The following is a 144,179-nucleotide window of genomic DNA, read 5'->3' as shown; positions in this document are numbered from 1 at the left end:
AGGGCAAAGAAGACTCGAGTCTCCATCCTCCCCTGACACCGGCAGGGCAGACAGGGCAATAACCTGAGCCCGAAACGGTGTGTTGAGGGATTTCGGCACATAACCGTGCCTAGGTTTGAGTATGACTCTTGAGTCATTGGGCCCAAACTCCAAGCACGACTGGCTCACCGAGAGCGCGTGCAAATCACCCACACGCTTCACAGAAGCGAGAGCCAACAAGAATACTGTCTTGAACGACAGATGCTGAAGGTTAATCGATTGGATAGGCTTGAAAGGGGGACCTTTCAAGGCCTCCAAAACCGCCGCGAGGTCCCACATAGGGACTGACGGAGGTCTGGGAGGATTCAGCCTCCTAGCTCCTCTGAGGAACCGGATGACTAAATCATTCCTTCCTATTGACTGACCGGACGCCGTTTCAGAAAACGCCGCGATGGCAGCCACATAAACTTTGAGCGTGGATGGGGCTCTGCCCTTATCCAACAGCTCCTGAAGGAAGGAGAGGACCTCCGTCACCTCACAACTAAGGGGTGAATAACCTCGAGCTGTGCACCAGCTGGAGAACACCGACCACTTCGAGGCATACAGACGTCGTGTCGACGGAGCTCTAGCCTGAGTGATGGTATTTAGCACTCCCACTGCGAGATCAGCGGGTAACCATTGAGTACCAGCCGTTCGCTGTCCAAGGTGCTAGAGCCGCAACACAGCTCTGATCGACCTTGAAATGCAGCCGGCCAGACGCCCACGCTCTGCGCGGCACCCGAGCCTTCAGCCAGAACTGCAGGGGGCGCATGCGGAGCAGGCCCAGCCGCAGAACCGGAGATGCTGAGGCCATGAAACCCAGCATCTTTTGACAGTGTTTGAGTGACACAGTCGCGCCACAGCGGAAAGAACTCGCTGCACGCTGAATGCCCATCGCGCGCTGTGGTGACAGCCGCGCCGTCATGGAACACGAGTTCAGAACTATACCCAGAAACAGGATCGTCTGACTGGGGTTCAGCGAACTCTTCACCCAATTGACACTGAGGCCGAGCTTCTCGAGGTGATCGAGTAAAACGGCTCTGTGGTCCATGAGCTCCGCTCATGATCGGGCCAGAACCAGCCAGTCGTCCAAATAACTCAGCACTCGTGTGCCTCTGAGTCTAAGAGGAGCGAGCGCTGCATCCATGCACCTCGTAAACGTACGAGGAGCTACGGACAAGCCGAATGGCAGGACTGCAAACTGGTATGCCTGGCCCTCGAAGGCGAATCTCAAATATCGCCTGTGGTTTGACGCTATCTGTATTTGAAAATACGCGTCCTTCAGATCTATTGACATGAACCAGCCCCCTCTGCGAATCTGCGCGAGGAGCTTCCTGGTCGTGAGCATTTTGAAACTGCGTTTCATCAATGCCTGTTCAGCTGTCTTAGATCCAGTATGGGCCCCCGTCTCTCTTGGGCACCAGAAAGTATCTGCTGTACAGCCCCCCCTCGCTTTGAGACACAGGCTCTACAGCCCCTTTGCTCAACAGTTTTGATATTTCGGCCCGAAGTATGTGTGCTACTTCTGTTTTGACCGTAGTTTCGACGCGCGCTGAAAAGCACGGTGGGCGTCGAGAAAACTGTAGCGAGTAGCCTCTCTTTATAATGCCTAGCACCCAATCTGAAACCCCTGGAAGCACTGACCATGCGTCTGCATGAATGGCTAAGGGCTGGATGCGAAACGCGCTCTGTTGACTGGGCAACGGCGGCGCTCGAGTGTGCTGCGCATCTGAGGCGGGGAGCGCGCTGATCACAGCGGGCAGATCGCTCTTCCTCGACCCCGTTCCGGCGCTTAACCGACTGGAGGGAGGCTGAGCGGGTCCCGTGGGACTCGATATATCTGCGAGTAACCGTGGGCTGCATGTGTGCACTTTTACCACTTTCAACTCGCTGTCTGCCTGTGCAGAATGTACGTGCACGGGCCTCGTTTTTACAGAAGCCCCGCGCCGTATGTGACATAGTGTATGTGGGCACTGGGAAGTGGGCACGTTTACTATGCGGCGCGCTCGACCGATCTGTGTCGATCTTATGTGCGCTAGCCCTGTGTGCAGGGCTGTGCTTACATGTGGAGATGGGCACTGGGTAGTGGGCATCGTCACTGCATTTATAGCACCATCGGCCGTGGCCGGACGAGCATGCACGGGTTTCGTTTTTACAGAAACCACATGACGCGTGTGACATAGTAATTGTGGGCACTGAGGGGTGGGCACGTTTACTATGCAGTGTGCGCGACCGACTTGAGTCGACATTATGGGCGCAGGCCCTGTGTGCAGGGCTGTGCTTACATGTGGAGATGGGCACTGAGGAGTGGGCATCGTCACTACATTTATAGCACCATCGGCCGTGGCCGGACGAACGTGCACGGGTTTCGTTTTTACAGAAACCACATGACGCGTGTGACATAGTGATTGTGGGCACTGAGGAGTGGGCACGTCTACTATGTAGTGCGCGTGATCGACTTGAGTCGCTTTTATAGGCGCGAGCCCTGTGTGAAGGGCTGTGCTTATATGCGGAGATGGGCACTGAGCAGTGGGCATCGTCACTACATTTATAGCACCATCGGCCGTGGCCGGGACACCAGAAATGACACCTTTTTCGGGAAATATCTGGGTAGCCGTGATAACGGTTTTCGTGTGCAGGCAAGCGGGCAACCGTACAGGCTTGCGCATTGCAAACAACGCTGAAACAGTCACAATCTCTGGAAACTGAAACAGCGGCGCGCTTAGGTGAGAGCCCGGCCGCAGCGGAACTCGTACACCGGCGCTTCGATTGAAGCAGCCATCGTGTGTAGTGCCGACGCAGCGTCATGCAGCATGCGTAGATGGCTTTCCCAGGATGGCTTCGGGGCTCCCGGCCTCACCGTAATCCCCTGCCGCGGTCCCCGCGGCGCGGGGCGACGGCCAGTAGAGCGAGAACGGGGGTCTCGAGCTGCGTTACTGAAGCTGTTGTGATAACGGCTTTTGTGTGCAGGCAAGCGGGCAACTGTGCAGGCTTGCGCATTGCAGAAAACGCTGAGACAGTCACAATTCCTGGAACTGAAACAGCGGCGCGCTTGGGTGAGAGCTCGGCCACAGCGGAACTCGTACACCTGCGCTTCGATGAAGCAGCCATCGTTAGTAGTACCGACGCAGCGTCATACAGGAGGCTTAAGGCATCTTAAAAAAGACGCGAGCTCTATTACGAGTGTGTGTCGCAGGGCGAACACACACACACACATAAAGAACAGCTTGTATATAACAGGATTGAAAGGATATAGGCGCCGGATAGCGCAGCAGGAACGGCAATGGAAGGCGGCGATGCCAGCAGCTTCAGAATGGCTCGTCCTGCTGATGTGCTTTCTCAGACGGCGCTTGCTTCCTCCGTGATCCAGCGATGCGTGAGCTTCGCTGAAGAGATGAAAAATCAGGTGAGTCAGCCTTTTCGAGCTCCTTTTATAGGTTGGGCCACACCCGTTTCGGCGGGAAGTGGCAAGAAGGGCGCGAAGCGCCCTTATTAGTCTGATGTTGCATCAGCCCGCGCTCGATAGGCTGTGCAGTTGCCGCAGAACAAGCCAATGAGCGAACGAGCCGTCTCGCCTATGGCTGTGTACTGCTGCAAATGCGCTTTACAAAAATACAAAATTAAGGATAATTTTTTGCTTCAGTATTTCGTGAAAAGAGACTTTTCCCGTAGCGTCTTAGCTAAGACGCAGTACGAGAGAGCTCTCGTAAGAGAACCATGGTTACATAAGTAACCTGTGACATTTTCATTGGTTTCTGTATATTTCAATGTGCTAAAAAGAACTGGCTCATGATAATTATTTGTTCATTCCTTCTGGTATTCAGACCACAGCCATCAATGAAGAGAGGTGCTTTCTGACCCCAGTACACGCTCAGAAAAAAAGGTTCAACAGCTGTCACTGGGGCGGTACCTTTTCAAAAGGTAGATAATTGTAACGAAACGATCCATTTTGGTAACTAAGAGGAACATATTAGTACTTAGGGTGTACATATTAGAACCTAATAGGTACAAAAGTGTATCTTTTGAAAAGGTACCGCCCCAGTGACAGCTTTTGTATGCATTTGAGTGGATAAAAAAATACGTATTGCACCTTTCATTCGGGAACTTTAAGGTGAAAATAGATAATTGTTTGCTTTCCCTCTTTTTTATAGTTTTTTTGTTTGTTTGTTTGTTTTTACTGCCTCAAATATTGAGTGTGTGAGAGTAACAGAAAGAGATAAATTAGGTTTTTAAGTTGACTTATGAAGAGGCAGCAGTCACTGCAGCAGCTATGACTGAGCTGACCTACCTGTCAGCAGATCCATACAGCATGTCAGGGATGACAGAGAGAACGGCTACACTCAGAAATCTTGTGTTTTCCTATTACATGCAGCAGCCTGTTGACACCTATTAAATGAACATGAAGGTATGGGAATCCCACTGCCTGCAGCCGATGCATCCAAAGCATCCATTTATGGACAGACACACTGAACCTAACCCACTCTGACAGGGCCAAGGAGCCGCATGGCAATAATGCACTGCTGCTGTCTCTAAATAAATCAATTTATAAGGACAAACTGAATGTGTGTTTCACGGGGAGCTCATTAATTCTCTCTGACATACAATCTCAGATAAAAACACTGGATCTCCCAATATTTTCTTTCTAAGTGAGATCAGGCATTTGGGATTGATGTCACGCTGCATCATGTAAGAATGCCAGTGGTGCTTTTAGAGGGAAAAAAAATTATCTGGATTCTTAAAAGCTGACATAGCTCCTTCCATTAGCCTACTCTGGTTTAGCTAGTTAAACTTAAAATGTCCATTAAAGCTTGGTTACCACAGGTTTTGAGCACTAATATTTGGGGTTTGGTTCATTAACAGGCATGGTTTCACTGGTTAAACTAGTCAGCACCTGTAAGGTAAGGACATAAACCTAGAAGATCAATAAGATAAGTATATACATTTAGAAAATAGATACTTTAGGGTGAATTTTCATTTCATGCCTACTTTAAGAGATGTTTTTTTGCACTCTATAAGTGACCTATTGGTAAGCCCCTCCCCTCAAACGCAGATGAGCCAATGGCAGTTGAGTATCAGTTGCACGGGTAGTGGAACTCGGACATCTTTAGGTTTCAGCGCCTTAGAGAAACATTGGAAGATCCAAAGCTTTTATCGGTTTGATGGTGTTTATGCTATAAAAATGGAAAACCGGTGTGCTTGGGGTACTTGTAACCCTGATTCCAGGTATCCTGAGAGGATAGGCAGCAGCATTTATTTATTAAATTTCCTAAACCAAAAAAACAAAATAGAGCAAAATGTCCCTAAGCATTCAACCCCAATCCTAATGAAGATGAAAACAATAATTTTCTGGTTGCCATACTCTCATTAAGTTACAATTTTAATCTGCTCAAGCAGAACGTTAATGTCATCGTGTGCTTCAGCAAGGTATCTCTGGCTAAAACTAACATTAAAGTTAGTGAGTCCATGTTAACGTCTTATCCTGAGGTACATGAGCAGTGCTGATCCGAGATATTGTCCTATGATGTTGTTAGAACTTATTTATTGCATAAAAATTTGTTTTTTCTTTACTATAGGTTAGGGGTGGAAACTTTTATTGTTTGTTTATAATTCACGTAAAAATATGTATTAATGCACTGTTTTCAACAGTAGAAAGCATTGCTATATGAAAAGAACTTTGTCTAGTGCTTTTATAAATGTTTCAGCATGACTCAACCCTAAACCAACTTTCCACTTTATTAACTTCCTAAAGTGCCACAGGTGGACATCCAAGCCTGCCCACATCCATTTGTGACATCAGAAGCCACGCCCATGTCCATTACATCACCTTGTGACTCCCCATCCCCATTATGGGGATACCTGGAAGTATGTCAAGGAATTTATGCAGTTTCGGAAATCTACATAAAATAAATATTTTGTTTTAATAATACGCGTTTTCTTATTTTTGTAAAAGATGTCAAGGCTAACAGGCCAAAATAAATCTAGGTCACCCCTTCAGTTTGATAAAGAATGTCTAATATACAAAGCTTTTTTTTTTTTTTCATCAAAAACCATTGGTTGATTAAAGTTAGGCTAATTGTAAAAAAAAAAAAAAGAAAAAAAGCTTTGTATATTAGACATTCTTTATTTAAATAAATTTTAAAAAAAAACCTTTACACGTTACCTTATTAATTTATGTAATAAGGTATATTCATATTTATTATGATCGAATTTGACCTACTTGAAAGAATCAACTTTAAGTGGACAAATAGATTCTGGTATCATAATAGTCGTATTTTCATTAATTTATCATTTTAATTTAATCTTCTAAAGATATGTTCCACTTATCATAAAATGTGGACATTTGAATGATAGGATAAACTGTTCTCAATATGCTGTAGGCTACAAATGCATGGGTTAAATAAAGAGATTGCTTGCTTCGATAGATTATATAAGTTATGTTTAACATGGCATTGACCTTGTTCATCAACACAACTTGAAATTAAATGTGTCCAGGTTCTCCAGTTACTTAGAGATGAGTAAAAATTCATCCCTTGCTTCATCCTTCATCCTTCGTCCTTCCTACCAGTTCCTCAAAAGCAGAAGTCATCAAAGTTGTGTAAACTTCTATAGTGAATGGGAGACAACCTCTAATATACTTTTTATACATTCACATTTTCTTGAATAGCTAAAGAAAAACTCCATGATAGTGTTTTCATGACTTTCAAAAAGAGTAAAAAAAGAGAGAGAGAGAGCCTGATAACGGCAGTCAGAAAAGTGAACGATTTCAAATTATATTTTTAATTATATTCAAATGTTATTTTTGAACATGAAAAATGTATTGATGTTTTCTAATAGATTCTAATAGGAATTTCTAATTGAAAATATACATTTTTCTAATACCAGTATTCAGCAGGAAGATTTGTAATGGTCTATGATGAGAGTAAAAAAAATTACAGATGTCCCTAGTCTCCTCTAGTTCCCCAAATATAAATTACTAAATGCATTAATCCATTAGTGAAAAAATTGAAAGAATTATTCAACAGTTCCAATTTATAATGAAATGTGAAACTGAAGTAAGTTGGCCGGGATGGACCTTGGATATTACAAATCCAGCATCAGGAGGACAGTTATCATATGAAAATTTAACAAGCCATTACAAATTATTTTAAAAGCGTTAAAGAAATTCAATGCCGAAGCCCTAGGGCTTTTTTCTTCTAAGGCCTTAAATCACATCCTGAATGTTCCCGGCAGTCGTTCAACTTTTGTCTTTAAGTGTTCCTGTAATGAGCTATCAATGATTTTGTGATATTGTAGAAAAGCTGTTAAAACTTCTCCTCTGGCAGAGTCTGGATGACGCTTGCCAAATATAACATTATTGTTTGTAACTGCCCCTTAAACTGGTTCAGGACAAATTCAATGTGCGCAATTCTAACAGATGAGAAAATGACTAACACCCAAAATCGCATATGCGTCATCTTGAATATTAATTTACACCCCACAAAAGTGCAAGAGCAAGTATTATTTATGGCTAATAGGGCCGATCTTCCTTTGCCAGTTCAGTTAGTCCCTGTATTAATTGTCATATGCTGCATCTTTTTTTCTGAAGGCAATATGGCAAATAATTTCTCTTTAATATCCCTCTAGGTTCTAAGAATATCACTTTGGCCTATCTTTGAAGATGAAGATCATCTCCACTGAGATCCCTAATTCATTTGTTACGTGTAAAGTATCTTTCAGTGTGCGTCAGCGGAAATCGTAAATGATGTGCTAACGTAATGTACATTACCACAGGGACTTCTGAAAATATAAGGATAGGGACATAGAAAAACTAATCAGCTTTGCTCATTAACAGTTTTTTAATTATTTGACATGACATTCACTGATTTTCTGGAAGGCAGTGTTGAAAACCCTCTGATTGCGAGTGGGAGGCACAGCTGGGACCCAATTCATGACTAATATCTAACATAGTTGTTAACATGCCTTACTCATTGTTAGCTCACATTAAAGTAATATTTAATTTAGGTATTAGTACATGTTGATTCATGTGGGCTAGTGTTGTAAAATGTTACCCACATAAATTTTTAACTAAAATGCAATAGGCTTGTTTTATTTTGAATTTACCTATTTCAAATGTAATATGCATGATCATTATGTGTTTTTACTTAAAAAATATATATATAAATAAATATATATATATATATGCTTGGTCATTAACAGAACCAAAGGTTTCGGAATAACTATGAGATGCATGTCATTGATGAGTTTTGCATGTTGTTTAATAACTTTTAAATGCGTCATTGTGCAAAAACAAATGTGGGGAAATCTCGGGATGAAAGACTAGTGACTGGCAGATCAATGCGTTACTTCATTTCTCTCTGGTGCAGTAGGAAATGAAACTTAATGAAATGTGGAGGATGTTAACTGTGACCAAATGATTGACAGGGCAGTTTAAAATGGTGATGAGATGCACGTGACTAAGCAACAGAATGGATTCCTCAACCAAAGGGGTGTTTGTAAACCATGATAGACATTTTTCAATATATTTTCATTTTTCACTATATTTTAATGCACTGAGGAGGGGGGTTTCCTCTAAAGTCTAAAAATACTTTGGAGGAGGGGGGTTTCTGCATAGGCCTTAATGATTTTAGTCTTGGAGACATTGGTGCTGGTTGGTAAGCCTTTATAGTTTTAATTTCAGTATATTCATGATTTTTGTTTCAGTTTGTGTCATACTTATGGCACTACATGACTATGAATAAGTGGGACAGTGTCTGCTGTCTCTCAGCAGGATAACTGATTTAGTTGTGTGTGTGTGTGTGTGTGTGTGTGTGTGTGTGTGTGTGTGTGTGTGTGTGTGTGTGTGTGTGTGTGTGTGTGTGTGTTAATAATATGGTACATTTGGAAACAAACTGAATCCTCTGAGACTGATTTATGAAGGTGATGTTTTGTCACCTTTTCTCTCAGGATATTATGCGGTTTTTTACATATGCTCTGATTTCTGACTCTCTTTTATTTATGTCAGCTTGGTCTTCAATTTGAAATATTGTATAAAAACTGAAAGAAAAGTTATTTCTGGAAATGCATTGTTTCCTGGTTTTGCTTTTCATAATGCACTCGCAAATCATTTATTCTGTGGCATAGAGAATCATTTTTGTGCTGCTCTATAACAACCAGCACATTAGATTAGATTCTTGATTGGTATAAATTCACATCAAGTCAAAGTGGTTACATTTGAATGATTTAGATGTTTGGTAAAGGCACTAATGCTTTTCTGATAAGATCTACATGTGGATAGCTTAACTCAGAGATCCCATAGTTTCTTGGAGGCGATGGTCATTTGATTTATTTTGTATTGTAATTTTTTTTTTCCTCTTTTTTTAAGATCTATTGTCCATAATAGCCATACAATAGCTTTTACATTATTAGCTGTGACTCTCAAAGTCTGTCGACGGGCCCAGAATTACTAGCCTCTCCACTGTGTGTGGGAATATTTTAGGGAAGGGATAATGTACATGTACCCAGTTGTTATCTCAGAATAAACCCCGACAGGGTGATCAGGACCCCGTCAAAAAAAAAAAAAAAAAAATAGTTTTGACAATATATGTTGAAATTAATGCTGAAGTCTTCCATTGTAACAAGCGGTGGTTAAGTTTTTTCTGTCACAAGATGGCGCCAGACAGTCAACGATAGAGGAGTGACTTGTTAAGCATATAAGTAGTACCGGTCTAGATAACTTGAAGTACCGGATGAACGGTGTAATTCAATTTGGCGGTTGTTATCTGGGAATAACAATACCGCTGGATGGAGCAATTGACCAATCAGAGTCAAGTATTCCACAGAGCCGTGTAATACAGTTTTTTTTTTTTTTTTTTGTGCTTTGGTACATTTCTTGAATCATCCTTGAGGTTTGCAAAACATTAAGTGCATTTCTCAAAACAACTAGCAAAACACCATGGATTACCTAAGCCAGTCTCTTGCTAAAAATCCTTAGTTCATCTCTGAAAAATAAATATCTGTCAATGAACATGTCAGTGCTGTAGAATGACAAGTCCTTGTGTCATAGTTTATGGATAAGTCAGTCAAATTGCTTAGTCATGTTGTCAATATAACAGTGTACTCTAGAGGGATGTCCTGATGTAAACTATCGCAACATTTTAGATGACAGTTACTGTATTGAACAGTACGCCATATGCTTATATATCCATTTCAAAAGTACACATTTACACATTACTGTATGTGGTATATTGACTGAAAGAGACTGGATAGAATTCCCAGTTACACCTTTACTAGTGGTCTGGCCAAAAAAAACCTTTCCAATGTCATTGTGATATAGAAAAGGAAAAATAAATATGGGCACAAAGATAAGTCAATTTTCAGATTTTGTGACTCTTGTGTTGTCCTCTGTCTATACAGTATAAGCTTTCCAACTGAAGATTCATGAGATGAACCTCTGAGCTATTTCAGAGAAATGGTTTATCATTGGTTTATCATCTACATTCTCTTCATTAGTAAAGATACACTTGCACAATTCATGCCAAATTGACAAAAAGTCTAAAAATAATGTGTAAAAATAAAAATACAAAGTGTGCTTGGCTGTTTATGACAACTAGATTAACCATTTTGCATTTAATGACTTATACAATGAACTAAAGACTAGATGTTTTGAGGGGTAAGACTGTTGCACAGAAAACTATATAATACATTTTGAGCGACATGACATTAGCAACTGATAATGTAGGAAACTTCAGGTAAATGTGTGTAATCAATTGCATGAATGTACAAAAGCAATCACAACTTGTTCAAAAGAATGAGAAACTGGTTTTATGATGTGTATAAATGATTAGATGATGTGGAGGTTGTACAAGTAGTTTTGAGAATTTCATTTCTGATTTGAGAAATGCACCAAAGTGACTGAGAAAAACTGTAAAACATGATATTATTCAAATTCAAAGTGTTACTTGTTTTTATTTACTCTACTTACACTTGTCTCCCTTTAAATTAAATATCATGACAAAATATGACTTTTTAATGTTAATTTATTTTATTTGTATGTTTAGCTTTTGTGTAGTTCAGGTTCTCACAGCCACAAGATGTTGATTCTCATGGATGCATGATATCATTTTAAAATAATAATAAACCTCACAACATTTAAGCTCTATTTCCAGTAGTCATGGGAAAACAATATGAAAATGACTGAAAACAAATGTCATAAATTCCCTTGCTGACCTTTAATTCTGTATTCAAAATTCAACATTTTCAGCATATTTTTCAGAGATGTTAAAGTTGCTTTGGAAGATGATATTACTGGATAGTTTATCGAGACTTAACACCCCAAGTTTAACATTCAAGGTTTTTTTTGTTGTTGTTGTTATTTTATTTTATTTATTTTTTTTGTGTTTTTTTTTTAAAGCATTTTTTATATATATTATTTGTTCTACTGAAAGAAATATTAGGTTAAATATATTTTTTAACTCCTGCAAGCACTTAGGTACAGTATCATTTTAACATCCTGCCTGACATTTTGTGCCACAAACAATAGCTTGGAGCATCATTAGTTCCTTACTCCCTAATGACAGTCTCCCAATAAATACTGGATTCCAGAACAGCATCTTTACCTGCATCCACTTACTGGTTTTCTTTTGTCTTTGTATCGTAGCAACTACAAAGCATGACATGATATTAATTTATTTGGTTTTCATTTGTTCTGTAAACATTTTTCCAGTAACTCAAAGAACAAAATATTTTTTTTCTGTATTTCTAAAATACAGAATATGCTGATTTACAGATCCAAAAGTCAGTGTATCTTGTGCAGCAAGAGAAATACTTCTGGGTGAAACCTGTTAGACTACATCTAACTGACTCCAAAACAATGCAGTGTGCAAAAACTCTCTCAAAAACCTTAGGATAAAAGTCTACAGGCAACTCATCAGATCAACAGCTGCTGCTCAATGATATTACCAGAGAAGTGAAAACAACAAGAACCTTTGATTACTCTTGGGAAATCTGAATGAATGAAAAAAAAGAAAAAAAGTAGGAGGTTTTGAATTGAGTGACAAATTAATCATAATACTGCTAAACCCTAAGTGTCTCAGGAGGGAAATTAACAGAACATTCTGACACCTGAATGGGCCAACAAAACACAAAAATCTAATCTATCACAAACAACGACAGCCATTTTTAGCTGAGGAGCCCACAAGAGCTGTTCAGTTATCACAAGACTGGAGGAGGAATGAGGGGAAGGAGGGGACGGGTTCGATGAAACTGCTCATTAAAGAGAACAGGCATTAATCACCAGTCAGCGGTAACCCACGAGTCCGGAAATAGTTGAAGCTCAGCGAGTCACTGAGGTGTCCAGGCACTGATTAGGAAGATTCCGGATGACGGGACGGATGGGGGTTGTTGAGAGACTGCTTCATTAATTGCTAATTATTTACATGCCAAAGTTCTTATCAGCTAATTTCAAGAGCCGGCACGATCTGGATTATGCCGTCCAGAATGACGACACACAGTTCAAGAAGGATTGGACACTTTTTCACGTCAAAGTCCTGGTTTCATGGATGTGGACGTTTTGTCCTTCAGAGCGAAAAAAATTATAATAATTCTAGCTGGGTTGGTGTGTCACATCAATGTGTTTATGGGTGCTTGTGAGGTAGGAGTAGACGATATGACAAAAATCTTTACAGTATGAGAAACTTTTAAGAGAAACTGTTAAGTGATTGCATGATGTGTTCGTATGGATGCCAGGCTGTTCCTGCAGCTCAAACATAGAGCATGGTAATGCATTTGATTACTAGGAAATGCATGAATAATTGAAATGTGTACTTTGAATCCAACATACGTTGCTAAATGTGTAAAGCTTCCTCCAAGTATAAATAATATTTCTACTTGTCTTGGCAAAAATTGCCATGGAACAAGACTACCAAAGAAAGCTAATCAAAAGGGCCCCCAGTCTATTATTATAATATTATTAGATTTTCCCAAGTATAACAGGAAATAAATACATTATATATATTGATCCCATGTTTAAGTTTCACACACACACACACAGTGGATATAGAAATAATCCCCCCATAAAATAATCACACTTTGTTGCTTTGCTGGCTGAAATGAAGACGGACACCGTTTTTGTTTTATCCAGCTGCATTTAATCAGTGCAACTAATAGCATCCAAGTGAAAGATATAACACCGACAAGACCAGAATCATAAAAACAGTATCACTGAGCTGAAAAAGAATCAAACCCACCTAAAATGACTTGTAAACTCAATCAGATGTAGCTAATCACATTCTCAATGGCACACAAAGCCATTTAACTTTCAACTGTGACCCGCTGTGGTCAGTTTGATTAGCGCAGCATAAAAAATAGCTTTCCTGGAGAATTTGAGTACTTGGTAGTGCAACTGAAGCAAACAATCAATTATGGGTAGCAAGGCAATGTCAAAAGATCTCGGGATAAAGTTATGGACAGGCACAAGTCAGGATATGGATGCAAAAAAAGAGGCTTTATCAATGCCTAGAAGCACAGTTAAGTCAGCATTAAGAACTGGAAGGTATTTGGTACAACATGGACTCGCCCTTGATCAGGATGTTGCTCCAAATTCAATGAAATAGCCCATTTGAAAGAGGAAACTGCTCAGAGAGGCTACCAAGAGGCCTACAGCAACTCTGAAGCAGTTGCAGGAACTTATGACAGAGAGTGGTCATTGTGCATTTGTGACAACAATATCACAAATTCTATACAAATTTGGCTTGTATGGGAGGTTTACAAGAATAAGCCACACAAAGTCCATATGCAGTCACAACTGAGCTTTGCAAAACACACCTTTAAGATTCTGAGGCAGAGACTCAAATAGAATTATTTGGCCTCGACACCAAACGATATGTCTAACGGAAATCCAATACAGCTCACCATTCAAATAAGAACATTCCTACAGTAAGGCATGGGGTGGTGATATGTTATGGGGTGTTTCTCTGCAGCAAGGACTGGAGCATTTGTCAGGATAGAAGGAAAAATGGATGGGGCAAATTCCTGCAAATCTGCTTCCCTTTGCCAGAACGTTGTCAATGGGAAGAAGGTTTACCTTCCAACATGACAATGACTCAAAGCACAAACTGACCATGCAGTGTTTAAAGGAGAGAAAGGTGTGTGTGTGTGTGTGAGTGTGTGTGTGTGTGTGTGTGTGTGTGTGTGTGTGTGTGTGTGTATAACAACATATTAATCATAAATAAATTAAATAATAAACAAACAATCACTGAGTTTGAAAAACAGGTGTAGCTAAATACCTTCTCAATGCAACAGGCTTCATATATATATAGAAAGAAAGATAGATAGATAGATAGATAGATAGATAGATAGATAGAGAGAGAGAGAGAGAGAGAGAGAGAGATAAATGAGAGGGCTGTCATGAAATGAAATGTCATGGCATCCAAAGACCTTTCATGCAAACCTGAAGATGTCTGCTCATAGGAAATCTATAATAAGAGATATGTATGTCCTAAATGAGAGCTATTCAGTTAGTTTCATTTGAGGTCCAGATTGTTGAATTGAAAATTTGAAGGGGAAGGGGCCCATCCCGATGTCTTTTTTTTATTTTTGTAAGGGGGCTATACAATTAGAAATTAAATTTAAATGCATATTTAGCAGTAAAATTAACTTATACTACCAACACTAAAATCTATAAAAACATAAGTATTGTCTGTCAGTCGATAAAAAACATTTTTCTGTAATGAACCACATTGAACCTCCAAGTTAATGTAGAAACAACCTAAAGGTGGCATATTCTAAATATGTTTAATAGCTTCGCCATGCACCATTACATTATAATTGAAAGACATTATTTTTAACATTTAGTAGGCTGTGAAACATATAAATGATATTTTAAGTAAACTTAAAACAATCTTCATATAAACTATAAACTGTATTTTATAGGTTTGGTATAATTGGGTTTTTTTATTTTATTTTTTTTTTTCCGAATAAAGATCTACTAGTGTATAGTGAGAATTTGTCCTTAAATTAAGTGTAATGTGTCCCCTAGGGGGCGCTATTGGGAAAATGCCTCTGGCATGACTAGTGTCTGAAGAATAAGTTTACACATGACAATGAACATGACACTGGCAGGCAGCAACCTATTACGTCACAACTGGTGCGGCTGATAGTATAAAAGAGCACCTGTAAAATATATCAACCACTTCTTGTCTGAATGAGGTGTGCAGGGATTCCTAAAGCATGGCAATGGGATGGAGCATCTCTTTCCCCTTCTCATGGAACTATGGTTACACGCGTAGCTTTAGATGTTCCCTTTCGAATGGGAACTTGTACTGTGTCCCCTAGAGGGCACTATAGGGAACCGTATACCCACACCACCATACTGAAGGATAAGTGCTTTATTGGCTGAGTTAAGTCAAAGTCCCAAAGGAGAACTCATCCCTGCACTAGCAATGCGATCACAGGCTGGAGCTTCTCAAGAACAGAGGCCTCAACAGGAGAGAACAGTTCATATTCAGGTCAGCATACAAAAAGCAAACACTTAGAGCTAACTGACCAAACAACACACCATACTAAGGTCAGTAGCCAAGAAGACTAACAACTTAGCAAACTACCCTACCACCTAGCCAAGCTCTAGAAGTGGAGGACTCAATGAAGATAACTCTGTGTTGTAAGAGGAGGCCACTATGCAAGGAGGCTCACACAGATGCTACTACTCGCAATGCTATATTAACGGAGCTTCTGGGAGCAATGGCTTCAGTAAGATAACTCTCTCCAGTGATATGAGGCCTAACAACGCTCGCGGTGTCCAAGAAGGCTCACAGAGAACCTAGACAACTTGGCAAAACTACTCTGGTTAAGAGCAACCGGGGTCTAAGAGAGATAGAATGGGCACAAAGCACCTGGCACGTGACCTTACCATAAGCATGAATTTCAGGAAAGGCACAAAGCAGTCAGCGCATGGTTTTACCATAAACATGGCCTTTTAGAGAAGGCACAAAGCAGTTAGCATGTGCTCTTACCATAAACATGGATTTTAGATAAGAGATGAAGCAACAGCTCATGCTCTTACCATAAGCATGGATTTAAGGGAAGGCATTTACAAAAGAGTCTCAAAGAGATCTTACAACACGCAATAGCCATCCTAGCAGAGCTCTTAGGAGCGAAAGCCTAAATAAAGATGACCCTCTAAAGTTGGAGAAGGTCTAACAACACCTGCAGTAGACAAGGACGCTCACAGAGAGCCTAACAACTTAGGCCACTACCTAACTCCAGCACTTTTCCATTCACAATTCCTCAGAATTGGACACATAAAGAGCAACATTGTTATTTGAGTCAAAAAGAGGAGCCAAAAAAGAAAATATATTGTTTGGCTCGTTCATGCTTTGTGTACAAACCCTGCGCTTCAACCTGTAACACCATAATGGCGGTCACGGGACCCGACCATGGGGGGTACAACTCTCATCCCTCAAGAAAGAGTCAAGCCCAGGTGGAACCAATTATTGCAACTACATCACAAAAAACATGAATTTCACAAAGACAGACATGTAGAGAACAACAAAATGTAGAGAACAGACATGAACAAAATGCTATGAGTGCATTAAACTCCTTCGAGAGCCGAATTCGCTACTACTATCCCTCAGGAGAGAGAAGAAAGGAAGTTCATACCTAGCACATCCAGTTTGCTCATAGAGAAGACAACATTCCACCCCAAATGTGTCCCACATCCCTCGAAAATAGGGATAGTCAAACAAAGCTTTCATAGAGAAATGCTTTCAATGCATTAATTCTGCTTCCTTAGGGGCTAAACGCATGTACAAGCAAACAGTCTCCTTTAGACAAGAAGTGGATGATATATTTCACAGATGCCCTTTTACACTCTTGGCCACACTAGTTGTGATGTCATAGGCAGCCATCTGTAAATGTCAAGCTCATTGTGTTTAGATTCATGCTTCACATAGACATATAAAATACATTTTAAATGTCTATAATGATTCTTACACCAGTCAAGCCAGAGGCATTCCCCCCATAGCACACTCTAGGGGTCACAGCGCGAGTTCACATTTGAAAGGGAACAATTATTATTAGTAGTAGTAGTAGTATTAGTATTAGTATTATTAAGTTTTATTTTTGCAGTAGGCACTATATGTTATTAACATTATTGATATTATTTTAATATTTTCTAAAACACTCAATTTCACACTATATTCCAAATATATTTATATTTATACTATGTCTTTCTTCGTTGTAATGTGCAACATAAAATAAGTTATTTTGAGTGTTTTATATCATTTTATTTAAGACGTTTAACTCGACAGAACTAAAGAAGGATAGACAGAAAACTATGGTAGAGGACAGATGGGAATTGGACCTAGAGTTAGGACTCAAACTGGAGTTGACCAAAGCACAAAAAACTTTTAACCTCCAAAAAGGACATACAGTTCATGTAATGTAAAATGTAGTGTAAAACTAACTTGTGTCAAACCTCATAGGTTCTCACATAACCGTGTTGACTTCTAAATGTAAACCATTTTTTTTTGTTGTTGTTGTTTTTTAATCCAGTGAAATTCAATGATTAACCATACTCTACAACTTTATTTTAGCAATTCAATCTGACTGTTTGGAATTATGTAGGGTCGGTGGGGAAACTCCTAAAATCCCTGGAGGGAAAAATGAAATCCTAAGCAGTTAATCCTGTCAGGCACATTTAGGATAAGCATATTAGGATACATTTTGGCATAGTGAGACACTGCACTCTGTGTTTCATAATTCCATGACTAAAGTCCATCTTACATGTATCATTTTGTGTGGCTTTGTTCAAATGGTGCCTACTGTTTGCTACTTTCTGATGAAGTTAAATATTAAATCTATTTCAACAGTGTATGGAGGAATCAAAGTTAGACTGACATTCCATTTCTACGATGGAAGATGACAGCCTTAATGTGGACTGAAGAAATATTTCATGGGGTTTATAAATTATGAAGCCACTCGAAACACAGCACAAGAAGACTTGATCTGTGGTGTGAAGGGACTCACATAGCAGTCAGATAGAAGCTGAGCAGAATATTAATTTCTCTATATCTGATATTCAGTATCTTATTATATCATTTTATTACATAATTAATAACATTTTGGCAAAAAAAAAAAAAAAACTGTACAAACACTCCATAATTTTTCCTCAATCATTGTCTACCTATAACAATAAGATTTGTATTTTTTTTTTAAGGTAATGAGAGTAAAACATTTTATTTGCACTCTGATTTGCGTTTCGTGTAGCTCAGTTGGTAGATTATTGCGCTATACATTGATAGGTAATCATGCTATCGTGGGTCCGATCCCAGGGAACGGATGTGCACGAAAATGTATATGCTCAATAAATCATAATTTAGCATGATTTCTGTGAGGGTTAGGTTTAGGGGTGGGGTTAGGTATGGTCATTCGAACGAATAAGCCACCTAGTAAAATATGTAGGAAATACTGTGAGATCGGTGTAAAAAGCCCACACATTGCATTTAAATAAACGTGCGTTTTGATTGGTAATGACGTTATACGTCATTTCATGACGACAGACGCAACGCGATACTGTCATTATTTTTTACGCCCGCTAGAGGACGCTTAACTTTAAAACGTAAATATAGGTCGTAATAAGGTGCTTGCACAAACGACCTATATGGTCGTTTTTTGTTGGAGGACAGGCTCGAGGCAGCGGTGTCCACGCTCCATCCTCCCGAAGTGGGGGTGCCAGCTCACAATGCTCCTGAGGCGACGATGCCCATTGATGTTCCCTCTGAGGTGGCAGGGCTTGCTTCTGGCCTTCCCGAAGTGGTGGAGTCCGCCGATTATCCCTCCAAGGCGGCAGGGGCTCGCTTCTGGCTTTCCCGAAGTAGTGGAGCCCGCCGATTATCCCTCCAAGGCGGCAGGGGCTCGCTTCTGGCCTTCCCGAACTGACTTCCAACTGAAGTTCCCTTGAAGGTGAGGGAGCTCGCTTTAGGCCTTCCCTGATGTTCCATTCGAGGTGGCAGAGCTCATTCCAGGCCTTCCGAAGCAGAGGTGTCCACTCAGAGCTACCCTGAGGGGGTGGTGCAGAGCTCCAGAAGTGGCGGTGTCTGCTTAGGGACCAGAGATTGCGTGTTTACTCCCAAATCTTTAGAAGCGGCGGTATCCGCTCACAGCTACCCCAAGGTGGCAGTGTCTGCTCACAAATCCCCAGAGGTAGCGGTGTCTGCTCACAAAACTCCAAAAGTGGCAGTGTCCACTCACAGTTCCCCCAAGGCGGCGGTGTCTGCTCATGGTTCGCTTACCATTGAGGGAAGGCACTTCCACACACACTGCTGTGGTGGCGGCTGGTTCTACCCTGGTTTCCCATCCCGCCTGCTCTGCCTCAGTCCCCAGGTCCTCCTCCAGCACACTGACCTGGCACCCCCATCCCTCCCTTCACTCAAAGACTATATATTCTCCACTAACTTACCACTTTGCCTCGCTAAATTAATTGTAATTGTAGTTATTTGTTGTGTGTAGGTTGATGCAAGCACTTTGATTGCCGTATTTGTATCCCTAACTTGATCCTGTTTTGTTTATCCATTTTTATATATTTTTTGTTTTTGTCTGTCTTTCTGTTCAATAAATCTTATTTAACCTGCTATTGGACCCAGACCCTGTTTTTCCACGGTGTTCCCTTACCAAACCGTGACACATTTAAATTCCAGTTCTGCTTATGAATTTGAATTGAAATGCAAAATTGTGATTCAACATACAATGTAAGGACGTTTTAGTGGCTTCAGTATTGATAATATTTAATCTCACAACAGATCATCAAATACTTTCAACAAAAATCTGTAGATCTAGATTATGCATTTTCCAAAAAGGAGAACATAATAGAGCAAGGTATAGAGTACAACGAAGAAGAAATAATCAATGACTGTGTAACCCTCCGACTGATCAGAAATCCATCAGAAGGAGGGAGATGAATGGATGGTGCAACAAACACAGGCATTTTGCATTATAGCATGATGTGTGATTCTATAAACTGTGGTTCTGCCATTGCAGAGACTGCCAAATTACTGTAGCTCACCCTTCTTCTAAAAAGGTCAGAAGATTTGAGAACATCAAGTATTTGCAGTAAACTGTTTTAGAACTTATGGCACCTTATTTTACAGTCCTGTTCCACATGTACGTACCATGTTATTATTATAGCATTTACAATAACTAGGTAATAACTAGGTATTAACCTTGAATATACCTCTAAACCTAACCTAAACCCATATACACAGTAAAAAACGTTGGGTTGTTTTTTTAACCCAACCGTTGAGTTACACATATTGGGTCAATGTGTTGGGTTATCTTAATTTGTTGGGTCATTTTTTTTTGTTGTTGGGTTATTTTTAGTTATAACCCAACTGTTGGGTTAAATATGTTTCCCGCTTCACTCTGGTTCAAATTTTAACTGTCCAGTCAGCGACCGGACATCAGCGGCAGCCTGCATGATTATGAAGGGTAAGTAAATGTTAATATAATCGTATGATGTATGTAACTGTTATAACATTAAGGAATGTGTCTGATACGTTAATTATTCTTTTTTTATACGTTAAAAAAGTTTTAATTCCCTTTAGTCCGTTTGTTTCCCCCAGAGAGGAATCCTATTCTGTTCGCCAGCATTAATACATTAAAAGATTAGCTGCAAAACATTTTAGACAAGTATTACTTAAAGTTGATAAAAATGTCTAGTGAAATGTGAAAGTTTGACGAAATCATTAGAATTAAGCTAGAAAAGCCGCGCAGACCATTTATCGGATCGGACCAGTGAAAGAAGCTGCTCGAGCGAGCTCTGAGCTCACGCATCAACAGACTCCGCGAGAATCATTTGAATGAATCTGCAATTTTCTGTTATAAAAGTTCAAAGCCCAGACGAAAGAAAAGCGCGCAGTCGTGAGGCAATCCGCTCTTTCAGTAGAAATTTATACCAGTGCCCCAAATTTACATAATATTAACGTTACTCCTACAACCAACCTTTAAGAGGGGAGCGTAAAACAAGCCACATTCGTCTTAGCGCACCAGCACTAACTAATTGTACAGTAATACTGTTTTTATGGTTTATTTATATTGAATATTGTTATGCATCTATCAGAATACCCTATAATTACAGCAATTTCTCTTATGAAGCTAGTTTGATTGACATGTTTTTTAAATGTGTTGTACTAAATGTGTTTATACTTATGTTTTAGACAATGGACTTTTTCGTGAAGGAAAAAGTGCAACAATAGAATTTCTGCCTGTTAATTGAAACATTTCAAGGTAAGTAACCTATTTAAAATAATAATACATACGTTTTCAATTTTACTTAGACCTATGTCTTCCAAAAATTATGAAAAAAGACAAATGAGGTGAAATAAGTGTATTGTTGCATTCCGTCCAACAAAGCTTCCTTTCATTTACAGTGTACTTTTGTTCCTCCCTACAAGTCCAAATCAGTCAAAGGGTAAAGGGTGGTAAAATTTACTCACACTAGCCGCAAATATTGCCACAAATTTTCTGGAGGGAGTGAAAACTGGTTTAGTCTGTCTCTTAGTTCAAATTATAGTAGATCCCCACAAAGACTGTACAAATTTAAACTGTAAGCTCAGTTTTTTTTTTTTTTTTTTTACTTGTGCTTTCTCTGTACTTTTGTCATTAAAAGGCCTTCATGCAGAAATTGTCTTTAAAACCCTTCCTGCTGTCTGCACCATACCACACAAATGGAAAAATGGTGTGCACATCATACACGGAAATGAAGTGGTCCTTCATTGACATTCAACCTGTAAGTAAAAGCAACACTTAAAATTACAGTCCCCTGTCTAATCAAGTCACCTTTATTTATTTTGTATAAGACACACGTTGTACAATACAAATCGTTCCAACATGATATTGTGAAAAAAAAAATGATGACAGAATTTTAATTTATGGGTGAATTATCACTTTAACCAATTTAAATTCGCTATAGCTTTTAACTCATTTAAATTCACTCATTTGTAAAGTGAGTGTATCAATGACATATCATCACAATGAATGTTAACTGAATATTTTTTTTTATTCTTTTAAGGTTGGCACTAATTAGTGCTGTACTTGAATCATGAGACAAGCCAGAATCCACTTGTCCTGGTGCTTGGTGACAAGGAAAACTCCTCCCAAGATTTTATTATTTTAAACGGGGAGGCGATGGAACAGAAGACGATACTACAAGTGTCACAGATAAGGAGAGAGGACCCAAAAGCAGAAGGCAATTTGACAACGTTTAATGGTGAGACACAGTTTAGAAGAAAACACAGGTGGCCGTTTAGGCGGGATAATCCAACAGAAAGTCTCTCGGTATTAAATCCAACAGAAGATAGTCTCAGTCCAAAGGGAACAGAAAGTCTCTCAGCAGTAATGCAACAGAAATACACGGTCACCCCTGGAGGTAGAGAGAGAGAGGCTGGGTTCGTTCTGAGCTCGGGAACGCCAAACCGTGGACCACTCACGTAGCTGGAGGATGGACAGAGCAGAGGCGAGGTAATAATGCAGTTAGTCAGGTACACGTATCAGGCAGGACACGACAAGACAGAGGTTAGAAAGCTGGTAACAGGTACGTAGCATTCGGCATTAATCTGACAAAGAACAGAGGAAAGGAAAGCCTAGAAATAGAGAGTCTAATCAGAGAAGGTATGAAACAGGTGTGGAGAGAGTGTAGAGATGAGATGATGGGAAGCAGCTGAGGATGAATGGGATAATGAGTGAGGATGTGTGTGCGCGTGGAAGGAAGTAATAATGAGTGTGACCAGAAGAGGGAGGAAAAGAGTAAGAGAATAATACCAGGATCATGACAACAAGCAGTCGATCTGTGTTTCAAACTTTTCTTTGTATATGACATCTACTACCCAAAGCCCTCTGCTCATATTTGAGAGTTTTTGTAGCACACAGTCTTTAATAGTTTCTTCTGCACAACACGGATCGGAGGGGTGACAGAACGAGGAGGGAGCCGGACAATGGGTTTAATACATGATACGTGGAAGACAGGGTGAATGCGTCGGAGATTGGTAGACAACTTGAGTTTGACTGAGACAGGGCTAAGGATCTTAAGGACACGGAACGGCCCAATCAATTTGGGGGCCAGTTTACGCGACGAGGATTGAAGAGGAAGATTAAGGGTGGATAGCCAAACCCTCTGTCCAACTGAATAATGGGGGCTCTTTACACGACGTCTATTAGCGGCCCGCCGAGTACAGGTACTAGTCTTGCAAAGGGCGGATCTGATCGTTCTCCAAGTACGTTTAGCATGTTGAATAAAGGCTTTGACGAACGGCATCTTAGAATCAGCGTCTTGTGAGGAAAAGAGTGGAGGTTGATAACCAAGACAACACTAAAAAGGAGATAAGCCTGTAGCAGAGGATGGGGCTGAATTGTGAGCGTACTCTGCCCAGGGAAGCTGTTCTGACCAGGAGGCAGGATTACGGAAAGCAAGACTACGGAGGATACGCCCGACTATCTGGTTGGCTTGCTCGGCCTGGCCATTAGTCTGCGGGTGAAAACTGGAGGAGAGACTAGCCGACGCTCCAATAAGACGACAAAACACCTTCCAGAATAAGGAAGAGAATTGGGGACCCCTATCGGACATGACGTCGGTGGGGAGACCATGGATCTTAAAAATCTGGTCGACAACAATTTGGGCTGTCTCCCTAGCGGACGGAAGCTTAGGTAAAGGAATAAAGCGGGCGGCCTTAGATAAACGGTCCACGACTGTAAGTATCACGGTGTTTCCCTCAGAGGGAGGGAGACCCGTGATAAAATCCAAGGCGATGTGCGACCACGGGCGAGACGGTACCGGAAGAGGGTGCAGCAACCCCGCTGGGGGCGAATTACCTGACTTAGTCTGGGCGCAGACAGAACACGAAGCCCATTGAAGGACAGCGAGATGAGCTGAAGGGGGAACGAACAAAAGGCCCTTTGGACAAAGACGAGGAGTAACGGAGTGGGTCAGGGAACGTTTGACTAACCGTTCTATTCCCCAGACAGCTGCACCCACCACCATACTCTGAGGAAGGACCTCCTCTGTGGGAACAACCTCATGAGAAGTGAACAGTCGAGAAAGCGCATCTGGCTTGAGGTTCTTAGAACCGGGACGGTAGGAGATGGAAAAATCTGAACGTGTAAAGAAAAGAGCCCAACGAGCCTGACGAGCTTTGAGTCTTTTAGCGGAATGAATGTATTCTAAATTTCTATGATCTGTCCAGACAATGAACGGAACCGGAGTGCCCTCAAACCAGTGACGCCACTCTCCTAGGGCTAGGCGGATCACCAATAACTCCGATTACCGACATCATAATTGCGTTCGGCGGGAGTAAGGCGATGTGAAAAATAAGTGCAGGGGTGAATCTTCTCATCAGAAGATGAGCGTTGGGAGAGGACGGCTCCTGTGTTCTGTGGTGAGACACAGTTTAGAAGAAGAACACAGGTGGCCGTTTAGGCGGGATAATCCAACAGAAAGTCTCTCGGTATTAAATCCAACAGAAGATAGTCTCAGTCCAAAGGGAACAGAAAGTCTCTCAGCAGTAATGCAACAGAAATACACGGTCACCCCTGGAGGTAGAGAGAGAGAGGCTGGGTTCGTTCTGAGCTCGGGAACGCCAAACCGTGGACCACTCACGTAGCTGGAGGATGGACAGAGCAGAGGCGAGGTAATAATGCAGTTAGTCAGGTACACGTATCAGGCAGGACACGACAAGACAGGGGTTAGAAAGCTGGTAACAGGTACGTAGCATTCGGCATTAATCTGACAAAGAACAGAGGAAAGGAAAGCCTAGAAATAGAGAGTCTAATCAGAGAAGGTAGGAAACAGGTGTGGAGAGAGTGTAGAGATGAGATGATGGGAAGTAGCTGAGGATGAATGGGATAATGAGTGAGTATGTGTGTGCGTGGAAGGAAGTAATAATGAGTGTGACCCGAAGAGGGAGGAAAAGAGTAAGAGAATAATACCAGGATCATGACAACAAGCAGTCGATCTGTGTTTCAAACTTTTCTTTGTATATGACATCTACTACCCAAAGCCCTCTGCTCATATTTGAGAGTTTTTGTAGCACACAGTCTTTAATAGTTTCTTCTGCACACTGTCTCCTCCTTAAAAACGTTGTATTTTGTAATCAGTAAAAAACTTTTTTATTTTATTGATCATCAGTAGGTCCAGCAGCTGGTATATTTTTATTATTATTACTTGATTTTATGATTATTTTTTGTTTTTATTATTATATGTTAGGTTCATTTTATTTGAAAGTCGTAATATTTGCCATGTGTGGTAACCCATATTCGGAATTGGTGTTCTGCATTTTACCCATCCAAGTGCACAAACACAACAGTGAGAAGTGAACACACACCCGGAGCAGTGGGCAGGCATATCCAGCGCCCAGGGAGCAACTGGGGGTTCAGTGCCTTGCTCAAGTGCACTTCAGCCATGAGTATTGAGGGTGGAAGAGAGCCCTTTTCATTCACTCCCTCCACCTACAACTCCTGCCAGCACTGAGACTCAAACCGGCGACCTTCGGTTACAGGTCCAACTCTCTAAACATTAGGCCACAGCTGTGAACTGTATTTGCACGTTTGTGTGTTTTGATATGAATATGAATTGACACATTTGTACATCTTGAAAATGTCTGTTGTATTTTTACACATTCTTGTACATTTAAATAAAATATTTAAAATATATTTGTAAATGTGTTATTTTCATATTAAAATAAAATCTGTAATTTAAAACAAAGTAGTTTCAAAATATGGTTGTATTAAGTATTTTTTAATAAAAATACTGATGTTAATTAATATAAATAATTAACTCAACTGTTGGGTAACTTTTAACCCAACAGGATTTTAACCCAATGGGTTGGGTTGAAATAACCCATAGATGGGAAGGTGCTATACCAACCCATAGTTGGGTTACAGATACAAATACAAATAATATACCTTAAAATAATATACTGAATATAAACTGAATATAATGTTTTCAAGATAATTAATTGCATGTTAATTACAGTTAAATAAATAAATAAGTCAAAATACAGTCCTAATCATAAAATCTGTTACTGAGTTGAAATCATTTGAACATTATGCATTTTATACAACAATAGGATCATCTCAGTATACAGTATATAGAAGTACAATCTGTCAAAAACAGAAACCCAGACATCCCCCTCTTCTCCTGGGGACCTTCTCCTATTCTGCTGAAAAGAATTGTTAACACCTTTTTGCGTCTGGGGCTTTTAATGGAAGACCAATACAAGTTGTTTCTCTCAAGAAGGGCTTCTCTTCCTGGTCCTGGGACTTTCATAAGCTTTTTCCATTCAGCGTAAGAAGGCTGCCCCCCAAGCCAAGAGCAGGACCTGATCCTCACCAGTGCTCATAAATGTTTGACTGATATACACTATGTTTCTGGTCCATGGCTTATTGTTTCAGCTTCATGGAAAAATAAAATAAAATAAAGATTTCTAATGACAATACAGTGGAGCCCATGTGAGGGTTATCCCAAAATGTAAGTATGTGAGGTTTATCATGGTTCTTTAAAGTACCTGGTAAATACCATAGTGTAAAAATATCATAATCATACAGTGTTCATAAATGAGAGTCCTTCATAAATGAAAATATTGGTTTTTAGTCATGAGTTGATACAACCACTGTACCATATAATTTTTGGTACTTTTTCAGCAGAAGATTTTTTGTTGTTGTTGTTGTTCAACTTCAGTGCATATAACACAATAATTGACTACACAAAAAAATAACCAACAGAGTCATGATAATGATCATGATAATTCCTAATAATTTGCACAAATTGGTGAAATTGTACAGTAATGCTTTTTGGTTAGGTTATGTATGACTTACATGTTTATATGACCTTGCATGAGTTCATAAATTTTTGTGATTTCAAAAGGGATAGTTAAGAGGGATAGTTCACCCAAAAATCATAATTACGTTATTAATAACTCACCCTCATGTCGTTCCAAACCCATGAGACCTCTGTTTATCTTCGGAACACAGTTTAAGATATTTTAGATTTAGTCCGAGAGCTCTCAGTCCCTCCATTGAAGCTGTGTGTACGGTCTACTGTCCACGTCCAGAAAGGTAAGAAAAACATCATCAAAGTAGTCCATGTGACATCAGAGGGTCAGTTAGAATTTGTTGAAGCATCGAAAATACATTTTGGTCCAAAAATAGCAAAAACTATTTTATTTATTTATTTTACAAAGCTGATGTACTTGCTCACAAAAGTGATAACACTGTGGACCTTTTTTATAATAAATTAAATATGTGATGAAAGTTGAAATATATGATTATATATAAAGATAAACAGTCATGTTTATCTATATGACCCGATAGTAGTCACATTACATGCTAAAATTGATTTACCACAGTACAACATCTTAATAGTGTGTTGTTTAAGCATGTTTTGTAGAATTATGTAAAACATTTGAAAAAGTAATTTAATTGTACATGTATTTATGAAGGTGTACTACCACTTATATAATGTAATATAATATAATATAATATAATATAATATAATATAATATAATATAATATAATATAATATAATATAATATAATATAATATAATATAATATAATATAATATAATATAATATAATATAATATTGTTACGTCCCAGGACGTAATGTTTGTGTATTATGTTTGGGGAATGTAAATGAGATTGTTGATATGTTTGTATTGTTGTTTTGTTTCTCCTCTTTTTCCTTCTCATTCCTCCATGCTTTCAGCTAACAGGTACTAAGGACTACCACCTGATCCCAATGACCTTGTTGGGTCTTCTACCTGTTGAGAAGACTGGAAGGATGAAATATAAACCTTTAATGCTCATTGAGAATGGAAAGAGACAGAACAAAGCACAAGAACAGGGTTCCTTTCTCCTGCCCTGTAGATTAAATTGACATATGAAGGTCATGTCATATAACACTCGTGGTCTGCGTTTGGGACAAACTGCGGTGGATAAAGCTCTGCGGCTCGTTGTTGACAAACTGTTTGAGAACACAGAAATTTTATGTGTACAGGAAACTTTCCTCCCGAAACAAGATCTGGACAAACTTAACTCTGTAAATAGTGTCTTTCACGGGGTGGGAGAGTCCACAACAGACTTGAGTTTGGGGTTTGTGCATGGCAGAATATCTGGTGGAGTGGCCATAATGTGACATATGAAATATGATCCTGTAATCACAGTGATTAGACTGAATGTCGACTGGTGTTTAGGAATTAAAGTAGCCATCGACAATGTTTTTATTATTTTAAATGTTTATACACCCTATGAATGTCCTGGTAATGAGGATGAATTTATTCAAAGGCTTGCTTTTATAGACTCCTTTACTGAAGAGTGAATGCACGTATATCTGTGTAATGTGAGATTTTATTGCAGATGTTTCCGATGTGAAACTTTGTTTGGCCAGTACTTGGTTAGGTTTTGTCAGGATAATAGTTTCATTCTGTCAAGTTTGTATCTGTAGCCAACTGACAGCTACACATGTCAGTGAGGCCTGGAATACAACTTAATGGCTGGATCACTGCATATGCCCTGTTGATGCTCATGAAAGTCAAGTGAATGTTGAAATCTTGTATGGAACAGCTTCAACAGATCACATGCCTATTTCTGTGATGCTAAATATAGAAAAATTACCTGAGATAACCAAAAAGGGTAATTACACCTACGATGGGAGATTTGAAGTGGGCTAAGCTCTCAGATTGTGATATGCAGCATTATTATAACTTGACTGATAAGTCTCTGGAGAATATTCAAATTCCATATGATGTATTTTTGTTTGATAACATTAATTGTGACAACTCAAACCATAATGATGATTTGTGTAACATGCATTGTTTAGTACCATCACAGTTTCATTATACAAGCAAATCAGTGTGTAACAAAAGAACTAAACTATATAGTATTAGACCAGGATTGAATGAGCATGTGAGTAAACTCCCATCAGCAAGCAAGAGAAGTCTTTAAAAACTGGGTTGCTCCTAGGAAACCAAGGAAAGGAAACCTGTCACACGGTTTAAATATGCTGTTCGCTTCATAAAAAGGAGCGAACATACTCTCAAAGCTAATTCTTTGGCTCGAAAATTATTACAAAATGATATGCAAGAAGAAGTTAAAGTTATGAATGCTAGTAAAATTCCTCTGCCCTCTAGCGTTGAAGGGGTTACAGGATCTGAAAATAATTGCAGATCTTTGGAGAACACATTACAGTGACCTATTCAATTTCGTTGAAAGTGATGATTTCATTATTGGGAGTGTGTCTTTTAATAATGAGTTTGTCAAGGCTGAGGAAGTAACTTCTGCTATAGGAACATGAGTTCTAAATAAATCTTGTGGACTAGATCAGATCACAGCAGAGCATTTGAAATTTGCTAGTCACAGTCTTGTTGTTTTATTGGCCTTATGTTTTACTGGAATGCTGATTCATGGCAAATTGTCCAGTTCTATGCTTTCTGTCTTGCTGGTGCCTGTAATTAAGGACAAAACAGGGAAAATATCTAGCACAGAAAACTATATATATTATTTAGTGGTGTCAGAATTAGTGCACAGGTAAATATGACATTTATTATAATGGGTTTATGTGAAGAATGTTTTAAGTTCACTTAAATTAGAAGTTATTTTTTGAAGTCTAATAAATGTTCAGATTGATGGCTCTCAATTATACTGTAATGTTGAATGGCTATAGTCAATCGTTACATATTGGGGGGGGGGGGGGTTCTCTGCACAGAGAATTCAGTAATGGTCTTCAGTTATTTAAAAAAGAAAAAATTGATTTGTTTTTACATTATTTTTAAGATTGAAAGTGAAATTATTGCAATATAAAAGTATATTTAAAAACTTCAATGTTAGGTGTCAAAAATATAGTCAAAACATTGCTCTCTCTTTTTTCTTTTTCTTTTTTCTTCTGTGGTCTATCCAATGACGTGAGTTAGTAGATCAACATTTTTCCTGCCATTGTCACTATTGATGCAGTTTATCTTGATGACATTAGCATGCCAGAAATTAGACACTTCTTCAACATCTAGATTAAACCATTTATTTATAAAGCCACATTGTTGTAGCCTATGCACTATGCTTTGTTTATCATTCTCAAAGTAATAAAATAGCCTATGAAGTCTCTTATAATCACATGACCAGAACTGATTGGGGCATGAGTACACAATACAGACAGCACAGACGAAGACATTCAATTATTTTTAGAGACGGTCTAAATTTGATTCCATTGGCTTTTTATTCCACACACTACACAAAATAGCATTAACCCTCAGAAGTAATTTTGCTGGAACTAACGAGCAGAGAGAGGGAGAGTGCTCCTTACTTCAACTAAAACAGCTTTGATGAACGACCGCTGTCCCACGGCTCATGTTGTCATTAGCCCGACACCAGATAGAAGTTAAGTCTTAAGAAAATGGAAAATTGATTTACCTCTGTTTTGCTTGGGAGCAAATGGTCAGTTCCCGGAAATTCAGACCTACTGCATAAACTTGCAAGAGCCACTGCCATGTTTTTTTTTTTTTTTTTTTTATCTTTAATGACACTTTCAGCAGTTGTTGAACAAGTCAACATTCATTTAAATGCAACATGAACATCCAATGACCATTGAAGAACTGGAAAATAAGTTGTTAATAAGCTACAGCTGAATAAATAATTTAGTACAATTTTGTATTGTAAGTATAATGGGCTTGGCTTGAAAAAAGAACACTAAAAGCAGAGTGTATGCATGTTGAAACAGGGCTGATTGAATCCAGAAGACAGAGAGAGATACTCTAAGTAGGTCTTTCACCTGCAGAAACTGTATGTGCACAAGCACATTTAGAGGTGTGCCATATGCTGTCCATGATAATACCGCTATACATTTTATAATGATAAAAAGTGTCATATCACGATATCAATGATATACCGACGCAATAACAGCACCACAAACCCAGTAGGGGTGTTCGACTTGAAGCAGCACTGCGCAGACTGATTGGTGTATGACAACAAAGTATCGCAAGAGGGGTTCTAGAGAATATTTGAGCGCACACTCTTTAATTCAAAAATAGGTGAGGAGAATATAATCTTTAGTAAAGCGACTGCATAGGGCCAGCGTAGAAAGACGGCCTGCGCATCGTCACGAAAGCTTACAATTGCCAATTTAAACATTCAAAGCAGTTTAAAGCATTCAAACAGAAGACGCGGGAAACCTCAATGGATAGTTTCGGTGCGCCGTGCAAACACCAAACCGAGCTCTTCCTGAATGAACTAAAACACCTCGCCAGTTTAAACATAGTACAAGCATACAAAGACATGAAAAGCTTAATTCAGCCCCTGGGCACTGTTCGGTGCGTACAGTGTGCTTGCAGAGAGCCGCGTCTACAGCCTTTTGTCTCTTCTTGCACTTGAAACGGCACATACAGAAAAAATTGTCACCTTGAAAAAATGGTCGGTTATGTCTTAAGTAAAAATAACAGTTGCAAAAGAATTGGAATGTGTATATTACATGTATTATCTCTTAAAGTGACCGCGCCTAATTTACTAGCTGCTGTCAAGTGTCTTTAATCCCCAAAAAAATGAAATGGGAGAAAAACACTTATTGTTTTTTACTCAATTACTTTGTTGTTTTAACAAGAAATAATCTATATTTAATTTATACAGTAAAGTATTTACATTTGATTATTCAGTTTCTGTTCCTGGACACCTAATTTAACTTTGTTAAAATTGTATATTTGTTTATTTGTGCTATTTACACAATTTCAAATAGGGCCCATCGGTAAAACCTGCACCGGAGCCCCGCAAGCCCCAATTACCGCCCTGTACACCGACAGATCGGTCTGCTTCAAGTCGAACACACAGCTGCTGCTGCCACCTTATGACAATAGATTTGCACTTCGAGTTAGGAAGTCTGTCATCGATGACAGTAGCTCATTGGAAAAGGATTAAAAATGCCCTTCGTTTTGTTTGCACTAATAAATGCTGCTGCCTGCCAGCTGCAATCACCAATAAAACGCTGTTCCATGTTTTATATATATATATATATATATATATATATATATATATATATATATATATATATATATATATATATATATATATATATATATATATATATATGTATATTTAGTTTATTTACTATTATTTAATTTTTAAAATTGTAATATTATAAATATTATTAATTCATTTTTTATAGTTGCATTTAATGGGTCACGCTATATGCAGTGTGAGGACCAAACCAAATATCCAGGTTCTCTTATGAGAACCAGGCTGAAAAAATTATGTGCACCGCTGACTATATAACATTTTATTTGTATCTATTATATATATATAATATATCTATTATTTGTATCTATTATATTGATCTTCAGACCACAAAGATATCTTGAAATCAAAAAAAAAGTTTTTAAATGTGAAATACTAAGTTTAAAAAATAGCTTTCGTATCCATATTTTAAATGTACTATATTACCATCTAAAGTATTGATATGATATGATATGATATGATGTATGATAAGAACATATTTTGTCACAGTTTTGAACAAGGTGTTTAGAAAACTACATGCACAGCCACCGCTAGAGAAAATGTTGCAGAGTTGGACAAAATGTTCAATTCAATTGCCTAAAAATCGTATATAGTAGTTGCTGAAATATAGACTGTGTGTCCACTTTCTCATATGACTACAAGCCTCAGTTTCCTCCAGACTTTAGAATATTATTGAAGCTCAAACAATAGACCATTATGCGTAGTACTAGAGAATGCATTGACTTGCACTGTATACTTTAAATGCAATGTACAGTAAGTTGGTTTGAATGGATGGATTTGTCAAATGTATAAATGCCAAGCCCCTGGGAAGGGTTCAGGCAACAGGTGTGAGATTAACAAACAATACAACACTTCCATCTAGTGTTTGGTTTCAAGACCTCATTTTCTGTTGATGAATGTTGCTACTTTTTTTAATTTGTGTATGCAGGCAAATGCTGTCTCTTTAATGATCCAAGGTCAGAAAAGATAATAGGTTTGGTTTGGTCTATGTCAAGGTATATTTTAACTAATAAAAAGGTTTAGATAGCCAAGGACAGACATGGGGGAATCAAGCAATGTTCAATGTCTTGTATAATTAAAATTATAATAATTACATAATTACATAAAATTATAATAATTCCGTATAATTACGGAAATTAATATTTAAATAGGATTTAGTGTAGTTAGCTTTTCTTAAACTTAAAGTTTAAATGTTTATATATATATATATATATATATATATATATATATATATTCAACAAAGAAAATGTTAACATATTCTAACATTGCAGTTATATTTACTGTAGCGGTAACTTCAAAATCAATCTTGAAAGACGATAATTCTTGATTATAAAAAATATATATATTTTGTCCTTAATTCCAACGTAAAATTCTGCAAATATGACTTTTCTTTCTTTAGAAAAAATCTTAATTGTTGGTTGTCTTACTGTCAAATATTGCAAATATATTTCCAAAAAATGAGACATTCTGCAAATACAAGAAATAGAAATGAAGTAGTGATTGTGATATCAACCTCAAGTACAGTTTTATTTATTTCTTTTTTTACATAATATATTCTTATATAAATATACTTTTAAGAATTTTTATTATTTTATTTTTTTATTTTTTTTACATTTCAACATTAACAGAACAATATAAGCTAACATAAGTACACAGACTGATACATTCATATTATTAATTTCATTCTACAAGAACAAACTAGAAATGAATCAAAATAAAATAATAAAATAAAAATAAAACACATTCATAAACCAAAAACAATGCGGGTTAAACAAAATCACAATGATTAAACAAATCAACGAAAATCAACAAAAATTAAACAAATGGCTGACGTGATTTAAAGAGGGGGGTGGGGCATAGATACGTCTATGATTCTCAAGGAATAATAGAAAATGGCACTCCTCAAGGAGGTGTCATAAGTCCGGTGCTTTTTATAATAATGATAAATGATATGTTTGCTTAGTAAGGGGGATAGTAGTATTGGAAGTAGGGGTGGGAAAAAACAATCGATATTGCAATATATTGTTGTGCTCTCTGTCACAATAAATAATCGATACACTAGCACCCAATATCGATATTTTATTACAACACAAAATGATTAATTTACCCGTTGTCAGTGTCACTGTTACTACCCAATATCTACCATTCTGTTTGCGGGGGGCGCTGTTCGAGTAAATAGGGGTAAAGTGGCGCAAACAGCGGCCGGTGAAGAACACAAGTTAACTAACAACAACAGAGAATTGCAGAAAAAAAGAGAAGCGAGAAGAATGGCGGAAAACAATAAAAAACTAATCAAAGACCCACCCGCTAGTTTCCACTCTAAAGTGTGGAGACACTTCGGGTTTTACGAGACAGTCGACGGAAAGGCACTGGATAAAGACTATGCAATCTGCAAGAACTGCTTTGCAAAGATAAAATATAACAGCAACACTACGAATCTGCAAATGCACCCCGTTCGCTATCACGGTGAACTACTCTCAGGTGATAATGAGGGCAAACCAAGTCAGCCGACAATCCCTACTGCGTTCAAAGCAAAGCTCGCCTTTGGGTCGCCGAGGGCACAGAGTATCACTAAGTCCATCGCCGAATTTATTTGCAAGGACCATCGCCCTTACAGCGTGGTCGAGAATGATGGATTTTGCAGAATGTTGACAACACTGGAACCGAGATACGAGATACCGAGTCGTCGGCACTTTACAGACAAAGTCATCCCTGCATTGTATGCAGATACCAGAGCCAAAGTGGAGAGTGCGCTCCGGTCTGCTAAACGAGTTGCACTAACCTGTGCTGGTTGGACGTCAAGGGCCACCGAGTCCTTCACATGTTAATGTTCATGTTGTTTTGTAAAGTTAATGCACTTTTATCTGTCTAGATGTACAGTGTTTACATTTAAGACCAGGAGGCAGTGAGTAATTATGCAAATGCATATTTCTTTGCACAATGTTGGAAATGTTGGCATTAATAAATGCATAAAATTTCCTTATTTCCTTATTCCTTCCTTTTCTTTTCAGTCACATATATCATGATATATCGTTGATGAAATTTCTTCCAATATATTGAATATCGTAGATATCGCGAATCGTGATATTATCACATCGTGGACCACATATCGCCACAGAATTGAATCGTGAGGTACCTGTATCGTCCCACCCCTAATTGGAAGATCACTGTTTGAAGATAATGGAGCTTTGTGGTTCAGAGGAAGAAACAATAAGTTCATTTTGAGGAAAAAACGCTTTGGATGGGGTAGTTAAATGGTCATACAAATGGGGATTTAAGTTTTCTGTGGAGAAGTCACAAACTATTATATTTTTTAACAAGAAAGTAGACAATGAATGGAAGTTAAGAATATAAAACAAACAAATGGCACGAGTGACATTAGTTAGATTCCTAGGTATGTGGCTGGATATTAGACTTACATGGAAAGAACATTTTGATAAGATAGTGAGTAAAAGAGTTTTAAATGTGATGAAAGAGGACAAGAGTGGGGAGCAGATAGAGGGGTGCTTCAAACAGTTGTTATAGTAATGAAAAGATCTGTGTTAGATTATGGAAGTATAGCATATGGCCCGCTGCAAAATCTTATTGGACAAATCTTAAGAGTCAGGATGAGGTACATCCACCAAAGAAAATACTGGGAACATGTTGGGAACAAGGAATGAATAATTTTGGATGAGCTATAGAAGAAGATATTCAGGAGATGGGGATAAACAATTATAGATGTGTCCCAAGAGTAATGTATCCACATTACTAAGAGATAAGAGAGAGAGAAGAAAATAATGAGAGCAAAGGAGGCTTATGTATGGAAATAATACACGGATATACACAGATGCCTCCAAAAAAGGAGGGAGAGTAAGAGTGGCAGTTAGTGTGCCAAAGATGAATTATCATGGAAATCCTTCAAAATCTCTTTGAGTTAAGTAGAATAGAAGTACAGTTTATGTGGGTTCCAGCCCATGTGATAATTAAAGGAAATGAAGAAGCAGATAAATTAGCTAAGCAGTAGATGATGAAATGCAAGAGAAATACAATCAGTGATAAAAGAGAAAGTGATTGAAAAGTGGCAACAGTATTGAGATAATGCGAGTAATGGGAAATATTTATATGCAATATAAAAGAAAGTGGGAAAAGGTAGAAAAAGTAGGAGAAATTAGGAGGGAGAAAAGTATACAAAAAAAAAAAACTAAACGTGTGAGAAATGTGGACAGAGTGAAACTGTAGAATATGTGATTATTAATTGTAAGGGTTATGATGAAGAAAGTATTAAGATGGGAAGTATGGAAGAATGGAGGAAATGAGTTAATATTAAAGAATATATTAGACTCAGATATAGGAAATAGTACGGAAAATGTGTTGTTTCAGTTTCTGAATAACACAGGTTTAATGAAGAGTATGTAGGATAAGTAGGCTATATATTATAGAAAGGTAGACGATGCAGGTAAGATACTGATTTAGTGTGAGTATAAAGGGAAAGTATATCTGAAGGTTAAATAAGGGTACAGCGGGATATTAGAAATGAAAGGGAATGGGGTGGAAACTGGAGGAGCTGAACACCCAGCACCAGTGTTTTTTTTTTTTTTATGTGGGGGCGGGGGGGTGATAAGGGATATGAAAATGTTCCTGATCCAAACTACCCTATAATGGTAGTAATGTACTGTCAAGTTTTTTTACTAATATAAGAAAAAAGAAGGAAGAAGGAGAAAGATATGTCTATGGGGGTGGGGGATTTAGAAATATAGCCTACAGTGCGTTCCATAAAGGTTATTCACTTCGGAGAGAAAAAAAATCAAAAAACCAAAACTGGCCACTTCAAAGGGTTCTTCGGAATGACGGATTTTAAAGGGTACAACTGATGGACACATCGGTCTCCCATGATCCTTTGCATAGATTCTTTGCATGATGACGGCGCCTCCGTGTGGTATTATATACATTATATACATATATAATTTTTTTTTTTGATGTCTAAAAAACATTTACTGATCTATAAGCAGTGATGCGCGGGTCAATGTATTAATAACCCGCACCCGACCGATGTTTTCAACTAACCCGCCCGCAACTCGGACCGCAATAAAAAAATTAAAAAAAAATATTGTACCCGACCCGCATTTTTAAAAAGCAGTAAATGCTCATCGTAGCGTCATTGGGCCATAGGAACGTAGGCAAAACTAACTAGGCAAAAAAAACAACAACAACAAAACTTAATATATTATAATTTTGTCAAAAATTATAAAAAATCATCAGTAAGCTCATAATTTTGGCTATGTCTATTTGTATGTTTCTGCAAGGTCAGCAGACAGTGAGGTTCGGGTTTGTTCCGATCAGAGCTCGTGAGCGGAGAGCGCATTAGGCTACTGAATATCCCGATCCGCTCGCTCATTCGGTGGGGTCTCGTTCAACCCAGAATGGCCTGCTGGTTCAAAAATATGCAAGGAGTCATTTTATTGTTTAGTAATAAACTGGTGTTTTCTGTGTCGCTGCAAAGATGAAGTTGACGATGCAGACTCGTCATGAACGCCAGAGAGAAATGCACATTTCATATGGATTACATCATCAGAGATTAGCCCATTTATTTTGGTTTGAATATTTTCATTTAAAAGAAGACATTTCAAGCTTTCCGTAATGTATAGCCTATATTTCTCAAATCTGAGGCACACGCTGAGTTTAGTTCACATGCAATGCAAGTGATTGTGCTTACATATATTTGCTTCTTATTTATTAAATACGGGCAACTGATTGATAAAACATTGATCAAAATTAAGATACAATTTATACAAAACGAAAATCTTTTAAAAATAGTTTTCTATAAAACAAAACTTAATTAAGTCTTCTTTGCGTGTGTCATCTTCATGCCAGTTATTCAGCCAATAAAGTGTAGGCCTATGTAGGCCTATTTTAAAAAAAATTGTCTAGTACTATATAAATGACAAAGGTCTAATTGGCATTTTTATTTCAAAGGACCCGACCGACCGCGACCCGAATATCATTAAAAATATTTTTGGATGACTTGTAACCGCGGGCAACCGCGGGCGACCGCATGGCACCCGCTCATTTTAGATCAACCCGCGCATCACTGTCTATAAGCATCTATAAGCATTTCACAGATTTTCTATCAGTATACCATAGTTATACAAATGAACCATTTATTTCAATTCAAATGGATGAAAATGGAAAATCACTGGGCTACTTACAGAAGATTCCTTAATGAATCAAGTAAACAATTAAGTTACAGCGGTAAACATTTATAACACAACTGCAGTACAGTATAAATGTATGAAATTAAATATAAGTGTACTATAAGCTATATAGTAATAGTATACTATATTATTATTATTATAAATAGCCTAAAAATAAAACTGAGTATTAGTATAAAGTATTAATATAAAAGCTATTAATAAAATAGCAAATTGTATGTACACACACACACAAATTGTAAAATAATACAGTCAATAAAATAAATAAATAAAACCGTGAGTAGTGAATAGTACAATCATATAATAGGCCTAGTATAAGTATTATAATGTTGTATAAGATTACATAATATAATACACAGAAGAGTACAGTCTCTTGGAAATGCAGAAAACAGTCCATGACAGGCTTTCTTCAGCCTTCCTTGAGGTTTGTGTTGTTCTGGTTCTACTGGCTAAAATGGGCAAAACATAAATGAGCCATGATTATATGACAAGCAATCTAATCATCTTCTCTTCGGAGATGAGTCTGTAATTCCGACGGCTGATCTGTCCTGTCAGTCCACTGGCTCACTGCACTGGACGGCGATTATCTCATAAACTATCAAATGAGATCAGACTTCATAGGAATCATGTCACCTTTATATTATTTCTTACAAAGTCTCAAAGTCTTTTATTTTGGTGGCTAACTAATGTCAACATAATTTTGTAATGACAGAATAAAACCAAAAACAACTTTTCAGACTTAAAATGCAAAAGTTATTTTCCCGATAAATAATTTGGATTTTACTACGATTTGATTTGTAAAACCTCAGGGAATCAGAGATCTTTTGTTCAGATATGATAGTTAGTGGAAGTTGCCAGGACCAATATGGCGGCGCCGTTATATGTCTATGGGCTTTTGTTTTGACGGCGATGTGGCCCGGAAGTACTTCTTTCACACTGCCAACATTACACTCGGCTATTTTGTGATCAGCGTCGGTCGATACCGCGGAATAGGTGGCAAACTAGATGGGTTTACCGCGACAAAACAACGTCGCCTGTTTAGAAACCACGGTGTCATTAAGCGCAGCCTGAGATCAGAGAAGTACACCATGACAGACAATCACGAATCTGTTGATTTATGTGTTTACGCGCAGACCAATTGTTATGATTTTAGCGAAGCGTGACGTGACCCTGTGTGATCAAAGTTGAGCAACAGCGTTCAGATAATCGATCGGGTCAGTGTACCAAGAGCTCAAACCGACTCTGCAGCAGATCAGTAGTGGATGTTCGTGTTTAATCGTGTGATTTGTAAGGATAGATGCATAAAATTACAACTAACTAGCTAACAGGCTAATACACCGATCCAAGTTAGAAGTATCTGCTGGCACCAGACATCGGCCGATTGTAACGTTACAGGATTTGTTGTTAAACTCTAAAGTGGTCCTCGAACTGAGACAGCGGTGTATCTTGAGCTGAAATGGATGACTTAAGCTCCATCAGTCTGCTGTCTCTGGCTATGCTAGTTGGCTGCTATGTGGCTGGAACTATTCCTCTGGCTGTCAACTTCTCTGAGGTGAGCCTTAACTTGAGTTGAACATGTCTCCAGTGCTTTATTTAGGACAGGTGTGTTTAGTGCTCGGTCCTTGAGAGCTCTCCAGGGAAATAACTGTGTCTGACTCTGAGAAGATAAGTTTAGTCGTCCATCATGTGCAACACTGAGGTCCTCAGGAGCAGGACTGAGATGTACATGAACTTTGAGCTCCAAAGTTTGAGAACTCTTGATTTAAACTACTAAATAGTCTTAAGTTTAAATGTTGTGATATCAACTGTACTAGTTTGTACTGTAGACAAACCATGTTTAACTTGCCACCTACGTTGTATGTATTTAAACAGATTTTACATGGAACTGCTTTCAGATTGATTTTCTGGACAAGCCAGCTGTATGTTTTATAAACCACCAAAACGTGTTTTGATGACGAAAGAAGAAAAGTAGAAGATCTAAATTTAAAATTGTGAACATGCCTGTCTGAATACCATAAATACAGTTTTTCCAGTTTGCATGCCTGCAACTCTGAAAGTATTCTATGTATTTGAATTTCCTTCAAGTTTATCATACTTAAAATTTCCTTTTAAAATCTTAATTTTCAAAGCCCCATATACTTCATTCCCATAGATATGGGGATTTCACAGCAGCCCCATGTTTAAATTGTTACATTTTACAGATTTTCAGTGATCAAAAACCAAATGCGGTTCACTTTGCATGCAGCTGATTCTTACTGTAGAGGAATGTTTGAAGAATAATTTTTAAACTAGAAATGCATCTTGTTTTCTTCTATCAAAATAATTGCTTAAAACAGCTACTTGAGTACCAAAAATCTACTGCAATTGCTTAAGTTGAGGCACATTAACCTACTCTCAAAGGTGTATTTGTAAGAATCAATATTTGAATCAGTTTAATGGATATTTGGAAGATGGGATTTTGTTAATTTTAACCACTTCTGAAGCACCCAAGAGTTAAAATACAGAATTATTGTAACTAAATGTTAACACATTGACATCCCAATATCTTTGAGACTGAACTGTATAGGCCTTTAAAAATGAAGACTCCAAAAATGTAAAAAATAAAATAAAAAAAATAATAATAAATAATAATCATAAAAACAAGAATCTTATATGACATTAAAGGGATACTCCACCCCAAAATGAAAACTTTGTCTGAAAACTTGAAATTACATTTTTGTTAAATGAAGCAACAGGAACACATTTTGTGCAAATTATAATTAGCCTATTATTTAAGGCTGCACGATTAATTGCATGTGATTGTCATGAGTGTCTCTTTAGTAAACTGGTTCTGTTATAGGGCTGTGCAAAAAATCGAATGCGATTTTCATGCACATCTCATCAGTAAAGACGCTTCTGTAATTAGTAGTATATCTCCAGCACGTGCGTTCGGATCAGGGTTGCCAGGTTTTCACAACAAATCCTGCCCAGTTGCTACTCAAAACTAGTTCAAAACTAGCCCAATCGCATTTCCAGGAGGTTCCCCGATAAAAATTGGTTCCCGGGGTTAAAATATACGTTTTTTTAGCAGGGTTGCCTTGGTAAAATTCGCATTTTAGGGGCTAAATATCACGTTATTTTTATTGGGGTCGCTTCGAGCCGTGGACATGAAAAACAACCACAGACTTGGCAACACTGGTTGGCATTTACTACACCGAACCATAATTCACTGACAATCTACACAAAATCGATGTTAAAATCGCAGGCGATTCATTGTCGATTTTGAAAACGATTTTGTGTTAGTTGTCGGTAGACTACGGATCTGTGTAGTAACTGCCACTCCACCTGAACCAGTGTTGCCAAGAAATGCGATTGTTTTTCATGTCCGCGGTTTGAAGCAACCCCAATACCAATAACGTGATATTTAGCCCCTAAAACGCGAATTTTACCAAGGCAACCCTTCCAAAAAATGTATATTTTAACCCCGGGAAGCAATTTTTATCGGGGAACCTCCTGGAAACGCGACTGGGCTAGTTTTGGACTAGTTTTAAGAAGCAACTGGGCAGGATTTTTTGTGAAGACCTGGCAACCTTGATCCGAACGCACGTGCTGGAGATATACTTCTAATCACAGGAGCATCTTTACTGATGAGATGCGCATAAAAATCGCATTCGATTTTTTTCACAGCCCTATTCTGTTATTAGCAGTAAATTTCCATCACCTGCTTTCAAATGGACCGGCACTTCATATACGGAGTCGTAGTTCGCTGACAAGCTATGCAAAATCGAAATCATAACCGAATGCAATTTATCTGCGATTATGATGCGGTATTGCGTAGCTTGTCAGCGTAGCTTGTCAGCGTAGCTTGACCATTGTTGAATAAAGTTGTTGTTTTTGTTTTCTTCGCTTACAAAAAGTATTCTCATCATTTCATAACGTTACAGTTGAAACACTGATGGCAGATGGACTATTCTGACGATGTCTTTCATACTTTACTGGACTTGACGGTGTAACTCACTTGGCAATCTATGGGACAGTCTCAAGCCAACCGTTTTTCATCCAAAATATCTTAAATTGTGTTCTGAAGACGAACTAAGTTTTCAGCAGCAGGTGTATGGAGAAGGGTATAACTGCAGCCTGGAGATCACCAAATAGGGGCGGGAACTCCAAAACGGGATGGGAGCTCCAAAATAGGGCGTGGCTTCCTCCCATTGAGAGACAGGCACATGACACGCAGCATGCAAAATTTTCCCCCCAATCCACTTCAGTTCAAAGTCCGCTCCACAGCTGGTTCTGAAGCTTTTATTGGTTGTGTCAGTTAAAGTGTTTCCTACACTATGCAAAAAACCTAAACCTACTGCAAACCTTACCTTAACTACTGAAATTGACTGAATGGCGGGATTGGCGCTGAATAGTGTGGTAAAGAAAGTTGCAGTTCAGGAGATAAACAGTTAATAAGCTTATGCAATATGAGACTCAGCGGACAATGGCACCTTTTAAGTTACACCCAGCATCACTACCCCCTCCTAGCCTGCAAATTTCGTGCCCCGGGACGGCCCCGTTGCTTGGAATAAAACGATTGAGTAAAATCTTTCCCCTCCACTGGGACGTCATGAAGCAGAGGTTCAAACTTGGGTCCAAACCGGTCCAAACACCACTGGCCACAAGCTTTGGGCTCTGCTCACATGGAGAACATTTATTTATTTAGCATATTTTATTTTAATGAACTAGAAACAATGTTTAATTTATTTTTAGTTTTTTTGTAGTTTAGTTAAGTTTAATTTTGAAATAGGGTTGTGCCGATAGACGATAGTATCGTGTATCGATGATAGTCAGAGATATCGGCTTAAGCAGATTTCTCTGTCGATAGTCAAGACGATATTAGGCTCATTTTCCTATTAACACTGCGAGCGCAGGAGAATAAGAGCCTGTAGTCGCTGAAGACTCTGATAACTTGTTAAATCCATAAAATGAAAGAGATAGAAAACGAGGAGTTGGTGTCCATTTAATGTACATTTAATGGCTGGTACACGACAACGCACTCTTCTCATTCATGAGATTAACTCTTTCTTGGCATTACAAATAAAGTAAAGACAAAATAATAACAAGGCGGCAGAGCGAATTTATCATCCATAGTGAAATATGTGAAAACAACTATGGATGACAAGTTGGCTCTGCCGCCTTGTTATTATTTTCATGCACTCCACACTATAATGTGATGCATGCAAAATACATAGTTTTGGCCGTTACAAAGTCTCCATCCACAAAAAGACGTACGTCGTCTGCAGAGATAAGGTATTTCATTGCACTTTAACAAGTAATCTGAACGGCCTGTATTATATATGTGCAATATTTTACACAAGCCCTCACTAACGGAGTTTAATGCCACAGTTATGTTAGAAAGCATCTCATTCTTGTTTCTGTGGTGGTGCGTCTGTCTAGTCATGAGGCGCACGGTCCGGAGCGCTGTATGACTGATGCATCAGTTCAGTTAAACTTTACTCCAAATATATGAACTTACCTGTTTTGAATACTTTATATTTAACGTGTTCGTTTATGCTCAATATTAGTGTTAAACTGTTGGACTTCAAATGAAATCTACTATTGATTTTCACCATTGACTGATTTTGCAGAATATTTAGAATGATAACTTCCATATGCAGATGCGGCAAATTTGTCACAGGACGTGCGATATATGACAGTTGCGTCCAACTATTTATATGAACTAGCTGTTTTAAATACAGTATTTTTATATTTAACGTTAGTTTATGAATATGTTTTAAAGTGTATATATTTTTTCCATTATTGGTGATTCCATAGGCTCTCTCGCGCACACTTGCGTGGTTTAATACACCAAATAGTTATGATATGACAAGAACAAAGAGTCTATCTCTTGATCCACCCATATGCACGATAATATCGTGTATTGTCGACCTAACAGGCTGACGATATGCCGATTTGAAAAATTTTGAAAAAAACAATGCAAAACTGTGACATTCACCCACTGACGCTCTATAATCAGCAGTGCTTAATCCAGAAGCGTGTATACTTACTTGCCGGCAACCCGCCAAAATAAAAGCCTGCTAATTTTAAGTTTGAATATGATGAAAATGCTTTTATTTATTTATTTTTAGACACTTTTATCAAAAACTACTTAAAATTGGGGAATACATAAAGCGATTCTTCTTAAAGAGGCGAACAAAGAAAGTAGTAGTAAATATTAACATTTTATTTTTAAGTTTACTATAAAATAAATGTATTTGTATTTAATACTAGGCTTTTAAATTTTAAATGTAAATTTTTTATATATTTTTTTAATAATATTATCACACACTATTATTTAGTTTATTTACTATAATAATTTTTTTAACTAAATAAATAAAGTGCAATAATATTATAACTATTATTAATTCATTTTTTATATTTATATTTAATAGGTCATTCTATATGCAGTGTGAGGCCAAACCAAATCTCCAGGTTCTAATATGAGAACCAGTCTGAAAAGATTATGTGCACCCCTGCTTATATTTATGATTCTCGTAAACCGTTAATCAATATGCATTACTATCGTCTATCGGCAAAACTAGAGTTGCCCCGATCACGATCGGCCGATCATTAATGCACATCTCGTCAGTAAAGCCGGTTCTCTAATCAGCGGTAAATTCCCTCAGGTGCGTGATTTCACATAGAGCAGCTGTTACTACACAGAGCCGTTGTTAACTGAGGCCCTGTCCACACGGACACGGGTATTTTTATAACCGTGACTTTTTTTTACGCGGTTCGGCCTTTCGTCCACACGAAAACGCAGTTTCAGGGCACCGAAACCGAACATTTTTTAAAACTACGGCCAGGGTGAGCATTTTCAGAAACGCCGGTTGCAGTGTTGTCGTGTGGACAGTATAACCGGGGTTTTTGCCTTGCGACGTCAGAGTGTGCGCCGTTATCCGCTGTGTTTGACGTCAGATTGTGCGCTGCTTACTGCTTCTGATTGGCCAAGGTGACTTTACAATTTGGGTTATATCGCCGCCTGCTGGTGTGGCATGCTCTTGACAGTGCTTGATAGCACGTTTTTTGCGTTTTCATGTGGACGGGATTTTCTTTTTAAACGCAGGAGGAAAAACTCTGGTTATAAAAATACCCGTGTCCGTGTGGACTAGGCCTGAGAAGATGCGCAAATCCACTTCATTTTCAGCGTTTATTTGCGCATCTTCTAACAACGGCTCTGTGTAGTAACAGCTGCTCTATGTAAAAATCACGCACCTGAGGGAATTTACTGCTGGTTAGAACCAGCTTTACTGACGAAATGCGCATTAACGATCGGCCGATCGTGATCGGAACAGCCCAAGGCACAACCCTACAGCATGATTCTCTTAATGAATATATTTTTAAGCTATTTTTAATGATATCCAGCTTATGCACATTAAGTTGACATGATATCAACGCCACCTAAATACATAATTTTGTAACCTAAATACAAGTTTTTGTGATAACTGTTCTATCTTCAGGAGAAGCTCAAGTTGGTGACGGTGTTGGGAGCCGGGCTGTTGTGTGGCACTGCGCTGGCTGTCATTATTCCAGAGGGAGTTCATGCACTCTATGAGGAAATGCTGGAAGGTGAGATTCGGGTTTACACTTCAGTTGATGCATGTGATTCCTTCTCTCTTTAATGCAAAAGATAATGATTCCTTGAATTTTCAGTTCTGGGTGAACTATCCCTTTAATCTTAATAAAACTACGAAACGCAAAGAGAAAAATCAATCGCTGCTCTTGATGGAAGAACTTATATACAGTTGCTTAAGAATCAGTGTATAATTTTTACAGTGAAGTGTGTAGTGTTTTATTTGTATATTTGTTCATTAAATTTCTTGGATGTTACTGCTAAATACACCTACTGTTTGTTTTATTTATATGTTATGTGTATTTGTAATGCTTATCTTTGTTCTTATATTTTAATAACAAAGAAAAAAATAATGACAAAGATATTTAACTTCGCCCATTTGGGCTAAATATCTGCAATATCTACTTTGTTAATCTTTGATTTTAAAATAGGGAATTAGTTTTGAAAATAGTAAAACCGGCTTGACAAGGAATCATAATAAAATCAGGAGTCTGGATATGATATTTTTGCTTTATTGCCCAGCTCTAAATTGGGCAAAGTTCTGAAGTTATGTAGATTTAAATTTAAAAACACTTGGTTTTTTTGTTGTTTGTTGTTGTTTGCTTAAACCCCTTTTTCATCTTTGAACTAGTAACATTGTGAATTATTAAAAATTTTTATTACTCATTTTGTTCTATATATGTAATATATTTTAAAATATAATTTATTCCTGTCACGGCAAAGCTTTCAGCAGCCATTACTCCAGTCTTCAGTGTTACAGAATTATTCAGAAATCATGCTGATTTGCTCCTCAAGAAACATTGCTTATTATGTAAAATATATATATATATATATATATATATATATATATATATATATATATATCTATATGTGTGTGTGTGTGTGTGTGTGTGTGTGTGTGCGTGCGCGTGCGTGCGTGTGTGTGTGTGTGTGTAGCCTAATATTTTTGTGGATTTATTTAAAACTTAAAACTTTTGTAAAATTCCATGTCTTTACAGTCAAATTTGAACACTTTATTGCATCCTTAATTTCTTAGAAATCTTAACAAGCCCACATTTTCTATCAATATTGTACATTTACATAAAATACAATTAGAGTACAGAAGGAGACACTTTACTATAAACTATACACTTTATTAAATAAGTTTATTTGTTTGTTCATTGACATGATTTGTCCGAACAGATACATTTAGTGGAATTAATCAAACTGTCTAATACTTAATATGAGACGGAGCAGGTTTGGATATAAGGCTTTGCACAAGTACAGTCTGCCATTAATACAGCTTTTTAGCATTTTACTAAACCATTAATTGCTTTAAATCAGTAGTGCCAAAACCCGTAGTTACTCCCAGTTACCAATGATATAAATGATTTCCAGAGCTGTACTCATTCATGTTTTGGTTTAGGTGCGCACCACCATGGCCATGGGCAGGTGGAGACAGAAGTTTCTGAACAGAAGGTTGTAGAAGCAGTCGTGGGACAGAGCGGGGAACACAGCCACGGTCACGAGCAGCTCCACGCTTATATCGGCGTCTCTCTGGTGCTGGGCTTCGTCTTCATGCTCTTGGTGGATCAGATCGGCAGTTCTCACATGCACAGCAGTGATGGTCGGTGTGACGCTGACATTTTTGATTTCTTCTTGTTGACAGATTAGAATGGTATAAAGTGTCTGAATCTGTTCTCTCCACATTTTTAGATCCAGAAGCAGCAAGGACCGCTAGCTCTAAAGTCACCACCACACTTGGATTGGTCGTTCATGCTGCAGGTAAAAATAATAGTGTGAATGAAACATTTTTAGTTGCATTATCCATTATCTACGTAATATGTTATGTTAGTAACTTTAGATCGTAGTTGTCATATTTATGATGTTCAATCTGACCAATAATCCTATTCTCTCTGTGGCTCCAGCTGATGGTGTTGCTCTTGGAGCGGCTGCGTCCACGTCTCAGACCAGCGTCCAGCTCATTGTATTTGTGGCCATTATGTTACATAAGGTACAGTTTTACATATATTTTCTGTGAATATAGTACATAATTATACATAATTGTTTGTGCTGTTTCTTTTTTGAATCAATTTATTTAGAAATATCCGCTGAATGGCTAAATTAAAATGTAGCCACCTTTCCAAATAAAGGTGCTTGTTTCTCAGTTTATTTTAAATAAGTAATAAAATATCAGTTCACTTATTTTGTGCAATTTGACAAATAAAAATGCCACAGGTAGCCAGACTTATCTGAACAACTTTTTAATTGATGCAAAATTTAACATAAAATAAAATTAAAAAATGTAGAATATTTTTTCCCCCAAAATCTGTTTTTTTTCTCAGTATTTTGAATGAAAGTTCATAAAGATAAACATATATATGATTGACAGTACTTGCACTCACATAGTTCTTGTCTATTCTGTCCATCTTTGGCACTATCTTCCAATGGCCTGCTTTTTAAAACTAATTGAATTAATTCGTTTCTGACTGAATTTTTATTATTTTGTAAATCAGTACTGCTACACCTTTAATTTCGCCTGACTTATGTTTCTGTGAACTGTTTAGCCTTTTAATTTTAAGCTCTTTTTTTTTATACACGTTAAATCTGATTAAGTCTGGTTTGCTGTGGTTTCGTCTTGTGTTTCAGGCTCCTGCTGCGTTTGGACTTGTCTCTTTCCTCATGCATGCAGGTTTAGAAAGAAACCGTATCCGGAAACATCTCTTGGTCTTTGCCTTGGCTGCCCCTGTTTCGGCCATGCTCACCTACGTAGGACTCAGTCAGGTATGTTCAAATAAAAGAAAACTGACAATAATATTCTAATAGTCTTGTTACTGTCAATATTATTTAGGCAATATGTGCATATAATTTGAAAGTGAACTGGGTTAAAATTACTTGAAACAAAACTTCAAAGGTAATTTAATTACAAATTTATATGCTTATATGCATAATAATGATAATAATATATTTTTTAAAAGAGTGCCTAAGTGCCTGCCCACTTTGTCAGCGATGTTGGTAACGTCTACAGTCCCATGAAACATTGTGAATTTTTCGCGATTTCTTTGATAAATTTTGCGATTTCGATTTTAATCATGATTCTGACACATACAGACATGCTTTACAGTCATTAATGCATTCAGTATGAATTTGAATCATATTTCCAAAAGAGAACCAATTAGAGCTTTATCAAAAAATTGTAACGTCTCTAGAACAGACATAAGTCAAAATAATCACTAAGTAACGGTGTGACAAAATGTTTAGACATATGGCAAATAAATAAATAAATCCTGTGTCCAGGGATTTTTTTTTTTTTTTTACCATGCATTGGTCATAGATATCATTGTAGCGGAGCCTCAGGTGTTGAAATATATTTGTTATACATTATACAGGTTCACACGTGCTCTGTCTGCAGTGTGTCTACAGTATGTGTATGCGGTGCAGAAGCAGCAGCAAGAGCGCATTATTGTAACGCGAAAGCACATTAAAATAATGCGCGAGAGCAAATCTCTCCGATTGCACGCATATTTCCTTTGCTCTGTCACAAAACCAGACACGTATGCTCAGATACACGCTGCTCTTGTCCGGAGAGAGTGTGCATACTTAAAACGGGTCTCCTCTTGCTCAAACTGCGTCCCATGCACTCACATTTGAACTTTTTGTTCACATCTTTCGCATCTATTACCGCATGCAGTGTGACCGCTCTGATCCGTTAACATGGGCTCGGAAAAAATACGCATCACAGACAGAGTGTGTGAATCTGGATTTACCTAGGCATATGCCCAGTCTGTTCTGTTGTCACGCTCCATTTAGGCGCGCTGCATTCTGATTGGATCAGATAACATACTGTGGGAGGTCGGGGCCTGCGGAAAATCATGCTATAAGGCGATTTAGAAATCGTGCATGCTCAAATAGTGATTTTTTTTTTTCTTCTGAACAGCATCGTGGGTAGTGTGGTTTTCCATAAATTTGTCTACAAGAAGTATTGTCAAATTAAGTTGAAATAATGCAAACATATGGCTTCAACAAAAGCGTATACAATCATTTAACAACCTTTGAAGGTTTTTGAAGGATTTATTATTAAAAACCAGCTTCATCCATCTCTTCTTCGTCCATTTTTTACCAGACTTATGTTTTCTATAATATTTGTATTACTAATTTATTCCATCTTCATTAATATTTTGTTAATGACTTGTTTTGATTGACAATTTAACTTATTTTGAATATGATGACAACCTTGCCACAATTTTTTTTAATATGTGCTTAATTGACATTTATCCTGTAATGTTGATTTTTATTAAATTTTTCTTAATGTTACATCTACTAATAGCATGAGGTTTAGTGTCATTATTATTATAACTTCACAGCAATAACTTCAGATGCTTCACCAGGGTTACATAACAAGCATGGAGACCCACAATGTTTTCCAGATTTGTCCAGCAGGCTTCCCATGGCCATGGGAACGGCTGAGGGGGCAGAGTTAAGATTACTCACCTCTGGCTCCCTGCTGTGAAACACCCCCTAATTGTGTCTCTTTATACAGCCTGGAAATTACTGAAATGCAGAAAAGCTGTGTGATTTTACCACTGGGATGCCAATGAGCATCCCTTTAACAATAATGAATATTTAATGTACACCAAAATAAAAAAAACAGACAGTGTCCTAGCTTCACCCGTCATTGAACACTTTTCCTCTTCTTCCTTCCAGAGCAGTAAAGAGGCGCTATCTGATGTCAACGCCACTGGTGTGGCCATGCTGTTTTCCGCCGGCACCTTCCTGTACGTTGCCACGGTGCACGTCCTCCCAGAAGTGGGCGGCATGGGCGGCCACAGCCACTCACCTGGAGGCAGCGCAGGGAACGGACTGAGCAAAGTGGAGGTTGGAGCTCTGGTTCTTGGCTGTCTGATACCTCTGGTGCTGTCCATTGGCCACCAGCACTAGTGTTCTTCACTTGAAGAGCACTGAAGATGATCTGAAAAGTGTAAATGGGACTTTAAACAGCATTGGCCGAACACACCCTCACAGATGTGGTTTGGATCACACCTCTGTCTGTTTATTCAAGTTGTCGGTTGGAGTGAACACAGGAACATTGCAGTCGGAATCAAGATTTGAGAAGCACCTCTGGACTTCTGGAATGGGCTGCGCTGTCCCTTCATAAAGCCCTGTGGACTGACGACTTACGATGACCATACACAAATAAACGTGATCATGTGTCCAACTCTTAATTTTATGTTTTCTTCAGTGGTTTTGGTTTGAAAGTTTCGGTTGCTGGTGGGTAGTCTTGAATGCATTATATTTGGTTTTCTATTAGTTTTTATATGAAATATGTCCATGAATCTTTTAAAGAGGTATCAACACAGTTTTGCCTATTCACAATAATAATAAAAAAAAGTTTAAAACCATTAAATTCATAGTCCTTGAGTTATCATTAACCCTTTTTCTACTTGATTAGTTATTTTAAACTTTATGATCAAATGACACCTTACCTAAGCTAGTTAGTTAGTCAGCTAGGTTTTATTTATTTATTATATACACACTCCGCATTCCATTAATAAAAATGCTTCTGAGTTAATATGTGCGGGGCTTTGTTTTTCCCCCTATCACAAACTTGGCTACTGATAAAATTATTCCCTGCTTATAAACTATAGTCATTTATTAAAAAATGTCATCATATATTTGGTTATTGGAAAAATATGCAATCTCTTTTGCCAGTATAATTTTATTATTATTATTATTATTATTATTCTTAAATCACATTTGAAGGTGAAAACCAAAATACCCTGTTTGACACCCAGAGTAGTTTTAGTCTCATTTAAGCTTACGTAATGAGTGGGAAAGAAAGATAGTTTTTAAATGAATGGAATTGATACTTCAGTTTTAATATGGGTCTTATTCTTTGTCTTGACTGAAGAGAAAGTGAGGTCCGTTCGATTATTTGGTAGATTCCTGCTTTTGACACCTAAAGGTTTTAGATTTGAAGGTGTGATCTACGATCAGGAATGCTGTTGTGTTCATCACCAAGTTTTATAACTCTGTGGTTCCCAACCCTGGTCCTGGAGGCACCCCAACACTGCATGTTTTGCCTGTCTCCTTAAACACACCTGATTCAGATTATCAGCTCATTTGTAGACACTCCCAAGACCTGAAACTGGTGCGTCAGAGAAAGAAGACATGCAAAATGTGCAGTGTTGGGGTGCCTCCAGGACCAGGGTTGGGAACCACTGACTTAACTGTTTCCTCCAAAGCCTAAGAAAATGTTGAGACTTTTGGGGCCAACATGGACACCAGCAACAACCTATGGTCCTGGTTTACAAAATGCTGTCTTGCTCTAAAAAATGACAGTCGTACTTTATATCAGTGGTTAACAGCCACATTACTCGAGGCGCCCTAACACTGCACATTTTGCCTTTCTCCTGTTGTCTGACACGCCTATCTCAGGTTTTGAAGTCTCTACTAATGAGCTAATGAGTTAAATCAGGTGTGTTTGATTAAGGAGATGTGCAAATTCTGCAGAGTTGGGGGCCTCCAGGAATGTGGTTGGGAACCACTGGTCTGTACTATGAAAGCTTTATTAGTGCTTTTAGCTCTCTAGCGCCCTCATATTGCCGTAGTGCGCAAGCGCAGCATCAACCTCAATTTGTGGAAGAAACAGAATGAGCCTTCATGCTGATTTGCAAATAATTATTTTTTACGACTCCTTTAAAAGGGAAAACTGCATTAGCCTGCATTAGTTGAATACTGCGACATGACCTCCTCCTGGAGACTTGGGACAGATCTAAAATGGAACTGAATGGTGGTTAGGTGAAATGTGTTGCCATATTGACTTATTTTGACTGATTCTACTCACACAACCCAAATCTGTGAGGGGAGGGGGAGGGGGTTTTGGAATAGAGATTTTACAAATTGCTGGGATAAGATGAATTCAAAGTTTTGGGCTTTTATGTAATCATTCCACAAGAGCAGTATGCCTTGTCTTTCAACTTAAAATGGTCTTAAAATTATCTGTTCATGATTTGAATAAACTTGTTTTTCATTTTTTTAATGGATGCAAATCTTACTATGTACCTTATTTTGCCTTTCTAATAACATTTGGAATTGCATTGAGACATATTTTCACATTGTGAATTAATGAAGCAAATAAATGAGAAATGAGTAAAACTTTAAAGAAAAATAGTAATTATTGTCCAATCGTGAAGACACACACAAGTACATTTTTAGATATTGGCAGCAATCTGGGATGTTTATATATATATATATATATATATATGTATATATATAATAAACTTTATAAGTTTGTTGTAATGTCATTTTGTAGTCCAAACAGAATATGAGTGCATCAGAGTTTTGATTATTATGTCTTTTATTTAATAATAGACGTATATTAAACTTTCATTAAATAATAATAATATATTAAAAATATCCAAATACAGATAAATAATCATGAATTCATGAATGAATCATTTAAATATTTATGTAAAAATTATATATATATATATATATATATATATATACAGCTCATCAATTCCACCACAAACAACTATTTTTGCCAAAATTCATTTTTATCTAAAGCTAGCATTCTTACCTAATGGTATAATGTTGTTCATAAAAATTATGTTTGCAGAAGGAAGAAATAGTATCCTGCATATTTTCATTATAAGCTGTAACTCTGTTAAAATGCCTCTGTTAAAATATATAATAATATTATAAGCAATTTACAAATGCGTTAATGTGATGTGTATCAAGATATTTTATGATGTAATATAACAAAGTACAATCTTCAATTTTCTGCTCATAAACTCTATAATATAATAATTTAATTAATACAACAAAGTACTTTAGTAAAAGTGATTTTTGTTTTGCAAGATGAAAATATTTTTTCTGTGGTATCAATCTACAAAGATCTACTGTAAAATGCAAATAACCTTTAGTCCATGTGTAAAGTCACAGACAAAGTGTTATTAAATATAAATCCACTGGATCTGGAGCTGTGTTAGGATAAATAATCCCTGATCCATCAGCAAACTACAAACTCATAAATGTGTATGATACCATGCATTCAATGATAAGACAAATCACTGTAAATATGGCAGATTTATGAGCATATAGAGCCATAATTTATTTGCTAAAGTTGTTTGGACAGGAATACATCTGTTATCCTAACATTTATGCACACAACACCACCAAATGGCTCTTTAGCAGATTAATCTGCCTGTAAAATTGGACAGATTGCTCTTTTATGTAAGAACAACATTTGAAATCTCTTTTCCCCACCTGTCTAAAATATTTTTTGGTAACTATAGGCACTTGTGTCCCTGTGTAATAAATAAATAAAAGAAAATAAACATAATAAATGAATGGATAAATGAAAAGTATTCAATTCAGTTTGTACAATACAATTACAATCATTAAAGAATTAATATTTGGATGCATTTTGGATTTGGACAGAATTACAGTTTGACTGGAAACAGTATCATTCTTCACACATCACATCTTTATTGATCCGTATGACCACACTCGTACAAATTCATGCAATTTTTGCCAAATTGTACGTATTTTACGAGTTGCACAATTCGTATGAATTTGTACGAATGACCTACACCTAACCCCACCACTAACCGTCACTGGGGTTTAGACAAATCGTATAAAATTGTACGAGTGAGGTCGTACAAATTCGTACGAATAAGCCACCTCGTAAAATACGTACGAATTGGTCGTGAGATAGTGTTCGATAGACAGATCTTACATCAAAAGTGATGTAATCCTTATATTAATAGTTTTTCTCTTAAAAATATCACATTGACGTCCCTCAGATAAAAAATACTAAATCTCTATCTATTCCTCCCTCCTTCTCTGATTCTGTTTCCACACTGTCCGATATCAGCTGACGTCACTATTGGCAGATGCATCATTCCACATCGCTGAATGACTGCTGAGTGCATCAGAAGCTCTGTCTGTTTGAATGCGGCTCTATAGGATTATAGGAGAGTCTGCATGCTACTGTTTCAACTCTATTGACATTTTTCTTTTACCACACCTCCTCCTCTCCTACTTCCTGTGAAATAGTCAGCTATGTTCTCCTCGTCCAGACCCTCCTTACTCTCGCCCCGGATCTCCATGGATCAAGCTGACTCGGACGCTTTGGACATCAGCACCAAAGTGCAACTGCATGGGGTTCTGTGGAAGAGACCTTTTGGGAGGCCCTCAGCCAAGTGGTCCCGCAGGTAATGTTAGGGACCTATGTGTAACAAGATTAAAGGCATTTATAAGACTTTGTATATATTAAAAAGTATAAATATATTAGTTTTTCAATATTAGTACTTTCTATGAACACACAATTTGTTGTTCTGGTCAGCATTGGAGGGTTATGAAATATATAATGTTATAGAATAGATAGTATAGTGAGGCAAAAGGAAAAGCTACATATTTATTAGTATTTTTGCTGTGTAGCGATTGTTATGCACTGAGTCTAAGCACATTCTATTTTTGTGTGGTGCCTTGTTGTGTAATGCACTTTAAAAGCTTTAGATGATATTGAGTAACCTATCATTATAAACTGAACTGAGATGAGCTTTAAATGTGCCTTTACAGCTGAGTAAGTCCGATCTATAGAGATGTTATGTGCTCCCAGGTGTTTTATTTTTTATTTTTTGTACTGTACCTATTGTAATGGACAGAATGTCTTCATTATGTGCAGTGTTAGCTGTGAGGTTATTATTGAATTTCTTGTTGCTGTTTGTGCTTTCGTAACAGATTCTTCATCATCAAGGATAGTTTTATTTTGTACTATGCTGAGAACGAGAAAAAAAGCTTTGAGACTAATAGATACTTCAACATTCATCCAAAGGTACACAGACATCTGTGATAACTTTATTAATTGCATATATTTTTTTCTGAAATTTCTCGCGATTAATCCCACCTAACAGTAAAGTTTTTAAATATACTTTTATATTGCAATAATTTCAGGTTCAATTAATGTAGAAACAACATAAAGATGGTGTATTTTATTTATTTGGTTAATGACATGAAGTTTAATTTGTTTAATGATAGTCTTTTTTTTTTATGACTGAAGGCGAGTATGCTGTCACTGATAGTACAGGACCCCAAAGAACAAACAAAATTAACTTGGGGGGTCCCCTGGTTTGAAAAAAAAAAAAAAATAATAATAATAATAATAATATATATATATATATATATATATATATATATATATATATATATATATATATATATATATATATATATATATATATATATATATATATATAATACTTGAAACATTAAACTAATACAAAAAATTAATTAAATGAAAAGTGTTGATTGCTGTATTAAATTTAGACCTGCTCAATGTCACTGATATAACTTTTTTTTTTTTACGGACTTTTACAGAGTTGCACATTATAACCAGTCGCACACGATTCTGTTGAGTTTATGAACACAATGGCCAATCAGAGGCATCCACATTAGTCATCGCATTTTTGAGCACGCATGCTAAATTAATCTTGCAAATGTTCTCATCATAAGCAACAAAGTGCGATGTATGAATTGTGTAAATAAGAGATTAATTGGCCAGCTTCATTGATTATTAATTGACCAAATTAACTGATATTGAATAAACTTTTGTCTTAGAATCAATGAACAGCCACTAGGTTGTTAGGTTTTCTGAGCGATAACGAGTATAAGAAAGAAAAAGAATCATAAACAACCACAAAAACTTAAGAGAGATCAAAAGAAACGTGCTAAGTTCACCACTACATTTATTCTCATGGAGAAATATATATTTTATTTATTTATTTATTTATTTATTTTTGGGTGTTCTGGTTAGGAACAGAAGACCCCCCCCCCAAACCCCCCAAATGCTTTAGCACAATTTGAACACTGGTTCCACCTCTGTGTTAAATATTCTTAAATTAAATTAAATTAAATTAAATTAAATTAAATTAAATTAAATTAAATTAAATTAAAAAAATAAAATAAAATAAAATAAAATAATCGCCTGCGTTAATGCACTAATTTTTTACTTTACTATTAATTATATAATCATATATATAATGCAACCAAGATGTGCAGCTGTTGTTGCACTGAATATCAGCACAGCTGTTTGAAGATTGCTCTCTTTCATAATATAACCAAGGAATTAGATAGTAAGTAATGTAAGCAAAACATGACCAACTTATTATTAAATATACTTTTTAAATGGGCATGACATGTATTTTTTCCTTTCCTCAAGGGGGTGATTCCATTAGGTGGATGCATCGTTGAGCCAAGAGAAGATCAAGGCATGCCATTTGCCATGGTTATCAACCATGAGGACTTCACAGTAAAAACATTCTATTCTATTCTATTCTATTCTATTCTAGTTCTTCTTCTTTTTTCGGAAACCAGTTCACCACAATTAATTGACCTATCAGTAAGCCCTGCCCCCCTTAGTTACTGTTGCTCAATGTCTCACAATGAAAGCTGTCAATGTGCAAGCCTTGTCCCACAATGTGTTTGCACACTTTTGGATACAGAAGGTCCACCATTCAAGTGGGAATTAAATATTCCATGGAAGGATATATAAAATATTATAAAATAAATATGGTGGGTAACTCGAAGCGAGGGTACATGCAACTGATACTCGACTGCCATTGGCTCATCTGCATCTGAGGGGGGGGGGGGGGGGGGGGGGGCTTACCGGTAGGTCAGTTGGGCTTCCCAAAACTATAGGCCTATCAGAAAAGAATGGGATGTACCAATACTTTTCAAAGCTACTTTATGTGAAAAAAGAGCTGTTTAGGACAAACAGATTCACTAGAATCTTGTCACTGGAGTCTATCTCTAAAACAATAAATAAAATAAAATAATAAATTGTTCTGCTCATCTAAAATAAAATAAATTATTTTTGCTTATCTAAAAAAATTAATAAAAAATTAATAAAAAATTAATAAAAAATTAAATTAAATTAAATTAAATTAAATTTTAATTTAAGAACCTTTTTGCTTATCATTTGCAGGGAAACATTGTCCTGGCTGCTGAATCGGTGTCAGAGCAGAGCCAGTGGGTGGAAATGCTACAAGAGTCAGGAAAAGTGTGAGTGAACTTCTAACAACATCTCTGTAAAAAACACAGGTATTACAAGGAGAGGGTGACTTATGAGGACATAACCCATGTCCCCATTTTTCAAAACACTTATAAATCATACAGAGTGAGGTTTTTGAGAAAGTAAAAATGCACAAAGTTTCCTGTGAGGGTAAGGGTTAGGTGTAGGGTTGGTGTAGGGCCATAGAATATACAGTTTTTGTACAGTATAAAAACCATTACGCCTATGGGATGTCCCTACTTTTCACAAAAACAAAAGTGTGTGTGTGTGTGTGTGTATGTGTGTGTGTGTGTGTGTGTTCATGAAAGCACCTGGAGGAATGCTCAGCTGGGAGAGGCTATGATTGAGAGTCTTGAAGCTCAAGGCCTACAGCTGGCTAAGGAAAAACAGGAATACGTGGGTATGGTCACATCTTCTCTTAGCCTTCACATTTATTTTCTTCTCCCATAAAGTTCTAATTTATTAAATGTGTTGTTTTTTTGTTGTTTTTTGTCAGATAAGCTCATGGAGGAGACAGAAGAATTGTGCTTGCAAAGAGAACAGAAGGAGGTTAGCTCTCAATTTATATTCATATTTATATATTTATACATTTACATCAACAAATGTCCACATGTGCAGTATTTATGTATATTGCTGTAGGTTTGTACACAGATATGTTTAGATATTCAATCAGTGCATGTAAATTGAGTGATGGGATAAATATGTGTATGTGTGTTCATGTGAGTGTGTCTGTGTTTTGCAGGAGCTGGAGAGACTGAATCAATTGCTGGAGGAAGAAAAGCAGAAGTTTGAGGAAGTGGTTCAAGAGCTGAGAGCAGAACAAGATCAAATTAAACTGTAAGGCACTCATCCAGTATCTATCTATCTATCTATCTATCTATCTATCTATCTATCTATCTATCTATCTATCTATCTATCTATCTATCTATCTATCTATCTATCTATCTATCTATCTATCTATCTATCTATCTATCTATCTATCTATCTGTCTGTCTGTCTGTCTGTCTGTCTGTCTGTCTGTCTGTCTGTCTGTGTTTCTGTGTATGTCTGTCTCTGTCTGTCTGTATGTCTGTCTGTCTGTCTGTCTGTCTGTCTCTGTCTCTGTCTGTCTGTCTGTCTGTCTGTCTCTGTCTCTCTGTCTGTGTGTGTGTGTGTGTGTGTGTGTGTGTGTGTCTGTCTGTCTGTCTGTCTGTCTGTGTGTCTGTCTGTGTGTCTGTCTGTCTGTCTGTCTGTGTGTCTGTCTGTGTCTGTCTGTGTCTGTCTGTCTCTGTCTGTCTGTCTGTCTGTCTGTCTGTCTGTCTGTCTGTCTGTGTGTGTGTCTGTCTGTGTGTGTGTCTGTCTGTCTGTGTCTGTCTGTCTGTGTGTTTGTGTCTGTCTGTGTCTGTCTGTCTGTGTGTCTGTCTGTCTGTCTGTCTGTCTGTGTGTCTATGTGTCTGTCTGTCTGTCTGTGTCTGTCTGTGTGTCTGTCTGTGTCTGTCTGTGTCTGTCTCTGTCTGTCTGTATGTGTCTGTCTGTCTGTCTGTCTGTGTCTGTCTGTTTGTCTGTGTGTCTGTCTGTGTATCCGTCTGTTTCTGTCTGTCTGTCTCTGCCTCTGTCTTTCTGTCTGTCTGTCTGTCTGTCTGTCTGTGTGTGTGTCTGTCTGTGTGTGTGTCTGTCTGTCTGTGTCTGTCTGTCTGTGTGTGTGTTTGTGTCTGCCTGTGTCTGTCTGTGTCTGTCTGTCTGTGTGTCTGTCTGTCTGTCTGTCTGTCGGTCTGTGAATTAATCCAATTTTCATGACAAACTTCTCCGGCCATAATAAATGGGGTTTGAGATCAATCCAGCTTTTGTATGAATAAAATATGACATGAATAATTAGTCTGTTAAATTTAGCCCGAACAGAGGAACTTCCCTTGAAACATTTTATATTGCTTTGTTTTGGTAGAGATCTGGACGGTACTGCTCAGTGTCTCACAGGAGTGGAAAGTGAGAAGGAGGAGCTTCATAATCTTACCACACTTCTGCAGAAGTCTTTAGAGGTATCAGGAAATAAACATTTTAAAATAGAATATTCAAAAAATAATAATAATAAATAAAATTTTACCATGCAACAGGACTGATCTGAGGTGAAATTATTTAATATGAGAAAAATGTGACTAAAGAGAGTTATATGAAAGACATTTTACAATGAAGTTCTGGCTTGTTATTATCCATGAAGTGTGTCCAATTAAAAACAAAAAAAGGTCAATAGCAAAAGTCTGATTCTGTTTTTTCAGGAGTTATCCCAAGAGAAAAAGCGTACCCTCGAGCTGCTGCGAGAAAGAGGACAGGATGCGGCTGAAACAGGAAGTGATCGGCGGGCATCTTTAGACTCTCAGAATCCAGAGTCGCAGCTTCAGGGCAACCTGCGTAAAATCGAGGAGCGGATAAGGAGCCTGCTTAAAGAGAAAGAGCAGGCTGAAGAAAGGTGAGAAAATCTGGATGATGCAAATGTTTCATTACAAAATATTTTCATTTTTAGAGATTTCAGAGTATACAGCAATGTCCTGTTCCAGGGGGAGAAAAAAAGATTAATTTGGAATGTCTATAGCTATGTTTGTTCAGGAAGTGCATTAGAATAAATGGACTGTTGAAAACATTACAATGGAAATGTACATTGATCCCTAAATAAGCCAGTCTATTGATTAGATGTGAATAAAGCACAAAAGACAGAGAGTGGATTGACTAGCGGGTATGAATGACCTCAAAAGCAGGATATAAATAAATATGACTCTTCCGTATGGTCCATTACGCATGATACAACAATTTTATAAACAACAAATTGATCAGATATCATTGATTTTTTTTTCTTAGTTTCCAAAAATGTGAACTAAATCTTTCTGCTAACTGTTGTTTACTCTTTAAAAAAATGTGAGATTACTTGAATATATGATTAAATATAAAGGCTACTACTTCTATTTAGACTCCCAAAACTTTTATTCAACTTTTATTAAAATTAATAAGACATAAGACAAAAATGACATTATAAATTGAATATATACATTTATATTCAAAATGCAAAATCACCTTTATTTCAGAAATGCAGAAAATTAGCAAAAAAAACAACAAAACAAATTAGTTCCATGTAAGAATACGATAATAAAGTCTAAATATTTAAAAAATAAAGTCGAAATTACGAGAATAAAGGTGAAATATTACTTGAAATAAAGAGGAAAACACATTTAGAATTTGTATTTCGTCATAAAACTGACAGCATTATAAAGCTGAGCTGTGTTATATTAAAAGCAACAAAGCACAAAATATTTGTGATTACTGGGTGGTTGGCGTGCTACAAATAATGAATGGAAGACGGTAAATATTATGTCCAATCATTTATTGTATTATACCATGAATAAAACAGCTTGTGAATAGGCCTAGTCACTTACATGTTATAGCCTACAGGCTACCAAAATAAAACAATATAACTTTGCCTATGTTAACGAGTTTGAGCCCACTTCAACTTTTAGAACATTTTATTAACTGAATAGGCAACATGTGCCACAGACGTTTTTGTGGAGTAGGTGGTGGAATTTTCACAAATTTGGAATTTTCACAAAGAAAACAGTTTAATTCAAAGGGGTGCTATTATGCTTTTTCACTTTCTTTAACTTTAGTTAGCCTGAAATGTTGCTGTTAGAGCACAAAAAAAGATCTGCAGATTTACCAAACTCAAAGTCCAGTTTAAAAGGAGATATATATATTTTTTTTTACATAAATTACTTTTCAAAAACTACAACGGACGACTCGTTTGGACTACAACGCATATTTTCCGGGATTTGTGATATCACAAAGATTGACGAGTGGGATGAGACCTGGTTGAGCTGCACTAGAGAAGACAACGAGTGTTATCACTATGTCGGAGACGCGCTAGTGTTCCTAAGACAGACGAGATTAGAGTGGTTATAATCATCCCGGTGTAAATCGCGCTCTAATTGATTTGATTTTGATGCAATATTTAATCTGAAGCTCGCAGCAGGCTGCTTTGGTAAGAGGCAGGACATTTCCCGACCATGCGCTGTCAATTACAACACATTTTTTTTTTTACAAACATTTAGACTTTATTCTCATATTTCGACTTCTTTCTCTAAATATTTTGACGTTATTCTCATTTCTATTTTATTCTTGAAATATTACAACTTTATAATCTCATAATCTTATTTTTTTTTTACATGGCACCTAAACGCCATCATACTGTACACTATGTAGAAAAAACAAACAAACAAAAAAATACTTTTGACTAATCTGTTTTACATACTAAAAATAGTAGGTAATATTCAATAAATAATATGTATTATGGAGCAATCTGTACTCATAAATAAATAAATAATAAATTACAAATGAATTATATTTCATGTAAATATTAGGAAAAGAATGCCAATTAATATTATAACTGATTTTGTACTTTAACACAGGAAACAGTGAGCCTCTGCAAATATAGCATCTCTGGCATCTTTTTTAACTAACCACACTCCAGAGCTCTCTTTCCTACAGCCTTGTTTTGATGACCGTAAGCCAGACCTTCTCTCTGTCGCTCCTTGCAGGCTGAAAGAAAATGAAAAGCGAGCCAAAGTTCTGCAGGAGGAGAGAGAGTTTTATTCTTCTCAAGCTCAAGCTCTCCAGCAGTCACTCACACAGCTCACAGCAGACAAACAGCACACCGAAGAAGAGCTGAAGGTGCAAACTAAAGTGCAAAAATAAAAAAAAAAACCTGGATGTAACTCTGAATGTGGTACATTGCAAACATTTTATTATTCTTTTAAGGGTGGTATGATATTTTGCTTTGGAACTAACATACAGTGTTATTAGGTTACATGCAATATACTGTATGTATCGCATTACCTCTCCTGCATCTGTGGATCATCTGCACATCTATTATCACTTCTTATTGATAGAAAAATCAATTGAAATTCTAAAAGGCCCATGTCTGTCTCCTCCTCCATAACTCTCCCTTCTAAATGTATCTCCCGTACACTCTGTCTTCATAATATACATTATATGTTGTTTGTGTGTATGCGTGTGTGTGTGTGTGTAACAGGCGGAGATGGAGTCTCGTGTGGAACTGGAGCGTAGGCTGAAATTGGCTGAGGAGGCCCTGCAAGATCTAGAGCAGGGTCTAAATGCAATAGAACGCACCCATGAGAGGGATGAAAGAATGAAAGGAGATGTCAGCCATCTCCGCAGTGAGTACATTCCATTAGCCATGTTCTAATACTTTTTGGATCTTCAAAGTTTAAGTTACCTGAACAGAAACCTCTCAGGTTAATATATATATATATATACACTGCAGGCACTGCAATGCAATCTCAATGAGTTCCGGGAGGGCTTATTATTTTATTATTAGAAGTTATTAACCTTTGTTAAAAAAATACAACTCTTAGTAATGTTAGCTCATTAAATTACACAATTGCAACTTTCAATTTTAACAATGCGTTATTAAAGTGTAACTAAACCCCTGCTCAGAGCCTGACTCCACCCACTGACAATATTTGAAAAATGCTGAAAAGTGGGCAGATCACAGCGGAGATAGAGGGGACGAACCTAGGGCGGGGCTGAGCGAGTGCGGCGTGATCCTGAGACCCGCAGTGACGGATTGATTGAGCTCTGCTGTCAAGAGTCGCTAAAATGGAGTGTGACTGTAATGACGCAAGTAGCTTTGCAACAGAGCGATCATTTGAAGTAGAGGACTTTTCTCCCCCACTTTTTTTTAGTGGAGGGTGTCGAGGTGTCTGTTCATAACGATTCGAGCCGCTGGCTCAAACTGCGGTCTTAACTCCTGCACCGAGTCGCTCTTCAGCGCGAGCTGTGTGGAGAAGCCCATTTCCACTTCCATTGCGTTGGAGAAGCAATCCCGTGTAAAACGCAGTTTGCACACTCGAGCTCTAGGCGGGAACTTGCAGTCTTCCAGGCCAAGTGCATGCAACCACTGGCGCTTAATTTTAAAGTCTGCTGGTAAACTATGCAGTCCAGCAGTGCTGTCGCAACCAGCAACACACCTACGTACCATCCTGACCACTGTAGGCCTACTAAATACAGATAAATCTACGCTAACTTGAAGATCTAAATAACTATAATTGCTATGCTGAATAGATGCTATATTAGTCTATCCTGGTCCTTACCAATACTCGCAGTTCCAGCTCCTGACTCACTACAGTGATTTGATGGGTTTTATACTGTCAAGGGCAAGGGCGTAAAAAAAAGTTTGGCCTATTGAATGGCTATTTAAATACATTTTAGAAAGTAGCGCAGCTGCTTTATTTATAGGGTTTCCAGAGTAAAGGCTGCTTTTTTCTGCAGTGTAGTGCCATCTGCTTTCAGAGAGTGAATGTGCCTTATTAATTACCATGATATATATTGCATTACCAAACACTGGCACATGTCTAAACGCAACACTTTTGTTTTTCCCCCATTTTTCATGAGCTGAACTCAAAGATCTAAGACTTTTTCTATGTACACAAAAGGCTTATTTCTCTCAAATATTGTTCACAAATCCGTCTAAATCTGTGTTAGTGAGCAGTTCTTCTTTGCCGAGATAATCTATCCACCTCACAGGTGTGGCATATCAAGATGCTGATTAGACAGCATTTTGCACAGGTGTACCTTAGGCTGGCCACAATAAAAGGCCACTCTAAAATGTGCAGTTTTATCATACAGCACAATGCCACAGATGTCGCAAGTTTTGAGGGAGCGTGCAATTGCCATGCTGACTGCAGGAATGTCCGCTTGAGCTGCTGTTGCCCGTGAATTGAATATTAATTTCTCTACCATAAGCCATCTTCAAAGGCGTTTCAGAGAATTTATCAGTACATCCAACTGGCCTCACAACCGCAGACCATATGTAACCACACCAGCCCAGGACCACCACATCCAGCATCTTCATCTCCAAGATCGTCTGAGACTAGCCACCCGGACAGCTGCTGCAACAGTCGGTTTTCATAACCAAAGAATTTCTGCACAAACTGTCAGAAACTGTCTCAGGGAAGATTATCTGCATGCTTGTTGTCCTCATCGGGGTCTTGACCTGACTGAAGATCGTTGTCGTAACTGACTTGAGTGGGCAAATGCTCACATTTGATGGCATCTGGCACTTTGGAGAGGTGTTATCTTCACGGATGAATCCCAGTTTTCACTGTACAGGGCAGATGGCAGACAGCATGTATAGCATTGTGTGGGTGAGCAGTTTGCTGATGTCAACGTGGGTGTCAACCATGGTGACGGTGGGATTATGGTATGGGCAGGAGTATGTTATGGACAACGAACACAGGTGCATTTTATTGATGGCATTTTGACCCATTGAGCATGTTTGGGATGCTCTGGAGTGGCCTTTTATTGTGGCCATCGTAAGGCACACGTGTGCAATAATCATGCTGTCTAATCATATGCCACACCTGTGAGGAGGATGGATTATCTCGTCATAGGAGAAGTGCTCACTAACACAGATTTAGACAGATTTGTGAACAATATTTGAGAGAAACAGGCCTTTTGTGTACATAGAAAAAGTCTTAGATCTTTGAGTTCAGCTCATGAAAAATGGGGGCAATAACAAAAGTGTTGCCTTTATAATTTATATATATATTTCCTCCAATACAAACACAGGGCTTATTGTAACCATAAAGCAAAAAGAGGGAGCTGTTGTATGTGTGGTTTTACAGCTTGTCCATTGTCTTATGAGTCAGTAGAAATGCTTAAACCTCCTTATTTGTAAGGACATTGCCACCACATACTGTCTTTATGACGTGCATCCTGGGAGGCTTCTAAATGGCACTGAATGAGTTCCCAGGCATGCTGGGATGTTGGCAGCCTTTCCTTCAATATCCGTTCCAGCTGAACCATTAAGGAAAAAAATAAATGAATAAATTAAAATATTAATTTTGTAAAGTCAAGTGAATCCAAACCCAGTTTGCCAACAGCAACCAAATCAATACTGCAATTTCTTTTCACTGAGGAAAAACTTAACTCAACAAACATTCCCAAATGTTTGATAAATGTAATGAAACAACATAGGAAATACATGGGGCTAATTAACACAATTTTAGTTTTTATATACTTTCTCTACATATGTATAAATAAAACATGTGACGCAAGTTCACCAGAACATGTTGATAACACAGTTGACAATCAATTAATCTACTCTATGTGCAGACAAAAATAAAGACAAAATATTGGAGAGGAGAAGTTATGACTTTCATAATATTTCCCTCCAAAAAAGGAAAATACTGCACATGTAGGACATGTGATTTTGGAACAAACCATATGGGGTTTTTATAGGGAGTGACACGGTTGAAACTGATCTCTCGTACATACACAAAATGGATGATTTAATGTAGATGCATGAGCATTTTTTTTTCCTGATATAAAAGTGATCATTGTTTGAAATGAAAAGTTATGAAAAATTTCCATGGACATGACATGTACCCCTAATTATAGAATGACTCACATTGGCATTCTATAATTAGGCATAAGGCAGCAATAATAAGGCATTGTTTAGGCATGGTTGCCAGCATTCTTAAGACTATCTTATATTAGGCTCAGCAGAAAAAAGAAACTCATACAGGTTTGGAACAACATGAGGGTGATTAAATGACAGGATTTTCATTTTCGGATGATTTATCCCTTTAACGTTGTGCATTGTACCTCTAGTGTTCTTTGAGGAATGTATTTGTGCTGCGGAGATTGAAGCCAAGTTACCATCCATCATGAAGAATGCTGTGTATCTGCATAAAGCTGCTGCTCGACGCATTAAAAGTTGCCGTATCCAGAGACGGGCCTCTAGGCAGCACTGGTGTAAGTGTTTTACACTTTGGTGTACGTATGCACACATGATGTTATTGCTATATCTGCTTTTTTGGTTTGACTGAAGGAGGTTTTGTAAAATGTAACATTTAATGGTAGTTGTGGCCTAGTGGTTAGAGAGTTTGACTCCTAACCCCTAGGGTTGTGGGTTTGAATCTCTGGCTGGCAATACCACGACTGATGGTATTGCCCTTGAGCAAGGCACTGAAACCCCAACTGCTCCCCAGGTGCCACAGCATAAATGGCTGCCCACTGCTCCAGGTGTGTGTTCATGGTTTGTGTGTGCACTTTGGATGGGTTAAATGCAGAGCATGAATTCTGAGTGTGGGTCACCATACTTGGCTGAATGTCGCGTCACTTTCACTTAATACATATATACAAATTAAAATTAACCTGCTAACATCCACTCCACTAATACTGGCACCCTTGGAAAATTTTTATCAAATAATAAATTCATATTTAAATAAAAAAATAGCACATCAGGGTTCACCCTGGCATGAAATTGTCCAGCCATGACTTCCTGTTCCACGGGATTATAAATATGAGAAACATAATGGCCAAAATGTTCTTAATCATCCATCACAAGGAGTAAAACCAAAGAGTATAGTTCTAAAATGTATAACAAAGTTGTAGAGCTTCACAAAAAAGAAAGTGGCTGTAAGAAAATAGCTTGAAAAGTATTGAAAATTCCCATTTCCACCATCAGGGCAATAATTAATAAGTTACAATCAACACAAATATTACAGATCTGTCTGGAAGAGGATGTGTGTCTATATCATCCTAATGCACTGTGAGGAGGAAAGTTTGAGACCCTTAAAGGATCAAAGCTGGAGAATCGGGAGATTAGTTGAATCTTAAGAGTCAATAAACTCTTAACAGCCCCTATATCACCACATGTTGTCCGGGAGGTTTCCAAAAACAAACTCCAGCATATTCAGTTGTCAGACATGTCTGGAACTTCAAACATGACTGGCTTTTATGGTCAGATGGAACTAAAAAAGGGGCATTTTGGCAGCAAACCCACCAGATGGGTTTGGTGCAAACAGGGATAAAAAGTTTCCAATGCCCACGGTTAAATATACTGCCAGATCTTTAATGTTGTGGGCCTATTTTTCTGCCAGAGGTCTTGGACATATGTTCAGATAAATGGCATCAAATATCAACAGACAAACAATCTAAACCTGACTGCCTCTGTAAGAAATTTTTCAATTGGCCACAGTTGGATCTTCAATCAGGACAATGATCCAAAACAAGCATGAAAATCAACAAAAAAAAATGTATCACTGAGCACAAAATTAATGGTTCTTTCATGGCCGTCCCAGTCTTCTGACCTGAAAATGAGTGAGGTGAACTGAAGAGAAGTGCCAACATAGAGAGAATTTGTCAGAAGGAATGGTCTTTGATCTCTTGTCAGATGTTCTCCAAACTAATCAGTTATTATAGGACAAAACTCATAGCTGTTATCTTGAAAAAAGGACGATGCAATAATTGTGGCCAAAGTGAACCAGAGAAAACATTTATGTCATAATGACCCCCTCGCCCCCACTCCACACACACACACACACACACACTTTCCATTGTTTTACTATCAATGATGAGTTGTGAATTTTTTAAATGAAAGAACAAAAGGATAAACAATGCAGATTTATTTTCACGTCCACCTTTGCTCATATTTACCAAGGGTGCCAATATTAGTGGAGGGCACTGTATGTTTAAAATTAAGTAGCCTAATAGTTGGCATAAGCTATTGTTATTTCACTGATTTTACAAATATGTGTAAGACACTAATGCCACATCTTGTGGAATTGCCCTAATGGCTTTAAAGTTTTAGTTAAATTTACTCTAAATATATTCACTTCACCTTCTCTTGTCCTGTGTACAGTGAAGCACTCTCAATCATTTGCCTCCTCTCGTGGTGCCTCCTCCAGCAGTCTTGAAGAGCTGAGAGAAACAGCCCGGCGTCTGACTTCAGACAGCTGTTTGAGACAGCGGGCCTACAAGATCATCAGCCGCCAGAAGACCGTTCAGTCTGATGACTAACAATATTCTGAAAGATTGACTGTCAGAACATCCTGGGAGAGAGGGGAAGTTGTTTTGTCATCCTGCTCTATGCTGTGCAACTAATGGTGAAAAGTTAGACATTCATAATTCAGTAAGGGGAGCAGAGTGCTGTCATATTTTAGGACTACATATGTCCTTCATATTTTGTCATGTGTCCTGTAGAACAATATAAATGCGAAATGTCAATGTTTGCTTTTGGTGTCATTCAAATTAAAATGTATTTAAAACCTAAGAAGAAACAGTACATTGACCTGTAAAATCTCAACAAAGTAACTGTCAAAAAACTGAAATATATATGTGTGTGTGTGAGGGAAAGAACTGCAATCCCATGAAGCATTGCAAATGACATAATATTAAAAATGGACTTAAAGATTAATATGATTGATTAAAGATATAAACAATATATTTTATGTTTATTGCAAAATATGCATTTATATAGAAATATTTATGTAATTTGAGAGTGTAGGAAGACTGACTCATCTTTCAAAGGCCTATATATAAGTTAGGCTTAAAGATCAATTTCGGCATTAAGAAAATTAATTACATTTTTGTTTTACTATGTTTACATTTTACATTTTCGACTTAGACTCTACGACATAGTTGAGTCTAACCTGTCTATCACAGGACAGGGAGCACAGGATTTCAGCTAGAAATCAATTTTGACAAAATATGCATTTACTGCATAAGTTTATTAACCCTTCCAAATTAATAATAATAAAAAAAACAAATAAACAAAAAAAAAAAACAACTATTATGTAATGTGAATTCATAAAACATTATGTCCAGAAGCATAACACAACTAAATAATTCAGATTTAATTTTTATTTATTTATTTAAATACAGTATGTCATTTTCAAAACTGAATTGTTGGTTTTCAAGTAAAGCATCACCCTGCATTTCATTTTTTATAAACTAGATATGAAACATCTGTAGCATACAGAAAACATTTTCATTGCAATTAAAAAAAAAAAGTATAACAATTTGATGAGATATACTTTTACACTTAAAACAAAAGAAAGAATAAAATGTTTTAACAAAACAATCTGTTTTTATTAATCTGTAATTAGCCCAAAAAAGCTTTATGAAAAAAGCATTCAGATTCCTTTTTTTTTTCATGAAACTGAGATTATTAGCTTGGTTCCTTTTTAACACGATTCTGCTTCTATTTAAAAAGCCCTCAAGTTTAACCCATGATGCAATATGAAATTGTTCAAATTAAATTGTTTCTTTGGGCTTTTTATGATATTAAAAGTGGTGTTGATATGCCATCTGGATATGCTGCAATTAAAATGGCTTTAGTGTTTATTAAACCTTCCAATTACGTCATGCCTAGCTGAGTCACTGCCAGAAAGGGAATAAGGATCTGTGATCAAAGTGAAATTTGCAGTCTCTTGCAGTCTCTTATTTTTACTGAATCAGGTCACAGATGCCAACATCATCATCTTCTCCACTCCCAAACCTGCATCAGGAGAGACAAACCAGATAACAGACAGTTATTGCGAAGAAACTTAGCTTTTCACTCTGTTATATAAAACAACTAATAATTAAGCTGCACTATCAGACTTGCTTGCATAACAAATTTGAATATATAAATGTGTTGTGCAGTTATCATGCAATAATCATCTAAAAAGCCTGTATGCAGAGGCACTGAAAAATGTGTTAGCCCTAAAAACAGTTGTTGACTGCTATAAAGTACAAAAAAAAGCCTGTGACAGATGGCTGCTGTGACAAGCATCAGTGTGGGTTAAGCTCTCATAGGAACTGAAATGCCTATAGAGGTGCTTTTCTCACAGATATCGATGTGAGTTCTTCTCCAACCCTTTCCTCTAGATATGTACCATGATGACATAGCATTTCTAGTACAATGGGAGTTTAATGACTAGCACCCTGTTTCATATATGTTATATTTCTATGCCTACTCATGGTTAAACCATAAATACCAAAGTTTTATGTAATATGAACATTCGTATTGGCTTCAATGCTCTCATTTTCATCACACAGGCGTTATTTTTAATATGGATAATGGACATTCAGTAACCAATAATGTTCAGGCAATGTTCAAAATAGCAAGATGTACTACTGGTCTTACTATTTCTGCAGTATATAGCTAGTATGTGTTCTGTCCATAGTATGCTAATTTTCTGTATGTCCTGCAACCAAAATGTGCATTATACAAAAAAAGCATACCGGAACACTGTATCCCACAATCCAATGCACTCCACTTTCTGCATTTGAGTCATTGTTTTATTGGACTCAAAGCTAAATTAAAAATGCAATTTAATCATATTTATTTCCTTAATCGTAGTGACATGCTGCGATGAGGTAATGTCATGTTACAATAATGAAGCCTGGTTAGTTGAATTCAGTGGTCATATATTTCTGAATAATGAGCACTGATGTTTAGTTTATACTGCACAGTAAGAAGTAAGCTAGTATTCCATTCTGAACATGCCGTATGAGAAGTAGAATACCAAAAATGAAGCTTGTGAGAAAAGAAAATAAGCACACCTGAAGCAATGCAGGGGATGTCAGTATGGATTTAAGCACTGATTGGTCTGTTGCTGACCAAAGACTCCTGTGCTTCTTCAGCAGTTAGGCTGTGCTGACATCATTCTTTGTCATGTCCCGACTCTAGGATGTAATGCTCAGTCAGCATTCAGAGTTTGGTATACACACAGTCAAGTCATGGCTCACTCTCCTATGGCCAAGATTCCTAAAAGAAGAGTCTCCCTCAAAAGATTTGCTCTGGGAGAAACATCCCATCCCATCCCCTTTTCTTTTTCTAAGGAATAAAGCTACCCTTAGAAAGAAGCCATCACTGCTACCATAGTGCCAAACTTCCTTGTAAACAATGAACTCGTTATATGCAGTTCTCAAAGCAACATGGCTGCCAAGTTACAAAAAACAATCATGCCCCGACATATAATCATACACACATAAGCACAAAGTTCTTAGATTCAAATTTTAAATATATAAATACAGAAAAATATTTATTTAAATTACATGATGAAAATGATCCAGCATCAGGAATAAATGAATCTTTAAATACAACACTTAAGGGCACGACCATCAATATTGTTGCTGTAGTTTGGCAATGAGGCTAGCATGTAGGCTCAAGCACAACTTATTTCTAGACAGATGTGCATGGAAAGAGTAAATAAGTTGCACAGTTGAAGTGCTCACTTCTCAACTAAATTTGCTTTCAACTGAGCCTCCAGGGCCATCTTGTCGAAGGTGCGCATGTTTGTCTCTTCACGAACACGATCGCGCACGTGGAAAGATGCACGTGCCACGGATCGAGCACTTTCCAAAACTGCACGTTTTTCTCTAAAAATCTGTTCACTTTTTTCCAGTTTGCGCTCAATGGACTGCAACAGTTCTAGGCGACGCTTTTTCTCCTCCTCCTCTACGCGTTGACGATTAAGCCTTTGGAGTCGATTTTTTTCCTGCCTGCTTTGAACCACACGTTGGGCCTTTTCCCGCGCCCTCTCTTCAGCTATTTGAGTGGCTTGTTGTGCACGTCTTTCAGCCTCCCTAGCCCTTGCCTCCATCTGTTCCTTCTGCTGTTGCTCACGTAGTTCAGCGGCCCGTCTTGCTTTCTGGATCTGCTTCTCTTCTCGCTTAGCTTTCTCCTTTAACTCTTGCCCACGTTTTTCTTGTATTTGCTCATAGTTTTCCAAAGACCTACTTAGCTTCTCTTCAGCTATTCTCCGTGCTTCTTCACGCTCGTCCGCTTCTCTGCGTGCAATCTCTTGGATAAGAGCTGCATGGCGCCTCTTCTCGGCACGGTTGAGTCCACGACGCTCCTCTTGAATTTGGTGCTCTCGCTCCTGTCGCTTCAGCTCAGCGATGGTCAGTTTCTCCTTGAGGAGCAGTTTCTCTTGCTCAAGAATAGCAACACGCTCCTCCTCGATAGATTTAAGGTTCTGTTCTTGTAATGCCTTCTTGTGTTTCTCCTCACGAGCAGTCTGTTGCAGTTTCTGCAACCGGCTGCGTTCTTGTTGCTCAGCCAGTTCCTTCCAACGCTCCTCACTTTCCAATGCTTGGCGAAGTTTCGCCTCTGCCACATCACGCTCCTGCTGGTTAAGCCAGCGCTGCCGGGTAGAAACCTGTGACTGCCAGGCACGCTGGCACTGCTGCACAGCCCTCTGTTTCTCCCTTTCTTCACGTCCCCTTCGGAGCTCCTCTAGTCTGCGCTCACTGTCCCATTGCAGGTGTGCTACGTAGCGTGTCTGGCTCATTATGTCCTCCTCTTGGTACCTGGCTAGCATTAGTGCAGCAATCTTTCTGTCTCGTTCTGGGACAGCTTTAAGTCCTCGTCGTTTCACCTCTTTCACAATGCGCTCGACTTTTTGCATAGTCTGTGGAGAGTGGCTAAGATCTCCCAAGCTCAAACTGCGACCCATCAGGGAGTTAAAGGTAGCTAAAGTCCGGGCATGAGGGCTTGATGTCTTAGCCCAGTGATCTCTTGCCCCTTCCCAGCTATAGGATGAGGAAGCAGATTCAGAGGAGGTACATGTGGTAGTTGTGGTGTTTGTTGTTGAAGCAGTAGAGGAACAAAACGTGTCACGTCTGCGTTGCAAAGACTCCAATGAGTGGCTTCTGCATCTAGCCTTTGATTTAGAGAAGATGTTCCCATTGTGCTGTGCAAACGTACTTGTGATGCCATTGGCAGGACTTTGGACAGCAGATTTTGACACTATTGGGGCAAGTGAAGTTGGTGTCCTTGGAAAGGAGGAAGGTTTTGTTACTGATCTGGGGAAAGTATTTGGAGCCTTTGTATGGGCGCTGGAGGGTTTTTTTGAGCCCTGACCTCCTGGAGCTGACTGAATCGATCGTTGGATTATTGAAGGTTTTGGACCTTGAGGTTTTTCCCCAGATTCTGCTTCAATGGACTTTTTTGAACAAGTTCCTTTAGCAGTAGAAGCAGAGTTCACTGGACTGACTTTTGGAGGAGAACTGGATGTGGACACTGTAGTAACTTGTCCTGAACCTGCTGTCATGCTTTTAGGGGTAGTTGATGTAGATTGTTTTTTAGGTGCACCACTGCAAGTGGGTGTTATTTTTGGGGCTGGATTTATTAAATTATTATTGGTTTGTTGAGACAATCCAGCATTTACAGTTTCCTGTGACTTCTCTGAAGCCAGTGGACCAGCATTATTGTTTAGAGCTGCCTGCAGAATTCGCCTCTTCTCCTCTCTGATAATCCGCTCTCTCTCCTCTCTGCAGTGTCGGAGTTTAGCATGTCTATCCCGCTCATATATCTCAAACATTCCTGTGGCGACACGCATACTCCGGCCGGGTGCCTCACGGGCAAAATCAGACAGTGGACGAGGCAGAAGCTCCACAGGTTTCAGTCCACATCGTGCGCATGCCTCGAGAGAGCGAGGGCTTGTCAGTACATACCGACTGCCTTCTGCAGCTGGTGAGTCAAAATTGTAAAGGTCCAGATGTAGTTTTAGCTCTTCTGGTTGACTGTTTTGCTGCTGGCATGGTTCTTGAGAGCTCGGTACAGGTTCAGTACTGGGCTCTGTCTGTGGGCTGGAATCCACACTAATATCTTTCTCTCTATCATCACCTGGCTCAGGTAAACATGGTGCTTCAGATGCTGCAGAAGGGCTTTCAAACTGGGCCCCTCTGAATTTACTCTGGTCATCAGGTTCCAATGGGTCCACCATGGTTTACTGTATAAAACACACACACACACAAATTAATACTGCAGTGTTTCAATGACAGTGCTGGATAACCCACAAGCAGATTTGTGGAATCACAGGGATTATTATGTTCTGTCTAGAGATCAAAGCTTAAGGGTGCTATCTAAGGTTGAGGGACGTTACAAAGCTTGCACATGAATGCATATTTCTTACGCTCTGCTTCTCTATGTGATGACGGTTCCCGCCTAAGGATAATTACATAAGGTTACACATGCATTCTGGGCAATATTAAAGAACTTGTGTAGTTGCTATTTTTAGAGACTGATTCAGATGCAGTCATGCAAGTATGTAAAACCATTTCAATGTCTCATCACTCCGCATCCATCTATCCATCTATCGATATATATATATATATATATATATTTATATATATATATATATATATATATATATATATATATATATATATATATATATATATATATATATATATATATATATATATATTCTTTCTGTGTGTCTGTCTTTCTGTCTGTCTAATGCCTCTAAACCTCAATAATGCAGTTACTTAATCACAATTTTACACAATTTTATGTCTTTTTTTTTTCAAGTCAAATTATGGAATGTTTCGTTCTCTCCATATCGATGACACGACTATGTGTATCGCAAGCTTCGATTAACAACAACATTATAGGCCCCAACCAGACAACACACTGCAAGAGCCATCTGCAAGAGCCATCTAAAAACACAAATGCTCAAAACAGTCTCTCACTTCGCAGATGGTTTCCAGAGTAGATGGTTTTGATTTCGCATACAGTAAGGGGTCCCTATCAAACCCAGCGCAATAGTATCTGATGACATAAATGCGCTAGGAATCATTTGCCCATAAGAACATAAGGCACGACGATATCGCAAAAAAAAAAAAAAAAAAAAAAAAAAAAACTCTTACCGCTATCAGGTCCCACTCGTTTAAAGCATATCAGGTCATTGATATTTCCCCTCTTCGTCATCGAATTTGTTTGAGATTATGTGGTCGGTTCTCGTCTGGTTCTATCCTTCAGCAGTCAGTCTCCACCTGCTGTTTGACTCTCGCATCCTTGGCCGTGAGGCATCCGTGCTCCGCCTCCGTGTGACTGCGCTCTAAAAATATCGCACATATCCAGCCCTTTGTCCCACTGTTATGGCCATATGAACGGAGAATGAACGATTCTGCCTTGCTGTCATGATAAACATGGTAAAAAAAAGACATGCGTTAGCCTATGTTTTTTTTATCGTATATTATAGGTGTGGTTTGCACAGACCTGAAAATGATATCTAGCATACATCCTGTTTCTGCAACAGAAATAGTAATGCTAATAATATTATTACATCTAATGTAGCCTAACACTAATCAGTTATTTAAACTGAATTTTGCAAATGATCAATGGAAATTCAGGAGTGTAAATATTGGATGAAAAAAAAAAATTCTGACAGGGCTGTCTGTTCAATGTTGTAATAAGTCAAACTCTACGCTAGGGGGCGCAATATGCACAAAAATAACGCGGCTTTAAGGAAATCTGCCGTGCTTGCTTTAAATGGAGTCTCTTTATGCAGTCATGCTACTCTTAAGAAAGATGTGAATTTCATTGCATTAGGTTACTAAATATGAGATCAAATGATATCTGCAAACATCGATCAAATTTCTTCAGAACTAATTTCAAGTTTGTTTGTTTGTTTGGAAAGGAATTTTTTTTTTTTTTTTTTTTTTTTGCAGTTAGTTTCAACCAGTTCCTGGTATTTTTTTTATGTTGTTTATGAATTCATGTCTAAGTTCCCTTCTAGTTCACCTGCAACTGATGATTCATTCAAGACTATTCACATGTTTACTGAACCCAATTATGTCCAAAAGGGTCAGATTGACTTTTGTCATAATTTTGAATGGTATAGCTATCGGTTGTTTTATTGTTTAACATTTTTTTTTTAAATGTTACGAAGTGTTTTGCTTGAAAACAGTTTGCCTAAATGCCACTTGCTTAGGTAAGTTTATGCAATAGCATCCATACATTTCTAGGAGTGTCTTAACTGTATAACTCTGTACATAATCTTTGCAGGAGGTTTGCTAAGGTGTCTGAAACTACTACTTTTTCTCTTTCATGGGAAATCCACTTTTTGTACAAGGTCTGGAATGACATGTAGGTGAGGAATTAAAACAGAACTTTGTACTTTTGGGTGAACTATTCAGAAAGTAATGTCACAATGAAAGAAACCTTGACAGGCTGCTAAATTTCATGAGATTCATCCAACAATAACAAATTATTCCATTATCAGTTATGCTAAATGATATTCAAAAACAAACTCAGGATGCGTTTGGATTCCTCAAGCGTCCAGAGAGACGTTTTATAGAATAGGATTAGATAACTGGAGGGGGAGTCTGTGGTGGTGACCCACTAAACTTCTGACCCAGTGTAAGAACAGTGCGAGTTTAATTGACCCCGTAATGCGGACACCCATCAGAAAAGCTGTGAGCACTGGGTGACATCAAACAATGTGTACGATTCCTTGTCATTTGAGGGCATGAGATCTGAGGTGGGGGTGTATGGGAGATATAGTTCACTCTTCACAATAGCATGCCCCCAAAACTGTGCTGGGGGTCACAAAGAGGTGAGTTGCATGGTATAGAGATGGAGCTGGTTGGGGTTAGCTGATGGAAACATATGGAAAAGTTTCTATGCTTCAATCAAGACCCAACATTATTTTTATCTGGATTGCATTTCAGTTATGAGCACTATTGGCTGATGGAATGACATCTCCTTCATGAACCATGATGTCATGTCTAAATTATTGCTAACAAACAGTGGAATATAGAAACCTGACGTACTGGAGTGTAATGACACAGTTTTGTAGAATCCTCATGTTTAAGCTTTGGTTATTTACATGATCTAATAATCAAAGTCTAATTTCAATTCATCTGACTCAAATTTTGTTTATTGGATTTTAGAATTGGTGCACTGTGGATGGATAATCTGGCTTTGCTCAATATTATATGAAATGATACACAGTATTTGGTAAACATATGAATGTAATTATTACATTAGAGCATGATCTCTTTACTCATAGGACTTTATTCTGGATTATAAAGTAACCAAGAAACCCAAGCTGCCCACACAGAAGACTTTTTTTTATATAAAAGCGTCTGCTAAATGCATAAATTTTAATTTAAATGACAGCATTTATTTGAATTACTGTCACTTTTGATTAAATTAATGTGTCCTTGCTGAATAAAACCATTTATTTCCTTAAAAATGAAGGGTATATCATGGTAGCAGGCTAGTATTTCTTGTACTGCCTTTTATTAATTAGTAAATTACAAGAAATAAAAGTTGACATGTTACTGACATGATGTATGAAATAGAAAAAATTATATAAAATAATAAAATTAATTATTTTATAATACGTATTGCAGTTTTTATACAGCAGCTCATATTAATTGCAAGAATGCATAGAATATGTGTACTTTAAAAAAAAATTATTTATCATAACGCAACCACTTTCCCTTATGTATTCATACTATATAAATTTCAACACAAAATCATAGCCATGAAAATAAGTCCTAAAACAAAAACATGTTTTTAAAGCAAAATCTTAAAATATTTAATTAATTAATTTCATTTTATTTACCCCCCCTCCCCGTCCACCCACCCACCTGGCAGACCTGTCCTTGCAAAGACCAGGACCTTTGAATGCCCCCAGTTCACATTTCTGCCATGGTTTTGCCAACAGCAAGGGCCACGCTTTGCTGACATTTTGACAACTCTGCGCTCTCGACCCCTTGCTCCTTCCCCCTTCCTCCTTGGGGCTGGCACAGAGGGAGTTAAGGTCCCTGGGACCAAGCAGTTAATTCAATCAGGAGGGTGGTATGCTCAATTAGGCACTCATAAGGGGCCCCAACAGAGGGCAGGCAGCCCTACCCCTGAGAGCCATTAATTGTGGTTGACAGTGTGTAAAAACTCGGGTGAATAGGCGGTGCAGGTGTTGGACACACTACTAGTTGGACACTGTATCAATAGTTCTTTTCACACTCTTTCTTTCCCTTTGATCGTTCTCTTTTTCTGTGCCGCAATCACTCTTTGCTTATCAGAAGAGGTGGTTGAGCGATACACTGAGACTGATGTTGATTTCAAATATCAATTAATATTTGTGTGTGTGTTGAGAGGTATCCTTAAAAGGTGACCCCAAAGAAGGTGTTATAAAAAAAAAAAAGAAGAAAAAAAAAGTAATTGACCAGACCATCTGAACTCTTTGGCCAGGCCGGAAATCACGTGATATCTCCAGATACAGGAGCTTGTGAAAATTGCTGTCAGTAGATGTAAAAGACAAGGAATTGAACAAATGAAAGCCAGATGAGGGACTTTAAAGTGAAAGGGCTTTGCATCTGACCTCACATTCTCTGTCCATCTCTTTCCCTCATTCTTCCACGATTAGGTCAAATATGGACAAAGATATATTGAGCAATCCTCAGATCTGAAATGTCTTGTATCAGTCCATCTTGAAGACACAAACCAAGTGAATAGGAATACAAATACTTACTGTACACACACCTGTGCAATGCAATCACAAATCAGATCTCAGTTGTTTTCCACCGAGATTACACTAAGAACAAATATAGACTTCTACATCAGGTTTTTCTTCTGAGAAAAAGTCTCTTCTTTGCAGTTTCAGGACAGACTTTCCAAGAAGTCTGAGATTTCAGTACAAACTTTAGTATTTCTCATCCAATAACTAGGTATCTTAGTCATAACTATTCACATTATTTATTCAGATTGATTACACTTTATTTTAATGTGTCTTTATTACAGTGTAGTTACACATATAGTAGTTGCACAAATAAGAGTACTGAGTATTATTCATGAACTACATGTACTAACTATACAGTCAAGGATAGGGTTTGGGGTTAACTGGTTGTAATTGTGCATCATTTACTGTTACTATAGAAAGTACAAGTAACATGTTACTGTCCCCTTAAAATAACGTGTACCCATACATTTTATAATTCTATAAACTTTAAGCAATATTGCAGGTTAAGCTCAATTGACAGCATTTGTGGGATAACACACACACACACACACACACACACACACACACACACACACACACACACATATATATATATATAGTTATTTATATAATATACTTTTTATATTATATGCTTTTTCATTTTTTCTTTCTTTCTTATAATTAAGTTAATAATGTTAATATAATATTTCTCAATTCATATTGTTCAGATCCTAATAGTTTTACACTGTAACAAGGCAACTTAAAATAAAATGTAACCTTTTTATTATGTGTGTGGGAATGCACATAATATGCCACAAATGCTGTCAGCTGAGATTATTTGGTACAGAACATGATATATTCCTTTAATACGCCCTTCTTGAGAAAGAAAGAAAGAAAGCTCCACTGATAGTGTTCATTAGTTTATTTTTGACACTCAACCAAAACCATACACTTTTGAAAAAAATATATAAATAAAAATCTACAGTAAAATATTTTGTAGATTAATTAGACATCTGGTAAGGATATGTATATGCCTTGAAGAAGACAATTGCTGTCAAAGACATTAGCTGAAGGAATGGCTCAGGACTAGAGTCGAAACTTTGCCTTCTCTGAAAGCTAGTAAACCCACAATAAAGCTTGGTCCAGATGTCTAATTATAAAAGCTGTAAATGGGTTTAAGAGCAGTTAGAGCCACACAATTTAAAGTACAAAGGTATTAAGGACACGTAATGGGAAGCGGGCCTGTCATGGTTATCTTATACATCATAATAAGATAAGGGTGGGGGGAGAGAGCTCTCCTCTGTACTGATGTGTTGATTAAAGCCACTAAATGTGCATAGCCTGGCAATAATTGCGTTGGAGTCGGCGGGGTGCCCGCTGGTTTAGGCTGGCTGGTCTTGTCTACAGACACCTGCTAATTTTCTGTCGGCTTTGCTTGCTATAAACAGACTGTGAACTGCCATTGAGAATCTGTGGAAAGGGTCGGTGTGATAATTGGGCAGCACAGCCCTTTTCAGCTTGTTCGCCCTCTCATTTCTCTCTGGCCCCTGTCAAACATTTGTTTCAAGTACAGCCAAGTTACAACAGCCATCTGTGTTGGTCAACGTTTCTCCAACAACAATTTATTTTCACACGCCAGAAAGCGGCTTTGTTTGGTCCGAGGACATGGTCAAAGGAGCGGACAGGAGGAAAGTGGATACAGGACATAAAGTGATCTCGTTAACATTCCATTAGACACTCCTGTCCACCCCTTCTCGCCACCCATCCCCCCCCCCCCCCCCCCTCCCCCAGAAGAACATCACACAGTCCCGGCGTAGCAGAGACCAGCTGGCACGGTGTAGAACGCTGCGGCATAACCGAATCCCGGGGAGTGGTTCGAATGGAAACCTAACGGCACATCAATTTACACCCATCATAACCATCAATGATAGCTGTACCGCATGGAGACAGTCCTGAGCCCTGCTTGTCAGAGCTGTGCCTTTCTTCCTCTCCTTTTTCCCTTAAAATTAATTTGAAGAAAGTGTAGAGTTCAATTTTTGAGAAGAAAGTGGTTCTTTCTTTCTTTCTTTACTCTGTATCTATCTATCTGTGTATCTTACAGGGGAAATCTACACCAAATCCACCATCATGTTGACCATTTCATGAGAACATAATACACCTTCATATAACCTATTATTTAACTAAATTATTACAATCTCCTGAGCTTGCATTTGCATACACACACAAATACACACACACTTAATGGAATTGCATTTATAATAATAATAATAACATAAACCATTTAACGGCTTGTCAATTATTTACCCATAAAAAATAAATAAGTTGCAAATCGTTTAGAAGGAGAGTTGGGTTAAAGACGTAGAGCTTTGTGCGTCATTACTCTTGCGGTAACCAAGTGGGCTGATGATTAATATGAATCTGCGGAGCATTGCACCTTTGCCCCAGACCCCCACATATACACACCCCTCTCATTGGACGTCCCCTCTGTCAATCACGCCAAACAATCCCACCTCCTTACGTTTTAAACGCGTCCCAAAGTGAAAGACAAACTATTCAACCTGCAGCTTTGGATAGCACAGTACATCACACGCCGTGGAAAGAGTGCATCATTACGGTTTTCATCATGTTGTCTGCGTACTCTTTGGCATTTTGAACCCAGACACACGTAAAGAAGAAACCCTCTGAGGACGAATTTATTTGGAAACAAACTTTTGGAATTTCTTGCAACTTTGGGTCCACTTCCAATTCTTAAGTCTATCTTGTCCGTAGTCTGTCAATTGTCTACTTCAACGTCAAACAGAATGTACTGCCACAATCTGGTCTTTTTTGTATTTGTGTATTCCCACGCGCTACTGATGATGTGCCTGCCACCAGCCTCAGCGCAGAAGTCGAATGGTCCTCGGGTAAGTCCGTTCGTAACGCCGCTCTCCGCCGCATGTGTTGTGTTCAGCTGCGCACATTCACGCGTTTGTCATTCTGATAACTTCAGTGCGTCATTTATATTCTTTCGTATGAAACATTGCTTTTACTGTGTCAAAGCCAATGCATTATTATAAAACCATTCAGTGTTTGTCCATTTATGACAATCTCTTCAATACTTCAATATGCAATGCAGCAAATATATATAATAACAATGCATCCTACATGCAATGCACATACAGTATTTGTGAGTTTTACAAATATCAGTTTTAGGAAGTATTATCTAGACAAACTGGAATGCATAAACTACCCTCAGAAATTTTTTCAGCATCTTTTTGCTGCCTTATATGGTGACTAGGAATTAAAATAAACTTTAGTACATTATTTTCTGTCCTTATGTTTACACATATAATCTAGAATGCATAATAACCCAGCATCAGAGCATCTTTTAGGGATTCAGCTGAATAGTTGGGTTTTGTTTGCTGAGGCACTTTGTCAGTGAGACTTGGGTACACCCATTGACCTTTTGTCATAAATGTCTTTTGCTTCCTGTGCACCCCTCTGTGCCCATAGAAAAGAGGGCCATTGCCTTTCCAATGCAGCATTTCATATGATTTCAACAAAGACAACTGTGTGGAGTAGTTGTTTCTGCAGCTGAATCAGTTTGCAGATAATACTGAATATTACAGCTATATGATGTCTTTTAAAAAATGATCCTCTCAGAAAATGCAAATACATATCTCTGGATGTCTATAAGGGAGAAAATGTGTGTCAAGGTGATGAGCTGTTGACCTTATTATCAATAATTTAGTAGTAAAGCTTAAAGAAATTAAAATTAATGCAACTTACTTGAGTGATAAACAACACTAACCAGTCAAAGCATTAAATCTTGCTCTAGAAATCAAACTGCCGGAGCATTTATATATATATATATATATATATATATATATATATATATCCTGAGCAATTCAGACTGAAGAATGGTTTGTCAAGGTTGCCGCAGAGGTCTTGTGGTAAATGGCCATTCAGTTGTGCACTGAGACCACTGAGAGTGAAAGTAAGTACAAAACAGAAAGAGAGTAGAAGAGAGAAATTTGTGGACGCTGCTGTGGTTTTGTCATACTTGAGGTCGTAGGGGGTGGTTAGTATAAAAATCTATGATACGCACACACACATTAAGCCCCAAAACACCCCACATGTGTGTGTGCATCTCCAAAATAATTATTTGTTCTGAAAAAGTCTTTTAACAGCAAGGTAAAAAAAAAATGGGGGCTTCAGGAAATATTTTCTGAACCAGTTAATCTGCAAGGAACAAATTGGACCTCACTGAGATACATAACTATATTTTAAAAGAGTATTAAAATAAATTCTTTAGAAATTAACTGTTACTAACTCTCATCACACACAGTTATAGTGCTCTATCTATTTATTCTTAATTATGGATTTGAAATTGTGACAACAGGACCACTGTGAACAAACACTTCTCTATGGTGTCTCTGCATGATTATTAAAATAAATGAAGAACTCTTTTAATAAATTGTGCTTGCTATAAAACAAGTCTCTGGCTGCTGAGAAGACTTGAAAAGCATTCATTTTTTTCATTAAATACTTTTTTTTCCCTTTTAATGATTTTGCCCCTTGTCCATACTTATGCAGTCACTTTCTCATTTACTTGCCCTTAACACTCCCAGGCTCCCATCTACTATGATATAATATCTGCTTACTTTTTTAAATGTTTGCAGCAAATATACTGTAGTTGGTTAAAGCGCCTGTCTTGTAAACTGGGTTCAAATCCCAGCGGTGCCTTTGGTTGTCTGCTCTTGTGTCCTTGCGGAAGGTGTGCTTTTAAAAACCACCCCTTGGGTGTTTCTGAAGGATAGGACGCCATGCAAATGTGCTATTGGTGTGAGGTGCTGTGGCTTAGCTGGTCAAATCTCTTGCCATGTAAACTGGAGATCCTGGGTTTGAATCCCAGCAGTTCCTTATACCCTGTGGTTGTGCTGTTGTGCATTGGACATCTAAACCACCATATAAGGCCATTCAAATGTTGCATTTGAAATGTTGGCATTCTGCTAAGGGTGCTAGACCAACAAACACAGAGGCTAGTTGGCCACCCCAACTCAGTTGTCAAAAAACTATTTTAGGATGTGCAATGCCTGGCCGTAGGACTCTTCTCTAAATGCTTTTATTGTCTAAGTCACCCTCCTGGAGTTCAAGCATACAGCTTGGTGCCGTGGCTTAGTTGGTTAAAGTGCCTGACTTATAAAAGGCACCACCTCCGAGTGAGAGGTTTGGGGGGTTCAGAGGAGCACCAGGGCAGCAGGTGATTCCATTTGCAAACCACCCCTTAGCTAAATTTGCAGGACAGTCAATCGCCAGGAGCAGGATTGGACACTCTGTTGCTGTCCAGCCTATGGGCCGTAAGCCGTTGGTCTCACCACTAGATGTTTTCATCCACTGAGCCACCCTCCGGTTGGGTGGCATGCCAGTTGGTGCTGTGGCTTAGTGAGTTAAAGCGCCTGTCTCATAAACAGGATATCCTGGGCTCAAATCTCAGTGGTGCCATTGGCAGCCCATGTGTCCCTCAAGTGTGTGCTTTTCTGAGTGTGTGCTTTTCCCGACTGAGTTGTCACTGCACATTTTTAAGCTATCCAGCGCCTGGCCTGCGAATCATTGACCCCTTCTCTGGATGCTGTGATCCTCCCAGGCAGAGAACGAGTCAGTCTGTTGTTCGTTATCTGACTCGGCTCGGTGTTCATCTTCAGTTCTCTCTTTACAGCAGTTCAGTCAGTGTACTGTTTGAGTACATAAATTACTCCGGGATATTGGTTTGTTTGAACTCAGAGGGAGTGTCAGCCATGTTAAAAAAGTTAAAAGCTTAAATCATTTGTGGATTAATGGTTATGGGAGATGAGAACAGTTTAAAACGATTCAGTTCGATTTGGTGAACTGGTTCAAGAAGATCTGGTTACATCGAATGATTCGTTCGTGAACCAGATATCACAAACTGCTTTGTTTTGAACTCTCTCACAACAGACACGGAAGAGAAGACAATGCTGAATAAAGTCATAGTTTTTGCTATTTTTGGAGTAAAATGTATTTTCAATGCTTCAAAAAATTCTAACTGACCCTTTGATGTCACATGGACTACTTTGATGATGTTTTTCTTACCTTTCTGGACATGGACAGTAGACCGTACACACAGTTTCAATGAAGAGACTGAGATCAGAGGAGGTCTTACGGGTTTGGAACAACATAAGGGTAAGTTATTAATGACATCATTTTAATATTTGGCTGAATTAACCCTTTAAGCTGTCTAGCCTGTGAACTGTTGGCCTCACCGCTGGATGTTTTGATCCACTGAGTCGCACTCCCGGTGGGAAAGCATGCTTGTTGGTGCTGTGGCTTGGTTGATTAAAGCACCTGTCTTGTAAACCGGAGATTCTGGGTTTGAATTACAGTGGTGCCTCTCTGCCTGTGGTTGTGCTCTGTCAGCTTGTTGTTTGACTGGAGACTCTTGAGAGTGCATTTGCTCTTTTGGACCTTGCTCTTTTGGGTCTTTCCCGTGCATAGTTCAGTCCAGGGCTGCACAATATAACAACGTTAATTACGAATAGCAATATACTTAGTGAGATTTTTGAATCGCAATTACGTCCGTGATTTTTGAAACACGGGCATGCTCAAGTTTTAATAACCGTGAGGGTCTCAGATTAACAGTTCATTAATAAAAGGCTCAATCGGTCTGCATTATTAATAAGAAGAAACTCACTCACATTTGCTGAAACAGGGTGTCCTTAAAAAGTCTTAAAATGTCTTAAATCACATTTCCTAATATAAGGCATTAAAAAGTCTTAAAGTGTCATAAATTCGGATTCGATGGGTCTTAAATATTTTATGTTACATTAATGCTAAAACATCTTTAGTCTGACTGACCTACAATCATTGGCCAGACCGAATCATTTTTTCTTCCCCGCGGTAAGTTACTGTGTCATCGGAGAGAATTTCATATAGGTAATCAATTTCACAAGGAAGAGTGCCTTTTTTTTCTTAAAAAATTACCATATACAAATGTGATATAGATTTTTTTTTTCAACAGCTCAAGAAACCTCAAGATTGCCTGTTTTTGCACTATTTCGCCAACAAACATAATATGAAACAAAGCCACCGCACTATTTGCGTCTCTGAGCATCAGGAGCTGTTTTGTTCATGAATAAATCAACTATTTAAATGATTCGGTTCAATTCCAATGACTCACTTATTAACAGTGACTTGCTGCCACCTACTGGCTGTTTTTATTTCACATTTAAATCTTATTATTTTACCATTGTTTTTGTTAAAAATTATGTAGGAAAAGTAATAGATTAATTTATGACAAGAGTGCACCCTCAAAAATCTACATTATAACAGGAGTTCTGACCTTTGTTAAAAAAAGAGACTTCTTCGTTGCCTTTTTCTCTATCACATTTTAGAAATCATAAGAAGTTACATATCAACTGAAAACTTAAAATTTCAAAATGCATCCTTTAAAACCCATTTTAAAATCAGACATTTCATTACCATGTAAATGGTACATCAATATCATGTTACAAAATATTTTCATTTATGAATTATAAAAATTTAAGTTTGGCTCGTGCACAATAAAGTCTATGTTCAAAAATGTGAGTGACAGTTAAGGGGTTAAAACATCAGTATTCAACATTTTGTGTTTAACATATCAAAACATTATTTATGCATTTGTAACTGCAGGTTAAATGCAATCATGTCCTGCATTAAACAGTGTTAAAATACATCTAAATGCCACTTCAGATGCAGCTTATGTCTGGATGGCAAAGATGGATTTTGTTGACTGATTTAATTTGCTTGGTAACAGCCCAACTGTCTTATTATTCTAATTCACTGATTAAATGTAAAAAATGTAAGAATGTTAAAAACACTTGCAGCGGCTTAAAGTTCCCTGAACTGAGCTGATTCAAGTTTTTATGAAACGTTCTTAAATACTTGGTTTCTGCCATAAACTTAAAAATAAAAATAAACTTAAAGTAATGTCAAATTGTTATCTGATCTCAAATATTTTGGTGGGTCGTGAAATAGATTATACTCAGGGGTTAAAGTGGGCCGGAACGGTCCGGAACTGCGTTCTGACACGTCAGAAAAATAAATAGATTAATTAATATCAATGATAGAGTGATGGTAGGCTATAGTTAAAAAAATGTTGCGCGTGCACTGTCAAATTGCAGCAATCCTGGTGCTTCTGATCTGAAGGATTAGGAATCTTTACGCATAAGTAATATAGAAGTAATACCACCCCCTGGCCCCGCCTTCACAATCACGCTTCCCGACGTATGTTATGTTCTCAGTCACGGTTCTCCTGTCTGATTTGAGGGCATCGTCGGTTCAACGCTAGTCGTGGTGTTTACAGTTGCTGTTCTAGCCATAACTAGTGGATGTTGCAGTGGAGTTAAAAGTCTAAGGTGAAGTAGGCTAATGTCAAATTCCCATTTTTCGTAAACTGAAAAAAAAAAATATCACAATAAATGAAAAACGAAACGAAACTAACAACCATTACTAAAATAAAATACGTATTAATTAGTAAAAATCAATAAACGTTTTCGTTATTAATGGCGGATAATCTGGCCTGTGGCTGTTTAGGGAAATGTCTGTTTGCGCGTGAAGTAGCTGAGGCGATTAACCGCTCAATGAAGGACCGTAACCTTGAACACATCGCTAACGCTGTTAGTCCTAAGCGGCTGATCATAAAGGATGCGTCTGTGGCAGTGAAATAGAAAATATTTTCAGTTCATCCTTACACTGCACAGTGTTGCCCACAAGTAACATAAAGTTGTGAACTATCTCTTAAGTTATCCAGCCCATGGACCTTTGGCCTCACCGCTGGATGTTTTGATCCACTGAGTCGCCCTCCTTAGCTGGTTAAAGCACCTGTCTTGTAAACAAAAGATCCTTGGAATGAATTCCAGTGGTGGCTTTGGTAGCCCTTGATTGTCAATTGATTGATACTGCTAAGGGCACTTGGCCAAGAAACACAGAGGCTAGCTGGTAGCCATACAGGGTGTGTGTGTGTGCACATGTGTGATTTGTTGTGCTCAACAGAATTAAACTTTGGAAATATCTCTACAGTGTTTAAACATCATCCTCATCTAATAATTATAGGAGACCAGAAAGATTGTTTAAAAAGCTTTAAAAAAATCTGTTTTGAAGTTAAATGCTTCAAATTTATACTCCCTTTTGTGCGTCATTTATAAAAACTTATCTCTGAACACAGTCAGCTCCAAGAACCCTAAGTTTCATGAGGAGATATGGCTGCTCTGCTGAGCTGGAAGACATATTTGGGCCAATAACAGGATCAAGTTCTTTCCTCAAAGCCGGTTGGGTTTAAAAAAAAAATAAAATAGGAAGCGTCTCTTGAGTCTTGACAGCAGAGGTATTTTAGGTTTCCTTTTGCACATTTAACATGATTTTAGCACACTTTTCCAGTCACAGTAATTCAGAGTTCTTCGACCTGGCCAATTCTGGCATGACATAGACTTAGAAGATAATATTTTCTGAGGATTTAATTCTGTCAGCATGAAGTGATGCAGCTGAGTGCAGTGAATATACTGCCTGTCAGTAGGCATTATTTTGATGAACAATCTTAAGATATTTTAGTTAAAGCTTTCACGTATTTCTGTTCTACTAGCATGACTAAATGGAATTGAAAAAAAAGAACACGTTTGTCATTGGCTGAATAAACAGATAGCCCCGCCCCAAATTCACATAATTGGTTGAGCCAATATTTCTGTGTTTTTATAGCACCGCAGTGAATCAACATTTGGATTTGTCAGTGTATTTTAACATCAAACAAATTACGCAATTTTGTGCAAAGGTCACTAGGAACTTTCACTGTTAACAGTCTGACAAACATGATCCTCAAAGTAGCCTGACATCATCATGGATTTAACAGGAAACTACTGGATACGAAACATAAGTCAGTGAATGTTTTGTCTTGGTGTGATCTGTACATTTTTCTTACACTACACATACATTAAGACTGAACTCAAGTTGTAAACGGTATTATTGTGTCTTACTACAGTACAAGTTGAAGTTTTTCCTTTAGTAACAAACAGCATTTTTTATTTATTGCAAAAAAATGGACAGCATGTGGAGTTGTCTGTAATCTTGAAAGATGTTTCTTAACCCCAGTTTAGAAGGCACCCAGCTGTAAAATTAATAACATAAAAAAATAAAGACATACAATATTTCAACTGGCAGAGTTAGACACTATCTGAAAAATCAATCAGTTAAAGTTCTGTCAATGTTTTTGCCAGTACAGCTAAGAAAACTGACTAGCAACTGTGTAGCATTTTTTTTATTATTATTGTTAATCTTTTTAAACATATTGTTCTGTTACATGTCCTTACACCATTTCAGCCAAATATTAATGATAGATGTTAACTGTCTCAGTTTACGAACCATAGTTCCCTGAGTAGGGAACGAGCAGACATGGGGACTTGTGACTTGGTGACTTGGACTCGAGTCGACTCGAGTCGCTATTTTTATGACTTGTGACTTGACTTGACAAAAAATAAAATACTTGAGACTTGACTCGGACTTGGAAGTTAAAGACTCGGGACTTGACTTGACTTGAGACAGGATGACTTGAATGACTTGAGTGTTAATCACATTATGTTTTCAGTTTGAATATAAAATATATAAATTATTTTAAAAAAATAAAATTGATTACTCAGCTGGAGCGCAGTCTGAGAATCGCGTTGTCATGTCATGACATCATCAGTCATGCCCTCTTTACCTTACGCAGACCACGCCCACTTAGATCAGATATCACATCACATCAACATCTCAGCTTGAGGGGTACTGAGGGTCATCGCTTTTGTCGTCAATAATTCGCGCCTAAAAACGCGTGGAAATCGGTAGTCGCGCCGCTTTCTCATTGTTTCCAAAGCGCTCGGGCAGTTGCGCCCCTGAGGCGTCGAGCGCGTCGCGACCACGTTGCTTCCATTATGAGCGCGCATATCGGTGGCGCATACATGGTGGGATAGGCCACATAGTGCTCGGCTTGCAGACAAGACTCTCGAATCTTATATTTTGCAAGTGCAATATCTTGTAATAGAGGTAATGACTTACGGATGTACTCTGAGAGAGAGATTGTGTGTGTGTGTGTGTGTGTGTGTGTGACAGAGAGAGAGAGAGAGAGAGAGAGAGAGAGAGAGAGCGAGAGAGAGAGAAACACACTCGTGCTTCACCTGATGAAGGAAACCCAAACTGAGTCTGACTCCAATCACAACCCCAACATTCAGAAACTAATTGACAAAAATCTGAAGTATAATTATGATGAAAAATGAAAAAAATTAATTTGAGCTCCAAACCAAACTCCAGTGTTATTCGGCCCTAAACAGAACCACAAAACTGGCAAATTACTTATCACTCAAGCAATTAAAAGAAAGACAAATCCTTTCAAAATACCGACTCAGTGATCATGATTTGGAAATAGAGATTGGTAGACATAAAAGATCCTGGCTACCGAGAGAAGAGAGGCAAACACTGTGAGCTGAATCAAACAGAGGATGAGAAACACTTCCTTCTTGTCTGTCCCAAATACAGCACTACAAGAGAAACATTCTTCTCACAGTTTGAAGCTTTGAATCCTTCATTCTTGTCCCTAAATGACTCAGAGAAACTACTCTATATACTTGGAGAGAATGAGACGGCAGTCACAATAGCTGCTAAATATTTATACACCATACACACCATACGAAAGGGATAATTTATTGTATTCAACTGTTTTATTTTATATTCTTAATTCTATATAATTACTATTATTAATATTAGAAATATTATCTGCTGCTGCTATTTTTATTGTATTTTATTGTAATCATATTTTATTCTGTATCTAAATGCTAAATTTGGCAATACTGTAACTCAAATGTCATGCCAATAAAGCAACTTGAACTTGAACTTGAGAGAGAGAGAGAGAGAGAGAGAGAGAGAGAGAGAGAGAGAGAGAGAGAGAGAGAGAGAGAGAGAGGAGAAATGTAAGAAAGTTTAATGTTGTATATAAACTGTGTTTGAGGGGAAGTTGCGGCCTAATGGTTAGAGAGTCGGACTTGCAATCGAAGGGTTGTGAGTTCGAGTCTCGGGCCGGCAGGAATTGTGGGTGGGGGGAGTGCATGTACAGTTCTCTCTCCACCTTCAATACCACGACTTAGGTGCCCTCGAGCAAGGCATCGAACCCCCAACTGCTCCCTGGGCGCCAAAGCATATGGCTGCACACTGCTCCGGGTGTGTGTTCACAGTGTGTGTGTGTGTGTGTGTGTGTGTTCACTGCTCTGTGTGTGTGCACTTCGGATGGGTTAAATGCAGAGCACGAATTCTGAGTATGGGTCACCATACCTGGCCGAATGTCATGTCATGTCATATCACGTCACGTCGTTTGAGAGAGAGAGAGAGAGAGAGAGAGAGAGAGAGAGAGAGAGAGAGGGAGAGGGGGGGGGGGGGTTTCAGAGAGGAGTCTGTTGGATGTTTAGCTGTTATTTGTTTTATGGACTCAATGTTGAAAATGTAAAACATTTCTGTTGGCAGAAGTGAAAAATAAATAATTTTATGAAGTTACAATTTTGTTTGATTCCATGATGTATTTTACTGAACATGAGTATTTACAATGCAAATCCAAATTATTTTAATTTACTGTTACTTATATCTTGTCTTTTAACTTTATTAAGATCAGATTCTGCAGGTAAAATTACAATAATAAGGTGACTTGACTTGACTTGACTTGACATAACTTGTGACTTGACTTGACTTGACTTGACTTGCCCAAGAAAAAAATACTTGGGACTTACTTGAGACTTGAAGGTTAAGACTTGAGACTTACTTGAGACTTGCACATGTGTGACTTGGTCCCATCTCTGGGAACGAGACACTGCGTCCTCTAGGGATCGCTTTGGGGAACACCTCGTCGTGACCTGTGTCTGAAGCAGACATTGAAAAAACACCAACTTGTTGGCCAACGACAGCCTCCGACGTCACTACCGGCGCGACTATAAATAAGCACCGGGAGAGCACGTCATTCACTTTTTCGTCTGAAGCTTGCGTCCAAAGCATGACAGGGAGCTAGAGGACGCAGTGTCTCGTTCCCTACTCAGGGAACTATGGTTACATTCGTAACCTGAGACAGTTCCCTTTCGAGGGAACTTCGAACTGCGTCCTCTAGGAGTCGCTTTGGGGAAAAGTATACCCATGCCGCCATGCTGAGGGGAGTGCAGGCCAGAATCATGGCGAGCACTAAGTACCAACTCTACCATTTCCATGGGAGTTGCACCTGGGACGTTTAGACGGCTGTCTGTCACAGTACCCCTTACGGCCAAAAGGCCTAAGCTACATACCCAACTTAATTGTTAGGGCCTCGGCCCAGGGTAGGGCTGAAGGCTTGGAATCAGGAAGATTCCTTTAAAGGGATACAGCTTAGAGCCTAGCATTTCTACCAAGTCTTGCCTGTCCCACAGGGGCTACCGCTAGCTTACCCATAAACTTGCTGAAAGAGCTGTCTCGACAGTTCTCTAGTAATAACACCCTGTTTCAATAGGTATCCGAGGATACATAGGTGGAGTGGCGCCCAAGATGAACGGGGCTTTTACCAACTCAAGAAAGGGCACGAAGTAACCGCGCAAAGCCCTCACCATATAGGATTTTAGAAAGAATGCAGAATACTAGCGTGCGAACTTACCACGGTGTGGATTTCAAAAAGTGTGCAAAGGCTTCACGTGCACACTTACCATAGCATGGATTTTCAAATACTGTTCTAAGGAGGAGCTCTCGTGGCACTCTGATAGAGTAGCTCATAGATGGAATGTTGCATCTCAAAACAGTATGATTGAGAGTCACCAACTTGATCTATGGAAACAATACTGGAGTGCTCTGGGGAAAAAACAGAGAATTCAGTCTCATATGAGAGGAGAACTCCGAGCTCAGAGTAGCGCGCTCATAGGCGACCCTTTTTTAAAAAAATACACACTGGCTGAATGGAGCCCAAGGAACCAAGGTCTAATCATCTCAAGAAAGGGAACAAAGCGGAGCGCGTAACCCTTATTGTACAGGATTTCAGAAAGTTCGCAGAGTCTTGCTTGCAAACTTACCACTTACGTGGATTTTAGAAAGTGCGCATAGTGTCCACGTGCACACTGACCACCTTGTGGTTTTGAGAAAGTACACAAAGCTTAGCATGTGTACTTAAAGGTTCCTAAGCATCGCAGAGGCGCTGAATTGCACGGGAGAGGCAAGCTCAATTTTACAAACCTCGGGCGAGGGGAGCATCACCTGAGGCAGCATATACAAGAAGACTTCTGTAACTGCCACCTCCACTTCCCGCTAGATCCGACAGCACCACTAAACGGCCAGGAGTCCCCTCAGGGTGACCTGGCCGGACATCCATGAAATTCCCTGCAGTGCTGTGCCAGGCCTGATGATCAAGGAGGCTCCCTCAGAAACCTGTGATCTCAGCCGCCTAATACCGGAACATGAAGCCGGATGGCTGGTGCTGGCGAGTGTTTAGTAAACACTGTAACTGAGCACTGCAAATGAAACTCACAGAGTTTATTAGTAGACACGTAACCACCAGCAATTTAATACACATAAGTATATACAGAGAGGGTTACATTTACTCACCCTCCTGCGCTGGAGCCCCGCTCAAGGGGCGCCTCCTTTTAGTCTGGACCATCAGTAGGGTGGTTGCTATGAACATAGAACCATGAAAACATTATAGGTCCAGCATAGGAGACTGTTATGCGAGAGGTTTCAACCTAGCCTCGATCAGGTGGAAAGCTGGTGGTTACTGGGGAATTAGGAAGGGGAGGATAAAAGCAGAAGTTAACCATGCAGCCATAGTCCCGCCCATGGCGGAAGCGGCCTGCTTGGTAGCACGGAGAGAGATCCGTGGTGCTGCGCAGCTCGGCTACCTGATCAGAAAAAAGGCCCCTGTCTCTATCCAGGTCTCTTACCAGATCAGTCTGATATGCTTGAAGCACCAGCATCGTGTGTAATAAAGCCACAGCCTGACCTGCTACTGCGTATGCCTTGCCATTTAAGCGAGATGATTTTCTGAAGGGGCTTAGATGGCAAGGAGGAAGATTAAGAGAGGATGTTTCCCCTGCAGAAAGAAAAAGTTTTCATAGATAAAAATTATTTATAAATTATTTATAAAAAATTTAGCTCTTTCTACAGGGGGCATTCCCTCATAGCCGCTTTCGTGCATCACCTCGATGTCGGCAGATTACTTTCATGCCGAAGCCGATGGATGCAAGAAGAAAACGGCATCTTTCATTTCTTTTTAATCTCTGTATGGAGATCATGCAGAAATGAAAGGCTCACCTGAGCTGGACGGCCATGGTCAAAAGGTAATTTTCGCTCAATAACCTCCAACAGCTCTACATACGCAGGGCAGGAGAATTGAGAAGGCTCAGCCTCAGCTTCTTCACCATCTTCAAATATCTCCTGCTTTTCCTGGGTAAAAGCCCAGCAGAGCACTAACCTCAGTATCAGAAAGTGTTAAAGATATAACATCATCCTCCCGAGGCTCTCTTTTGTCCGTCGCCATTGAGCGCGAAAGGGAAAGTCCCTCTTTAAACAATTCAGACAGATCCACCTGTATTCTCACGAGCTCATTCTCCTCCGTGCCTCAGCACAGACAGGTCCTGAACCGCGGGAAGCAGATGGCTGCCTTTTTTTCCTTTTTCTTTCAGAATAGAGAAGAAGGAGAGCGGAGCTTTTTCCATTGAAAAAACGCTCACAATGCACGCAGATTGCCTCCTCAAAGACATCGCGTGCGTGCTCTTCACCCAAATAAATGACGCAAAGATCGAGTGTCATCGGGGTGTCGGCAAACAAGTTGATGTTTTTTCAATGTATGCTTCAGACACGGGTCACAACGAGGTGTTCCCCAAAGCAACCCCTAGAGGATGTAGTTCGAAGTTCCCTCGAAAGGGAACTACATAGATGTGTTCGTTACCGGTCTAGCTATGTGTATCTATGCTGAAATACTAAAAAGTATCTCAAATCTTCTAACGAGTGTCATTATAATTATCGTGTTGGCTCATTTGGTGTATGTTTAATGCTTCAGAGATGTGACATCATTTCTGGTAAGGGAGCATAGTGAGCATTGATGCTCCCTAGTTTTTGTGGTGCATTGTGGGATTTTTCAGGGAGCTAACATTTTGGTGCACTGGAAGGTTTTTGAAATTGAGACAGCCCTTAAAACTTTTTTTTTTTTTTTTTGTTACCATAAAATGTTGTTTCTACCTGATCTAACTACTTATTTATTAGTTGACTCATTGTTGTTAAATAATATTTGTGACAATTTTTAAGATTATAACATATGTTTTATAGAATTTCTGTGTAATGTAACAGTTGGCAATAGTGCAGATCAGAAATTATAGCCAGTAAATTAACATTATGTCCTTTTAAAGTAGTTCGTACTTATTTAGAATTTGAAAATAATGATTTGAAGTAGCGTAGATATATTATGACCAATACTGAAATGGATATTTGCACAATATGTTAGGCTGTTAGGCTATGCACACTTTCAAGAGAACAAGACACATTTAGAATGCTTCAATTTCAATATTCCTTTCCCTTTGAAGTATGGACTTAATAGAGTGTGACCCCCCCCCCCCCCAAAAAAAAACCCCCATCTAATCTACAAAATTTTCAGTCTATTTTCAGTCTATTGTATTTTCACTCAGTAGTTCAGGTAAAATATATTACACACGCTTTCTCACCACATTCATTTCGCAGAATTAGCTAACTACACAAACAAAACATCATGGTTGTTTGGTCAAGCTTCAATGCAAAAATGAACATAACCAGCTTGAGTGATTTAAAAATGGATGCATGGAGGTGTATACAACACATCTGGTAGAGTGCATCACTGAAACCTCGAAAAGTCATGTAAAGAACAAACACACATCACAAATGATGATGACACCTATTAAATCGTAGGCTACGATGCAAATTAGTATAGAAGAATTAAACTTTATCAGCATGCACTAGTGGTAAAGTGGCAAAATAGAGGAAGTGGCAGAGGAGACAATTAAGTACTTTTTGGAATCAGTAGGTGAAGGTGTTGCACCAAACACACTGTGAGATGGTTATCCTAAACTTCTGACACTACCAGAAAATTATCGCAGGGTATCTTTGGTTGAAAGACTGTGACAACGGCTGTCTTTGAACTTTTCTCACAGTACAGCGTTGGACCACCATTTAGGAGCCATGACCAAAGAAATTGCCACAATTTTTTCAAGTTCTATCTTCTGGGACAATCAAAAATTGTACATGTATACCAGGCATTAGAATGTATTTATACTTAGTGCAAATAGGGACTTTTTGTATCTAATTGTAGTGCATGATAAAATGTTATGCGATAATTAAAATATATTCAGTATGTATTTTTTAAAATCGTAATTGGATGTTGGAAAAACGTGGAGTCAAAAGCTAAATCTCAAGTTCTTAATATGTGGTCACATTTATTGCTGTTCCGCAAATTTCTGCAGTCGAAATCTAGTAATTTCTATAGGAATCCACATGATCTGAAATTTTGTGTATGGGTCAAAGATTTTGCCTCACTGGTTTTGTTCATGTTTAAGTTTTTCACACAGATTTACCACAATGACCAACAGAAAGCTACTTTGTTTTAAAGTGACATGCTTCATTCATTGCTGCTGAAATTGTGTTAATGTGGCTACTCTTCACACCACAATTTTTGTTAACAAACATGTTTCATTTGTAATTTTGTGGATAGAGTTACTTTAAAAAGCCTAACAAAAACATTTCTGAAATCAGTGTATGCCTGGCTTCAGATGTCTGCAAGCCTAATATGGTTCATGCTTTGTGAACACAAAGTGGTCTGGGTTTATTTTATTTACAGATTATCACATTAAGCTAATGACATGCAGCTTCACTGTTACACAGGCTGTGGACAGACCCAGTATGTTGTTGACTAATGGCAGATCTGCCAGATGCAACCAGAAGTGGCCTTTACTGATTTTTTCTTTTTCTTTTTTTTCTGTCATTAAGCAGAATTGGACAAACAATTATTTCTAAAGTATATTCCTTTTTATAACACATGGTTTCAAACAAGCTTCACAGAAGGTCACACTGTTACATCTGTATAAGGCATCAATCCTTTACCATATCAGTGTTGCAGTGACTTATGTCTGAGCATTAAAGAGTTTTAAATATTGGTCTGTTTTGTTCTAATTAGGAGTAAGCGTAAAGTTTTTTTTTTTTGTATAGCGCTTTTTACAATACAAATCGTTACAAAGCAACTTTACAGAAAATTATGTTTCTACAATATTTAGTAATAGCTTATAAGTGGTGTCTGTCAGTTTGTGCACGTATGACAGGATTTGTAGAAAAATTTATACAAGGCGTAGTCAGCCAGATGATGAACATTATTAATATTATTAATAATTAATAATTATTATATGATGCAGTCACACTTGTAGCAATATTTGTTAGTTATGTTGTTGATTCAGGGTTAGCATCATCTGGGGTCCTCTGAGGGTCAGCATCATCTCTTCTCAGGCGTTCTGGATCCAGACTGGAGCTTGTGTAAATCCTGTGGCAAAACATAGAAACAAATAGAGACATCATTAGCATAGCTGCTGTTCCAACAAAGTAAAATTAATTAGTTTAACCCAAGCTAAAGAATAAGAATGCACATTTGATCAGATACAACTATACTCACAATTTAAGATACATTATTCAAATTCTAGGCGAAAGAGATGCGTTTTTAATCTAGATTTAAACAGAGAGAGTGTGTCTGAACCCCGAACATTACCAGGAAGGCTATTCCAGAGTTTAAGAGCCAAATGTGAAAAAGCTCTACCTCCTTTAGTGGACTTTGCTATCCTAGGAACTACCAAAAGTCCAGCGTTTTGTGACCTTACGGAGTGTGATGGATTGTAGCGTGGTAGAAGGCTAGTTAGGTACGCAGGAGCTAAACCATTTAGGGCCTTATAGGTAAGTAATGATAATTTGTAACTGATACGGAACTTAATAGGTAGCCAGTGCAGAGACTGTAAAATTGGGGTAATATGATCATATTTTCTTGACCTGGTAAGGAATCTAGCGGCTGCATTTTGGACTACCTGTAGCTTGTTTATTAAAGAAGCAGGACAAACACCTAGAAGTGCATTACAATAGTCTAGTCTAGAGGTCATGAATGCATGAACTATCTTTTCTGCATCAGAAACAAATGACAAGCTTTTGTAGCTTGGCAATGTTTCTAAGATGGAAGAATGCAGTTTTTGTAACATGGGAAATATGATTTTCAAAAGACAAGTTAAGACCAGGAAAGTCATGTGACTAAAGATTTAGAATCACAGAATATACAACAACACTGTCCATCAAAGTGTGTGTGCATGTGTATTGCATTTCCAGACTAAATTGCAGACAGCAACGTTTGACAAGGACTGGAGTGGACAAAGAGAGAGATAGTGTGAGCAAGACAGAACTAGATAGTAGAGTAAAGAGAAGGAGAAAGTGTATGTGAGGGGGATAGAGAACAAGGGCTGTTCTCCCTGTGTGGGCCAGAAGCAGCGCTGTGTGCTTGATATACAGTGAGTGACATCTGGGATTTGGATAAGAAAGGTTTTCTGACAGAGAGAATGTGTTCTGGGTCAGTGCTATGGGAATTTGCTGTGGAGAGATAGCAGTGACTATCAGCTCTTTAATGATATGGCTTTCTCTGAGAAAATACCAGAGATTACCAACCTCCCAGAGGCTTCAATACAGCCCAATAAAAGTAGTGTCCCTTTTACCACACCGAAAAGCCGCAAGTCATGACATAGCAGGTTTCATAAACTGAAAGTCATGTCACAGTTTTGCCATATTGGCATTTTCAAGTGGGATCTTCTCTACACTGTGTGTTTTGCTGATGTTGACATATTTTATTTTGGCGCTACAATGGACAAACAACTTTAACAGGTTATTTAGTCCGCATGTTTTCTTTTTTTGCTACAAGCTCTGGGATCAAATAATCAAAAAACATTTGATTAACAACAACTTCCTACAGGGAATGTAAGAAAACCTTGATTGTTTTGTGTTTGGATGATTGTCTAAAATCTGGCATAGCAAATGGATTGGTATTTGGCATTGGCATAGACTGTTTACAAGTGATAACTAACAAACCAAAGGTATTTTCTTCTCCCAACACATAAGTGAATTCAAAAACATTCTTAAATTGGGATTTATGGCTAACACTAAGTAACAAATCCCATGTTGTTTAAGTAGTGGTCGATCAATCAGTTTGCCAAGACTTCACTGATGTGCTGTATAAGACTATACAAGACCCAGTCCAAAATCAGACCCCCTAGGACTCAGACCAAGACTAGACACCTCAAATCATAGAAACCAAGAACCAGTCCAAAAACTGCACTGTACATTTTAACAAACCCAGAGCTAGAGGACGGAATCCACTTAATGAATACATTATTTGATATTAAACTAATTCAGTTGACAATAAGGACTGAAATGCAGGACATAATTTGGTAACTGGACAGAAATTCCTGCATATCTTAATTTGCTCCACAAACTCTTTCCTTTTTTTTTTTTTTGATCAGACAGTAAGTGAGATTCCCAGAAGAACTAATATGACTGTTCTTAAGCCAAGCTGTATCATTAGAGTGACAAAGTAGGAAGTTCAGGAAGCGGATTTCCTGTTAGCATGGATTTAATTAGTCTAATGATCAGAGAAGAGGGATTATGATTTCAAATCTTCTTCGTATGAATTCTGAAAGTCATTACTGGATCACGAAAAGCTTATTTGGGAAGGGATTTGAAGTTTGCATAACCAATTTCTCACACTCTGTCTTCTTCCCAATTCACACACACACACACACACACTGATTCCCATGTTTTATGTGGACATTCCATACACGTTATGGTTTTTATACAGTAAAAACAGTTTTTTTCTGTCCTCTTACCCTAAACCTTCCCCTAACATAAAACTTTCTGCTATTTTAGTTTTTAAAAAAAGATCATTCTGTATGTTATATATACATACAGTACTGTGCAAAAGTATTTTCACCAACAAAACTTTTTTATTTCTATTTCTTATCTCTGTCTTTTGCCGTAGTGTGTCAGTAGGAAATATCAGTTTACATTTCCAAACATTATTTTTGCCATTAATTGTAATAATCTAGTGAATCTTTTGTTTGCACAAGAGTCTGACAACAGCCAGTGCTCCACACAGAGATCTGATCTCATCATCATCCAGTCTGTCTGGAATAACATGAAGAAACAGAACCATATATATATATATATATATATACATATTTACATGTTTGCCCATTTCTGTTTTAAACTGTGTTCTAATTTGAAACAGAATTCTCACCTATTTTCGAACCATTTTTGAGGGGCGCCAGCTACACTTGGCCAGGCCTGCTAGTTATATGGCAGCCAATCAGAAGTCTTCTTTTGACCATTATTTTTGTTGTTGTTGTTTTTTTAAGAAAGAAGTGTACTGACTGAGAAACCTTTAAGTAAAATAATGACTAATGAACAACAGCTTTAAACATTTATTGAGCACCTATGCCACAACTAAATACAAAAAATAAATAAAATGTATGAATATCATTGCATGAGTTACAAAATCAGATAAATGTACAAAAAATATAGATAAAAATAGATGTGTGTTGGGTTATAAAACAGAACAGAAATTTATCAGACATTAATAATGGAACACACTCAGAGATTTTAAGGGGATTTGACTTCATATATCCACTTAAAGTACCTTGTGACCACTTTTTAAATAGAATTGCTAAAAAAAAAAAAACCTGAAGCTAGTTCTGAGAGTTCTTGCATCAGTTTTTTTTGTAGAGTTTTAAGATCGAAAGCTTGTTCATTCATTTTAATATTTGGTTCTCAGTGCATTGCATTTGTAAAATGTGTGACTAAAGTGTCCCAGAATCTCTCAATACTTTCTGGGTTCGGTATATTGTTGAAAGTGAAAAAGACAGAAGGTTTTATGGTGAGTAGGCTTCTGTTTTCTTCTGTGTTCCATACATAACTAAACTTCTGCCCACACAAACTGACTGAAGGTGTGTGATTCGTTTAACTTCCAGTTATACAGTTAAACAGTAATACTCAAGCTCATATTTTATAAATAAACACATATTTTACAGACCTAGTCACAGATCAGTATGCTTTCAATCTAAGGTGATACATAAATGTGTTATGTTGTTAACCTCTCAGAGTCCTTTCTTATGTTGACTGTAATTTTGCGTGTGAGACAGAACTAACTTGTGTCTGTTTTAATGCCTTTCCAGAATTTCTAATTGTATCTAAAATATTCTTGTTATTTGAAGGTTTAAATTAAGAATGATTGTTTATTGAGAGGTCCTCCTACTTTTCCAAGCAAAAACCTTTTCGGTATACAGTATGCTTTATGAAAAAGAAGTACACGTTACAATACTTTTAAAAAGAACACTTATTATGGGAGTAATATACAGTACTTAACAGGAAAAGAAAAGAAAAGAAAATAAATGAGTGAGAATGTGTACTTAAGTGAGAACTAATGTTTTTGGACACTTAATTCCATGTTAATTCAAAATGAAAATGTATTATTCTATATTTTAAATGTATAATATTAAATGCAATCAGCTGAATTTTAGAGTGCTTTTTGACCCATTTAAGTACGACTTAAAATTATTTACTCACCTTATTTTCAGCTTATTTGAGACATGATTTATTTATATGCTATTTGATTTTCTTCTTTCTTCTGCCACACGAAATGAAAATGTTTTGCAGAAAGTCCTGAAGCTCTTTAGTGAAAAAAAAAAAAAAAAAAAAAAAAAAACACAGGTGATCATGTAATCATGTTATCATGTAACAAATGATTGATTATTATAACCAATGAGGTTAGACTTCATTGATGAGTCATATTTAAATGTACACATATTCTAGAGCTATGGTAGAGGCTTTTTAAGTAAGTAGTCTTTAAATTTCACCCTGTGAAAACTGAGTATTAATCTTTTATGCCTTCTGTCATAATAAATGTCATCAGACAGAGCACATCATAGAAGTATTCATGTAGTCAAGATGAATTATGAGACTACAAATGCCTGACTATGGAACCTTTCCCTTTACTTTCTTTTTCCTGGTTTCCTTCAAAGAAAATTGACAAATACTCACCATCTGGATGTGTACAGAGTTCTAAATCACCTTTCTAACAGCTTGATTTGGATGCAGAATTTATATTGCAACTTTGACGGCAGCTTTCGCCGGGATTATTTTGGCCCATTTTAAGAAACACTAAAGATTTGCTTAGATATACATTTTTAATGTGGCTGTTTTAGGCTGGATTATTTACCCAAGTGAGAATCGAAAAATATATACAGTGTGAACACATATAAATAAATAAATAAATAAATAAATAAATAAATTTGTGGTTACATTGAGTATGTAGTAAAATCTACTGATAGTATTGGTATAGTACTATATAAGCAGGATTTGGTACATGGTAAAGGAGTTAGATTTAATAATGCCATACTGAAAGGGGGTGGGGGGGGGGGGGGGGGGTTGGGGGTCTTGTTTGTCAGGCATTCAGACTGATTCAGTTCATGTTTACTAGTGACATCATTTGGTTCCATTTGCTTGATTGCTCAACTCCTGAAGCAACGTTTTGTTGTTTAATGTGTATGTGTGTGTGTGTGTGTGTGTGTGTGTGTGTGTGTGTCTGTGTGTGTGTGTGTGTGATCAGAAATGGTCAGCTGTGGTTATTCAGATGGGTTGTGTTAAAATGGAAAATGTGCCCTGTGTTTCTGGCTAAAGATACCCTTTTTCCAGTAGAGGTTCTCCAGTTGTGTGTACCTGCTGTTGTGTGAGACCACTGCAGTGTCAAAAGCCACACTGCATGATGGGCTACAAGGAGGGCAATACTTATAGAAGGTGCACAGTGTCATTCATGCAGACACTAAACCCCATCATGGTGACACACATGATACTGAAATAATGCAATAAACAATAATTTAACAACATTAGATCTAAGATTAAACCCTAATGTACACAACTGATGAGAAAAATCTAAGAAGAAATATATTATTTAAACAAAAATGCAGGGGATTCTGAGAGTGTCAATTTACGGTCTGTCACTGTCAATTATTAGGGGTGTAACGATTCACTCGTTTTCTCGATGCATCGATTACAAACCTTGTCAATTCATATGCATTGATCTTGAAACATGATTTTTGAATCGTGAATCACCGATCTTGGACAGTAATCGATTCAAAATGCTAAGAATCGAATGAATCTCAATTTCTATAACGATTCAATGCTTTCAAAATGTATACACATTAAATTTCTACACGCATGAATTAATGGAGACCTTGAAGAGTGTTCGTGAATCGTGCCTCTTATCTGTCCTTCACGCGCTCCACTGTTTACCGACTGAGACTGTCACAGGATTGCGCTCGCGCTCCGTTCGTCTCTGACGCAGCTGACGTGTGATCTATAGGACTCGTGGCCAGTAATGCTAACGTGAATTAGTTTTACTTTTCTGTAGTTTGTCAATGGATCTCTGCATCTTACCGACGGAGTTACCGGAGCCGTTGACAGCTGTGTTTATTGCATGGACGGAGCAGAAATGTAAGTGTCTAAATCATATGCACAGATCCATTAAATGATAAATGTTCAATGCGGATGAACCGAATATACGAAGGAAACTTTTAAAATTAACCACAGCATTTACAACGACCTTGAAATAAGAGCGCGAGATTTATCTGATAATCAGATGCATGAAAGTAGCGTTTGTTTCATTAGCAAACAGACATCTGGCGCGTTTTCTCTCAGAATCATTCGCTGATGGAGAGGAAAAGTTAAATTGAGATGAAGACGTTTTCACACTGAAAGAGAAGCGATCTCACTCTCATAGACGTGCCAGGCTATATCTGCAGCTAAACTGAATAAAAGCAGAATGAACTGATGAAACAAAAAAAAACCCCACAAACAATTTATGAATGATGCAGTGCTAATTGACATTTATTACAGTACAGAAACTATAAAGTATATTTTCTACCTTATTCTGTGCAGAAAATTTAAATAATTGCTAATTAAATGTAGCCTAGTATATAAAACAAACATAAAATTGCCATTAGGAAAAAAATATCGATTACAAATGATTGATTATTGTCCAGCAGTGTATTTGATTTACTACAGCTATTCCTTGTAAAAAAATAAAAAAAATAAAATAATAATAATTATTATTATTATTATATAGGCTACATTCATAAAATGATTGTATTTGACATTTCTGTCACTTCTGAAATTATGGCTACGCCCCTGGTGTGACAAAATGTTAGCTTATACATAATAGTCTTTAAGCTCTTTTTTAAAAACTTGGCTTACATACATTTTTACGTATGCCATGTCGCATCATTAAACTAGCATTTAACAATGGACAAAAGTTTTTTTTTTTTTTCTAACCTATGGTTCTCTAACCATAAATGCTACTGTAATTTGCCCCCTAACTAAGCATTTAAAGAATTTAGTAGAAGCATTTAAATAATCCCGTGAATGCACATAAAGAATGCAGAATCAAATCGTTATAATCGAATCGCATTTAATTGTGAATCGAATCGAATTAAATCGTTCTAAATTTGCAAAAATCGTTCTTGAATCGAATCAAAAACCTATGAATCGTAATCGAATTGAATCGCTGCCTTGCCAAAGATTCACAGCCCTATCAATTATACAATGACTTTTTCTTTTTCACTTCCAAAAACTGTATTTTAAACAGTATTTTACTGTAAAATTACATTAACTATAGGTAATACTTTATTTTACGGTTACATAGTTGTCTAGAATATTAGCCATGTATTAGTGCTAATTGAGCACATATTAATGCCTTATTCTACATGACCTTATTCTACATCCGTAATCATACCAAATACCTAAACTTAACAACTACCTTGCTCACTATTAATTAGCAGAAAATTAAGAATTTATTGAGAGAAAAGTCATATTTATTAGTAATAAGCCACTAATAGATGTAATTGTAATATTAAGTGTTACCCATTTTTACAGTTTTTTACAGTTTAAATCATAATAATTTATGAATTTGTATTGTAATAGGTCACTGACCAGAATATATCTACAGTGAGTCTTGAGGAAAACTGGCTTTCTTTCCCTTTACCTCTCTAGAGACTCTTCTGTTCCTCTCAAATGTTAGGGGAATATGTGACTTTTTGAAATTGTGGAAAAGCAGAAATGTAAATATTTTAGATTTTTGTATATTTGAAATGGCTGGTTGCATTAGAAAAAACAATAAGGAAAAAGAAAAGAACATACCATTAATGGCTATTGCTCAATTAGTATTTAATTTTTCTTCTTATGTTAGAGAGAGAATTAAATAATTATATTATTATGTCACACACACACACACACACACACATACTGTATGTGTGTGTGTGAAATAAGATTATTTAATTATTAATATAAAATATTTAATTCTCTCACATTAGAAGAAAAATGAAATACTAATTGATATGTATGTCATGAACTGATAATCATGAACAGTTAAATGTTCCCCACTTATGCAATAAAATGTGCAATATCATTATATTTATTTGTTACCACCATCCCAGTGCATCCCTGCATCTCACTCTATTCTATTCTATTTATCAGCTATATCACACCTGTTCATACAATTGATTTAATTTTTTTTTTTTTTTTTTTTAATATTTGTCTTTATATTTGAATTATTATTATTTATTTATTTATTTATTTTTTTGTCTGTGTGCTGTTGTTGTCTCTGTGTACTGGAAGCTTATGTAACTAAAACAAATTCCTTGTATGCGCAAGCACACTTGGCAATAAAGCTCTTTCTGATTCTGATTCTGATTCAAAACAAAATTAAAACAGGTGTGACAGACAGACATACAGACAGACGGATAGATAGATAGATAGATAGATAGATAGATAGATAGATAGATAGATAGATAGATAGATAGATAGATAGATAGATAGATAGATTGATTGATTGATTGATTGATAGATTGATTGATTCATGGAAATTGCACTAAGCAACCTGAGTCTTCCTGCTCCACAAACCTGTGAAACTCATCGAGCTGCAGCTCAGCTCAGTAGCTCTGTTTAATTTATAGCACACTCATTAGAGTCTAGTCAGGGTCTTCTTTCAAGTTCCCCATACCTTATTAGACTGTCATGCCCTCAGTGCTCTATTTAAATTTACTTAATATATGTGTACATGTGTTTGCAGTGGCTAATAGGAGACAGAGAGAGTCCATGTTCCCCTGCATGCTCCAGGAGTCACAGCAAGCCTGTGTGTGGGTCAGACGGACACAGTTATGATACCAACTGTGACCTGGAGAGGGCGAAATGCAAGGACCGCACGCTCACCCTCGCCCACAGGGGCCGATGCAAAGGTCAGTGGACATCAGTGTGAGAATTTCTGTAAGCAAATGAGACATCTTGAAATTAATGTGGACATTGTATCATTTCTTAAAAATAAATAAATGTATAATAATAATACAATAAAAATACATGTATTACATGAAAACAAGCAATATTATCACATGTATTTGTTCAAACATTAAAGGTACAGTTCACCCAAAAATGAAAATTCTGTCATAATTGGAACAACTTGAGAAATGTTTTGGTGAACTATCCCTTTAAGCAGTGCTTATTGTGTTTGAATATTCTATGTCTTTACAATGGTATGCACTACAATCACAACTCACAACTTTCAAACTTGTCTTATGTATTTTTTGTCTACCGAAAGTATTTTGGGAAGAAGTTTTGTCAGTACAGTCCATTTAACACAATGTACTTCTATTCCTCACAGATTCATTTTCCTTGCTGTCAAGAAAACTAATCTTGAAAGAAACCTTGCCTAATCCATTATCACACACGGTTTGACTGGGTATTATATGTGATAAGGAACTTAATCAGACATTGTATGTAGTATGAATGTGTGTAGTATTATTGTGATGCATGATGGCATTGCTATCTGACTTAAATCATTAACTTCACTCCTCTCTTGTGGCCTCATGACATAGTAAAGTGTTCATTGGATGTGCTGGAAGTAGATCACCTGGGTACTTTTCTTCTACTGTTTTATAAGTACTATGTATTTCGGGCATACCGCCCTTTAGGTCTACTATATAGTAAAGAAGAAGGCATATTCAAATGCAGTTAGTGTTGTTGCGCTCAACACGGAAGCTCCTAAGTGTGTTTCAAAAAAAAAAAAACACATCACATCAAAAAATGTTTGGCAAAAGCACATGATCTATGACGTTTGAAGCATTGTCTGTCTGAAAACAATGACTGTTTCAGTACATGGTTCAAACGGTGCAAACCTCATTTATATTTCCTTTACATTATATTACTTTATAATGCATTAGCATTTTTTATTTTTATTTTTATCGTAATTAAATAGTAAGCTCAAATTAACTTTGCCTATGAAATAACAGGACAGTTTGCGGATTTAAATGACAATTTTATGTTTCATAAATTTGACACACCGACACAAATTAATGACTTTGACAATGACCATTATTTATTTACAGTAAAATAAAACAAAGAATCAGTTGTAGAACCAGATGTGAAACCACTGCTGTAATGGAACACAGCAGTTTGGAAGGCGTTATTAATTTTTATGACCACTAGATGGTCACAACAAAAACCGTGTTGAATAGCTTCGATTAACCTATTGCCGCTACAGTTGTGTTGAAAGCTTCACTGGTTCAGGACACTTCACTTCGTCATCACTAAACGCAGTGCTAAAAACAACTAATACAGGAAACAGAAACATGAAGAACATGAAACAATGAACAATAACAGCAGGAACTATGAACGAGAACTTCAAAATGAAAGCCCATAACAGAATAAAAGACCTTATTCAAAGGGGGAAAAAATTACAAAACTAAAACATGAGTTACCGTAAGGTCCGTGTACTTTTGCGTCCATTCGTTTTTCCATTTTTAACTCGTAATGTAAAAACGAATAACATGCTTTCTTCTTTATTCGTTTTTAGACTGGTGAAAAAAATATTCACATACAAACTTATTTCCCATAGCATATAAGCTAAAATGCTTATTTAATTGAAAAGCAAATAATTTAAACAACTTTTTTTCCATTCTACAAGGTCCGTGTGTTTTTGTGTCCATTCGTTTTGCCTTTTTTAACCCGTAATTGAAATATTTGCTTATTCTATTATACTGAGCTTTTTCCTCCGAAAAAAAAAGGACTTTAAAGATAAAAGTAGCCTGGGCTAAATGTCGTTTCTTTAGAAAATTCAAGAAATTATCCATTTTTAAAAAAGTAAGTTTAAACAAAATGCAATGCATCACGCTTCTAAACAGGTGGTCTGGTTGAATCAGACGGCACATACTGGTGGAGGGGCCACAAATCCGTGAATAGCCTACACTACAGTTTACAAACCCGTGGGACTGGATTGCGAAAGCGTGGGCACGGTTTATGAAATTGTGGGTGGGCTACAAATTGCTAAAACTGAAGGCACGGTTTACAAATCTGAGAGCGCGGATTAGAATATCGTGGCTAGGCTTATTAATCCGTGTGGGCACGATTTGTTAAACCGATCGTGGGAACGGTTTAAGAATTCGTGAGTTGGCCTAGCCTACGGTTTATAAACTGAGTGGACGGATGCAAAACCGTCCACGGATTGTTTTTTTTTTTTAATTTGTTTTTGTTTTTCACTTCGCGGGCTCCATATTATCTAAATGTTGCGGGTCAACGCAAATAAAATGCAGAAATCAAATTTCGTATTTTTGTTACGAGTTAAAAAAGGAAAAACGAATGGACGCAAAAGTACACGGACCCCGTAAACTAGTCCATTCTTTGAGTAGTTGTGTCACACAATATGCATTTTTTATTTTATTTATTTTTACAATTTCAGGTAAAAACTGGGTGAGGATAGATCAGCATCTTCCTGCACCCACACTTGTTTCAGAGGTCAAAGAGTTGACAGGTATAAAAGGTATGAAAACCTATACGCACACACAAGATTCCACCAACTTTGCACCCTGTGAATGCTTCCCAATATGCTTAATTCTGTAGGCCTACTGTGCCCTCAAAGCACTAATGATGTTAAATTGCTTTGGAGCAGTGTTGGGAAAAGTTGTGTTACTTTTTATGGAAAGCAATGCGTTACGTTACTTTTCCGTTACTGTTTCTCATCTGGCCTGGGCTTGCTTGTTTGTTGTTAATTTAAAAAGTTCTATTTTTGTCAAATGCAAAAGTCTGCAGTATCACAAAAAAAAAGAAACACAAATGTTACTTGTCTGTTGTGATTATGAGTCATTTTTGTTTATGATTGAATTGGATCATTCAAGGACACTGGTAAAATTGGATTAAATGGGTCCGTGTAACGCTTCACAATTCAATTTACAGACCACGTGGAGCAAATGCAAAAGTGAAACCAAACATTCAATTTTCCAACTATTTTCAACTGCCTCTCACTTTTACTTTTGCTAAATTGTGACTTAAGAAATGATCATTTGAATAAATAAAATCTAAACAATATATATATATATAAATATATAAATATCTTACAATTATCGCTGTGGGCTGTACCATTAGCGCAGGGGTGTGGCCTCAGACTGTTTCACCAATGTGATCTCATGAGAGTGTGTATTTTTACGTTAAGTGTGGTTCTACCACACGTACATACGTTTTCATACACACAAAAACGCACAACTTTGACATATTTATAGCACTAAAACGTACAAATACTTATGTATTAGCAGCTAAAAAATGTAAATCATCTAACTTAAAGTGTGAATGTATATGAATTCCCATGTATTAATATTAAAATCGTGGCTTTAATGATTTAAATCTGTTGTATTCAATTGTCATAACAATATCAATATCGGCTTGCAAAAACTGCTGCAGAGTGTCCGTAATGTAGACCCTGTTGAGATCCTCCATCACCCTAAGCAGCTGGACGCGGCGGAACATCCGGCGCCAGGCTTTAATGATGAATCCGTGAGATCCATGGAAGGATGGGTTCCATATTGAGACCTAAGCGGTACTCGTATGTGTATAGTCCACGGCAGAGGTGGGTAGAGTACCCAAAAACTGTACTCAAGTAAAAGTAAAAGTACTTCTAGAAATATTTACTCAAGTAAAAGTAAAAGTACTGAAAAGTTACTTGAGTAAGAGTAAAAGAGTATAGGATAAAAAATCTACTCAAGTAGTTAGTTACTAGTTACTTTGGGTCATATATACTGAGCCTATATTTATTTAGATATATAGATAAAATGTATGTAATGTATATGTGTGTGTATAAATGTATATATTTCATCGGCCTTTACTCCAATTTATGTAATTTATTATAAAACCCTGTCTGTTTACTTAAGTAACAGATATAGGTGTCATGCCATAACATATTTTTAATACGACTGACTTTATATTAAATGTGAATTTAACATTGAAAGTTAATGTGATATAAATATTGCTACTAATCTTTCATTTTTCAGAAAGAGAGCAAATAACATTTACATTATTAAAGATCATTTTCACTGATAGTCTAGATTTCAATCACTCTCAGAAACTCCCATTAAAATCACTGAAACTGTTAACACTGTGAAAACAATATCTTAATTAAAGATTCGTACACACACATCTGCACTTTGTTGTTTCTGACGAGAGAATTCGCCAGAAAGAGGTATTCAGTCAGTGAGCGAGTGAAGGAAGCACCGGCATTTTAGCGATGACTCATCGGAACACCTCTGATTGGCCAATGCTTTAATAAGCTCAAAAGAATCTTGTGTGATTGGTTATAATGCGCAGCGCTGTAAAAACACATCTATCTCTGGCTCAGCGCCAGCAAGCAATCACAGATCTGAATTTAGCAGCTGATGATATGACTTGCTGAACGTACTCGCACCGGTGTGATTATATTAAAATTAATAAAATCTTAATCTGCTATTTTTTGTCTTTTGGAAGCTGCATTCAACTTGACTCCCCTCTGTTATAAGCCACACACGTACAACAAACTAATGTCACAGTGGTATCGTGTACTGTAATCGAATGTAGCCCAAGTTATTACCTGTTAAACAGTAGACAGCACACGCGGTGTTCATCTAATAAGGATCTCCATCGCAAGCAAATAGCTTTGGCAGATTTCCTTTCAATTCAGTACAGTTCCATAGCCACGTTTTCAACGCTGCTGATGTTAAACGTTACAACTCTGAGTGAACCGATTCAGATGCTCAGCGCGTGCGGCAGGGAACTGAACGACTCATTCAAACTGATTCATGAACCAATTCGCTCGTTTGCCAATTGGTTTGATCAAGCCTTTGAACAGAATTGACTCAAAAGAATGAATCATTCGCGAATGTGCATTGCTCATTGCACAAAGAAAAGTAGACGGCGCGTTTGGAATAAACTGAAGCATTTATAACATTTATTGCTTTCCCCCCAAAATTTACTCAAGTAAGAGTATAAAGTACCCATCTTTAAATATACTCCGAAAAGTATTAGTTACCCCAAAAAATTACTCAAGTAAATGTAACGGAGTAAATGTAACTCGTTACTACCCACCTCTGGTCCACGGTAAAGCCTCAGAGCCTGTGTTTCCCCGGCAGACTTCTGCCTTCCCAAGAGGGTTTTAATCACCTCAAATTTCTCCATATACACCTAAACGGATGCTATATGTGTATTTGCTCCCAAAAACTCCTTCGGGAAGGATGGGGCTTCCGCAGTGTCCCTGTTTCAAGCAGAATAGGTATGTTTTCCCACTGTTATCCAATCTCAGCCAGTGAAGTAGAGCTTTGACGTGACGCAGAGAGTGACCGACTGAAAGGGAATGTCTCGGTTACGTTTGGTAATCCTCGTTCCCTCCTTCATGTCCCATCGCCACGGATGCTGTACCACTGCTGAGCCACCGGGTCGGCTCCTCAGTGAAAACCTGGTATGCATTGCAACTGCTGCCTTCTTATACTCATGCTCTGATCAGCGGCAGTTGGATGCAATAATTGCATGCCAATGTGCATTGGCTCATTTAGTTTAAAATCGAAGTAGATTGGTCTATCGAAGCGATATCCCAATTTCTTCGGTCACCGACGTGACGTCTCCATTCCCTCCTTAAGGGAATGAGGGTTACCATACGTAACTGAGACATTAGTATTTATCAAGTCAGTTTTTTATTTTACATGGAGTTGACACTGATGTGATTGGATTCTTCATCTCGTTTGAGTGTACTGTATATGATTTTAAACATTTTTAAAGTAATATTAATTTCTATGAATAAACAATTTTTATTTATACTTTTAACTTTTATGTTTTTAAAATGCACTGCCACTTTTGGCCTCACATTCCTTACCGGTTTTCCTTTTCAAATTGTTATGCAGTTTTATCATTAATGTGTAGGCATGATGGTGGCTGATCTCAAATCAAGGCAGCAGAATACATCTGTGTGCGTGTCAGTCTAGAGAGAATATGCAGTCCCTGGAGCATTAGAGCAAATTACCAAGGAAGCGGGTATGCCCACTGGTATGCATGTAAGTTATTGCAGGCTGGATTCACATGCTCAAAGACAGATTGACTGGCTTTAAGTCAATGTCAGTCCGCATCATCAATTTCTTAGACTTGGATTATGTAAAACTGTCAGTTAAAAGTGCCAGGAATCATCACTGTTTTGGGGGTTGAATAAAAGAAAGAAATTAATTTCTATTAACATGCTCCCTTTAAATAATTTAGGTTGCGTACAGTTGAACAGAGACTTTGTTAAAAGCATAATTTACTGAGTTTAAAGTTATTATATAGTATACACTTAAAACCTCTTCAGTAAAACAGTATTAGTAAATTGAAAATAAAAATGAAAGGAAAGTCAGGCTTCTTAGGTCTGCAGACTAACAATGCTGGCCAATTACCAAAATTATTGCATATTTTGTTCCATAAAAAATTTACATTTGGCAGTTGGCATTACTTGGAATACATAAGTATATTTACTGTTTCATAAAATACTATAAAAAACTCTGTTTCTATATATTCTACACAATGAAAAACACTAAAATGGTCAGTATAATAATTGATTCATTTGGAGTTTGTTTTTTCTTTACATGTCCATACGTGTTGTGTTGTTGGGGGTGATTGCAGCCCACCTGCCTCTTTTAGCTGATTGGTCCCAGACTTCACAGAGACAGCAAGTGTTTCTTATTTCTGCATCATGGATGATCTGACAGCATTTGCTCTCAGACATGCAGGGCAGATTTGCAATCGGTGTGCTTGATTTGCTGATGTCTGTCCTAATTCATATCTTCACATGTATTTGAAAGTACATTGCAAGTCTATGCATTTGATGACTTAGCTGTGAATAGCTTAAAAGATAAAAGTGTGAAATTTATTACGTGGTTTTTAACTTCCCCACATCTTGGGAGCAGTCCAGCACTGAGGTCCAACTTGTAAGGGTTGTTTATTTGTCTTATAATGACTAAATACTCTTTGTGTTCATCCAAAATGTCAAAGTGCTTACATGCTGGAACACGACACTCAGCTTTGACATTTCAAACCTAATATTTTCCATCCTTAGATCAAGATTGAGAATCATTACGATACACTTCTTACCACAAGTGATGAGGTTTCTTTCAAAGGCTGTTTAATAGGATGGATTTTCCAATAATCCAATCTTCAGTAATTCTTCAATCAATTGTTTTCAGAATTTCAGTGGTCATGGAAATATCAAGCTATTATTTGTGATTTTCAAGTCTGGAATGCTCACAGACATTAATAAAATATTTAAAAGGTCATGGGAATGGCATGGAAATTTCCAATGTGCTTTTTTCTTTTGTTGTTGTTGTTGTTCAGATCTACAGAGGGGATACTATTTATTTGATGCCCTGCTGATTTTGTAAGTTTACCCACTTACAAAGAAATGTAATTTCAGTGAGTGAAATACATATTTATTCCACAAGCAAGACATGACTTAGTACTTGGTTCAGAAACCCTTGTTGGCAAGCACAGAGGTAAGAGTTATTTTTTTTATAGTTGGTCACCAGGTTTGCACACATCTCAGGTGGGGTCTTGCTCCACTCCTCTTTAAAGATCCTCTCTAAATCCTTAAGGTTTCTTGGCTGTCGTTTGGCAACTCTAAGTTTACAGCTCCCTCCACAGATTTTCTATAGGTTTGAGGTCTGGAGACTGGCTAGGCCACTCCATGACCTTAATGTGATTCTTCTTGAGCCATTCCTTTGTTGCCTTGGTGGTATGTTTTAGGTCATTGTCATCCTGGAAGACCCATCCATGAACCATCTTCGGTATTCTGGCTGAGGGAAAGAGGTTATTGTCCAAGATTTTACAGTACATGGCCCCATCAGTTTGCCCTTCAATGCTGTTAAGTTGTCCTGTACCCTTAACAGAAAAACAACCCAAAAGCATAATGTTTCCACCTCTGTGCTTGACTGTAGGGATGGTGTTCTTTGGGTCATAGTCAGCATTTTTCTCCCTCCACACACAGTGAGTCAAGTTACAGGTGCATCTCAATAAATTAGAATGTTGTGGAAAAGTTCATTAATTTCAGTAATTCAACTCTAATTGTTTCAGGAAACCTTTGCAGGTGTTTTGAGTTGATTAGCTTATTGGCATGTCACCATATTCTAATTTGTTGAGATTGTGTATTGGTGGGTTTTTGTTAAATGTGAGCCAAAATCATCACAATTACAAGAACTAAAGACTTAAACTACTTCAGTCGGTGTGCATTCAATTTATTTAATGCACAAGTTTCACAATTTGAGTTGAATTACTGAAATAAATGAACTTTTCCACGACGTTCTAATTTACTGAAATGCACCTGTAATGCCTTTCTCCCAAGCCTTCTCTGGATTATTTAGATGTTCATCGGCAAACTTTAAGTGGGCCTGTACATGTGCCTTCTAGAGCAGGGGGACCTTGTGGGCGCTGCAGGATTTCAGTCCATTGCAGCGTAGTGTGTTACCAATGGTTTGGTTGGTGAGCGTGGCCCCAACTGCCTCAAGATCATTAATAAGCTCCTCCCATGTAGTTCTGGGCTGATCCCTCACCTTTCTCATGATCATCCTTACCCAAGAGGTAAGATCTTGCACAGAGCTCCAGACTTCACCACCAGTTGTCTCCTTCTCACCAAGCTTCTTGCTGATGGTCTTGTAGCCCATTCAAGCTTTGTGCAGATCTACAATCTTGTCTCTGACATCCTTTGGCAGCTCTTTGGTCTTGTCTATGGTGGTGGGAGAGGTTGGAATGGAAGATACAGATTGTGTGGACAGGTTTCTTATACACCTAGTAAGCTGACATTATGAGTAACTTCTTAAACCGGCAAGACTACTCTGTGTTCCACATGGGCACATAACCAATTTGTGGGAGCCAGAATTCTTACTGGATGGTAGGGTATTTTGGTTTTGGTTGATATTCTGTCTCTATCCGTTAAAATAAACCTAACAAAAAAAACTAAGGACCCTTCATTTCGTTGTAAGTGGGCAAACTTACAAAATCAGCAGGGATAAAATAAATATTATCTCCACTGTAAAATATAGTTGGTATTTGTGAGTGAAGTTTCTGTAAATTATATTTAAAATACCTTTCATGTAATCATGAACAACTGGAAAGGTCATGGGAGTTCCCTGGTGAAAAAGTTTAGGAGTGTGTTTGTGTTACTGTATATGAATTTTCCCATGATTATTTAGTAACATGCCTTATGTTTGATTCAATTTATTAATTTCCTAGACATTTCTTTCCATAGCAACATATAGTGAATTCAAGGTATATTTTCCAAAACGTTCTCTAAGAATCAAATGACATTACCATTGCATCACTGTCCTTTATGTACTAAAATATTAAAGCAATAATTGTACGTAAATGGTTTAATTAGACACATTTGTATCTGTATTGCAGAAGAGGGCCAGACAAAATGTCGGACTGAGAGGATTCAGGCTCTGGAACAGGCCAAAAGGCCGCAGGAATCCATTTTTATCCCAGAATGCAATGACGATGGAACATTTGCCCAGGTCTGTCAGAGTTCCGGACTTTTGGAGTGTTGCTTCTTACATCGACTAATCCTAAAGCAAACATACCTAGTGGACAAATTAGCCTTCAAACATCTTCCCTGGCCTCCAAAAAATTGCACTTCCCTGTGTTTCTCATCATGACTGCCATATAGGAAATTTGAATGGAAAGTGTACATTAAATCACATTTATAGACTTGCAGCCTCTATATCAACTGGGCCTTACTTTGTTAAACAGTGATCATCCAGTCTGCCTTAGCTTTTAATGCCTCATCGTTTATGAGCCATTTTTCACTCTGAATAATTGTATTCCCTTAGCTCAAGCACCAAGACGTTTTCTGTGGTTCGTCCAGGAGATACAAGAGCGGTTACTGGAATTTTTTCTCACCTCTATCCATCTGTATCTCCTACAGGTCCAATGTCACACCCTCACAGGATACTGCTGGTGCGTGACGACAGATGGCAAGCCAATCAGCGGCTCTTCTGTCCAGAACAAAACACCAGTGTGTTCAGGTACTGTATGTATGCAGATAGTATCTCTAGAATGTACACATGGATTATTGCTTTTTGTTAAGGTTGTGTTGAAAAGCAGTACCGCTAAACCATCATGTGTCTCGGTCAAGAAGTTGTGCCTGTAGTCTATCACTTTCAGAGCCATTAGACTTTGTTTGATTTAAATTGTGCTCTTTGTTTTGATGGAGTCAGTGTGATGTTAAACTCTAGCCACCACTCTGTTTAGTTTACTTCTATTGTGTTTGTGCATGAAACCGAGAGGTGATGGATAATATCCTGGAGGACATATGCTGACTCCAAAAGTTCATCCTTTTTTTCCTCTCCTCTACTTTACAGTTTCTACATTTTGGCTTTTCTTTCTTTCTGTCGCTTTCCAAATCCACACTCAATCAATCTCTCTTTTCATCCATTTCATTCTCTATTATTTTTCCTCCCTCTCCATCATTGATTTCTCATTCTCTCTTCATTGTATAACTGCTTTCAGTGGAATGTTGGAATGAGGAAGCTTTTCTCTCCGTAAATGAATGGAAACACTTTTCTCTAATGGCCAAGATTGTTCTTTTGGAGGTAACATCACCGTCTCCTTCCACAGCTGGATTATATTACGATTGAAATCTGGTTTCTAGTTATTTTTATTTATTTATTTTTATCTAATACATGCCATTCTATGCTTATCTAACCCTGATGCTACATTCACCTAGCTTTCTTTTTTTCTTTTTTTTTTTTTGCCTGTTCCATATAATTACTTATTTTCTTTTTAAAATAAGTATAAAATGTTTAGTATTACAAGTATAAAGAATGTATTTTCTACTTGGGACCTTTTCTTTTACGATTTCTGCACCACTATTGGCACTAAACTGAATTGCTAAAGGTAATTACCAAACAATTTATCAAAGAGATTTCCCAAACACACCATTGTATGGATAAATAGGAAGTCCTGCCCCCAAACCTGTTGTTTAAATCAGTGTTATTTTATATTTGGGCCTATCAAATAAGAGTCTTGGTTTTGGTTTAGAATACCAAGGTTTTGATTAGAATACCATGCTACCATACTACTTTTTCTGTAGTATGCAGTGTGTACAGTACACTATAACTTTAATATCTTCATGAATGGAAAAGTGGATTGCTACTAAACTTTCCAAAATATAGTATAAGTATACACTATAAAATCCCACATTGGAATGCACTCAACTTTACCTTCCATTTACTTTGTGAGAAATAAACTGGAAGTAATAGAGTGCTGCAGTGATTATGTACTTTTGTAAGCCAAACCAGAAGTTAACATCACCCTGGTTCCCTCCAAAAACCCAATCAGATTTTCTCATTGGAGAATTTTTGTCAAATCAGTGACAACTCTTCCCTGTTTTTTTTTTCTTTTTTTTTTGGCTTCAACCTTTTGCTCCGTGTTCTTCATCTCATGAATGTTTAAAAGATGGACTAGTCCTGTCCCAGAAATGAGTAAATCCCATGAATCACCACTTAAGTGAAATGTCTTGCACACGTTTGCAGGAAACTTCCGTGTATTTATGGGAACTCATGCTGGGACAAGTGGATTGTCAGGTAGTAAATTTCATTCCAAATAGACGTTTTGTTAAAAGTTCCTTTTTTTTATCCAGTATTTTAATTGGTTTGACTGTCTAATCTTGAATTTATGCATGCCTTTAATCCTGAGCATTTGCACGTACTTGGATCAATGTGATTGTTTGTTCATAACTACACCCTCCTCGATGCATTTTATCTGTTTCATGTCAAACTAAATTGGGATTTATTCATGAATACTCAATCCTGGAGATCTATCTTGCTGCAGAATTTAGTTTCAACACAAATCAAACATAAGCAGCTAATCAAGAATGTCTACATTGACATCTACACAGGGGACTTCAATCAGAAAAATCACACTGTAGAACAATTACAAAGAGAAATGCTCAAAACATTTGCTTAAAATTTGGTATGTTAGATATATTCTGCAGTATATTCTGCACTTTTCCTTTGTGTGTGTGTGTGTGTGTGTATATATATATATATATATATATATATATATATATATATATATATGAAGAGTTCAGATGCAAAAGCCTCTAAGTGCCATCTGAAATTTTCATCTAAAATTAGGATTTTTATCAAGCTCCTATGCTTAGGTTGAGTCATTTTACTTTAATGGCAATGTGCAGGTCCTTTTCCAGGCTATCAAAGTGAAATAACTGAACATAAATATAGGAGCCTAATAAAGATCCAAATTTTAGTTGAAAATTTCAGAAGGCACTTAGAGGCTTTTGCATCTGAACTCTTCATATATATATATATATATATATATATTATTTTTTTTTTTTTTATGTGCTATGAATGAATGCACCCAACATCTGGTATACTGTAATATGGTGTTGACATTGCAGAAAAAAATTATTTCTAGATAATAACATCACAACATTTTCAGCTGTGAAAATTTGGTCTGGTGGTTATTTTATATTTCTATTTTTATTTATTTTATGTATTTATTTATTATTATTTTTATTTTATTATTATTATTTGGGGGGGGGGGGGGGGGGGTAATTGTTTTCCTTGAAATGATTCCCTTTTATCTTATATGTGTAAGTTAAGATGCTACAATTATAACTTGCATTTTGTAATCTTTTGTATGCATGCTGTGTTCCTACAAGTGCATATTTTAACCTGTTCTCCCAAAATGAAGTGGTTACTGTAGTGCATTGCAAAAGTTGAGTAAACATTTTGCTCTCTCTTTAAAGGGTCAGTAACCGATAAGACAGGACCTCCTAGTTCTGGCAGAAAAGGTGAGCTGGATTTCGCAGAAATGTGAGCATGTGCTTATGTATGAGAGATATTGAAAGCTAACAGTTTAGGACACTTAACTGCACCATTACTAAATGTTGCGTTTCTTGCCTCATTTTATTTATTTATGTAAGGTTAAATGTGTCAGTACATTCAAAAAGATGTCATCTGTTGTCTTGTATTTCTCTGTCGTGTTCATTGGACTGACTCTGACTCAACTTTCTGTCAAACTTTTACTTCAGACTTAAGTTTCTCTAAGGACCGCAAAGGATGAAAACCTATTCCAGTTGTTCCATTTAACAGCCAGTGAAACAACTTAGCACACATCAAAGACATGGCTCTGCCAAAGCCCCACCGGTCTCTGTTACAGCAGTGACATCTCAAACAGCATATATAGATGTTAAGAGCAGCAATGGCATGCACCTACTCTTGTGGGCCCTGACTCAGGAAAGCCAGATTGTCATTTACAGGCAGGGCCGTCGCTAGTGGGGTGAGAGGTGGTGATGATTATAGGTCCCCCAGCGATCTCAAGTGGCAGCCTAAAAAGATGCTCAGGACAGTTGACAGTCTACTGCTGCGCATCGCCACAAAAGCTTGAAAGAGTTTCAAGCATTCAAACACATCACATAGAAAAACTCAACTGAGTACTGCTCGCCGTGTTCGGTGCGCACGCAGAGAGCCGCATCTCACGGACAGCAACACCGAAACGAGCTCTCTCCTTCGCGTCCTCCTGCAAAGGAACGAACAAATACAAATCGCAGTTTAAACATTCAAACAGAAAAAGATGTGAACGAGCACACTTCAGCAGCTGTGTGCGGTGTTCTGTGCGCAAAGAGTGCACGCAGAGATACTGGTCTCAAAGCTGCTTCAACCAAAATTTGCCTCTTTTTGCTCTTATACCGACAAATACATACCAAAATATGCCAAAATACCAGTCTTGGAGAATATTCTCTTAAAAAAAAAAAAAGGAAAATAAAAACTGTCGGTTATCTCTTAAATTAAAGTAAACAGTGGAGAAAGAAATCAGATGTGTATCATTATATTGGATGCACTGTCTCTTAAAGTGACCGCGCCTAATTTACTATCTTCTGTTAGTGTCCTTAATGTTAATCCAAGAAAATGAAATAAAGAAAATCACTCACTGCTCTTGACTGAATTTCTTTGTAGTTTTAACAAGATTTTTTCCTCAGTCAAACCAAAAAAAAATCAGACACCAGATATAATTTTTGATATTTGATACAAGGTTGTGTTGGGAATGTAAGGTAGGGTTTTTAGTATGGAGTTCGTCTGTGTTTTTTTTTTCAGATCTTGTTTCACCTCTTCTGCACTGGGATGCACTCAAGAAAACATGTTTATGTCACCAGCAGGTGACAGCAGGTGGTTGTGTGCCACTTGATGTGAGTCTTTAAAGTTAACTGTAGGGTTTCAGGATTAAAAATGCCTTTCAAACCTCTGTTGGCATAATTAATTTTAAGCAATAAATCCAAAGTTCTGTCACTCAACTCTAGATGGCGCAGGGCAATAGGTTCAAACTCTATCTGATATGATTACATCATTAGTTACATGGCTAAGCTGATTGGTTTCTTTCGCGTCAACAGCCAATGAGCTTGCTGCTCAACATTCAGGCATACTTGGCTAGTGCTTGCTGTAGCAGTTGCAGCACATTTCAGAAACCCTCCACCTTCCCCAGCTCCACTTGTATAAATCTGCTATGGGGTAATCTCATGACATGGGGGTTATTTCATATTGTATGTGTAATATGTGCAGCAGCAGTATTTGCTACATGCTCACAGTAGCATGCCTGTGGATGTATTGGCAGTAGCAAGTCTTGGTAGTTGCTCTGCCGCAGCAGCAACACATTAACATTGCCATGTATATTAATGATTCCTTACATTTATATAGCACTTTTCTAGGCACTCAAAGCGCTTTACATTGTCAGGGGGTATCTCCTCATCCACCACCAGTGTGCAGCATCCACCTGGATGATGCGAAGGCAGCTATATCGTGCCAGAACGCCCACCACACACCAGCTTACTGGTGGAGAGGAGACAGAGTGATGAAGCCAATCAGCAGATATGGGGATTGTTAGGAGGCCATGATGGTCGGAGGCCAACAGGCGAATTTAGCCAGGATGCCGAGGTCACACCTCTACTCTTTTCGAAAGACATCCTAGGATTTTTAATGACCACACAGAGTCAGGACCTCGGTTTAATGTCTCATCTGAAGGACGGTGCTTGTTGACAGTATAGTGTCACTACACTGGAGCTCTAGGACCCACACAGACCTCAGGGTGAGCACCCCCTGCTGGCCTCACTAGCACCTCTTCCAGCAGCAACCTAGTTTTCTCAGGTGGTCTCCCATCCAGGTACTGACCAGGCTCAGCCCTGCTTAGCTTCAGTGGGAAACTGGTCTTCGGCTCCAGGGTGATATGGCTGCCGGCATATATTACCCTATTACCACGATATTACCATGCTAAACTCTCAGAGAGTCGTCAAAACAGAACTATAAATCTTTTGAGAAATACCTACGAGTTGTGAGGTTGTTAAAGGTAAATAAATAATGTAATCATTGTTGTGTTTTAGGCTTTAAAGCTACAACATCGCATGTAGTTAGCTTGGTAGTGATAGTGGAGGCTAGCAAAGTTTACCTGTTAGCTAGCTACATAGCTTGCTACAGACAGTGGAGATCAAAATTAGAGAACAATATATGAACACTTGATTTCTCAAGGAACTGCTTTTCCTGTTTTGCTGTGTGACAGGGGGCATTGTCCTGCATGAAAATTGCTGACTGATTGGGCGATAAACGCAGGGAAAGAACCGCATGTTTCCACAGAAGGTTCTGACAAACATTTGTGTTCACCTGCCATGTGTCTGTATAAGAGGCCAAACTCCTGCTGCAGAAAATATCCCTCAAGCCATGACACTTCCTCCTCCACCTTTCACTGACTTTTTTTTACACACAATGGGTTCAGTCTTTCCCAAGTTTGACGATGAACATAATGTTTCCCATCGGACCAAAATAAATTAAACTTGCTTTAATAACCGTTTTGAACTTTGGACCAGTTCTCCACTCACCACACCACATGCTCCTCAGCAAAGGTTAGTCTGACTCTAGCCTTTTGATTCTTTCTGCTGATGAAAGGTTTGGCCACTGCAGAGTGGGCTTTCTGTCCAAATTCTGTTAAACATTGAGACACTGTATGCCAAGACAGATCCTTACCCTGTTCAGCAATGGCAAGCAATTCCAGCTGCAGTGTTGAACCGATTATCCATTGAGATTCTCTGCATTATCCAGTCTTCTCATACATTTGTCTTTCGTGGACGACCAGCCACAAAATTAAAAAAAAATGGAAAGATTTTGAATGACCAGCTTCTCGTGCAATGGCTGAAAGGGTCAGCCCGTTGGCCTTTATCTGGACAGCCTCCTGTTGGAGGGTTTTAGTAGCTTTTGAATGGCTCACCATTTTGCAAAGTGTGTGAAAACTGTAACGTTAGGCTGCCAGTTAAATCGGGTTTGTCAGATAAATGAAACAAAGTCTCAGCTGTGTCCCTTTAATGTGTAGTGACAGATCGCTATAGCGTCTCAGTTCAAGCGAAACTGATCTTCTCTTCCTCTTTACTAATTATAGCACAGAAAAAACATGAACGAACATCATAATATATCTTGTTTTAACTACAGAAAGACGTCAATACACACTATGTTTTCAAGTTCAAGTCCACCAAAGTTAAAATACTCTCCTATCTGGTTTGTTTGTCAGACAAAAATGGCAGCTTCTTTTTTATGATTGGTCAGATAACCTGTCAATCAAACCCCCTGCAAAGGGTCAATTGGGTGATTTTTATCAGATTTTTAATTGCTTTGAATCAAATGTTTTATGTTGAAATTAATCTTGAAGCTGGTTGGTTTGATTTAAGGTGTACAATTTTCTTACAGAAATGAGTAGCTGTCGCTGTTGCTCTTAATGACAGGAAATTCTCTAAATCAGATGTAAAGATATCTCTAAAAATCGCTGCTGCTGCTATCTTTCTAAATTACCCAAGTTTATATAAAAGGAGGGAATAATAGAATTCACTTTCATAACTTATGTCATAAACATTGATTTTACATGCAAACGTTGAGGTCAGGGAAAAAATAGTGTCACACTGACTGTAATTCAGTTCAGTTAACTACATGTATTCTATGAACTGGTTTTGCTGCCACCTTATTGTGGCTTTAGCACTGTGGCTTTGGCCCCTCCACTGCCAGGGGCTACAGTGATGTGAGTCACAAGAAAATCAGCCTGAATGCAATAGAACATACAGTAAGTGGGTAAGTACTGTAGGACATTTATCAGTTATAATGACAACTTTGAGTGTGTTAAGTAATGTACTATTGCCTTTTTATGCAATTATACAATACAATACCATTTATCTAAACAGTATGTATGTGAAAGTTATTATTTATTTATTTATTGCATTCTGACGTGTGTGTGTGTGTGTTACTGAGTGGATGAACACTGTTATTTATCTGTGTTTTCTCACTTGAATTTTCTGATTTTGTACTGTACCCTCTATCCCTCACCCACTTTGTTTTCTGTGCTATTGGCCGGGCCATGTGCAAATCCCAATCATTCAACAGTTGTGGAGAGTAGATTGTATTAACCTCAATAATGGTAGTCTCTTTCCGTTTCTTTCTCACCCTCAATCCAGATGATGGCTCCAAGCCCACACCAACCATGGAGACGCATGTCGTCCCAGAAGGTGAGGGTAAGTTTGGACCCCATGCAAAAATAAGCAGCACGACAAAAACATGTCTTGTCTTGCATGTATGGATATGACTGATATACAAGTGCAAATCGATTTGATGTTGTATTTTATTTCAGAGATTACAGCTCCAACGTTGTGGATTAAGCAGCTTGTGAACAAACAGAACAGTTCAAACAGTAGGAAGTCAGGTGAGAATGTCTGTCTGGCTGTCCGGCTGTTTTTCATTGGTTAATGTGATATTCTGATATATCAAAATCAGTTGTCTCACAACAGACATGTCTGTCTACAGCTGATTTGACTCTATACAAATGGAAAGAAAATCCCATAAGCCTATATCCTTCTTAGAGCAACAATGACCAAAAACATATTTTCAAGCAGAGCTTTATGTTGACACATACAGTACAAGTCTGCTGGCTAGCCTACATAGCACTACAGAAATATTTCAAAGCATCGCCATTGCAGCATTCAAGTCGACACATTCAGGCACACTTGTTTGTGCAATAGCTCTGTTCCAGTTTTAGATTTAATATTCAGCATGTCCAGGGATGAGAAACCTAACACCAGTAGAATTGTGGCGCCCCTCTTTCTGTGTATGTCTCAACTCTCCTCTGTGTAATTTGTTTAGCTTTCTGTGTCTCCTTTACAATTACATTCAAATGAGTCGAGCACCCTCAGGGCATGTTCAGTCAACCCCGTCAATATTCTGTGAGGTTTTTGGACAGTGCGGTTGAGAGGTAGAGGGATCTGAAGTTTTGTAGCACAAGAAGAGAGCACATTTCTTGACTGAGGGGGGAGAAATGTGTGTGTTGTGTACATAGTGTGTGTATGAGCAGTTCCAGTGGTGTTCCTTTGTGTTCTTATTGCCTGTGTGGCCTATAATTGGTAGACATTGAAATGATATATTTATTCCACACAAAAAAAAAAAAAGGCAAACTTTTGACAAAAAATGTTCTGCGCTGAAGGAAACACTTACCTTGAGCAGGCAAGTTGTATATCTACTCTGACAAGTCTTTGGAATGCTTCAGAGTCTCCTCCTGTGACCAATTAGCATCTGTTGCACATCAACACTGTTCAACAAGAATAGCAGATCCACGGTCATCACAAGGGTGCTTTTGGTGCAGAACTGACAGAATTGCCATCAGGTTGCACTGTCGCTGCTCTTGGGACGTGTGTGGGATCTGGATTAAATTGAGACACTGAGATGTTGCTTTTGCTTCTAAAGTAAATTTTGAAGAAAGCCACGTTTCCATCTCTCAGTGCATTGTGGGTGGTATGCATCAGTTAGATCTTTCACACATCAACTCGTGCAGTTTTAAAAGTGAGCATGCTCATCAAAGGTGAGGTAAATTGTGTGTTTCTATGGTAATTGGGTTTGTGGTCTACATTAAACAGAACAAGCATAATTATAATAGTGTCTTCTCAGATTAGGGGGAAGCAGTGTTAAGGGTTTGAACTAGCTACTAGCTAATGTCTCTGTGGCTTCTAATGCAGGTAACACTTGGCAAAAACAGATATGTAGAGTTACAGAGACACCACAGGGCTCTTTAAAAATGGTGACTTTACCTAAAATGTTCTGCAAACAGTCGAATCATATGTTTGGGGGCGGGGCAAAATACATTTAGTCAATTCAGACATTCGACAGCCATAATTACTGATGTTAACAGACAGGGAAAATGTGTAACAAATGCCTCGCAGATACAAACGGGGTAAATAATGTTTTTGTGTTTTGATTAAAAGATAGTTTACACTAAACGTCAGCGAAACCCTAACAATTCACAATTTTTACAATAGTGCTCTTATTATAAAGTTAGCCTATATGACAGTAGTTATTAATGTTCTGCATTTCTGTTTTGAGCTGCGCGCGCTGAAGATGACCAGTAGAGTGGCGCATTTGATAGCAAGTTTTTAATCAATGGGATTAAACACATAATTTCATGTAGAATACGCTTCGTTATTTATACAACATAATGTTAATATTAAGACTTATAGGCTATCTGCAAAAAGAGCCCGAATGTACGTGTCTGCGCGGCTCTGGATGAACTCATTTTGACGCGTTCTTCACGAAACAATGTGCAGAAACAGCAGCCAAACTCAAAAAATTCACAGCGTTTTATTATAATGGTGTTCTCATAATGGTATGGGTGTGACAGTACAGTCATAGTTATTAATATTCTGCTTTGTTGTTTGTCCTTCTTGTGCTGCGCGGTAAAGAGATAATCACCGTTGTACTACAATGAAGCGCTTGACTCAAAACCAAATGCATCTTATATCAGGTAAATAATATATTCACGATATATATACACCAGCTGAAATGTTTTGAAATCACATGGACCCTACCTGTTCGAAAAAATCCAGTCTCTGCTTGTGTCAGTTTGAGTCTTGGTAAAGTTTTAAATCCCTGCCGCCAAGATGCTCCTCTGTCGGTCACTGATTATAGAAAGTGAAACATAAATCTATAGGGGTGGTTGGATTTATTCACGCACTTTAAAATATAAATTTGAAGCTTCTTTCTTTTCAGATTATTATTCACTGCTTTATCATAATAGGCTGTATATTAACTTATTGGGAGAAAATTGGGAGTAGTTCTATGTGAAATTCAGACATTTGAGCTCCCCCATATAGTCAAAATGGCATAATCAATAACACCAATTTGTGTGTGTGTGTGTGTGTGTGTGTGTGTGTGTGTGTGTATATATATATATATATATATATATATATATATACACAATTTTTTTTAAAGTTAAATATAATGATGATTAATGAGGACATGACAAAACAAAATGAATATAATTTATTTCTGTGCATTTTCTACATTTTTCAGGGTTAAATTAATGTACTGTGTGTGGATTATGCTGTATGCATCTAAATGTCTGACTACCCACCTTATTTTTTATACTAGTGGGTGCAGCCATTTGTAATTTGAATGTGCAAAGCTCCTGGTGTCATTCACTTCCAGTTATTTTTATATGTACAAAACTGTTTACTTCTGCATTGTAAAATAAGGTGGTTATGACTAAGTTCTGTATCCATTTGATTATATAAGTAATGGAGAAACAAATGAGGCATAAATGGTTTTCTCAGAATGACCCAATTTGGTAAGTCACTTTGGATAAAAGCATCTGCCATATGGCAAATAACCAATATACGTCACATGCCTGGGAAGTTCTTACAAAGCTGATTCCAAAAAAGTTGGGACACTGTACAAATTGTGAATAACAACAGAATGCATTGGTGTGGAGGTTTCAAATTTCAATATTTTATTCAGAATACAACATAGATGACATATCAAATGTTTAAGGGAAAAATAAGTTGATTTTTAAATTTCATGGCATCAACACATCTCAAAAAAGTTGGGACAATGCCATTTTTACCACTGTGTGGCATCCCCTCTTCTTTTTATAACAGTCTGCAAACGTCTGGAGACTGAAGAGACAAGTTGCTCAAGTTAAGGAATAATAATGTTGTCCCATTCTTGTCTCATACAGGCTTTTAGTTGCTCAAATGTCAAGTCTTGTTTGTCGCATCTTCCTCTTTATGATGCGCCATTTGTTTTCTATGGGTGAAAGATCTGGACTGCAGGCTGGCCATTTCAGTACCCGGATCCTTCTTCTACGCAGCCATGATTTTGTAATTGATGCAGTATGTAGTGTTGCAAAATGCAAGGTCTTCCCTGAAAGAGGCAATGTCTGCATGGAAGCATATGTTGTTCTAGAACTTGGATATACCTTTCATCATTGATGGTGTCTTTCCAGATGTGTAAGCTGCCCATGCCACACACACTCATGCAACCCCATACCATCAGAGATGCAGGCTTCTGAACTGAGCACTGATAACAACTTGGGTTGTCCTTGTCCTCTTTAGTCCGGATGGCGTCCCAGTTTTCCAAAAAGAACTTCAAATTTTGATTAGTCTGACCACAGAAAATATACTTTGCCACAGTCGAAAAGAAAAAAGCCTGCGCTTCTGGATCATGTTTAGATATGGCTCTTTTTTTTTACCTATAGAGTTTTAGCCAGCAACGGCGAATGGCACGGCGGATTGTGTTCACCGACAGTGTTTTCTGGAAGTATTCCTGAGCCCATGTTGTGATTTCCATTACAGTAACATTCCTGTATGTGATGCAGTGCCGTCTAAGGGCCCGAAGATCACGGGCATCCAGGATGGTTTTCTGGCCTTGACCCTTACACAAAGAGATTGCTCCAGATTCCCTGAATCTTTGGATGATATTATGCACTGTAGATGACGATAACATCAAACTCTTTGCAATTTTTATCTGAGAAACTCCTTTCTGATATTGCTCCACTATTTTTCGCCACAGCAAATGGGGGAATTGGTGATCCTCTGCCCATCTTGACTTCTGAGAGACACTGCCACTCTGAGAGGCTCTATTTATGCCCAATCATGTTGCCAATTGACCTAATAAGTTGCAAATTGGTCCTCCAGCTGTTCATTATATGTACATTTAAGTTTGCCGGACTCTTTTTATTGTGAATAAAATATAAGTTTATGAGATTTGTAAATTATTCCATTCCCTTTTTACTCACAATTTGTACATTGTCCCAACTTTTTTGGAATCAGGTTTGTAAATGCTTACACATCATTGGCCCATTCTCCTTGAAAAAACAACATACTGTGTTTCTTTATACACATTAAAACCCACTATTTGCCAATTCACATGAAGCAAATCAAAATGAAGTTGTTAGAATACTTCTAAGGTTGAGGAAATGTTTGACAATTTTAATAAACCTTTTCATCCCCTCATTTTAAAGTTTGAAATGAACATGGTGCCCACCCCTCCTCTTCTGGCCCATCTTACCATGTTCTGTTATATTATGCGTGCCGAATGCATATATCCAAGAATGGAGTGATTACTTACCCCACAGCTGAAAACAATTGAAGTGATAGCAGAAGAAAGAAAGACAGAAAGAGAAAGTGAGATATATGCATCTGCAAGAGAAAACGAGAGAGAGAGAGAACTGTGTTTACAGGAGGCTGATAAGTCTGAGTTTCAAGCTATTTTGTTTGGCCAGATCTTGGCATGATGAAACACATGAGGCTCTGATTTTCAGCATGATAGTGAGGAAATCAGCAGAGTTTACCTACAACATGCTGCACATAAACTAATCAATACCAGCCTGTAAACACTGAGAAGGAACCACAGCTAAGAATTCTGTGGAACAATGAGCAATGAGGTCTCACCTTGGCTGTATTCTCACTTTATGTCTGTTTGTTTAAACAGTACTCATGCAACTCACTTCTTGGAAAAACAAGGGACAGAATGCATAGAAAGGACTGTATTCTAAAAAGAGAGGAGGGTCGGATAAAGTTTAACGTGCAGATAAAAAAAAAAATGAATGCATGATTAAAATGTGACGTGAATAGGATTAAATGGGATACGAGACTGTCCATCCTTTTTTGTCCATTTTTATTGTATTAGGATGAGAGAGAGAGTAAAAATAAACAATTTACTTTTAGGAATCACAGCTGCTTGGCGCCAGTATACCCTCGCTACAATAAACAGTGCTAAATAATTTAGATATGAAGGAACCTTGGCGGGAAGCACTGGAGTCATGGACTCTGCCGTGAACACTTGAGTGCTGATTGTGAGCCCATCTCTGAAAAAGAGGACCTATTAATACTCCGATGGCTAACTCTCCTCTGTTCCTTGTCTTTGCAGTCAGGTTCCACTTAAAACATCCCAAGCCTTGTTCCCAATCATGCCAACCCTGTCAGTCCCCTTACCAGAACTATTTGTAATGAAGACAAAAGCAAAAACAGCAGGATATGGTTACACTGAACAGGGTTGTACATAGCTCATGGTTTTCATTTGGAGGTTCAGATGAACCCTGACTGGGTAGTGCCGTTCTCCTCTTACACTCCAGATCTTGTCCTACCTCAGTACCAACCCTCAGCCCTAGGCCAGAAATGGTATATTTTGGGAGAAATTAATTTGAAGGCCAGTCGGGCATTTATTTATTTATTTATTCCAAATGAAAATATGAAACTTGGATTGTACGCATTGGAGCACATTGTTCTGTGGCGCTCAGGTAGGCTCAGGTTAATTGATGATAAATTCATAAATGTTATCGATTAATATGGACTGTTTATTCTATTAAAAATTATTAACACACTTAAATAAAGATACATTTTTACTTCCTATTTATGTAATAACTATACATACTGTATGGAGCTGATTATGTGATGAATAACATTAATGTATAAAAAAGATATTGTATTATTTATTAAAATTGTTTTAGAGCTGTTTGTAAATGTACAATTTTAGAGCAAAGATGTAGGTAGAGAGATGTCATTCTGTTGATCCCTTCATGTTGAGTCTACATTTATTTGGGGATTCAATGTGTAACTTAATGTTGAATTGGTTATATTTTTTTCAGTTCCAAGCCCTATCTTTAACATTACATAAATAACAAGAAATCAAACTGAGGAAGAAAAAAAGAGGAGTCTTGAGAGAGTTTTGTATAGCTTACATGCATCTGTGCAATCTAATGATTAACAGCTTGAGTGTCCCAAGCTGTCATGCTGAGGAACGGCCGTTCTTATAACTGTTCTTGTGGCACGATATTCCCTAAACATCTGATTAAAAATGATATGAATCAGTAGTGCTAAGAAGCACTTCAGCACCCCGCTAGCTGGATTAGGCTCAACATGTGGTGCTGTTATACTTGGCCCACAGCACTACAAGTGAGCAATGTACTAAATGGATTTCAACATAAATAGAGATTTATGAGACAACGCGTTAAAACATTTAAAAGAACATCTCTCAAGTGTCCTTCGTGGTAATAAATACAGTTGAAAGGATTATTGGTGCTCCCCTGCCCACCCTCCAAGAACTGTACACATCCAGAGTGAGGAAAAGGACTCAGAAAATCACTCTGGATCCCTCACATCCAAGTCACCCCATCTTTGAACTTTTGCCATCTGGCCGGCGCCTCAGAGCCGCAAATACAAGAACAGCAAGGCACAAGAATAGTTTCTTCCCCCAGGCAATCTACCTCATGAACAGTTAAATGTTTCCCACTTAAACTTATGCAAAAATGTGCAATATCCTTATATTTATTTGTTACCCCTCCATCCTAGAACATTCCTGCATCTCACTCAATCCTATTCCATTATCATTTATAGCACAATTGTTTATACACTTATTTATTTGCCAATTTGTAAATCTCCTGTAAAAAATTTTTTCTTTTTTTTTTTTTTTTTTTTTTTTTTTGTCTGTGTGTTGTAGTCTCTGTTTACTGGAAGCTTATGTCACTAAAACAAATTCCTTGTATGCGCAAGCATACTTGGCAATAAAGCTCTTTCTGATTCTGATTCTGATTCTGATTCTGAAATAAAACCCTAATGACTCAGAGTACTTCAGCAAAAGAGTGAAGATGCCTCTTGAAAGTGTTTAAGTCAATTCTGCTTCTGTTCATTTTTAAAACAATTGGTGAGTTTTATTGTAGCTAAAAGGAAATATTTTTTGTAACTTGTGTTGTCAATATTGGCCACTAGCGGCAATCACATAAAGATGCAAGAAAGGTACATGACTGTCCCTACAACATATGTCTGCTGATATCTCTAACAGAAAGGCTGGAATTACATTGAGAATGTCTTTGACAGTTGCCATGACTCATGCTATTCCTCTCATAATAGGAAAATGCCTTTCCATGTGGTTTCCTTGTTTTGCCAAGTGAAGGTGGTGCCACCTTGTACCAGCTTAATATAGATGGATGATTCATGTAAAAACTATTTTTTCCATTAGCTGCTTTACAGAATTTTCTGATTTTTAGTGTTCTCACTATTTATATGGTAAGAGGCGCTCGTTCCGAAAAAGTTTTGAATCCCCAGATCAAAACACGGTAAAGAAGTAGAAACAACCAGTCACGTATGTAAGCAGATGCATACATAAAATAATGAGATCATCCAACATTAAACAACAGTTAAGCCAAAACTGCCTAATATTACAGAATGAAATGTCAACCCAGGAAGTGGTATAAGTCTATGCAAGCATTGGGGGTGTTGATGGAAGTGATCTACTATATCTATGTTTTGATCAGCCATCTGATTCCAAAGCGGACAGATCATTTGACATATATATATATATATATATATATATACTGTATATTCTCAGCTTTTTGTTTGAAAATGTTGCTTTTTAAAGAAAATTGCCCATATCCAAGTGTTGATATGAAAATGAATCCATGATGCTAGTTTATACAGGACTCTGCCTTGTGTGAGTTATGTCTCTGTATTGAGTGTGTTTCTCGTGGTTTTAGAGAAAGTTCCCTCTTGTGACCAGGAGAGGCAGGCCGCTCAAGATGAGGCTCAGCAGAACCCACGGGAAGCCGTCTTCATCCCTGACTGCGGCCTGCAGGGCCTCTACAAGCCGGTCCAGTGCCACCAGTCCACTGGTTACTGCTGGTGTGTGCTGGTGGACACTGGGAGACCCATACCTGGAACCTCTGCGAGGTAAGACAGAGACATTTTGTTTTTATGACAAATTTTGTAATTGTATCAATAGCATTGCCTATTATTTGCGCTGTTACCTCATTATTTATGTGACATGTTTCTGGATGAGCTCGCATGCTCTAAACATCTCAAAATGCTTTAAGTATTGCAATCATCAGTAACACAGTCCAATGTGACTGATTAGTTTAGTAGTGGAACATTATGACAATTGGCCTTCTCTCCAAACCGCATAGTCTTTATTTTTCCATGACCAAAACTTCAGTGCTGGATTGTGTAGAAAGGACTCAAATTGAAAGCGTAACACGTACTCATGTGCTTCTACCCATTACCAGCCATGATTTATTTTCCACTTGAAGAGATGCGTAAATTGGTCCTTTTTTTGCTTTGGAAATATTGAGAAAATTTAGCCAACTGGAACTCACTAAATGAAATTTGCTATTTGAATTCAGGCACTGAGCCCACGCAACCATGCTGAGACAGCTTGATCTTTTGGATAGATGTTCTGGTTGTTTCCATTTAATCCTTGATTTTTTTGTTGTTGTTCTTGTTTGAGGCTGCAGTGTCATGCATTCTTATGTCTGTCTTGGTCAATTTTGAGTGCAATTTTCTGTAATAAAAACCAGTGAACCAAATCTAATTAAACAATGGAATTAAATACTTGGAGTTTGTCATGTCTTCATTTGTTTGGATAGCTGTTTAGACCAAGACAGGACTTGTATGGCTATATTCTCTTTTTCTAAAGGGTTTTTACAGTGAAAGCCAAACTCTGCAATCTCTACGAAGAAAATGTGCAGGATGCTTGTCCATGAAGATTTTGTTTCCAAGTCAACTTATTTGGTTTCCAAGTTTACAAAGCATTTGTTTACAAAGCATTTGTAATGTTGTTAAGCAAACAAAGGCAGACAGAGAGCTCAGGGATGTCCTCCTTGATTATGACGAGACAGGTTTAGAGTTTGGGAACAGTCTGCACCTCCTCGGGAGGTTCTGTAGCAGTCCATGCCGCCTCAAAGCAACTGTGTACAGCCCAGACACACAGAATGGTGACCAACATCACTGGAAGGGCAGCAGCTGCTGGAGCTTGTGGAGCATAGCAAAGGCAGGCAGAGATGTGGACCTATGTGCAGGAATTGAATAAAGTTACAGAACACAGGAACAAAAACATGCAAGAAACAGGCAACCATTACAATCAACAACTGACAAAGCACAAGAAAATCACTAAAGCTATATACACATAAGAACAAAAGGATCAATAAGTAACCACGGCAACAAACAAGGAAGGGGGTGTGGTCAATTAATTACTATGACAACTAACAGGGGTAACCAGAGAGACAAACGAGGCAGCACAGCAAACAGTGGCAAAGCACACACAGAGAACCTGTAACAGCCAGGAGGTTGTTCCTTAAGGGTTACCTACTGTCTCAAATCAAAATAATCCATAAATCCAAAATCTGTGTGATATTCTGGCCTCCAGATTAATAAACATTGTAACTAAGTGCCTCATTTGTGTGTTCTCCATCAGGTATGAGAAACCAGAATGTGACAGTGCGGCTCGTTCTCGAGACTCAGACATGGAAGATCCTTTTAGAGACAGAGATCTGACAGGTGAGCAAAACACTTGACATGAGGTGTGTCCCAATTTGCACATTTGCAAACTATTCTTCACCAGTTGGTGGTATAAATATTGCAATAATTAGTCAACACAAGTTCATGTTGAAAATTCCAACAAGAAGTGTACTTCATTACACAGAGGATACACTCGTTAAACTGAAAAAAAAAAGTGTGAAATGGACACAATTAACTTGTCAGCCGCAGCTTTAATAACATAGCTTTAACTGTCCAATTAGTTTGTTACTCATTCCTCTGTTTATACACATATTCTTTCTAAAATGGATTGAAAATTATTTTTACAATTGTACGTTAATACAGTATATCAATCATTTATTAGCTTTATTAACTATAGCTTTGAGGTCATTTGTAAGCTATATGTAGTTTTCACTTTTTCGTATTCCTCTTCCAGGATGGACAATAGACAAAAAATACAGATTTTTGTCCATTTAAATGTTCTTCCCCCTTAATCTGCCTAGCAAGTAGCAATTTGTAATTCATTTCTGTGATCTATATTGCTGGTTTTATGTGCAATAACGATTGATATTGCTAATATGTTTCTCTGCATTTAAATTGGTGTTTTATTGTATATATTCATTTTCATGATTTTTTGCTTACCTTTTTTTGTGTTTGCTAATAATGTTTGACAAATGATTACAGGATCAAATACAAGAACATGCAGAACCACATGTTAGCATTTAAAGGTTGTATTCCCTTGATATATTAGGCTTTTGCTCATTCCAGTTCAATCCTAGGTTTCTCGCTTCTTACCCTTTCATTTAGAATTTCATCATAACTCCTTTTTAATTCCCCATCTGGTAAGTTGTGTGGCTCCTGACTGGGCAACAGATGTGTGGTGTAGTTTATGACAGTGTGGACCACTGGGGAGGGCAGCAGCAGGGGGCTGAGAGGTGCTGTCAATGCCCAGGGGACTTCAGTGAAATTATTTTTATGTACTCTACTTGAGTGCTACCTGGCACCAAAACAAAAAAAAGTCTTGGTTTCATCCTTTCAACACAGGAAAGGAGAAAAAAGAACTTTGGATAGAAGTACAACCCTTTCCACAGGCTAAATTCCACTACAAGACCTACCTGTAGCTTCATGCTAGTGCAAACAAACAAACTCAGGGCTAATCTACATCAGGGCTTCCAACAAGCTGGTTTTATGATGTCTAAATGTGCCGAATATTTAACACTTGGTCTGAGAAACACTGAGCCGGCACGTTATCACACTTGTCCAAACTTTACAGATACTAAGTGGAGTCACATGATAAACCACAGGGCCCTGCCTCCCATACTTCCTTGAGCCAGCAAAATTACAATGAGGAAAATTAGGGAAGTTAGTGGGACTGATGTAGAGGGTACAGCACAAGAAAACCAAAGTGAAAATATAAACTGAGATTATTTCATGACATACTCCTGTTTTAATTTGTCCCTTAAGAGACACAGTTAAGGCCGAAACAAGGTCGCGCACACCATTGCAGCCAAGCATCTGGGGCAGTTAAAAAAGTTAAAGTTAAAAAAGCAATGTGTCATAAAGTTAAAGGGGCTGTGGTGGTCTGTGTAAGTGCCCTTATCACCTTGTCATTCTACCTTATTAGCTACTTTACATTTCACACATGCATTCAAGCATTTGCTAATGCTAACATCTTTTGTTTGGCATATTGTGTTGATGATGGAGTCTTTGAGCTGCTAAAATGTTAAGATTGTAATCAAATGTGATTTGTATTAGAAATACAACCGTATTGCATAATCTGTTTTCATTTGGACAGCTTAATACGTCCCTTGCTAACTGTGAGCAGAATTGAAAACAAATTGATCTGAGTATATTTCAATTTTGAAATATGTATTTTGTGTGCTGCTGCAAGCCTAAATGGGAATGTTTGTTGTTATACCAGTCTTTCTTTAAATGTTACAGGGTGTCCAGAGGGAAAGAAAGTGGAATTCATAACCAGCCTGTTGGATGCCCTCACTACTGACATGGTGATGGCTATCAACTCACCAGCCCCCTCTGGTGGCGGGAGGTAAGAATTTAATTAATCAATGTGTTATTTACAGTTTTGTCATGCAACAGAAAATAATAATAATAATAATAATAATAATAATAATAAAAGTTATGAGAATAAATTTGTAGTGTTTTAAGAAAATTGTAATGTTATTAGAATAGACCAGGGGTAGCCAGCATCAGTCCTGGAGAAGTACAATCTCCAGAGTTTTTCTCTAACCTTGTTTAAAAACTCATCTGCCTGTAGCTTTCTAGTAACCCTTAGACCTTGATTAGCTTGTTCGGGTGTGTTTGATTAAGGTTGGAACTGATCTTTGTAAAAAAAAAAATGTCTGAAAAAAACTTTCCCTACTTTTCTTCAGAGAAAAGGCGTGGTTGTTAAAAAGCTTTTTCAGTGCTTAGAAATGACTGTGGAATTTTTATTTTCTTCAAACATTTTGACTTTTTTAAAAGTATTATTATTATCACTATTGCCATTACTACTATTATTATAATTTTAATGTAACATTAAAACACTGTCATATTTTCAAGACATGAGCCAAAAACAAGTCTAGTCTTGATTGGACCAGCATTGATTGACTAGATTTTTTAATTTAGGGGGAGGAGGTAGTACTTTCTGCTTAAACAAAATGTCCAAACACAATGCTGAGTTAGGCTTGACCTTTTTATCCACAACTCCCCACATCTGTCTGATATTCTAGTGCCTAGATGGAGCCAAGGACCCTTTGAGTTCAGAGTCTGAACACAATGTAATTCGCTGAGATTTTATTTTTTTCTGTTTTATTCCATTTTAGTCACAAGTCTTATGTCATATAGGACAAAGACTGCTTTTAATGTTTGTTAAAATAATAATAATAATAATAATAATGATAAAGGTACAGTAATTTGAAACTGCCCAAGTATAATACTATCTCTGTCTCTTCTCTTTAGCCATTTGCTGTCTTCTCTCTCTCTTACAAATTAATCACACCGCAACAAAAATTCTTAAATGGAAAGTATGTTTTACATGTGTTGAAAGTATTATACAGTATACCACACCAACTATGATTGTTTCTCCTCCAGGTTTGTTGAGCCTGACCCAAGCCACACACTGGAGGAACGGGTGGTTCATTGGTACTTTGCCCAGCTGGATAATAATGGCAGTCATGATATCAACAAGAAGGAGATGAAGCCCTTCAAGCGCTATGTAAAGAAGAAAGCCAAGCCCAAACGATGTGCCCGCAAGTTCACAGACTACTGCGACCTTGACAAGGACAAGACCATCTCCCTTCAAGAACTCAAAGGATGCCTAGGAGTCAATAAAGAGGGTGTGCAGTTTTTCTGAATGCATTTATGTTATAAAAACATATGATCAATTAGATTTGGTACTCTAAAGGAACTGGAGTGTTGGTGTTGTGCTTTGGTGGAACCACATTTTTTTGACGTTATTACGGAAGTTCCTTAATTTCCCTTCCTGTACTTCCTGTTTCATTGAATAGACAATGAAAGTTGGTGTTCCTACCAACTTCCAAACAGTTTCCAACTTTTTTTTAGGTAGTACTTCTAGTACTTTTGAAATTAACCTCTGATTGAAATAATTAAAATGTATTTTCCTCTTATCTAATCAAACCCCAGTAGACAGTAGATATTATTGAAGCATATCTTCACAACATAATATTACATTATCACAATATTGCAAACACACTTTTTACAAATATGATTGTTATCCAAAACAGTAACGTTGTGTCTTTTTGGCGTCAAATTGACACCAGCCACACTTTATGTGTTACATGATTGATGCATATTGTTAATGCAAAATTTCTTAACAGTAAGTTTCCATAAGATTAGAGAAAGTCCTGAAGTGTCATAGGGTTTTTTGGTTAATATAGAATCACATTTCAGACTCGGAGTTGGAAACAGTTTATTGCTACTTTGTTTCTCATAATTGCAACTTTATATCTCACAGTGTGACATAATATTTTGCAATGTAAGTTTATTATTTCAAACTGCGACTTAATTTGTCATAATTGCTACTTTATGTGAAGCCATATGACTTTATATCTAAAACTGGGACTTTATATCTCACAATGTGACTTTAAACATCACCATTGTAATTTCATACCTCACAGTGTACTTTATACACACTTTGTCAAAATTATTATTATTATTATTATTTTTATTCTGAGCCAGAAACACACTTAGTGTGCCTTCTCAAACCCCAAACAGCAGTGACTGTACAAAATGCTGGCACAGTGACATCTTTGTAAGAGTCAGTCGTTCCTTACTACTGGAAAAATTGTGCAAACATCAAAAGGAGAAGCTCTGGTTTGGGAAAACGTGTCAGTCAGATCCTTTACTTATTATTAAAATGTGTCTGTCTTTCTTGTATGTTCTTCTTTTTGCAGGTAGCACTACAAGCAGCATCAGCAGTCAGGGGACAAGGCAAGGGACAAATTTGTTCAGTAAGGCCTGACTAATTGCTTTCGCACTAACATTTGCCTCAGCAGCTGCAGCGAGCAGAAGTTCTAATCTATTAACAATATGAATAGAGTGCAAGCAATGTAGTGAACAATACAGTATATGCCTTCCCCTTTTATGATGGAGATGGGATGAATGATGCATCTTTATGGCCACCCACATTGTGTCTGCTTTTGTGTGTGCATGTGTTCTTTGTGAACTAAATTCAATAGATGATTACTTTAATCATAGTTTTTCACTGTAGTCAGAGTGCTGTATGAGTCAGAAGTGACCTATTCTCAGAATAATCAGGGACAAAAATATTATGGAGAGTAATTTGGTGGAAAATTCACATTCAACCCATAGGGCCTCTAGAGTGATCATCTTTGCTCATAGTCTGATTCTGGCAAGTCACGTGACCTGTCTGTTGTCGGCTGCCTGGCGGCTGGCAGTCATGTTCAAGCAGTCATGTAAAATTTGAATATGAATATAATATGTATACATTTTTACCTATACATAGACTGATACAGAAAATTATAAAGATTTTACGAATGCTTCACATAGTACTGTGCATGTGCAAAGAGAAACATCGTAAGTCAAGCAGCTGACTGGGGAACAGTGCAAGATGATTTGTAGTGCACGAGCATGTAAACACATATTTCTGAGTCTTTTATGGGATTATGTACATACAGCAGTGTGTGTGAAAAGTGTCTAGTGTGCATAGAGGAGAATTGCACAAAAATTATTTGTATTGCACAAAAAAACAAAAAAAAAGGAATGTTTCAGAAAGTTTTTCTATGATGTGGAAAGGTTGGGGGTGTTTTGGGCAGGGGCGCTGGACTGGGGGTAAAACCAGTTCAGATTACCAGGGCCCCAAAGGAAGAGAGGGCCCTTGAAAAGTCTGGAATATATATTTTCAAGGGGAGGGGGGCCAATTAGGACTGCCTATGCATAGGGCCCGGGATCTTGTGCAGCGCCCCTGGTTTGGGGGTGGAGGAGGTGAGCTGGTTCATGTTTCAGGAGGTAGGGGGTTTTTGTGGGGTTTCAGAGGAGGGTGGGTGATTTGAGTTCAGGGCTCTCACAGCCTGGGGAAAAAGCTGTTGAGCAGTCTGACGGATCGGGCTCTAATGCTCCTGTACTGTCTTCCTGATGGTAGGAGCTGGAAGAGACTGTGGAAGGGATGGGTGGGGTCCTTCATGATACTGTTGGCTTTGCTTGAGCATCGTGTGAGGAAAATGTCCAGGATGGAGGGGAGAGGGGCAGCAATGATCTTTGCAGCTGTATTCACTGTCCTCTGGAGGGTCTTGCGGTCTGCTGCACTACAGTTCCTGTACCAGACAGTGATGCAGCTGGTAAGCTCGCTCTTAATGGTTCCTCTGTAGAAAGTGGTGCGGATGGGTGGAGGGAGACTTGCTCTTTTCAGCCGGCAGAGAAAGTGTAGGTGCTGTTGTGCCTTCTTGGAGAGCGACATGGTGTTAGTGGTCTAGGTGAGATCCTCTGTGATGTGCAGCCCCAATAATTTAGTGGTGCTGTCTCTCTCCACAGTCGAGCTGTCGATGGTCAGTGGTGGGTGGTCAACGGAGTTTCTCCTGAAGTCCATTAAAGATTCAAGAATTTTATTCGTCACATACACAATTATATAGTGCATATACTGTATAACCAGCAGTGAGTCAGGTCCGCTCCATGGAGAGTGCAATTATTAAAGAATGCAACACATGAAAATATACATAAATATAGCTATGAAAGAATGAAGTAAAAGCAAACAATAAAATATAAGAATAAAATATATAAAAATGTATATGTGACAGTGTATGTATACTGTAGAATTAAATATAGAATAGAGAATAATGTGCATGAAAGTACATTGTAGTCTTAAATATTAAGATACCCAGGGATGTACAAGAGTCAATGTGCAAATGTGCATTATACTGTAGTCTTAAATATTAAGATACACAGGAATGTACAAGAGGCAAATGTGCAAACAGGTTGACACTGTCAGTATGGCAATGTGAGGTAGAGAATGATGAATATCTTACTGATAAAGTGATTATTAAGTGGAGACCTGAAGATGTTAAGAGGCTGGTTTTGAGTTTAGGAGCTTGATGGCCTGGGGGAAGAAACTCCTCCTAAGTCTCTCGGTTTTAGCCATCAGGCTGCGGAAACGCTTACCAGATGGCAGCAAAGTGAAAAGATGGTTACTGGGGTGGGTGGAGTCCTTGATTATTTTAACAGCTCTGCTTTTGCAGCGTTTGATGTAGATGGTTTGCAGTGAGGGAGAGCAGACCCAGAGATGCGCTCAGTAGTGTTGTCAAAACACCCAGTACTTCGGTGCTAAGTCGGTACTAAAAAAATTAAAATGTCACGGTACCAGGTTTGTTCAAGTACTGGTGGTACCGAGTACCCGGTCAACACGGTTCTTGACGCATACAGCGCTATGATTTCCGCGAAGCAGAAAACATGGACGGAATCTCAAAATCCAGTCATGAAAATGAAACTTACATTTTAATATGGACAGTCACAGAATTTGTCAAAGTTAGCATAAATGAATCAAATCAAATCTCTATATGGACCAGTATCTGTAAATGTTAAGCCGCAAAAGTTGGTTGAAATATGAATCCTGCATGCTCTGCGCGATTCTGTGTAAATGAATAAATGACAGAGACGTGCGGGTTTGTTTACTACATAGACTGAAGCGCGTAACGCTTGCAGTAACTTCAGAATCTGCCGTCTCAATGAAGGCATAAATACATCAACAACATAACCAGAACTTTTCTGAGTAACTTCACAAGCATTTGACCATTTCATTTGAGTAAAACCAGTGTCAAAATAAAAGTAGCCTGTCAAAATAAAAGTTCATTTTTACATAAAGGCATTGTGCTAGAAATATTACTATTATTTAGTAGAATGTATGTGATACTGGTACTACTGTTGAAACAATTAATGAAACATTATTTTTTAAAGAAGTAAATCACACAATATTTCTTCTATCTTTTAATTTTAATAGCAAATCCCCTTTATTTACCAAAAAATAATGTCCATCCATCCATCCCATCCATCCATCATCTTCCGCTTATCCGGGGCCGGGTCGCGGGGGCAACAGTCTAAGCAGAGACTCAGACTTCCCTCTCCCTAGCCACTTCTTCCAGCCGGGAGACATAGTCCCTCCAGCGTGTCCTAGGTCTTCCCCGGGGCCTCCTCCCGGTGAGACGTGCCTGGAACACCTCCCTGGGAAGGCGTCCAGGAGGCATCCGAAATAGATGCCCGAGCCACCTCAGCTGGCTCCTCTCGATGTGGAGGAGCAACGGCTCTACTCTGAGCTCCTCCCGAGTGACCGTGCCTCTCACCCTATCTCTAAGGGAGCGCTCAGCCACCCGACGGAGAAAGCTCATTTCGCCCACAGCTCATGACCATAGGTGAGAGTAGGAACGTAGATTGACCGGTAAATCGAGAGCTTTGCCTTACAGCTCAGCTCCTTCTTCACCACGACAGACCGGTACAACGACCGCATTACTGCAGAAGCTGCACCGATCCGTCTGTCAATCTCACGTTCCATCCTTCCCTCACTCATGAACAAGACCCCAAGATACCTGAACTCCTCCACTTGAGGCAGGAACTCTCCACCAACCTGAAGTGGGCAATCCACCCTTTTCTGACTGAGAACCATGGCCTCGGACTTGGAGGTGCTGATTCTCAGCCCAGCAGATTCACACTCGGCTGCAAACCGTCCCAGTGCACGCTGAAGGTCCTGGTCTGAGGAGGCCAACACGACAACATCATCCGCAAAAAGCAGCGACGAAATCGTATGGTCCCCAAACCGGACACTCTCCGGCCCTTGGCTGCGCCTAGAAATCCTGTCCATAAAAATTATGAACAGAACCGGTGACAAAGGGCAGCCCTGCCGGAGTCCAACATGCACCGGGAACAGGTCTGACTTACTGCCGGCAATGCGAACCAAGCTCTTGCTCCGGTCGTACAGGGACCGAACAGCCCTAAGTAGGGGGCCGTCGACCCCATACTCCCAGAGCACCCTCCACAGGATGTCACGAGGAACACGGTCGAATGTCTTCTCCAAATCCACAAAACACATGTGGACTGGTTGGGCAAACTCCCATGAACCCTCCAGCACCCTGGAAAGGGTATAGAGCTGGTCCAGTGTTCCACGACCGGGACAAAAACCACACTGTTCCTCCTGAATCCGAGGTTCCACTATCGGCCGAATTCTCCTCTCCAGTACACTGGCATAGACTTTCCCGGGGAGGCTGAGAAGTGTGATCCCCCTATAGTTGAAACACACTCTCCGGTCCCCCTTCTTGAAAAGAGGGACCACCACCTCGGTCTGCCAGTCCAGAGGTACTGTCCCCAACCGCCATGCGATGTTGCAGAGGCGTGTCAGCCAAGACAGCCCCACAACATCCAGAGACTTGAGGTACTCGGGGTGGATCTCATCCACCCCCGGTGCCTTGCCACCGAGGAGCTTTTTAACTACCTTGATGACTTCAGCCCGGGTGATAGACGAGTGCTCCTCCAAGTCCCCAGCCACTGCTTCCTCAACGGAACACAAGTCGGTGGGATTGAGGAGATCCTCGAAGTATTCCTTCCACCGCCCGACGATATCCCCAGTTGAAGTCAACAGGTGCCCATATCTACTGTAAACAGTGTTGGTAGGGCACTGCTTCCCCCTCCTGAGGCGTCGAACAGTTTGCCAGAATCTCTTCGAGGCCAACCGATAGTCTTTCTCCATGGCCTCACCGAACTCCTCCCAGGCCCGATTTTTTGCCTCCACGACTACCCAGGCTGCAGTCCGCTTGGCCTGCCGGTACCTGTCAGCTGCCTCCTGAGTCCCACAAGCCATCCAGGCCCGATAGGACTCCTTCTTCAGCTTGACAGCATCCCTTACTTCCGGTGTCCACCACCGGGTTCGGGGATTGCCGCCTCGACAGGCACCGGAGACCTTACGGCCACAGCTCCGAGCAGCCGCAGCGACAATGGAGGTGGAGAACATGGTCCACTCGGACTCAATATCTCCAGACTCCCTCGGGATCCGGTCAAAGCTTTGCTGGAGGTGGGAGTTGAAGATCTCTCTGACAGGGGGCTCGGCCAAACGTTCCCAACAGACCCTCACAGTACGTTTGGGTCTGCCGAGTCTGTCCAGCTTCCTCCCCCGCCATCGGATCCAACTCACCACCAGGTGGTGATCAGTTGACAGCTCCGCCCCTCTCTTCACCCGAGTGTCCAAGACATATGGCCGAAGGTCTGATGACACGACCACAAAGTCGATCATCGACCTCCGGCCTAGGGTGTCCTAGTGCCACGTGCACTGATGGACACCCTTATGCTTGAACATGGTGTTCGTTATGGACAAACCATGGTTAGAACAGAAATCCAATAACAGAACACCGCTCGGGTTCAGGTCAGGGGGGCCATTCCTCCCAATCACGCCCCTCCAGGTGTCACTGTCACTGCCCACGTGAGCGTTGAAGTCCCCCAGTAGAACAACGGAGTCTCCAGTCGGAGCACTTTCCAGCACCCCTCCCAGAGACTCCAAGAGGGCCGGGTAGTCCGCACTGCCGTTCGGCCCGTAGGCACAAACGACAGTGAGAGACCTATCCCCGACTCGAAGGCGCAGGGAAGCGACCCTCTCATTCACCGGGGTGAACTCCAACACATGGCATCTGAGCTGGGGGGCTATTAACAAACCCACTCCAGCCCTCCGCCTCTCACCATGGGCAACTACAGAGTGGTAGAGAGTCCAG

The 144,179-nt window shown here is 38.2% G+C and overlaps 4 protein-coding genes across 9 annotated transcripts; 3 read left to right on the top strand and 1 right to left on the bottom strand.

Moving 5' to 3' along the window:
- Positions 1-39,121: 39,121 nt before the first annotated feature.
- LOC132111793 (zinc transporter ZIP9) lies at positions 39,122-51,016 on the top strand. The gene is made up of 7 exons (XM_059519393.1): positions 39,122-39,770; positions 45,703-45,811; positions 47,221-47,421; positions 47,511-47,579; positions 47,723-47,808; positions 48,444-48,578; positions 50,499-51,016. The coding sequence occupies exons 1-7, from the start codon at positions 39,675-39,677 to the stop codon at positions 50,730-50,732; spliced, it is 930 nt and encodes a 309-aa protein (XP_059375376.1). The 5' UTR covers positions 39,122-39,674; the 3' UTR covers positions 50,733-51,016.
- Positions 51,017-54,696: 3,680 nt separating this feature from the next.
- LOC132112126 (pleckstrin homology domain-containing family D member 1-like) lies at positions 54,697-68,975 on the top strand. Its single transcript, XM_059519709.1, has 13 exons — positions 54,697-55,012; positions 55,542-55,635; positions 57,019-57,108; positions 57,784-57,860; positions 58,179-58,270; positions 58,367-58,419; positions 58,613-58,707; positions 59,792-59,885; positions 60,123-60,313; positions 62,427-62,559; positions 62,921-63,065; positions 66,523-66,666; positions 68,558-68,975. Exons 1-13 carry the CDS (start codon positions 54,861-54,863, stop codon positions 68,713-68,715), a joined length of 1,518 nt encoding a protein of 505 aa, XP_059375692.1. The 5' UTR covers positions 54,697-54,860; the 3' UTR covers positions 68,716-68,975.
- A 2,717-nt stretch (positions 68,976-71,692) lies between these two features.
- LOC132111792 (coiled-coil domain-containing protein 177-like) lies at positions 71,693-75,525 on the bottom strand. Its single transcript, XM_059519392.1, has 2 exons — positions 75,340-75,525; positions 71,693-74,420 (listed from the first exon to the last, which is right to left on the bottom strand). Exon 2 carries the CDS (start codon positions 74,412-74,414, stop codon positions 71,916-71,918), a length of 2,499 nt encoding a protein of 832 aa, XP_059375375.1. The 5' UTR covers positions 74,415-74,420; positions 75,340-75,525; the 3' UTR covers positions 71,693-71,915.
- A 5,961-nt stretch (positions 75,526-81,486) lies between these two features.
- On the top strand, positions 81,487-138,755 carry LOC132111790 (SPARC-related modular calcium-binding protein 1-like). Of its 6 annotated transcripts, none has more exons than XM_059519385.1 (14): positions 81,487-81,826; positions 106,126-106,291; positions 108,784-108,864; positions 115,755-115,867; positions 116,278-116,377; positions 117,887-117,937; positions 119,122-119,166; positions 123,820-123,909; positions 124,026-124,097; positions 132,189-132,381; positions 133,901-133,983; positions 135,904-136,009; positions 137,053-137,297; positions 138,375-138,754. In XM_059519385.1, exons 1-14 carry the CDS (start codon positions 81,725-81,727, stop codon positions 138,440-138,442), a joined length of 1,515 nt encoding a protein of 504 aa, XP_059375368.1. In that variant the 5' UTR covers positions 81,487-81,724; the 3' UTR covers positions 138,443-138,754. The 6 variants fall into 6 exon arrangements, with proteins under 6 accessions (XP_059375368.1, XP_059375369.1, XP_059375370.1 ...); XM_059519386.1 differs by having other exon boundaries at positions 123,853-123,909; positions 138,375-138,753; XM_059519387.1 differs by lacking the exon at positions 117,887-117,937 and having other exon boundaries at positions 138,375-138,755.
- Positions 138,756-144,179: the final 5,424 nt, after the last annotated feature.

Source organism: Carassius carassius, chromosome 31 (assembly GCF_963082965.1).
Source record: "Carassius carassius chromosome 31, fCarCar2.1, whole genome shotgun sequence".
NCBI lineage: Eukaryota > Metazoa > Chordata > Actinopteri > Cypriniformes > Cyprinidae > Carassius > Carassius carassius.
The sequence above is the reverse complement of the archived record's forward strand: the minus strand, read 5'-3'. Positions and strand labels throughout refer to the sequence as shown.

Excerpts from the sequence above, each read along its gene's own strand:
- LOC132111793 (XM_059519393.1), top strand. The coding sequence starts at position 39,675 with ATGGATGACTTAAGCTCCATCAGTCTGCTGTCTCTGGCTATGCTAGTT. Across the intron at positions 45,812-47,220 it reads CTATGAGGAAATGCTGGAAG|GTGCGCACCACCATGGCCAT; the intron begins GTGAGATTCGGG and ends GTTTTGGTTTAG. Across the intron at positions 48,579-50,498 it reads CCTACGTAGGACTCAGTCAG|AGCAGTAAAGAGGCGCTATC; the intron begins GTATGTTCAAAT and ends TCTTCCTTCCAG.
- LOC132112126 (XM_059519709.1), top strand. The coding sequence starts at position 54,861 with ATGTTCTCCTCGTCCAGACCCTCCTTACTCTCGCCCCGGATCTCCATG. Across the intron at positions 57,861-58,178 it reads CTACAAGAGTCAGGAAAAGT|CACCTGGAGGAATGCTCAGC; the intron begins GTGAGTGAACTT and ends TGTTCATGAAAG. Across the intron at positions 66,667-68,557 it reads GGCCTCTAGGCAGCACTGGT|TGAAGCACTCTCAATCATTT; the intron begins GTAAGTGTTTTA and ends TCCTGTGTACAG.
- LOC132111792 (XM_059519392.1), bottom strand. The coding sequence starts at position 74,414 with ATGGTGGACCCATTGGAACCTGATGACCAGAGTAAATTCAGAGGGGCC.
- LOC132111790 (XM_059519385.1), top strand. The coding sequence starts at position 81,725 with ATGTACTGCCACAATCTGGTCTTTTTTGTATTTGTGTATTCCCACGCG. Across the intron at positions 108,865-115,754 it reads AGAGTTGACAGGTATAAAAG|AAGAGGGCCAGACAAAATGT; the intron begins GTATGAAAACCT and ends TCTGTATTGCAG. Across the intron at positions 123,910-124,025 it reads TGTCGTCCCAGAAGGTGAGG|AGATTACAGCTCCAACGTTG; the intron begins GTAAGTTTGGAC and ends ATTTTATTTCAG.